The 124975-nt window shown below is 48.8% G+C and overlaps 2 protein-coding genes across 2 annotated transcripts; one reads left to right on the plus strand and one right to left on the minus strand.

Moving 5' to 3' along the window:
* Positions 1–36007: 36007 nt before the first annotated feature.
* On the minus strand, positions 36008–56465 carry LRRC14 (leucine rich repeat containing 14). Its single transcript, XM_073543224.1, has 3 exons — positions 55949–56465; positions 53533–54165; positions 36008–38651 (listed from the first exon to the last, which is right to left on the minus strand). The coding sequence occupies exons 1-3, from the start codon at positions 56275–56277 to the stop codon at positions 38087–38089; spliced, it is 1527 nt and encodes a 508-aa protein (XP_073399325.1). The 5' UTR covers positions 56278–56465; the 3' UTR covers positions 36008–38086.
* A 109-nt stretch (positions 56466–56574) lies between these two features.
* On the plus strand, positions 56575–95206 carry LOC141047904 (ranBP-type and C3HC4-type zinc finger-containing protein 1-like). The gene is made up of 14 exons (XM_073543223.1): positions 56575–56913; positions 59066–59240; positions 59437–59550; positions 61696–61837; positions 61911–62001; positions 62175–62448; positions 66558–66679; positions 67086–67259; positions 86685–86845; positions 87027–87138; positions 88264–88443; positions 88616–88714; positions 92758–92901; positions 93081–95206. The coding sequence occupies exons 1-14, from the start codon at positions 56722–56724 to the stop codon at positions 93159–93161; spliced, it is 2061 nt and encodes a 686-aa protein (XP_073399324.1). The 5' UTR covers positions 56575–56721; the 3' UTR covers positions 93162–95206.
* Positions 95207–124975: the final 29769 nt, after the last annotated feature.

The raw sequence follows: 124975 nt of genomic DNA on the forward strand, positions 1-124975 counted from the left end.
TCCTTCCTGGGACGTGCTGGGAGTTGTAGCGTTTAGCTCCTTCCTGGGACGTGCTGGGAGTTGTAGCGTTTAGCTCCTTCCTGGGACGTGCTGGGAGTTGTAGCGTTTAGCTCCTTCCTGGGACGTGCTGGGAGTTGTAGCGTTTAGCTCCTTCCTGGGACGTGCTGGGAGTTGTAGCGTTTAGCTCCTTCCTGGGACGTGCTGGGAGTTGTAGCGTTTAGCTCCTTCCTGGGACGTGCTGGGAGTTGTAGCGTTTAGCTCCTTCCTGGGACGTGCTGGGAGTTGTAGCGTTTAGCTCCTTCCTGGGACGTGCTGGGAGTTGTAGCGTTTAGCTCCTTCCTGGGACGTGCTGCGAGTTGTAGCGTTTAGCTCCTTCCTGGGACGTGCTGGGAGTTGTAGCGTTTAGCTCCTTCCTGGGACGTGCTGGGAGTTGTAGCGTTTAGCTCCTTCCTGGGACGTGCTGGGAGTTGTAGCGTTTAGCTCCTTCCTGGGACGTGCTGGGAGTTGTAGCGTTTAGCTCCTTCCTGGGACGTGCTGGGAGTTGTAGCGTTTAGCTCCTTCCTGGGACGTGCTGGGAGTTGTAGCGTTTAGCTCCTTCCTGGGACGTGCTGGGAGTTGTAGCGTTTAGCTCCTTCCTGGGACGTGCTGGGAGTTGTAGCGTTTAGCTCCTTCCTGGGACGTGCTGGGAGTTGTAGCGTTTAGCTCCTTCCTGGGACTTGCTGGGAGTTGTAGCGTTTAGTTCCTTCCTGGGACGTGCTGGGAGATGTAGCGTTTAGTTCCTTACTGGGTCGTGCTGGGAGTTGTAGCGTTTAGCTCCTTCCTGGGACTTGCTGGGAGTTGTAGCGTTTAGTTCCTTCCTGGGACCTGCTGGGAGATGTAGCGTTTAGTTCCTTCCTGGGTCGTGCTGGGAGTTGTAGCGTTTAGGTCCTTCCTGGGAGGTGCTGGGAGTTGTAGCGTTTAGGTCCTTCCTGGGAGGTGCTGGGAGTTGTAGCGTTTAGTTCCGTCCTGGGACGTGCTGAGAGTTGTAGCGTTTATCTCCTTCCTGGGACGTGCTGGGAGTTGTAGCGTTTAGTTTCTTCCTTGGACGTGCTGGGAGTTGTAGCGTTTAGTTCCTTCCTGGGACGTGCTGGGAGTTGTAGCGTTTAGTTCCTTCCTGGGACGTGCTGGGAGTTGTAGCGTTTAGTTCCTTCCTAGGACGTGCTGGGAGTTGTAGCATTTATTTAGTTCCTTCCTGGGACGTGCTGGGAGTTGTAGCGTTTAGTTCCTTCCTGTGAGGTGCTGGGAGTTGTAGCGTTTAGCTCCTTCCTGGGACGTGCTGGGAGTTGTAGCGTTTAGCTCCTTCCTGGGAGGTGCTGGGAGTTGTAGCGTTTAGCTCCTTCCTGGGAGGTGCTAGGAGTTGTAGCGTTTAGCTCCTTCCTGGGAGGTGCTGGGAGTTGTAGCTTTTAGCTCCTTCCTGGGACGTGCTGGGAGTTGTAGCGTTTAGCTCCTTCCTGTGACGTGCTGGGAGTTGTAGCGTTTAGCTCCTTCCTGGGATGTGCTGGGAGTTGTAGCGTTTAGCTCCTTCCTGGGACGTGCTGGGAGTTGTAGCGTTTAGCTCCTTCCTGGGACGTGCTGGGAGTTGTAGCGTTTAGCTCCTTCCTGGGACGTGCTGGGAGTTGTAGCGTTTAGCTCCTTCCTGGGACGTGCTGGGAGTTGTAGCGTTTAGCTCATTCCTGGGACGTGCTGGGAGTTGTAGCGTTTAGCTCCTTCCTGGGACGTGCTGCGAGTTGTAGCGTTTAGCTCCTTCCTGGGACGTGCTGCGAGTTGTAGCGTTTAGCTCCTTCCTGGGACGTGCTGGGAGTTGTAGCGTTTAGCTCCTTCCTGGGACGTGCTGGGAGTTGTAGCGTTTAGCTCCTTCCTGGGACGTGCTGGGAGTTGTAGCGTTTAGCTCCTTCCTGGGACGTGCTGGGAGTTGTAGCGTTTAGCTCCTTCCTGGGACGTGCTGGGAGTTGTAGCGTTTAGCTCCTTCCTGGGACGTGCTGGGAGTTGTAGCGTTTAGCTCCTTCCTGGGACGTGCTGGGAGTTGTAGCGTTTAGCTCCTTCCTGGGACGTGCTGGGAGTTGTAGCGTTTAGCTCCTTCCTGGGACGTGCTGGGAGTTGTAGCGTTTAGCTCCTTCCTGGGACGTGCTGGGAGTTGTAGCGTTTAGCTCCTTCCTGGGACGTGCTGCGAGTTGTAGCGTTTAGCTTCTTCCTGGGACGTGCTGGGAGTTGTAGCGTTTAGCTCCTTCCTGGGACGTGCTGGGAGTTGTAGCGTTTAGCTCCTTCCTGGGACGTGCTGGGAGTTGTAGCGTTTAGCTCCTTCCTGGGACGTGCTGGGAGTTGTAGCGTTTAGCTCCTTCCTGGGACGTGCTGGGAGTTGTAGCGTTTAGCTCCTTCCTGGGACGTGCTGGGAGTTGTAGCGTTTAGCTCCTTCCTGGGACGTGCTGGGAGTTGTAGCGTTTAGCTCCTTCCTGGGACTTGCTGGGAGTTGTAGCGTTTAGTTCCTTCCTGGGACGTGCTGGGAGATGTAGCGTTTAGTTCCTTACTGGGTCGTGCTGGGAGTTGTAGCGTTTAGGTCCTTCCTGGGAGGTGCTGGGAGTTGTAGCGTTTAGTTCCTTCCTGGGACGTGCTGGGAGTTGTAGCGTTTAGTTCCGTCCTGGGACGTGCTGGGAGTTGTAGCGTTTATCTCCTTCCTGGGACGTGCTGGGAGTTGTAGCGTTTAGTTTCTTCCTGGGACGTGCTGGGAGTTGTAGCGTTTAGTTCCTTCCTGGGACGTGCTGGGAGTTGTAGCGTTTAGTTCCTTCCTGGGACGTGCTGGGAGTTGTAGCGTTTAGTTCCTTCCTAGGACGTGCTGGGAGTTGTAGCATTTATTTAGTTTCTTCCTGGGATGTGCTGGGAGTTGTAGCGTTTAGTCTCTTCCTGGGACTTGCTGGGAGTTGTAGCGTTTAGCTCCTTCCTGGGACGTGCTGGGAGTTGTAGCGTTTAGCTCCTTCCTGGGACGTGCTGGGAGTTGTAGCGTTTAGCTCCTTCCTGGGACGTGCTGGGAGTTGTAGCGTTTAGCTCCTTCCTGGGACGTGCTGGGAGTTGTAGCGTTTAGCTCCTTCCTGGGACGTGCTGGGAGTTGTAGCGTTTAGCTCCTTCCTGGGACGTGCTGGGAGTTGTAGCGTTTAGCTCCTTCCTGGGACGTGCTGGGAGTTGTAGCGTTTAGCTCCTTCCTGGGACGTGCTGGGAGTTGTAGCGTTTAGCTCCTTCCTGGGACGTGCTGGGAGTTGTAGCGTTTAGCTCCTTCCTGGGACGTGCTGGGAGTTGTAGCGTTTAGCTCCTTCCTGGGACGTGCTGGGAGTTGTAGCGTTTAGCTCCTTCCTGGGACGTGCTGGGAGTTGTAGCGTTTAGCTCCTTCCTGGGACGTGCTGGGAGTTGTAGCGTTTAGCTCCTTTCTGGGACGTGCTGGGAGTTGTAGCGTTTAGCTCCTTCCTGGGACGTGCTGGGAGTTGTAGCGTTTAGCTCCTTCCTGGGACGTGCTGGGAGTTGTAGCGTTTAGCTCCTTCCTGGGACTTGCTGGGAGTTGTAGCGTTTAGTTCCTTCCTGGGACGTGCTGGGAGATGTAGCGTTTAGTTCCTTACTGGGTCGTGCTGGGAGTTGTAGCGTTTAGGTCCTTCCTGGGAGGTGCTGGGAGTTGTAGCGTTTAGTTCCTTCCTGGGACGTGCTGGGAGTTGTAGCGTTTAGTTCCGTCCTGGGACGTGCTGGGAGTTGTAGCGTTTATCTCCTTCCTGGGACGTGCTGGGAGTTGTAGCGTTTAGTTTCTTCCTGGGACGTGCTGGGAGTTGTAGCGTTTAGTTCCTTCCTGGGACGTGCTGGGAGTTGTAGCGTTTAGTTCCTTCCTGGGACGTGCTGGGAGTTGTAGCGTTTAGTTCCTTCCTAGGACGTGCTGGGAGTTGTAGCATTTATTTAGTTTCTTCCTGGGATGTGCTGGGAGTTGTAGCGTTTAGTCTCTTCCTGGGACTTGCTGGGAGTTGTAGCGTTTAGCTCCTTCCTGGGAGGTGCTGGGAGTTGTAGCGTTTACCTCCTTCCTGGGACGTGCTGGGAGATGTAGCGTTTGGTTCCTCCTGGGAGTTGTAGCGTTTAGTTCCTTCCTGGGAGGTGCTGGGAGTTGTAGCGTTTAGCTCCTTCCTGGGACGTGCTGGGAGTTGTAGCGTTTAGCTCCTTCCTGGGATGTGCTGGGAGTTGTAGCGTTTAGCTCCTTCCTGGGACGTGCTGGGAGTTGTAGCATTTAGCTCCTTCCTGGGACGTGCTGGGAGTTGTAGCGTTTAGCTCCTTCCTGGGACGTGCTGGGAGTTGTAGCGTTTAGCTCCTTCCTGGGACGTGCTGGGAGTTGTAGCGTTTAGCTCCTTCCTGGGACGTGCTGGGAGTTGTAGCGTTTAGCTCCTTCCTGGGACGTGCTGGGAGTTGTAGCGTTTAGCTCCTTCCTGGGACGTGCTGGGAGTTGTAGCGTTTAGCTCCTTCCTGGGACGTGCTGGGAGTTGTAGCGTTTAGCTCCTTCCTGGGACGTGCTGGGAGTTGTAGCGTTTAGCTCCTTCCTGGGACGTGCTGGGAGTTGTAGCGTTTAGCTCCTTTCTGGGACGTGCTGGGAGTTGTAGCGTTTAGCTCCTTCCTGGGACGTGCTGGGAGTTGTAGCGTTTAGCTCCTTCCTGGGACGTGCTGGGAGTTGTAGCGTTTAGCTCCTTCCTGGGACTTGCTGGGAGTTGTAGCGTTTAGTTCCTTCCTGGGACGTGCTGGGAGATGTAGCGTTTAGTTCCTTACTGGGTCGTGCTGGGAGTTGTAGCGTTTAGGTCCTTCCTGGGAGGTGCTGGGAGTTGTAGCGTTTAGTTCCTTCCTGGGACGTGCTGGGAGTTGTAGCGTTTAGTTCCGTCCTGGGACGTGCTGGGAGTTGTAGCGTTTATCTCCTTCCTGGGACGTGCTGGGAGTTGTAGCGTTTAGTTTCTTCCTGGGACGTGCTGGGAGTTGTAGCGTTTAGTTCCTTCCTGGGACGTGCTGGGAGTTGTAGCGTTTAGTTCCTTCCTGGGACGTGCTGGGAGTTGTAGCGTTTAGTTCCTTCCTAGGACGTGCTGGGAGTTGTAGCATTTATTTAGTTTCTTCCTGGGATGTGCTGGGAGTTGTAGCGTTTAGTCTCTTCCTGGGACTTGCTGGGAGTTGTAGCGTTTAGCTCCTTCCTGGGAGGTGCTGGGAGTTGTAGCGTTTACCTCCTTCCTGGGACGTGCTGGGAGATGTAGCGTTTGGTTCCTCCTGGGAGTTGTAGCGTTTAGTTCCTTCCTGGGAGGTGCTGGGAGTTGTAGCGTTTAGCTCCTTCCTGGGACGTGCTGGGAGTTGTAGCGTTTAGCTCCTTCCTGGGATGTGCTGGGAGTTGTAGCGTTTAGCTCCTTCCTGGGACGTGCTGGGAGTTGTAGCATTTAGCTCCTTCCTGGGACGTGCTGGGAGTTGTAGCGTTTAGCTCCTTCCTGGGACGTGCTGGGAGTTGTAGCGTTTAGCTCCTTCCTGGGACTTGCTGGGAGTTGTAGCGTTTAGTTCCTTCCTGGGACGTGCTGGGAGATGTAGCGTTTAGTTCCTTACTGGGTCGTGCTGGGAGTTGTAGCGTTTAGGTCCTTCCTGGGAGGTGCTGGGAGTTGTAGCGTTTAGTTCCTTCCTGGGACGTGCTGGGAGTTGTAGCGTTTAGTTCCGTCCTGGGACGTGCTGGGAGTTGTAGCGTTTATCTCCTTCCTGGGACGTGCTGGGAGTTGTAGCGTTTAGTTTCTTCCTGGGACGTGCTGGGAGTTGTAGCGTTTAGTTCCTTCCTGGGACGTGCTGGGAGTTGTAGCGTTTAGTTCCTTCCTGGGACGTGCTGGGAGTTGTAGCGTTTAGTTCCTTCCTAGGACGTGCTGGGAGTTGTAGCATTTATTTAGTTTCTTCCTGGGATGTGCTGGGAGTTGTAGCGTTTAGTCTCTTCCTGGGACTTGCTGGGAGTTGTAGCATTTAGCTCCTTCCTGGGAGGTGCTGGGAGTTGTAGCGTTTACCTCCTTCCTGGGACGTGCTGGGAGATGTAGCGTTTGGTTCCTCCTGGGAGTTGTAGCGTTTAGTTCCTTCCTGGGAGGTGCTGGGAGTTGTAGCGTTTAGCTCCTTCCTGTGAGGTGCTGGGAGTTGTAGCGTTTAGTTCCTTCCTGGGACATGCTGGGAGGTGTGGCGTTTAGCTCCTTCCTGGGACGTGCTGGGAGTTGTAGCGTTTAGCTCCTTCCTGGGACGTGCTGGGAGTTGTAGCGTTTAGTTCCTTCCTGGGAGGTGCTGGTAGTTGTAGCGTTTAGCTCCTTCCTGTGAGGTGCTGGGAGTTGTAGCGTTTAGTTCCTTCCTGGGACGTGCTGGGAGTTGTAGCGTTTAGCTCCTTCCTGGGATGTGCTGGAAGTTGTAGCTTTTAGTTTCTTCCTGGGATGTGCTGGGAAGTTGTAGCGTTTAGTTCCTTCCTGGGACGTGCTGGGAGTTGTAGTGTTTAGTTCCTTCCTGGGATGTGCTGGGAGTTGTATTGTTTAGTTCCTGGGACGTGCTGGGAGTTGTAGCGTTTAGTTCCTTCCTGTATTGTCTTCTGTTATCACATAATATCAGCCTGAACATGCTGGGACTTGTAGTTCCCACCTTTTGAAGCTGTAACGGCTTATGGCTTCATTAGTAGCTGGTTCTGCCCCTACCCCATCGCTCCCAGACGAGGGTGAAGTTGGTTTCTTATTCGTCAGTTTCTTATTCGGTAATTTTTTTCTTTTTTGTTTTTTTATAGGTTTAACAACAAACAATAATAACATACAGTGCAACGAGGCGCCTGATGTCAAGACAGTTAACATCTACAAAAACTATAAAACTGGCACAGAAATGGGCATCACAGTGGGCACCGAAGGGCGTTAATGGAAAGGTTAAATAACTTTGTGCCACTGATATCACACTGCAGACGTATAGAACAGGGAGGCCCACATCAAACCCTGGACCCTCCAGCCTGGCCCAAATGGGTTCTGGGCATCAGAACTGGCATCACAGATTTGAGGTCTATCATGCTCCATTTGTTCATTAGTCCTTACTGAACAAACTACCCATCTTCTGTTTCTCTCTCCTGGGAAACAAGAATACAGGACTGAAAAGCAAAAAGAGTGGGGAAGCCTACCACACGCTACGTCTTCCTTCAGTCACAGCATGCCAAACATATCTATATATGTCAGACAAAAACCATTGGCCCTACGTCTGGGAGCCCGAAACCATATTGTCATGATCGAGGCCGGGGTTTGTTTCTTGTTATTCTCTCAATGGTCTGGTCATGCGGGGGTTAACCTCTGTCTCGTTTTGGGTTCTGTGATAGTTCATGCTTCCAGGATAGAGCTGCTGACCCCTTAATGCCGTGTTTTGTCTTCTGCACGTTTACTCTGTTCCTGTGACTTCCCTTTCCTGCCACCCCATTCTTAGTGTTCGCTCCCTGTGCTTGGACCTCTTGGTATGTGACCCGTCTTGTCTTCTGACCTGTTTGACTTTCTCACGTCTCTTATCTCTGCTCCCGTCTGCCTCTGACTTCTGGCTTGTATTTGACCACGTGTATTGCTGTGACCTCTGGTACTTCTTTTCCTGACTGTTTCTGAATTGGCTTGTCTGACCACTCTTTCGCCAGCTGCTGACACCTGTGCTGCTGCTCAATGGTGCTACGTAGAGATGTGCGACTTTGCCTTTTTTCGGGTCGAGTCAGGTTTCATGAAACCCGACTTTCTCAAAAGTCGGGCCAAACGAAATCGGCCAATTATCATAAAAAGTCGAAGGCCGACTGAAACACGAAACCCAATGCAAGTCAATGGGGAAGCAAAGTCGGCAGGGAGTGGAGGACAGGAAAAACACCTACAGCCCCCATTTTAACGCCAAAAACATCAATTCTTATTACTTAAGCTTGTCAACCTTAATTTATTTTATAATAATAGTTAGGCATTGAGAACTGGGGGTTATTTGGCTAAAGTGTGTGGGGGGGGTAGGGAAGGCTCCAGATTTTCGTAGGCCCTGGGCCAAAGAGTGTCACTGGGCTCCTTTAACACATGCCACAATTCATGATCTTCTGATACGGCAGATAAATAGTACAATGAAAAATACTTCACTTCTTACATATCATGACTGATATCCATTTTAAATTCTCCAATAGCTCCAAAAACGGACAGTATATTACTCCATACAGTATTATGGCCACCGCATAGTGCGCTATACAGTGTAATGAGGCCCATATATTTCTCCATACAGAATCATTGGTCCCATATAATGTTCCATACAGTATATGATGAGCTCCACATAATGCTACAGTATATGTTGGTCCCCATGGATGAAGCTCCACTGTGTTATGGGCCTAAATAATGCTCCAGTGTATAATGGGCCCTGTAAATGCTGCTCCAGTGTCTAATGTCCACCTTTGGAATGCTACAGTGTATGGTGGGCCTCATATATCATTCTCCACAGTATAGTGCTCCCCAAAAATAGCTGTTCCAACATTGAAAACAAGTCTCCTCGTACTAGTCTGGACTCCTTGTCGTCCCCATCTTCCATCTCTCTGCACTTGGACTGTTTATGCAGAGGGCGTACAGATGTGATGTCATTGCGCTCTCTGATCAGACTATCACTGTCAGGAAACGCGGAAGACGTCACGGCGGTGGAGCAGGGAGAGGTAAGTATTTCAACTTTGCAAGTGCTGTGATCCTGAGCAAGCAGGGGGGCCCACTCGGCGACGGCACTGGCACAGGGCCCCTCATAGTACGGCGGTGTGTCTGACGGTGGGTGGGCCCTCCAGGAGTACGGTCGCCACAGTGGCATTACCTTCCTCCTAGGGCAGGGAATCTTTTTTCTGCCAAAGGCCATTTGGATATTTATACCATCCTTTGGGGGTCGTACAAACTCCACCCACAAAGTACATCCTGGCACTGGTGTCAGGACGTAATCTTTCATTGCATGCCCTTCAGTGTTCTGTAGTGAACGCTGCATGTGTGTGCTCACTGAGGAAGAAGAAATTAATGAGCTGGTGGCAATCAAAATATAACTCCCTGCCAAAGTACTGTGGTCCCTGAGAATCTGCCTGGGGGCCGGATTAAAGGTCATTGAGGGCCATAAATGACCCTGGGGCCTGAGGTTCCCCACCCCTGTCCTAGGGAGTGTGATGTCATGCTTGGGAGCAACGAAGAATCTCTAGCAGTTAAACCAACACACAACACAGTTCCTACTCCAGGCCAGCAGGGAGACCTCTGAACCTGACTGCTGAGGAGCTGCTCTCTGTGGTCGGGAGGAGGTAAGTTAGGGCAGTCTGTGAAGGGAAGGGGAGCCGGAGGATGAGCAGAGTTAAGGCTCACTCCTAGCTGGAGCGCATGGTCGGGATTCCGGTCTCCGAGTTTGTAGGGACACTGCAGGACACGTCCTGCAGCAGAAACCGGAGGAAGTAGCAGCTGTAAATGCTCTGTTCCCAACTAAGGCTCGGCGGCCCCAGCAGCGACGTGTGTGAGCCAGAAGGAAAAGGCTATGGCTGCCTGCCATACGAGAAAGTTCCAAAAGAGTCAACAGGGGGAACTTCAGTGAACACAGTACTGCGAGTACCTCAGCTAAGCACTAGAACGGAGGCCGCACTACCTATCTGCAGAGAGAGAATTCCAAATTTGCTTCCAAGCTGACCAACTCCTCCATCTGTACAATGGGTCCTGGACGGCACTTACCAAGTACAGATAAAGGAACTAAACGACTGTGTCTGTCATCTTTCTCCTGAGTGACTCTCAACTCAGATTCGGAGGAGGAACAGGGGATAATCTCTGATTCCTCACGTCATCATCGTCATCCGAAACTGAGGGACGATCATGTTTTCCCCTGGATAGTGTGGATAACTTAGTCAAATCCGTAAGGAACACTATGGGGCGTGAGGGGACAAAAGGTGTCCAAACCACGCAAAAAATAATGTTTGCGGGTTTGGCGGAAAGGAAAAGAAGGGCGTTCCCAGTAATACCGGCGATTAAGGCCCTAATAAAGAGAGAATGGGAAAAACACGATCAAAGAAGTTTTCTCCCATCGGCCTCAAAGAGGAAATATCCATTTAGCGATGACGAGCTATTAAAATGGACCAAAATTCCAAAAGTCGATGCTGTGGTAGCCTCTACCTCGAGGCAGTCTACTATTCCGGTAGAGGACGCAGGCTTACTGTCCGACCCACTAGACTGTAAAGCGAAGTCATCATTAAAAAGGTCTTGGGAATCTACTACAGGGATTTTTAAGCCAGCCGTAGCCAACACATGCACCGCCAGGTCAATGCTCGTGTGGTTGGACCAATTGGATCAACAGATCGAGCAGAAGGTGTCTAGGGAAAAGCTACGGGCCGCTATTCCATTAATTAGAGGGGCAGCAGCCTTCATGGCCGATGCATCGGCAGACATCCTGCAGCTGGCAGCGAGATCGGCTGGTCTTGTAAACAACGCCAGGCGGGCGGTATGGATGAAAAGCTGGAAGGGGGACGCGCAATCAAAATCCAAGATTTGCGCAACCCCGTGCGAGGGTGAGTTTCTCTTTGGGAAAGCTCTAGCTGACATACTCGCCAAAGCGAAAGAAAGGAAGAAGGCTTTCCCTGATTTCTTTTATCCCTTTCTACAGGATAACCGTTAAAAGGCGACCGTTTGGGAAAAGGAGACTGTCATGGTTAGGACATGGTTAATGTCCTGTTCTCACAGGGTTAACTTTTGCTGGCTTCTCTTTGGATCTGGAAGGGGTATTTATACTCACTCCAGACTAGCATTCTCTGTCAGCTATACTGTTATTCTGGCTGTGTGTCTGACCGACCCCCCTGGTGTGCCTGTACTGCATTGCTTGTTTGATTCCCGTGTATGACCCTGTCTGTCCCCTCACTCTGAGCTCCATCTCACATTTTAGGTACTATTGTCTTCTCTAGTTCTGACCTCCTGGCTTGGCTATTGTTACTCCGCTACCGTTTGCCCCTACTGTACCGTCTATTGCCCGTTCTGGTTTTCTGATCTATTGCTTCGTCCTGACTATCCGCTCTGTCTAACCCTTTGGTACTGTCCTGCTATCACTTGCATTGACCCCGGCTTGATCTGGTTTCCACCCCTGTCTATGCCCCTTGGTATCTTGTCCCATAGTTACCTAGCTAGGAGTTTCCCTGCAGCTCCTAGCTCTGTGGAGCTTAGGCCACGCCCCCAGCAGTCACATGCTTCAGGTCCTGATAGTTTGAAGCACGCATTGTCACCGCTGCTGCCCTGCTCCACAGGTATCTTTGAGCATGTTTTTTTGTACTCCGGACATGCGCACTGGCTCAGTGAGCGAGTGTAGTGCCTTGTTCTTGACATTATAGCTGACTGTTTCAGTTCTTTTTTTTTTTTCTCTGAAGGGAAAAAAAAGTGTGTTATCCTCCTGGATCCCATACAAGCTTTGGCTGATCAGGTCAAGCACCTGACCCAAATGTTCCATAAACTCAATGTGGAACAGCGCACAATGGCCCATACCCAGCAACAGTTGGTGGTTACTGTTCAGGGGGCTGTCGATGCAGGGGCTTCTAGTTCTGAGGGTAGAGATGTGTCATAGCGTCCCCCGAATCTCTGGTCAAATTGCCCGACCCTTTCTCATGGGATAAAAAGGAGTTCAGGTCTTTCAGAGAAGGATGCAAGCTTTTTTTTTTGTCTAAGGCCCCACTCCTCCGGGGATGAGTTCCAGAGGGTGGGAGTCATTTCCCTATTTCGGGGGGCTCCACAGGCATGGGCTTTCTCTCTCTTCCTCTGCTCCTGAATGTATGTCTGTAAATTTGTTCTTTGAGGCTCTGGGGCACATTTATGATGAGCCTGATAGAGTGCGTCTGGCAGAGGATATGGTGATGAGTGTGACACAAGGGAGGCACTCTGCTGAATGGTTCTGCTCAGAGTTTAGACGTTGGGCGTCCAAAGTATCCTGGAACGACACCGCCCTGAGAGGGTTGTTTCGCAGGGGCCTGTCTGACCGTCTGCAGGATGCTCTGGCATTACATCCGCCTCCTAATATCCTGGAGGATGCCATGATGCAGGCAGTCCGTATGAACCGGAGACTCCGTGCTAGAGGAATGATGCAACAAGAGTCTCCCTTGTACCCCAAATTGTGTGACACTGCACCTGTATCTGAGCCCATGGAGGTTGGGTCAGTCTCGGAGAAAGAGAGAAGGCACCGTAGAGACAACCTACTATGCTTTTACTGTGGAGCCTCTGGACATTGGAAAAGGAATTGCCCCTCCTGCCCTTCTTCAGAGAAACCATCAGAGAAATGACTGAGTCTGGCAACAATCGAGGTTTTCCAGACTCCCAGGTACATTTTTTCTCACGTATAAAAATGGTGCTCCAGGTTGAATTGGAACTTGCTGGCGGTCCTGTTATGACCACCGCCTTTGTCGACTGTGCTTCCTCCATTAATCTGATTGATGCCCAAGTTGTGACTCTTAATAAGATAGGGACAGTCAGGTTAAGAGACCCTGTTAAAATTGTGGCTGTGGATTCATCCCCTCTTACCCGGGATGGAATTTGTTTTATGTCTGAAGTTTTTTCTATGAAAGTGGGTTCCACTCATGTGGAAAATTTTAAGTTGCTTCTTTATGAATAATCTGCCTGCAGGACTAGTAGTAGTGGGAATGCCCTGGTTGCAACGCCACAATCCTCATTGATTGGGTGAAGGGGGAGATCACCCGATGCGGATGTAATGATATTGGTCTGTGTTGTAACCCGGTTCCTTTTGTCAATCCGATAAAATCTGTATCTGTGTCATCTGTCGGTTTGGAGGGTATTCCGGAGTACCTGAGAGACTTTAAAGATGTGTTTTCCGAAAGCGAGGCTGAGGCGCTCCCACCACATAGACCATATGATTGTGCTATCGATTTAGTACCTGGAGCCAAATTACCCAAGGCTCGTTCGTTTAATTTGTCCGGGCCTGAGCGCCAAGCTATGAAAGAGTACATTAAAGAAAGCCTTCGCAAGGGGCATATTCGGCCCTCGGTCTCACCCGTGGCAGTGGGATTTTTCTTTGTAAAGAAAAAAGATGGTGGGTTGCAACCGTGCCTCGACTTTCGAGAACTGAACAAAATTACTGTTAAGAACACGTACCCTCTACCGTTGATTCCTGATCTATGCAATCAACTCACAGGGGCCAAATGGTTTTCTAAGCTCGATCTACGAGGGGCTTATAACCTTATAAGGATCCGGGAGGGGGACAAATGGAAAACAGCGTTCCTGACAACTGAGGGGCTGTTTGAAAACCTGGTTATGCCCTTCGGCCTCACTAACGCTCCTGCGGTTTTTCAGAACTTTATTAATGTGTTTTTTTCTGACTTGATTGGACGTTACGTAGTCATTTACCTGGATGACATCTTGATTTACTCTGAGGATAGTCAGTCACACTTGCACCATCTGCGTATGGTTCTTATTAGACTCCGGGAGAACCATTTGTATGCTAAGCTGGAGAAGTGCTCATTTTTTATGCAAGAACTATCTTTTCTGGGTGTAATTGTATCCGGGGAGGGATTCCGCGTGGATCCAGGGAAGGTTCAGGCCATTACAGATTGGGTGCAGCCTCATGACCTGAAGGGGTTGCAGCGATTTCTGGGCTTCACTAATTATTATAGGAAGTTCATTAAAGGGTTCTCGCAGGTGGTGAAACCCTTGACGGACCTCACTCTGAAAGGGGCAGATGTAAAAAATTGGTCCGTGGCCGCAAAAAATTCCTTCCTGGCATTAAAGTGTTTTACTACAGCCCCTGTGTTGGTACAACCCGATTCGTCAAGACCTTTTATCGTCGAGGTCGACACTTCAGAGGTGAGGGCAGTATTGTCACAGGGCCCCTCTACCCTGACTAACCTCAAACCCTGTGCCTTTTTCTCTAAGAAGTTCTCTTCGGCCGAGAGAAACTATGAAGTCGGTAACAGGGAATTCTTAGCAGTTAAATTGGCATTCGAAGAATGGAGGCATTTTTTAGAGGTTGCCTCTCATCCCATTACAGTCATCACTGATCATAAAAACCTGGACTATATCGAGTCTGCTAAGAGATTGACCCCCCAGACGGGCTCGGTTGGCACTTTTTTTTTCTCAATTTCATTTTACCATCACGTGCCGGCCAGGGTCTAAAAATGTAAAGGTGGATGCCTTATCCCGAAGTTTTGATTCTGTGTCCCCTCCAGAACCTCCTTCTTCCTGTCACAGTCACGTGTGTCTGGACGCAGCGAGTACCGCAAGGCGAACCCATATGACACACGTGACCCTGGATACACCGCCTCCAGTGGGGCAAATTTAAATAATAAACACGTGCAGCTGGATACACCGCCTCCAACTGGCGAATTTAGACATTACACGTATATACAAGTCTGGACACCCCGCCTCCAGTAAGGCAAAATTAAATAATAAAGGGGAACCTGGGTAACATTAACAATGGTGGGCCAGGGAATAGGGAAGTGGAGACTTCCTGTACTCCCCTGAGCCAGTGTCCCTGCACTCCTAACGTTCCCTATGCCGGTTCCGCACCGGGCGACGCACAGGAACCTAAAAACCCTAGCCTGCCCTGAACCTAAACCCTCACTGGGGAATTGGTCGGTGCGGAAACTAATCCCACCACTGCACTAAACACACACAAGGAAAGATGACATTACAGGGGAAACACCACTTAGCTTTGCTCTGTTGCATACGCTACTAGCAACAGAGCCCACCACCTGTGTGCATCTTCATCTGCACCCGGATCCATCACCATAACTGGATCCTTCACCATAGTGCAGCCTTGGAGCAGAGTCCACCACCAGTTGCAGCTGCCCAGTAAACAGAGTCCCAAAGATGAGTCCAGCTTCTGCCAAAAAGTCCACCATGCTTGAGTCCAGTTTTCAGCAACAAAGTCCAGCATGCTGAGTGCAGCTCTCACATCATTGCCACTCCACCAAGCCATGCCAGCACTTCCTGCCGACACCATAAACTGTGACTCCACCACACCATGCCAGCCCTTCTTGCAGACCTCATAGCTGCCACTCGTCCCCTCTGGCTGGGCTGCGCAGGACTCATGTTCAGATCCCTCTTTCACCCAGGCTTTCTTGTGAATGACTAACACAATTTCACCAAACCGTGATTGAACACACCTGGCTCTCTTTTATAGAGCCTAACACCTGATTTGTAATTAAGTGCACATTAAACCAAAGAAACTAAAGTGCACTACCGCTCACCACCACCGGGGCAACTAGAATGAACGACACCACGTGTAATAATTCTAATGGCCACCGGGGGCAATCACATCACTTTGGCACCTAGCAAAAGGAAAAAAAGTTCACTTATCCATTTAAACTGTCAGATCCACGCTGGATCATGACAGTACCCCCTCCTTAATGAGGGGCCTCTGGACCCTCAAGACCACTCCTCATTAGGGAAACACCTACAGCGGGGACACCCAGATCCTGAGTTCACCCCACCACTACCTGACACTTCAGGTTAATGACAAATGCACCGCTGGTATCAGCAATAATGTTCGTTTTGGAGGCACCACTCATCTCCACAGTGCCGACCTGGGGAACGAGGTTATGTATGTGAATGTTTAGCATGCGCTGGTAACACTTCGCAACACACTTCCAATGATGTTTTTTGGTGGCCACCCATACATGCTCGTTCACACACAGGTCCGGACCTGAACGTTTATTGCACACATTCGTTTGTCATATATTTGGTGAACTCCTTCTGGACATGACAACAGAGGCGTCCCTCTGCTGTCACCACACAAATACCCCCGCTATTCACCAAGGGATACCACCCTCCAACTCTTTCACCATGAGGTCTGCGCCTCCCAGGGTTGGTAAATGGCGAGGGCTGAGATATGCCCCCACTCCCCCACAGCGCACTTGCTGCTCACACCTGGAGGAGAAGGGACTGGAATATGGAGGAAATATACACTCGCTGGTCGCCTTCCTCCAAACGACCAGGAGGGGGCGGCCTCTTTGGTGGTATAGAAGATAGATTTGGCGTCAGCCCCGCGGACTATAACACCAGTCTGCTCACTACAGGGACGTACCCCTTCACCTCGGGGAACCCCAGACAGCACCATGGGGATCACCAACTCCACCCACCTGTCTGGTTACGTCCACCTGTATGAACAAGTCCCGCTCCCCAGCAGCGACTCTAGGGGGCTTTTACCAAAGCCACAATTTGCCAAAGCCGCCATTTTGATTTCCTGGTTGCCTGAGCAGAGGCCCCAGACCCTGATAACTGATGCTGCAGTGGCACTAACACTGCCGCTCCCCACTCACCTCAGTGAGGCCCGGCAGCAATTACTCACAGGTCTCCACATGGCCAAAGCTCACCAGAAAAAAAACAAAAACGTAGGGTTGGTGATAATGTCATGGTCACGCGTGTCTGGACGCAGCGAGTACCGCAAGGCAAACCCATGTGACACGTGACCCTGGATACACCACCTCCAGTGGGGCAAATTTAAATAATAAAAGTGCTGCTGGATACACCGCCTCCAACTGGCGAATTTAGACATTACACGTATATATGTCTGGAAACCCCGCCTCCAGTAAGGCGAATTTAAACAATAAGGGAAACCTGGGTAACATTAACAATGGTGGGCCCTGCAATAGGGAATAGGGAAGTGGAGACCTCCTGAGCTCCCCTGAGCCAGTGTCCCTGCACTCCTAACGTTCCCTATGCCGGTTCCGCACTGGGTGACGCACAGGAACTGCACTAAACACACACAAGGAAAAATGACAATACAGGGGAAACACCACTTAGCTTTGCTCTGTTGCGTATGCTCCTAGCAACAGAGCCTACCACCTGTGTGCATCTTCATCTCCACCCGGATCCATCACCATATCTGGATCCTTCACCATAGTGCAGCCTTGGAGCAGAGTCCACCACCAGTTGCAGCTGCCCAGTAAACAGAGTCCCAAAGATGAGTCCAGCTTCTGCCAAAAAGTCCAGCATGCAAGCACTTCCTGCCGACACTATAAACTGTGACTCCACCACGCCATGCCAGCCCTTCTTGCAGACCACATAGCTGCCACTCGTCCCCTCTGGCTGGGCTGCGCAGGACTCATTCAGCTCCCTCTTTCACCCAGGCTTCCTTGTGAATGACTAACACACAATTTCACCAAACCATGATTGAACACACCTGGCTCTCTTTTATAGAGCCTAACACCTGATTTGTAATTAAGTGCACATTAAACAAAAGAAACTAAAGTGCACTACCGCTCACCACCACCGGGGCAACTTAGAATGAACGACACCACGTGTAATAATTCTAATGGCCACCGGGGGCAATCACATCACTTTGGTACCTGGCCAAAGGAAAAAAAGTTCACTTATCCATTTAAACTGTCACATCCATGCGGGATCATGACACCTCCATTCTTCAACTGGGAGTGGTTGTAGCCGAAATCTCCTCTGAGTTACAGAGAGAGATTCTGGAAGCACATGCACAAGCTCCCAGGAATAAACCCCCAGGTACAGTTGTGGCCAAAAGTATTGACACCCCTGCAATTTTGTCAGATAATACTCCGTTTCTTCCTGAAAATGATTGCAATCACAAATTCTTTGGTATTATTATCTTCATTTAATTTGTCTTAAATGAAAAAACACAAAAGAGAATGAAGCAAAAAGGAAAACATTGATCATTTCACACAAAACTCCAAAAAATGGGCCAGACAAAAGTATTGGCACCCTCAGCTTAATATTTGGTTGCGCAACCTTCAGCCAAAATAACTGCGACCAACCGCTTCCGGTAACCATCAATGAGTTTCTTACAATGCTCTGCTGGAATTTTAGACCATTCTTCTTTGGCAAACTGCTCCAGGTCCCTGATATTAGAAGGGTGCCTTCTCCAAACTGCCATTTTTAGATCTCTCCACAGGTGTTCTATGGGATTCAGGTCTGGACTCATTGCTGGCCACCTTAGAAGTCTCCAGTGCTTTCTCTCAAACCATTTTCTAGTGCTTTTTGAAGTGTGTTTTGGGTCATTGTCCTGCTGGAAGACCCATGACCTCTGAGGGAGACCCAGCTTTCTCACACTGGGCCCTACATTATGCTGCAAAATTTGTTGGTAGTCTTCAGACTTCATAATGCCATGCACACGGTCAAGCAGTCCAGTGCCAGAGGCAGCAAAGCAACCCCAAAACATCAGGGAACCTCCACCATGTTTGACTGTAGGGACCGTGATTTTTTCTTTGAATGCCTCTTTTTTTCTCCTGTAAACTCTATGTTGATGCCTTTGCCCAAAAAGCTCTACTTTTGTCTCATGTGACCAGAGAACATTCTTCCAAAACGTTTTAGGCTTTTTCAGGTAAGTTTTGGCAAACTCCAGCCTGGCTTTTTTATGTCTCGGGGTAAGAAGTGGGGTCTTCCTGGGTCTCCTACCATATAGTCCCTTTTCATTCAGATGCCGACGGATAGTACGGATTGACACTGTTGTACCCTCGGACTGCAGGGCAGCTTGAACTTGTTTGGATGTTAGTTGAGGTTCTTTATCCAACATCCGCACAATCTTGCGTTGAAATCTCGTTAATTTTTCTTTTCCGTCCACATCTAGGGAGGTTAGCCACAGTGCCATGGGCTTTAAACTTCTTGATGACACTGCGCACGGTAGACACAGGAACATTCAGGTCTTTGGAGATGGACTTGTAGCCTTGAGATTGCTCATGCTTCCTCACAATTTGGTTTCTCAAGTCCTCAGACAGTTCTTTGGTCTTCTTTCTTTTCTCCATGCTCAATGTGGTACACACAAGGACACAGGACAGAAGTTGAGTCAACTTTAATCCATGTCAACTGGCAAGTGTGATTTAGTTATTGCCAACACCTGCTAGGTGCCACAGGTAAGTTACAGGTGCTGTTAATTACACAAATTAGAGAAGCATCACATGATTTTTCTAACAGTGCCAATACTTTTGTCCAGCCTCTTTTTTATGTTTGGTGTGGAATTATATCCAATTTGGCTTTAGGACAATTCTTTGTGTTTTTTCATTTAAGACAAATTAAATGAAGATAATAATACCAAAGAATCTGTGTTTGCAATCATTTTCAGGAAGAAACTGAGTATTATCTTACAGAATTGTAGGAGTGTCAATACTTTTGGCCACAACTGTATATACACGGACTCAGGGTATGCATTTGGTATTGCTCACAATTTTGAGGCTCTATGGGCCAATCGAGGGTTTATTACTACTGCTGGAACCCCAGTGAAAAATGCTGAAGCTGCTAAAACCCTTATGGACTTGATCAAATTACCTACTCAGGTGGCCATTATCAAAGGTAGGGCGCACGGTCCTAGGAACAGTCCACAGACTGTTGGCAACGCATTTGTGGATATGCAAGCGAAAGCCGCCGCTCTTTTACCCGTTGAACCAACCATACTAGCTATGGTGACCACACGCTCTCAGAGTAAACAGTTACAAGAAGCATTGACCCTTCAAGAACCTGATGATCTACAACAGACTGAAGTTTTCTGTCGGACCCCGCGAGACTGCTTAATGACGATGCAGAGAATGTCTCCAAAGGAAGAGGTGAAGCAATGGAAGACTGATGGGGCACGTATGGATAATGGTCTTTGGAAAAAGGACAAACTCGTGTGTCTCCCTAAGCGGATGTACCCTGCTATTGCCACATGGGCACATGGGCCTACACATCGAGGAAAAAATCAGGCCCTCACACTGGTGCAAAAATTCTACTGGGCCCCGGGAATTTCCACAGTTTTGACAGCGCTTAACCGTGCCTGTAATATCTGTCAGACCTGCAATCCTGGTCAACTTCAACATGTACCCCCGAAGCATCTTGCTAAGCCCGACTATCTTTTCCAAAGGCTCCAGGTGGACCATATCACGTTACCTAAGTCTGGAAGGTACGAATACTGTTTGGTTGTTGTTGACATGTTGTTCTCCAGTTGGCCAGAAGCATTCCCTGTTGCCAACATGACTGCAAAAACCACAGCGAAGAAACTGGTGATGGAAGTCATATGCAGATATGGGGTTCCAGAAGTTGTTGAAAGTGATCAAGGTCCGGCCTTTTCTTCTCATGTGTACCAAGAAGTTCTGACAATGCTTGGATCCACTGTAGCCCTCCATACTCGTTACCACCAACAAGATATTGTTTGGTGCTAGGCCCCCAGTTGCAAATTTCCAGCCTTAGCAGTTATCAGAAGAAATTGACCGTGCTGTTCAATATGTTATTCAGCTTAGTAAAAATCTTGCTAACACCCATGCTCTAGTTTCTTCTTCTCTTCCAGATTCAGCCGAAACCGACACCTGTCATAACCTGAAGCCTGGTGATTTTGTAGTTATGAAACGGCATGTCAGAAAGCACGGACTAGAACCCTTGTATGACGGTCCCTATCAAGTCCTCCTCATCACCCAACAAGCCAATAGCAAATAAAGGGGGCATAATGTTTTGGTCTTTCGCATTTTCCATATTATTATTGGTAGAAGTTAAAGTTAGAAGATATTCAAAGACTCAGAGCTCAATATGATAAAGACAATGATCGTAATAAGGACAGTTGGTGGTCAGACACCTTCTCTTTTCTCAATCCAGCCAATTGATTTAAGGGAATTGGGGGCTGGATAGCTGGGATTTTACAAAGCTTGCTGCATATTGCTGCCTGTATCCTTGTTGCATATGTGATACTAAAACTTGCTCTTTGGTGTATTTCTGTATGTATTAGGAAATTCTGCACTAGAACAGATAATGATGATACCAAAGGCGTCGCCGCCCCTGCTCTTCTCTGCACCGATCTCAAAAGGCTTCTTGATGAAGATGTTGAAGCCAAGCGCATGGCTACCTTCAAAAGATCTCCACCACCGTCATCAAAAATTGTTATTTGTAAATTGCAGCATACAGAGGGGATGTGTGCGCCGCAACAGCAACAGGCATGACTGATAACACGGCATCAGCCATGTGAAGACCAGTACCCCTCGAGCTTATGGCTTGGGATAGCACCTCTGATACTGCATATTAGTTAACAAAATTTATCTAGGGGGATTATGAAGTACAGTGTTCAGATGTACGGGACATCTTGTTCTACAGACTCCATTTTTGTGCTTGCAACGCCATTTTGTTGTTTACGAGTTAAATTTTGTAACTTAACTAGATGAAAGTTCACGGTTGCTATGAAACCAGACTGTTCCAGCTTGTACAAGATATGAGACCCTGAAGAATGTGCTATTGTTCTATTTTCTACGTCACGCAGCTAGGGACATTCCGATTTTCTTGCAATACTATTGGTTTACAAAAGTGAATGTATTACGACGATGTTATTGGTAGCTATGTACTTTGCATAATTAAGCAAAATACTATAAAAAGAGGTGACAAAATAAACCGGCTTATTGATCTGCCTTGATCCTCCCATACAGAGACACATCTCCGTGTGGTCATTCCCCATTGCTAGCTACATCCTGTGAATTTGGAAATCACTTGGTCAACCATGAAGGGATAATTTAGCCCTCCCTCAAAAGCTCCCTCAACACTGTTACTTAGCCCTATTCCTACCATTCTGTATATGCTTTTTTCATTTTTATTGCTGATGTAGTACTTTGGATAAGTAAAACCTGTTACAAACCATTCTGTTAGTTGCTGCCTACTGCTCCAGTTTATTTGTATCTTTTTGAATCCTCTCTTCTCTAGTATTAGCTATTGTCACGCCCCCCCACTGGCGCCGTGACTTACCTGCGCACCTCCCGGTGCGCCCCCGTTCCATGACGTGTTCCCGCTCCTGACATCTGGCCTCCTCGTCGCTCCTGCGCCCGACGCTCTGACTGGAACCTGTGACGCGGTGGCTCCGCCCCCAACATGGCGGCGCCCACCATCTATTTCTTCCCGGCGTCTTCCCAGGTAAGACGCCTGTGTATCTTTGCGGTGTCGCTGTCCATTCGGCCACCGTTCATCCATCTCCCAGGCCCAGTATCCCTACCTTGTTTGCTCTGCCTGTGCTGTCGCTGATAGCTTCTGTGTCCTCCTCCTCACTATCGCTGTGTCCCTTTCTCTGTCTCCCATCTGGTGTCTCCCCCTGTGCTACCATCCCTGGTAACCTGTCTTAGTGCCTCCTGCCTATTGGTCTCTTTGTCTGTTCTACCTTGGGTTCTTATCTTCGTTGTTACCGTCTCTCCTTCTCATGCAGCCTCCAGTCTCCGCTAATCCCGAGTGCTCCACGTCCTTGGCCCTTTCAGGCTCCGTGTTCGCTGTTACTTCCTCTCTGTTGCTTCTCTGACTCACTACCCTAGTCTCCCTGGTGCTTACCCAGTCGCCCCTTTGGTTCCGGCTGTCACGGTTTCAACCTTTGTGGGCCTGCCCCTAACACTCCCTGTATAGGGGGTGGCTCCACCTGGTCAGCTTGCCCGCGGGGGCTCTGGAGCCGTGACCCAGAGGGTCCATTCCAGGTTGTTCTAGCTTTATGTACCCATCCTAGCACAACTGTAACAGAGTACCCCCCTCTACTCCCCCCTTCCTAAGGCTGTCGAGAAATCGTTTCATGATAAGAGGAGCATCAATGTTTTCTCGAGGCTCCCAGGACCTCTCCTCAAGACCGAAACCTCTCCAATCGACCAAAAACAAAGTTCTTCCCCTAACAGTCTTCATGGCGAGTATATCTTTCACCTCAAAGGTATTATCAGAACTGCTAGGTTGGGGATTTTGAGAAGCCGAGTGGAAGCGATTAAATACCGCAGGTTTGAGGAGAGATACATGGAAAACATTGGGAATTTTTAGCGAAGCGGGCAATTTTAATTTGTAGGACACGTCATTGACACGCTTCAAGATTTCAAAGGGGCCAATGTAACGTGGACACAACATATAGGAGGGGACCTTTAGCCTGATATACCGTGAGGATAGCCAGACCTTTTCCCCAGGGGTGTATGGAGGAGCGTCCAAACGTTTTTTTGTCGGCATAACACTTCATTCTGCGACTGGCTCTCTCTAGAGCCTCTTTGGTGTCCCTCCAAATCTGAGAGAAGTCTACAGATAAGGAGTCCGCCGCCGGTACACCAGAGGTGGGGGAAACGAGAAGGGGAATGCTGGGATGTTGTCCAAAAACCACGAAAAAGGGAGACTTGGAAGAAGCTTCACTGGGATGATTATTGTACGTGAACTCAGCCCACGGAAGAAGAGAAACCCAGTCATCCTGGTGAGCGTTGGAAAAATGCCAGAGGTAGGAAGTTAGGACTTGGTTGACCCGTTCCACTTGCCCGTTCGACTGGGGATGATAAGCTGAGGAGAAATCCTGAGTTATCTTCATCAATCCGCAGAGAGCTCACCAAAATCAGGATGTAAACTGGACTCCTTGGTCCGAGACGATATGCTGAGGGAAGCCAAGGAGTCGGAAAACGTGGAGTGCTATGAATGAGTCACCGAAGAGAAAAAAAACAAAACAAGCTAAGTCACAGAAAGCCAGAGAGGTTGGTAACTAAGCAGATTGCAGATCCCTGATCCAAACCACACAACTAGCAGCAGCCGTGGAGCATACCTACAATGGTCCTAGACGCTTCGTCACAGCCAGAGGACTAAATAAGCCTGAATCAAGAAAAGGGGAAAACTAACTGCCCCAGAGCAGACCCCAGAGGAAATACAGCCCCCACACATGTATTGACGGTGAAACAAGATGAAAGCACAAACACAGGCAGGAAAAATAGGCTGAGCAAACGATGGGGCCCAAACTAACTAGAAAGGATAGGAAAGGAAAGACACTGTCTGCAATCTGCAAAAAACCCTACAAAAATAAAGTCCAACACTTCTGATAGCAAAATTAACCCTGAAGTCACTAGACTTCTCCCATTATATCAGCACTCTGAAATATTCTGAGACAGCAAAAAGAGGCCAATCTAATAAGGGACGAAAAGCAAATTGGTAAATACAGATAAATAACAGTGGAAATTTAGCACAGGCCCAGCCGGGGCTGGCTGACCACACAAAAAACTGAATAGACCAACAAAATCAAGTGAGAACATTAGCAGAAAAACTTAGCTTTAGATGACTGGAACAGAGCTGAAAACAAAGACCTGACAAGCCAGAAGGAATCACCAGCACCAGACTAGGGCGTCAGCTGTCTTAAATCCAGTCTGAGATTCCTGAGGTCCAATCGTCATCCTCATTATCAGGTGGCAGATTTCTACTGATTAAATCAGCCTCACTACCTCCAGTTACCACCAGAGGGAGCCTGGAAGGAGAACTCACAACTGGTGGACCGGAAAATGAACTCACAACAGTGGAGCTAGAAAATCTTCGCCAACTCAGGGGCAGAAGGCAGATTGGACAAAGGGACAAAGTGAGCCATTTTGGAAAATCGATCTACGATCACCAAGATAGTACATCTCGAGGACGGTGGTAGATCGGTGACGAAGTCTATAGCGATGTGAGTCCACAGGGTCGTAGGTACGGGCAACGGATGTAGGAGCCCTGGAGGAGGACGAGGGACTTTGTTCCTGGCACACGAAGGGCAAGAAGCGATGAAGTCCAAGACGTCTTGGCGAAGTGATGTCCACCAATAGTGGCGGGAGACGAGAGAGAGAGTCTTCTTGACTCCAGCATGTCCAGAAAATTTAGACGAATGCCCCCAACGCAAGACCTTCGGCCTGTCCCCACTTGGAACAAAGGTTTTCCCCGGTGGTGGCGAAAGCACGCTTAGCGGAGCCACGGTAAGGATTTTGGCCGGATCGATGATATGCGTAGGACCATCCTCATTGTCCACAGATGAAAATGAACGAGACAGGGCGTCAGCCTTGACGTTCTTATTCCCTGGCCGAAAATGGAGTTCAAAATCAAAGCGCCCGATAAACAAAGACCATCTGGCCTGACGTGGGTTGAGTCTTTGGGCGGACTGAACATAGGCCAAATTCTTATGATCCGTGAATATGATGGTCGGATGGACAGCTTCCTCGAGAAGATGGCGCCACTCTTCGAGGGCAAGCTTAATGGCCAGTAGTTCTCTGTCTCCGATGGAGTAATTTCATTCTGGAGTGGAAAAAGCTTTTGAGAAGAACCCGCAAGTGACTACGCGACCAGAGGAGGACTTCTGCAGAATGACTGCTCCTGCTCCCACGGACGATGCATCAACCTCAAGGAAGAATGGTCTATTGGCATCTGGGTGGTGGAGCACTGGAGACTTAGCGAATTCTTGCTTTAGAGCCTCAAAGGCGACCTCAGCGTCCGTAGGCCAAGTGTTGGGGTTGGCCCTTTTGTGAACAAGAGCCGAGATGGGCTTGGTCAGCGAAGAAAATCAGGGGATAAACTGCCTGTAATAATTGGCGAAGCCCAAAAAACGCTGGATTGCTTTCACACCCAGAGGACGCGGCCACTTGAGAATGGCAGAGACCTTTTCAGGATCCATCTCCAAGCCAGAACTCGAGACGATGTAACCAAGGAATGGCAGTGAAGCTTGCTCAAAGAGGCATTTCTCCAATTTGGCAAATAGGTGGTTCTCCCTGAGGCGATGGAGAACTTGACGGACATCTCGACGGTGGGTAGACAAGTCGGGAGAGAAGATCAAGATGTCGTCCAAGTAGACCACAACACAGACATAGAGGAGATCTCGAAAGATGTCATTGACGAGTTCTTGGAATACTGCAGTAGCGTTGCAGAGACCGAATGGCATGACTAAATACTCGTAATGACCATCCCGTGTGTTGAACGCGGTCTTCCACTCATCCCCAGCCCGAATGCGAACAAGGTTGTAGGCTCTTCGCAGGTCAAGCTTGGTGATGACTCGTGCTCCCCTCAGGCGGTCAAAGAGCTCAGAGATCAGTGGAAGCGGGTATTTGTTCTTCACCGTGATGCGGTTTAGACCCCGATAATCAATACACGGATGAAGAGACCCATCCTTCTTCACAAAAAAGAAGCCCGCTCCCGCAGGCGAAGACGATTTCTGAATGAACCCTCTGGCCAAGTTTTCTTGAATGTACTCTGACATGGCTTGCGTCTCAGCTAAAGAGAGAGGGTAAATCTTCTCACGGGGAGGAGTGGTACCAGGAATGAGCTTGATGGGGCAGTCATTGGGTCGGTGAGGCGGAAGGACCTTAGCTTCTCTCTTGTCGAAGACATCCGAGTAGGCACTATATGCAGGCGGCAATCCGGAGGGACCAGGGAGAGGATGGGGGACACCTACGGGACGCACCGGCTGCAGACACCGAGACTGATAGGACTCCCCCAGCGCAGAACATTGCCGTTATGCCAATCCAAGGTAGGCTCATGAAGTCGCAACCAAGGAAGGCCATGGAAAACAGGATGAGAGATACCAGCTAAAACATAGAACGTAATTTTCTCCTTGTGCAGAGCCCCAATCTGCAGCTCGATCTCATGCGTAACTAGCGTAACGGCTTCTTGCAAAAGATTACCGTCTACAGACGCAAGGACCTGTGGGTTCTCAAGGGTCTTCATGGGGACAAAAAATTTGGAGACTATATCGAGTCTAATAAAATTCCCGGCAGCGCCCGAGTCCACGTAGGCCGCCAAAGAAACCCGCTTATCACCAACATGCAAGACGACAGACAAAGAAAGGGGTTGAGAGGAATCATGCACACCTAGGGAGGCATCTCTTACCTGACCTAGGTGGAGAAGTTTTCCGGCTAAGGATGTGGAGCACTCGGGACTGTCGGAGACTGGAGGCTGCAAGAGGAGAGACTGTAACAACGAAGATAAGAACCTAAGGTAGAACAGACAAAGAGACCAATAGGCAGGAGGCACTAAGACAGGTTACCAGGGACGGTAGCACAGGGGGAGACACCAGAGGGGAGACAGAGAAAGGGACACAGCGATAGAGAGGACACAGAAGCTATCAGCGACAGCACAGGCAGAGCAAACAAGGTAGGGATACCGGGCCTGGGAGATGGATGAACGCTGGCCGAACGGACAGCGACACCGCAAAGATACACAGGCATCTTACCTGGGAAGACGCCGGGAAGAAATAGACGGTGGGCGCCGCCATGTTGGGAGCGGAGCCACCGCGTCACAGATTCCAGTCAGAGCGTCGGGTGCAGGAGCGACGACGAGGCTGGATGTCAGGAGCGGGGACACGTCGTGGAACAGGGGCGCGCCGGGAGGCGCGCAGGTGTCACGGCGCCGGTGGGGGGCGTGACAGCTATCCCTCCTAGCTTTGTGTCATCAGCAAATTTAATCAGCTTACCCTCAATTCCTTCATCTAAATCATTGATAAAGATGTTGAACAATACAGGGCCCAGGACAGAGCCCTGTGGTACCCCACTTGAAACATTCTTCCAACTGGATGTGCAGCCATTTACGACCACTCTTTGAGTCCGATCACTAAGCCTGTTATGAATCCACCTAACAGTTGCCTTGTCCATTCCATACCTAGTCATTTTTTCAATAAGGATTGTGTGAGATACTTTGTCAAATGCTTTGCTGAAGTCAAGATATACTATATCTACAGCATTTCCCTGATCCACCCAATCAGTGATTCTGTCATAGAAGGAAATTAAGTTAGTCTGATATGACTTATTAGTTACAGACCCATGCTGACTCTGTTTAATCACTTCATTCTTATCCAGGTACTGACATACATGTTGTTTAATAATTTGTTCAAAGATCTTTCCTGGTATAGAAGTCAGACTCACCGGCCTATAGTTGCCTGGGTCCACCTTCTTCCCCTTTTTTAAGATAGGAACAACATTTGCTCTTCTCCAGTCTTCTGGGGCTTCTCCTGTTCTCCAAAAAGTTTCAAAGATTATGGAGAGGGGTTCAAAAATTTATTCTGCTATCTCCTTCAGTACTCTGGGGTGTAATTCATCTGGACCTGGAGACTTGAATTCATTTAGGTTAGCTAAGTGTTTCCTCACTATTTTTCTGTTTATAGATATCCTGGATTCTTCTATTCCCTTAATAGGACAGTGAAGAACAGTTGATGTTACATTTCCTTTTTGAGAGAAAACAGATGCAAAATAGGAATTTAAAAGTTTGGCCTTCTCAACATCCTGTCTTACCATTTTATCATTTTCATCCTGTAAAAATCATATAGCATCTTTGACTTTTCTTTTACTTTTCACATATCCCCAAAATCCTTTATTATTGCTTTTGACGTCTCTTGCAAACCTCAATTCATTGTCAGCTTTAGTAATCTGATTTGTGCCCTGCAGGTTGTGCAGACAGCATTATATTCTTCTTTAGACATGCCTCCCTCTTTCCATTTTATAAACATTTCTTTCTTCCTTTTTAGCATGTGCTTAAGTTCTGTGTTCATCCATCCTGGTTTCCTTAAACGCTTCCTATTCTTCCCTCTTTTCGGAATTGTTAACAATTGTGCTTTGAGAATTTCATTCTTCAAGATTTCCCATCCTTCCTGGACATTTTTGTCCATAAGGATATCCAGCCATTGGATCCCTCCAATTCTCTTTCTGAGTCCCTTAAAATCTGCCTTTCTGCCTAACCTTGACGTCTGAGTCTTTACAGGTCTTCTTCCTCTAGTTATCCAAAATTCTAAAATAGCATGGTCGCTACCTCCTAGGGTCCCAGCCACTTTTACCTCCTCAACCATTTCCTCCCTGTTTATGAGGATTAGATCCAAGGTAGCAGTTCCCCTTGTTTTCTCCCCTACCTTTTGGAAGATAAAGTTGTCAGCAAGAGAGGATAAGAATTTCCTTGACCTGTTAGTTTTGCCTGAGAGAGATTCCCAACAAATGTCTGGATAGTTGAAATCTCCCATGACAACTATGTCATATTTTTTGGAGAACTTGGCCATTTGATGCATAAAGAGTTCATCCATATCTTCAGCTTGCACAGGCGGCCTGTAGTAAATGCCTACAATGGTGTCCTTTCCATTGTTCTGTCCTTGTATTCTTATCCAAACAGTTTCCACAGAACTCCCAGTCTCTGAAGCTTGGATCTCTGTGCAGATATACGAGTTTCTAACATACAATGCGACACCTCCTCCTCGTTTATCAAGTCTGTTTCTTGCAAATAAGTTGTATCCTTCTAGCCTTGTATTCCATTCATGTGTATCGTCCCAAGTTTCAGTGATTCCAATGACATATTTCTTTTCCTGTGTTAGTAGTTCCAATTCTCCTTGTTTGTTGCCCATACTTTGTGCATTAGTATAGAAACATTTTAGTTTGTGATTGCTTTCTCTTTCTCCAAAATTTTTATTATTTAGATTTTTTTGTCTTTGTTCTTTCCTCCCATTTCTTATAGCAGAGTTCTCAATAGCATTTCTCAGTATGGCTTTTTCTGGCCTTTTGCTTCCCTTCCCACAGGTGTTCGGAGTCAGTTGAATTCCACACATCACCATCCCACTGATAAGGGTTCCACTCTATCCCTGCTTTGGCTTTGGCCAGAGCTACTTTCTTTTAATTCACCTTGCCTTTCCTTCTTCTGTATTTATACTCTGCTACACGTACGACAGCCTTTTCTGCAACATGCTGATATCCATCACATTTATCCATTAATAACTTATTCTGACATTGTGCTATAACCAATGCATTCTGGGCCTCACACAACTCTTTTTCCAATTCCTGTACTTTTGTTAACATACGTAATCTTTCCTTATGCTGTTTTCTATATAGTAACATAGTTTTGAAGGCTGAAGGAAGACCTTATGTCCATCTAGTTCAACCTATTTTTAGTGCAGCTGGTCTGCATTGTTGATCCTGGGGAAGGCAAAAAACCCACAGAGTAGAAGCCAATTTTCTCCATAGGGAAAAAAATTCCTTCCCGACTCCTAAGCTGGGTCAACCATCTACCTATAATATTCTGTTATTCGTAACCTTCTATACTGTTACTCACAAGAAAAGCCTCCATTCCTTTCTTAAATTCATTCAGTGAGTTGGCCATCACCACTTCCTCAGGAAGAGAATTCCAGAGCCTCACTGCTCTTACCGTGAAGAACCCTCTTCTGTGCTGGTGCAGAAATTGTCTTTCCTCCAAACGAAGAGAATGCCCCCTTGTTCTTGTCACAGTCCTTGGTACAAACAGTTCATTGGAGAGATCTCTGTATTGCCCTCTGATATACTTGTACATATATATTAAGTCTCTCCTAAGTCTTCTCTTTTCTAGAGTAAATAGACCTAATTTTGATAACCTTTCTGGGTATTGTAGTGAACCAACTCCATTTATAATTTTAGTAGCCCGCCTTTGAGCCCTTTCAAGTTCAGTAATGTCTTTCTTGAGCACTGGCGTCCAAAATTGCCCACAATACTCCAAGTGTGGTGTGACGAGTGATTTGTACCGAGGGAGAATTATGTTTTCATCTCGTGTCCTCAGACCTCTTCTAATGCATCCCATGACCCTATTTGCTGTGGTGGCAGCTGCCTGACACTGGGCACTCCAATTTAGCTTCTTATTGACTAAGATGCCTAAGTCTTTTTCCTTGTCTGATTTCCCCAGCAGTTTCCCATTTAGTAAGTAATTGTAGCATCTGTTTCTCTTTCCCATGTGCATAACCTTACACTTATCTGGGTTAAACCTCATTTGCCATTTTTCAGCCCAATTCTCCAATTTACTCAAATTTGTCGGTAGTTGCAAACTGTCCTCCTTTGTGTTAACTACCTTACATAGTTTTGTATCATCTGCAAATACTGATGTTTTACTGCGTAAGCCATCCACTAGATCATTAATAAATATATTACATAGTAGGGGACCAATACAGAACCCTGTGGTCCCCCACTAGTAACCCTGGCCCAATCTGAGGATGCACCATTAATATGCAGACAATATCCATCCACGCCTACCAACAGCGCTCAACTCTTTACCTTTCTCCACTTTCACTTTCTCTAAGCTTGCAGCCACATCAGCAGGTTCAGTGTCCTTCAGACATCTGTCCCATGCTTCACCCAAACCAGCACCGTGCGACCACTTGGTTTCCAAAATGCAGTTAGGTCCATATATATTTGGACAGAGACAACATTTTTCTAATTTTGGTTCTAGACATTACCACAATGAATTTTAAACAAAACAATTCAGATGCAGTTGAAGTTCAGACTTTCAGCTTTCATTTGAGGGTATCCACATTAAAATTGGATAAAGGGTTTAGGAGTTTCAGCTCCTTAACATGTGCCACCCTGTTTTTAAAGGGACTAAAAGTAATTGGACAGATTAAATAATTGTAAATAAAATGTTCATTTCTAGTACTTGGTTGAAAACCCTTTGCTACAAATGACTGCCTGAAGTCTTGAACTCATGGACATCACCAGACGCTGTTTTTCCTCCTTTTTGATGCTCTGCCAGGCCTTCACTGCGGTGGTTTTCAGTTGCTGTTTGTTTGTGGTCCTTTCTGTCTGAGGTTTAGTCTTTAACAAGTGAAATGCATGCTCAATTGGTTGAGATCAGGTGACTGACTTGGCCATTCAAGAATATTCCACTTCTTTGCTTTAGTAAACTCCTGGGTTGCTTTGGCTTTATGTTTTGGGTCATTGTCCATCTGTAGTATGAAACGACGACCTATCAGTTTGGCTGCATTTGGCTGGATCTGAGCACACAGTATGGCTCTGAATATCTCAGAAATCATTCGGCTGCTTCTGTCCTGTGTCACATCATCAATAAACACTAGTGACCCAGTGCCGCTGGCAGTCATGCATGCCCAAGCCATCACACTGCCTCCGCCGTGTTTTACAGATGATGTGGTATGCTTTGGATCATGAGCTGTACCACGCCTCCGCCATACTTTTCTCTTTCCATCATTCTGGTAGAGGCTGATCTTGGTTTCATCTGCCCAAAGAATGTTCTTCCAGAACTGTGCTGGCTTTTTTAGATGTTTTTCAGCAAAGTCCAGTCTAGCCTTTTGATTTTGATGCGAGTGGATTGTACCGTTGTTGTGAACTCATTTTCTGGTCTGCCTCTGGTTTCTGGTGAGGGAGCTGGTTGTGCTGACAGAGGAGTTGTGAGTTCTCTTTCCGGGCTCCCTTTGGTGGTGGCAGGAGGTAGTGAAGCTGATCTAATTAACAGAGACCTGACACCTGATAATGAGGAAGAGAATTGGACATCTGGAGTCTCAGACTGGATTTAAGACAGCTAACTCCCTATTCCCATGCTGGTGATTTTTTCCTGCCTCCTGAGGTCTTAGTTTCCAGCTCAGTTCCTGCCTTCTCAAGCTAAGTTGTCTTTGCTAATGTTCATTTGATTTGGTTTGGTCTATTCAGTTTTTTGTGTGGTCAGCCAGCCCCGACTGGGGCTGTGCTGAATTTCCAGTCTTATGTCACTGTATGTGCCAGTTTGCTTTTTGTCCCTTATTAGATTGGCATATTCTGAGAACAGAGCAAAAAGAGGCCAGAGTGCTGATATAGTGGGTGAAGTCTAGTGACTTCAGGGTATTTTTTGCTATCAGAAGTGTTGGACATTTTTGCAGGGTTTTTTGGCGTGATTGCAGACAGTATCTTTCCTTTCCTCTCTAGCTAGTGTGGGCTCCATCTTTTGCTCAACATATTTTCCTACATGTGTTCGTGTTTTCATCTTGTTTCACCGTTAATACATTCGTGGGGGCTGTCTATTCCTTTGGGGTCTGCTCTGGGGCAGTTTTAGATTTCCCCTTTTCTTGCTTTAGGCTTATTTAGTCCTCCGGCTGTTACGAGGCGTCTAGAATCATCGTAGGCACGCTCCACAGCTACTGTTGTGTGGTTAGGATCAGGGGTCTGCAATCCGCATAGTTACCAACCTCTCTGGTTTTCTGTGACTTGGTCGTTTTCCTCCTCGGTGATCCATTCATAACACACCGTGCAGTGAACCCTGTGTATTTACTTTCATGCAGTCTTCTGTTTATGGTAGATTTGGATGTTGATACGCCTACCTCCTGGAGAGTGTTGGTCACTTGATTGGCTGTTGTGAAGGAGTTTCTCTTCACCATGGAGATTATTCTGCGATCATCCACCACTGTTGTCTTCCGTGGGCGCCCAGGTCTTTTTGCATTGATGAGTTCACCATTGCTTTTTTTCTTTCTCAGGATGTACCAAATTGTAGATTTTTGCCACTCCTAATGTAGCAATTTCTCGGATGGGTTGTTTCTGTTTTTGCAGCTTAAGGATGGCTTGTTTCACCTGCATGGAGAGCTCCTTTGACCGCATGTTTCCTTCACAGCCAAACCTTCCAAATGCAAGCACCACACCTCAAATCAACTCCAGGCCATTTATTTGCTTAATTGAGAATGACATAACGAAGGGATTGCCCACACCGGTCCATGAAATAGCCTTGGAGTCAATTGTCCAATTACTTTTGGTCCCTTTAAAAACAGGTTGGCACGTTAAGGAGCTGAAACTCCTAAACCCTTCATCCAATGTTAATGTGGATACCCTCAAATGAAAGCTGAAAGTCTTAACTTCAACTGCATCTGAATTGTTTTGTTTAAAATTCATTGTGGTAATGTCTAGAACCAAAATTAGAAAAATGTTGTCTCTGCCCAAATATATATGGACCTAACTGTATAATAGGGAGCCTGGAATCTCAATAGACTCACACACATACACCTTTTTCTTAAATATAGGCATGTTTTATGCAATATCACACAGAGTCCTGTTAATATTAATAATAAAAAAACTAACTTCTGAGCCTTCTGCGTATCCTGCCGACTACGCCAATTATGGATTGCCAAGTTTTTAACACTAAGGTTCAGATACGGCTTTAAAGAAGGCTACTGCTTGTGATATAACGCAATTTTATTTCAAAAGTACAAAATTAAAGGAATAGTATGATTGAATAGTATGAGTGCGTACACTTTTGTATACTTTAAGATACAAAGGTTAAGTACATATAAAGACTGCATGTATCTTTTGATTAATTATATAAAGATTAACTATATACAGTATACTCACATCATCAATCACCAAGAGGCTTTTTAAACATCATCTGTCTGGAATATCAGAGAAGCAACACCAAGACAGAGAACCCGGGGAGATTCACTACACTGCACGGGCGTCCCCACTTATGCAGGTATCAACACTGTACATGTGTACAGGTATCCAGTTTTGCTTCTGTCTAATGTTTCTCTGGTCTTAAATAGTAATTTACACTTATATGAAATTCTAGTTTCATCCCACCCTTCAAGTGGCCAGCTTTCAAGGTTGGATGAAACTAAGATATCATGGAATCATCAGACAGGGCCATAAACCCTTAGAATATAAAAGCCACAAGGATTCAGATAAAACCACCACAGACAGAGGTTAAGTAAACTGTAAAGTTTTACAATGACAAACAACAAACATAAACATAGAACTGTTTGTGAAACAGTTCTCAAGATCGTGTCACTGTGAGCATGGTCTGTCTGTAACTGTTAATGTCTAACCAGAAATGCAGCTATGTAATATACAGATGGCATTCTATATGGTTCAATATGGACTCAAAATAGCCATATTTACAGTTGTGGCCAAAAATATTGACACCCCTGCAATTCTGTCAGATAATACTCAGTTTATAATTCCACACCAAACTTAAAAAAGAGGGTGGACAAAAGTATTGGCACTGTTCGAAAAATCCTGTGATGCTTCTCTAATTTGTGTAATTAACAGCACCTGTAACTTACCCCTAACAGGTGTTGGCAATAACTAAATCACACTTGCAGCCAGTTGACATGGATTAAAGTTGACTCAACCTCTGTCCTGTGTCCTTGTGTGTACCACATTGAGCATGGAGAAAAGAAAGAAGACCAAAGAACTGTCTGAGGACTTGAGAAACCAAATCGTGAGGAAGCATGAGCAATCTCAAGGCTACAAGTCCATCTCCAAAGACCAGAATGTTCCTGTGTCTACCGTGCACAGTGTCATCAAGAAGTGTAAAGCCCATGGCACTGTGGCTAACCTCCCTAGATGTGGACGGAAAAGAAAAATTGACAAGAGATTTCAACGCAAGATTGTGCGGATGTTGGATAAAGAACCTCGACTAACATCCAAACAAGTTCAAGCTGCCCTGCAGTCCGAGGGTACAAGTGTCAATCCGTACTATCCGTCGGCGTCTAAATGAAAAGGGACTGTATGGTAGGAGACTCAGGAAGACCCCACTTCTTACCCCGAGACATAAAAAAGTCAGGCTGGAGTTTGCCAAAACTTACCTGAAAAAGCCTAAAACGTTTTGGAAGAATGTTCTCTGGTCACATGAGACAAAAGTAGAGCTTTTTGGGCAAAGGCATCAACATAGAGTTTACAGGAGAAAAAAAGAGGCATTCAAAGAAAAAATCACGGTCCCTACAGTCAAACATGGTGGAGGTTCCCTGATGTTTTGGGGTTGCTTTGCTGCCTCTGGCACTGGACTGCTTGACCGTGTGCATGGCATTATGAAGTCTGAAGACTACCAACAAATTTTGCAGCATAATGTAGGTCCCAGTGTGAGAAAGCTGGGTCTCCCTCAGAGGTCATGGGTCTTCCAGCAGGACAATGACCCAAAACACACTTCAAAAAGCACTAGAAAATGGTTTGAGAGAAAGCACTGGAGACTTCTAAGGTGGCCAGCAATGAGTCCAGACCTGAATCCCATAGAACACCTGTGGAGAGATCTAAAAATGGCAGTTTGGAGAAGGCCCTTCAAATATCAGTGACCTGGAGCAGTTTGCCAAAGAAGAATGGTCTAAAATTCCAGCAGAGCATTGTAAGATACTCATTGATGGTTACCGGAAGCGGTTGGTCGCAGTTATTTTGGCTAAAGGTTGTGCAACCAAGTATTAGGCTGAAGGTGCCAATACTTTTGTCTGGCCCATTTTTGGAGTTTTGTGTGAAATGATCAATGTTTTGCTTCATTCTCTTTTGTGTTTTTTTTTATTTAAGACAAATTAAATGAAGATAATAATACCAAAGAATTTGTGTTTGCAATCATTTTCAGGAAGAAACTGAGTATTATCTGACAGAATTGCAGGGGTGTCAATACTTTTGGCCACAACTGTATATTCGCACTACACCCATTTCTTAATACCGTGCATTGCCCCCTCTAACATCAAAGACAGCTTGAAGTCTTTTGTGGTAGTTGTGGATGAGGTTCTTTATTTTCTCAGATGGTAAAGCTGCCCACTCTTCTCAGCAAAAAGCCTCCAGTTCCAGTTTGGCACCCGCTCACCATAACAGTAAAATCTGCACTATCATATGGCGAGACTTCCCTTCTGAGCTTTGCACTGTGTCTGAAAAGTAGTTTTCGATCACTTATGGGGTATTGGCACACGCAGGAATTTTTCCAACAAACAGATGTCCATTTCTTCCTAATATCCCTAAAATTAAAAATCCAGGGCTAAAACATTTTAGTAGTAAAAATATAATTAATATATTCTTCACCACCCAACCGTATAAAATTCTGTGACATACCCATGGTGTCAATATGATCACTGCAACCCTAGATTAATTCATTGGGGAGTGTAGTTTGTAAACTGAGGTCACTTATGAAAGGTTTCTGCTGTTTTGGCTCCTCAAGGGCTCTGCCAATGTGACATGGCACCCTCAAACCATTCCTGCAAAATATGAACTCTAATATGGTGCCTTAAAAGTAATATTCCCTCACATATGAGGTATAGCCGTACTCATGAGAAATTGCACAACAAATTGTACGGTAAAATTTCTCCTGTTACTCTTGTGAAAATAGAAAAAATGGGGTTAAAAACATTTATGTGGGAAAAATTTGATTCTTTATTTTCACTGCTCGCTGATGTAAACTTCTGTGAAGCACCTGAGGGTTCAGGGTGCTGACCACACAACTAAGTTCCCTGAGGGGTCTAATTTTCAGAATGGGGCCAATTGTGGTTGCTTTACACTTTTTAGGCACATCAGGGGCTCTCCAAATGCTACATGGTGTCTGCTGATTCCAGACAATTTTGCATTCAAAAAGTCAAGCGGTGCTCCTTCACTTTTGAGCATTCCCATGCGCCCAAACAGTAGTTTTCCCCACAAATAGGGTATTGGCATGTTCAGGAGAAATGTAACATTTTCTCCTGTCACCCTTGTGAAAATAAAAAAAGATGTGGGTCAAAAGTGATTAAAAAAAAAAAAAAGTTAAAAGTTAAATGTTAATTTTTTTCCTTCCGCATTTCTTCAGTTCCTGTGAAGCACCTGAAGTGTTAATAAACTTCTCCAATGTGGTTTTGAACACCTTGAGGAGTTAGTGGTTACAATTTGGGGAATTTTCTGTCATATAGGCCCCTCAATGTCCTTCAAATATGATCTGGTCCCCAACAAAATAGATTGGTAAATTTTGTTGGAAAAATTAGAAATTGCTGATCAGCTATTAATTTTTCCCACTAGGGCTAAGGAGTCAGTAAACCAAACCTCCGACTCCTCAAGTAGACAAGTGGGAAATGTTACTTATTAACTATTTTTGTCTATGAGCTGCAGTGGTGACATCATAAGAGGCAGCGCATGCTACGTTTTCAGACGCGCTACGTGTCCACAGCAGTTCTCAGGCCACCAGGAACCTCTGTGGACCTCGTTTGCGTCTCGCTGCTGTCAGACTGTTTTAGAGCGGCGATTTTGCAGATGTCGCACAGTGACGATGACGGGAAAGGAGTTGGGTGCGTCCAGTGACAGTGAATCACAACCATTTGGAAACATTTATGATGTTACAGATCTGTAATAGGCTGGTTTCACATTAGCGTTGTTTTGCGCAGCGCATCGTGCACGTCCATGCGTACCTATGTTTAACATGGCATGCACATGGTCTTGCGTTTGCACGCGTGCGCATGCGTTTTTTCAAGGTGTGCGCCTAGGCGCGCCAGACGCAACCTGTTGCATTTTTGGATCCGCCGAAAGGCGTAAAAAAGCTTGCGCATGGAACCTGACAAAATAGCACATTACAGTCTATGGGAATGCAGGCGTGTGCAGGGACATGCGTTCGTCTGCATTTTTGTGCGCATGCGTTTTTGGAGTAAAAGTGTATAGACACTGGTTTTAACCCCTAGAGAACGAATGCGCATAAAAAACGCAAATGCATGCAAAAACGCATGATGCGTTTTTTTGCATACGTTTCTATTGCACACGATGCGCTGCGCAAAAAACGCTAATGTGAAATTAGCCTTAGTCGTATAAAACCCCTTTAAGTGACCACTCGCAGGAATCACATGGGACGCAATGAATCACGGACATAGGAGCTTGTGGAGAAGTGCTTTCTTTTGGCACAAGTCTTGATGCATCGGCGCACATACAAGGGAATGGCGGTTAGAAATCTCTGTAAGCGCTCAGATACCCGGGGGGCGGTGCATCGCCAGGGTTGGAGGTCCACACCATGTCCGTTCTCTGCGCACGGATCAGCGTCTCCTGCACTTCTTCCTCAAAACCAACAACTTTGGCCACACTGAGCGTTCTCACGTCATCTGGAGGCCGAGGGTCCAGGTAACAATCGGACGGGATGGTGTAGATGACGAGCTGCAGGTCGGCCATGTGCAGGGAGCGCAGCAGCAGCGTCCTAATGCTCTGACAAGTCACTGGGTTATAGAACAGCCCGAGGAAGCGCAGGCAGCGACAGCTGCAGAGCACCGGGGTCAGCGCCGCCATTGCAGAGTCACTCAACCTACACTCCATCATGTCCAGGTGGAGGAGGGAGGTGGACACAGAGTGAAGGAGCTGCAGGAACGGCTGGAGGAGAACGCCACTCAGGTTGTGCCCACTCAAGTCCAACTTCTTGAGAAAAGAGACATGAATACTCCGAGAGAGATAGTGCAGGTCGGCGGGGAGGAGGGAACAAAACGCCAGCTCCAGGCTCTCCAGAGGTGTCCGCAGCCCCCTGTGAGGAGAAGCAGAGAAGGAAGGCAACAAACTCACTGAGTGATTCCAACCAGCAGAATAGTGAGTGCAGCTCTGGGGTATAATACAGGAAGTAACTCAGGATCAGTAATGTATGTACACAGTGACTGCCCCAGCAGAATAGTGAGTGCAGCTCTGGAGTATAATACAGGATGTTACTCAGGATCAGTAATGCATGTACACAGTGACTGCACCAGCAGAATAGTGAGCGCAGCTCTGGGGTATAATACAGGATGTAACTCAGGATCAGTAATGTATGTACACAGTGACTGCACCAGCAGAATAGTGAGTGCAGCTCTGGGGTATAATACAGGATGTTACTCAGGATCAGTAATGTATGTACACAGTGACTGCACCAGCAGAATAGTGAGTGCAGCTCTGGAGTATAATACAGGATGTAACTCAGGATCAGTAATGTAATGTATGTACACAGTGACTGCACCAGCAGAATAGTGAGTGCAGCTCTGGAGTATAATACAGGATGTAACTCAGGATCAGTAATGTAATGTATGCACACAGTGACAGCACCAGCAGAATAGTGAGTGCAGCTCTGGAGTATAATACAGGATGTAACTCAGGATCAGTAATGTAATGTATGTACACAGTGACTGCACCAGCAGAATAGTGAGTGCAGCTCTGGGGTAGAATACAGGATGTTACTCAGGATCAGTAATGTATGTACACAGTGACTGCACCAGCAGAATAGTGAGTGCAGCTCTGGAGTGTAATACAGGATGTTACTCAGGATCAGTAATGTATGTACACAGTGACTGCACCAGCAGAATAGTGAGTGCAGCTCTGGGGTATAATACAGGATGTTACTCAGGATCAGTAATGTATGTACACAGTGACTGCACCAGCAGAATAGTGAGTGCAGCTCTGGGGTATAATACAGGATGTTACTCAAGTTCAGTAATGTATGTACACAGTGACTGCACCAGCAGAATAGTGAGTGCAGCTCTGGAGTGTAATACAGGATGTTACTCAGGATCAGTAATGTATGTACACAGTGACTGCACCAGCAGAATAGTGAGTGCAGCTCTGGGGTATAATACAGGATGTTACTCAGGATCAGTAATGTATGTACACAGTGACTGCACCAGCAGAATAGTGAGTGCAGCTCTGGGGTATAATACAGGATGTTACTCAGGATCAGTAATGTATGTACACAGTGACTGCACCAGCAGAATAGTGAGTGCAGCTCTGGGGTATAATACAGGATGTTACTCAAGTTCAGTAATGTATGTACACAGTGACTGCACCAGCAGAATAGTGAGTGCAGCTCTGGAGTGTAATACAGGATGTTACTCAGGATCAGTAATGTATGTACACAGTGACTGCACCAGCAGAATAGTGAGTGCAGCTCTGGGGTATAATACAGGATGTTACTCAGGATCAGTAATGTATGTACACAGTGACTGCACCAGCAGAATAGTGAGTGCAGCTCTGGAGTGTAAGGCTAAGTGCACACGTACCGGAACTCTCGCGGAAATTACCGCGAGAATTCCGGAATTCCAGTCCGCGGGAAAATCGCATTTTAAATTCCCGTGATTTTCCCGCGGAAAAACTAGCATTTTGCAAGCGTATTTAGCTTGCAAAATGCTAGCGTTTTCCAAGCGATCTGTAGCATCGCTTGGAGAACTGATTGACAGGTTGGTCACACTCGTCAAACATAGTGTTTGACGAGTGTGACCAACTTTTTACTACTGAGGCCGCCTATGCGGCATCAATAGTAAAGATAGAATGTAAAAAAAAAAAATAAAAAACGGTGTTATTCTCACCCTCCGACGTCCTGCGCAGCCGTTCCCAGTAATCCTTTGCGAAAATGCCCGCGATGACGTCAGTTCTCGCGGGATCGCGACGTCTCGCGGTAATTCGCGATGACGTCGCGCAAATGACCGCGAGACTTCGCGATCCCGCGAGAACGGACGTCATCGCGGGCATTTTTGCAAAGGACTACTGGGAACGAGAGCGTGAAGAGAAGCGGGAAGGCTGCGCGGGACGTCGGAGGGTGAGAATAACAATATTTTTTATTTTAAATTCTATTTTTTACAGGGATATGGTACCCAAAGCCCAGAGGACAGTCTCCTCCCCTCCGGACCGTGGGTACCATCCGCAATTGTTCTGCTTACTTTCCGCATGGTGTGCACAGCCACATGCGGGAAATAAGCGGAACAATGCATTCCTATGGGTGCGGGATCGCCGCGATTCCGCAAATTAATGAGCATGCTGCGGTTTTTACCGCGAAGCGATTCCGCCGCGGTAAAAAACGCAGCATTAGCACAGCATTGCGGAATCCCATAGGAATGCATGGGATGCTTATGTTTCGCGTTTTCGCGGCAAAATCGCGCGGTCAAAACCGCCGCGGAAACGCGAAAAAAACGCCACGTGTGAACTCAGCCTTATACAGGGTGTAACTCAGGATTAGTAATGTATGTACACAGTGACAGCACCAGCAGAATAGTGAGTGCAGCTCTGGGGTATAATACAGGATGTAACTCCGGATCAGTAATATAATGTATGTACACAGTGACTGCACCAGCAGAATAGTGAGTGCAGCTCTGGAGTATAATACAGGATGTAACTCAGGATCAGTAATGTAATGTATGTACACAGTGACTGCACCAGCAGAATAGTGAGTGCAGCTCTGGGGTATAATACAGGAGGTAACTCAGGATCAGTAATGTAATGTATGTACACAGTGACTGCACCAGCAGAATAGTGAGTGCAGCTCTGGGGTATAATACAGGAGGTAACTCAGGATCAGTAATGTAATGTATGTACACAGTGACTGCACCAGCAGAATAGTGAGTGCAGCTCTGGGGTATAATACAGGAGGTAACTCAGGATCAGTAATGTAATGTATGTACACAGTGACTGCACCAGCAGAATAGTGAGTGCAGCTCTGGAGTATAATACAGGATGTTACTCAGGATCAGTAATGTATGTACACAGTGACTGCACCAGCAGAATAGTGAGTGCAGCTCTGGGGTATAATACAGGATGTTACTCAGGATCAGTAATGTATGTACACAGTGACTGCACCAGCAGAATAGTGAGTGCAGCTCTGGGGTATAATACAGGATGTAACTCAGGATCAGTAATGTAATGTATGTACACAGTGTCTGCACCAGCAGAATAGTGAGTGCAGCTCTGGGGTATAATACAGGATGTAACTCAGGATCAGTAATGTAATGTATGTACACAGTGTCTGCACCAGCAGAATAGTGAGTGCAGCTCTGGAGTATAATACAAGAGGGAACTCAGGATCAGTAATGTAATGTGTGTACACAGTGACTGCACCAGCAGAATAGTGAGTGCAGCTCTGGAGTATAATATAGGAGGGAACTCAGGATCAGTAATGTAATGTGTGTACACAGTGACTGCACCAGCAGGATAGTGAGTGCAGCTCTGGACACACCCAGGAAGAGGAGGAGCGTCGCAGCTGAGCTCTGCAGGTTAGGGTTTTGCTAAGCTTCTGGGAAGGGAGGTTTTTTTTTCCCTGAAGGACTTTCCATCTGCCCCTTTCCCAGGAAAGAGGACTCTACCTGGGACTGAGCGCCGGGGCTGTGCCCCTGGCTCCCACCCTCCGGCAAGCCAGCTGGGGGTGGGGGGCCTCATCCACCACCAGGAGGCCCAAGGCACAGCCAGACAGTCCCAGGGATGGGGAAAAAGCGGACCCCAGGGGGCCGCAAGGCTCCAGGGTCCGGGACCCCTGAAGTGAAGGCTGTGGCGGGCCCTTCCCCCGGAGGTGCAGCAGCCGGCAGAGGTGAGGCGGGGCCCCCCCTTAACATCTGGGGCTCCAAGGTTGCGGGAGAGCCAGCTACCACCTACGCCTCCCGCATTCACGCCCACCTCTCCGAGTACGAGGAGGCCGGCAAGCAGCTCAGGAGACTCCGGGGGGAGTTGGAGGGAGCCCGGGTCATCAGTAAAAACAGGCTCCCTGCCTCAAAGAGAGCGGAGGTCACCGCCACAGTCAAGCGGCTGAAAGGGGAGATTCGGGCCCTGGAGGACCGGCGAAGTACCATCATGGCCGGCAGCGGCCCCTTCCAGGAGAAGCTGCAGAACGAGGACCGGTTCAGGGCCATGGCCGGTGGGTCTCCTGGGGGGTCAGGAGTCCCCGTCCAGGTGGAGGAAAGCGAGGAGGAAGAGCAAGATGGCGCCCACACCACATCCGGGCCTCCTCCACCTGAAGACCTGGCGGACACCAGCGTGAGCCAGGTAACATGCAGCGGGATAGCCCCCGAGCAGGTGGCCCTCCCGCTGGACTCCAGTAACGCGGAGGAAAGCGGGAGCGAGGGGGAGGATGGAGGGAGCGGGAGTAGTTCTGAGGGGGGCTGCCTCATCCTTAACCCCTTAACGACCGCCGATACGCCTTTTAACGGCGGTAATTAAGGGTACTTAAACCACAGCGCCGTTAATTCACGGCGCTGTGATTTAAGTGAATAGCGCCCCCCAGTGTTGGATTTTCTCCGGGGTCTCGGCTGCCAGGGGTAGCCGAGACCCCAGAGAACATGAATCGGTCGGTTTTTACCGACCCCCGCTTTTGCGATCGCCGTTATTAACCCTATAACGGCGACCGCAAAAAAAAAAAAAAGCCGCGATTTTACATTTAATTTCTCTTTCCTCTGATGTGATCGCACATCAGAGGATAGAGAAATAGGGTCCCCGATCCCCCCGGTCCCCTCCCGGTACCTCTCCCTTGTCCTCCGTCCCCTCCCGGTGGTCCCGCGCCCGCCGGCGTCATCCGATGGGCGCCGCCATCTTGAAAATGGCGGGCGCATGCGCAGTGCGCCCGCCGGGAATCTGCTGGCTCCGGCTGGCAGATTCCATTCATTATTTTGATCACTATGATAAACGATCATAGTGATCAAAATAATAAAAATAGTACATAACCCCCCCTTTTATCACCCCCCTTATTCTGGCACACGATGAAATAAAAAAAATATTTTTTTTTTCAGTTTTCCATAAGGGTTAGGCTAGGGTTAGGCTAGGGTTAGGGCTAGGCTAGGGTAAGGGTTGGGCTAGGGTTAAGGGCGAACTAGGATTAGGGTTAGGGATTAGGGTTAGGGGTGTGTTGGGGTTAGGGTTGGAGCAAGAATTGAGGGGTTTCCACTATTTACCAACTTTGGGGGTCTAAAAACTGGGGTCTAAAAAATCACTTTTGTGGAAATAAAAAAAGACTTTATTTTCACGGCTCTGCGTTTATAAACTTCTGTGACGCGCTTGGGGGTTCAAAGTGCTCACCACACATCTAGATAAGTTCCTTAGGGGGTCTAATTTCCAAAATGGGGTCACTTGTGGGGGGTTTCCACTGTTTAGGCCCATCAGGGGCTCTGCAAACGCAACATGATGCCCGCAGACCATTCCATCAAAGTCTGCATTCCAAAATGGCACTCCTTCCCTTCCGAGCTCTCCCATGCGCCCAAACAGTGGTTCCCCCCCACATATGGGGTATCAGTGTACTCAGGACAAATTGCATAACAACTGTGGGGGTATGATTTCTCCTGTTACCCTTGTAAAAATAAAAATTTGGGTGCGAAAAGATCATTTTTGTGGAAAAAAAATGGATTTCTTATTTTCACGGCTCTACGTTATAAACTTCTGTGAAGCACTTGAAGGTTCAAAGTGCTCACCACACATCTAGATAAGTTCCTTAATGGGTCTAGTTTCCAAAATGGGGTCACTTGTTGGAGTTTTCCACTGTTTAGGCACATTAAGGGCTCTCCGAACGCAACATGGCATCCGATCTTAATTCCAGCCAATTCTGCGTTGAAAAAGTCAAACGGTGCTCCATCCCTTGCGAGCTCTGCCGTGTGCTGAAAAAGGGGTTTACCCCCACATATGGGGTATCGGCGTATTCAGGAGAAATTGTACAACAAATTTTGTGGTTGATTTTCTCTTTTAACACTTGTGAAAATAAAAAAAATTGGTTCTAAAGTAATTTTTTTCCAAAAAAAAGTTAAATGTTAATTTTTTCCATCCACATTGCTTTCGTTCCTGTGAAGCACTTAAAGGGTTAATAAACTTCTTGAATGTGGTTTTGAGCACCTTGAGGGGTCTAGTTTTTAGAATGGTGCCACTTTTGGGTATTTTCTGTCATGTACACCCCTCAAAATGACTTTAAATATGATGTGGTCCCTAAAAAAAATGGCTTTGTAAATTTTGTTGTAAAAATGAGAAATCGCTGGTCAACCCTTATAACTTCCTAACAAAAAAAAAATTTTGCATCCAAAATTGTGCTGATGTAAAGCAGACATGTGGGAAATGTTATTTATTAAGAAATTTATGTGACACATCTCTCTGATTTAAGGGCATAAAAATTTAAAGTTTTAAAATTGCAAAATTTTAAATTTTTTTTGCCATATTTCTGTTTTTTTCATAAATAAACACAAGACTTATCGAAGAAATTTTACCACTAACATGAAGTACAATATGTCTCGAAAAAACAATCTCAGAATCAGCAGGATCCATTAAAGCGTTCCAGAGTTATTACCTCATAAAGGGACAGTGGTCAGAATTGTAAAAATTGGCCTGGTCATTAAGCTGAAAACTGGCTCTGTCGCTAAGGGGTTAAACAAGTACGGCAGACTGAATCCCCAGCACGGTTTGGTACGCTGTTGTTTGGGTATGAGGTCTGCCAGGAGGATGAGGCAACCGGGAGGAGGAGAAACAGGAGGCGCAGGCGTAAGGCCTCTGAAGGCGTGGAGGAACAACTGGTTTTTGCTCCTCTTCCCGGGGCCCCTCTGTCCCGCTGTGTGGAACCCGCTACCCACCCCGGCTCGGGCCCTGTGGTGGGTCCGCAGCGAGGGAGCGGGGAGAGAGATGACCGTTGTGACCTGACTGTCGCATCTGGTGACAGTTCAGACCAGGGCAGCGACATGGAGGTCGGTGCTGGTTGTGGTGGTGGTGTCCAGGCTCAGCCCTCAGTAGCAGGGGGGGCTGGCCTGGCACCAGGTAAAGTTGGTACAGCCAGGGCCGCACCTCCGGCGGCGAGTGCTGGGGCTTCTGGACCCCCCACGTACGGATCCGCTAAGTCTGGATCGCTAGTGGGGGTCCAGAAGCCTAGGAAGGGCGAACAGAACATCAAGCAGCAGCTGAGGCGGTGCAAAGTGCTGGTCGCTCCCATGTCGGCGCCTGTGGTGAGAGCGGGGTCTCCGGCACGTCGACCCAAAAAGGGGTCCGTGCAGGGGGCTCCGCCGCCGCTGGGCGATGAGGGGGAGTGGCCGGCCTTGCCTGTCTCAAGTGGTGGGCATAGGGGCATAGGGTGGCGGCGGTGGTCCGTGGCCTCCCCGAGTGTTGCCCGGCCTGCAAAGGCTGTGGCGTGCGGGGGGGGGGCATGTCATCCTCGGCCGTCGTCCCACCCGCTGCGTCGCCCGGGGGGGCGTGGCCTCGCAAGGGGTCGCTGCTTTGCCCGTGGTGGCTGTGACTGGCGGGGGGTGTGGCCTCAGCGGTCGCGGCTCCGCCCGCTGTGCTCGCGTCACCCGGGGGGGCCGTGGCCTCGCAGGGGGCCGCGGCTCTGCCTGGGGTGGCTGCGACCGGCGGGGGGGGCGTGGCCGCTGCGGGCCCGCTGCCCTTTGTCCCACCCACCCTTCCAAGTAATGCTGTGCTGCCCCCAAAAGCTGGCGGGGAGTTGTCGGGGTCCCTTCATCTGAGGGTGCGGGGACTCTGGCGCTCCCTGGCTAGCCGGCGGCGGTGGTGAAGAAAAGTGCAGGGCAGGGAGCGGTGCCAGTGGCCGTCCCTGCCCAGAGTAATGAAAACTCAACAAAAGAAAAAAAAATGGAGCTGAAACCAGGAGCTGCTGTTGCTCCTAGGCCCAGCCAGGGCAGAGTGCATGATGTCATCAGCACTGAGGCATTTAAAGGGGCAGCAGCACTCCTGGACAGGAGCTGGAGTAGCTCCCAGCAAGAGAGCTCAGGGCCCCCAGCAGGCAAAGAGAGGAACTACACAGGTTCGGGAAATGTAAAAAATGTAAATAATGTTGCTATGTTCACCAATTGTGCGAGTGAGAGTACGAAAGCGGAGTGGACATATTTGAGATGTTTGCTGAAGTGAATGGTGATATGAGTGACATGGATGAGGGAGTGAGTGCTACTGTGAATGTGGGTGAGTGTGCTGGAGTGAATGCAAATAATAAAAGAGTGAATGGGAGAGTGGGAGGACGAATGAGGGTGCTGGCACAAGTGGTGGTAGTGGTGGGAGGGCTGGCCCGTCTGCCCCCCTGGCCGCAAGACCCCAACATAGTTATGCGGGGGCCGCGGCTGGGGGTCGGGGTGGTCCTCGGGGTGGGTCTCCTCGCCTCCGGGCTCCAGGGACGGCGCTTTGCACCACCGTTTCCTGGAGGCCCTCAAAAAAGGAGAAAGGTCGATAGTGGTAGAGGGGAGGACAGTGGACTTGTCTTTCTGGATAGAGAGACACGGCCTTGCTGCCTTCCAAAACCAAAGGGAGGGAGGGACTGTTTGGTCTCTCCCCACAGCCGGGCAGGGGCCGCAAAGGAGGAATGTGGTCCGTCTTAGGTGGGGGGGCAGTGAAGCTTGTCCACCTAGGAGCAAGGTGGTGGAGCTCCTCCTTAAGATGGGCTTCGGGGCGAATGACGTCTTTGCCCTGATACATCCTTCGGCGTCCCGCTTCTTCGACGTCAGCTTTGTGCGGCCAGAGGGGCTTGAGCTCTTCTGGTCTAACTATGAGCTGGTGCGGGAAGAGCCCGGATGGCGAGACTTCGTTGCGCAAGCGGTGTCTCGCCAAAATTCCGTCAAGCGAGTGACCGTGGTCACTTGTAACGAGTCACTTGCCGGCGTGGACATTATGACGTGGCTTTCCCGTTACGGGGAAGTCACCGAGGTCCCCAAAAAGAACAGGGACGAATTCGGCATCTGGTCGGGGGGCAGGACCTTCATGGTTAAACTGAAGGTTTCCGGCGGCACGGTCACCCACATCCCTTCCTCGGCGTTCCTGGGAAGGGACAGGATCCTGGTCTTCTACCAGGGGCAACCGAAGGTCTGCCACAAGTGCGGCGACCCCACTCACTTCAGCGCTAGCTGCAAGGTACAGAAATGTGCCTTGTGTGGTGGGGTAGGTCATCTGGCCGCCTCGTGTAAAGACATTCGGTGTCACTTGTGTGGTGACCTAGGTCACCCTCTCAGCCGCTGCCCTCGCTCCTTTTCTAATGCTGCTGCAGGCCCGGCGGGAGGAGTCCGTGAGGGAGAAACCTCTGGCGGCGCTCCTGCAGCTGTGGCAGGTGGTGGCGGAGGGGAAGGGGCTGAGGGACCGGTGAGGAAGGGCAATGCCAAGGTGAGGGGCCCCGCGTATGTGCGGAGGCAAGAAAAACGCCATGGGGGTGGGGGGCAGGTGAAGTCTCGGGCAACCGGGTCGATGCCTGCTCCTCCCTCCAGGCCCGTGACAAAAGCCTCTGAGGTCCTGAGGGAGAGTGTGGTGAGAGAGGAGATCAGGAGGATGGAGAGGGAGGATAAAGCGGCTGACTCGGACAGGTCCTCACAGTATGAAAGTGTTGAGGAGGAGGTCCAGGAGCAGCCTACAGCAGCGGGTGGCAAAAGTAAACGTGCCAATCGTAACAAATCGGGGGGGGGGGGGGGGGGGGGAAGAAGGCTGGCAAGCCTTCAAAATCTCCCCCGCCCCCGACCACCAGGGTGCGCACGGAAGGGCCCGCTGACCCCCCTCTGATTGATCTCTCCAACCGGTTCAGCATCCTCGGAGGCTCGGATGATGGGCCGCAAGACGAGGATGCTGGGCCGGGGGTACCACCGGAGGGTCCTTCGGGGGATGGTGGGGTCCGTCCCTCAGGGGGCAGTGTTCCTCCTGGGGGGGGGGACAGACCTGGAACCCGGGGGCGAGGACACCGGGGGGGGGGGGGGGGGGTGGGATGGACACAACGGGAGCTTCCCTGAAAAGGAAGGTGTCCGACCCCTCCCCAGGTGGAGGTGATAGCAGTGGTAAGAAGTTGGCCATCCAACTTGATCACCCATGATGGCGGAACTCGCCCCGTTGACGCTGGCATCTATTGTTGCCAGCATAAAGTCAGATGCGGCTCGCTTCACGGCCTTTGATTTTTTCTCCCGGATTGAGGCAGAAGTTTTATTCTTGCAAGAGACCAGACTAACAGACATGGGGGTCTATAAAGCACGGAGGGAGTGGAGGTGCGGGCCCTCATACTGGTCTCTTGCGGCCGAGCCGTATAGCGGGGTGGCAGTCCTTTTTAAGACTGCAGCTGTTGAATGCCGACGGGTTACTGAGTTGGAAATGTGGAGGTGCCTGATCCTAGATGTCTTCATGAGGGGACAAGAGCTCCGGCTCATCAACATCTACGGCCCGCAGTCCAAGTGGGACCGCAAATGTCTCTTCCTGAGGATCAAGCCCTTTCTTTTTACGAGCCGGCAGGTGGTCTTCGGTGGGGACTTCAACACCATTACGAGGTCCCGTGACCGGGGGGGTCCCGGAGATCGCCTGGCTTATGATAGCGTCGCGTTGAATAGCATAGCCAGTGAAGCTCGCCTGGTGGATGTCCACATCCGGCACACCCCAGGTCACGGAGGTTTCACCTACCATAGGGGTAGCTGTAGGTCTAGAATAGACAGGTTTTTTTTGAAGGAGGACGCCATCTTTTCTGCTGTGTCCGCCGTTGAGGTGGAGTTCTCCGATCACGGTCTAATTTTGTTTTCTCTGAATGTTGCAGAGACTCCTCGGATGGGAAGAGGGCTGTGGAAGCTCAATTTGTCCCTGCTGGAAGAAGCGGAGGTGAGACAATCCTTCAAGGATTTTCTTCAGAGCCAGGTACCGCTGTTGGATCTCTGTAGTAGTAAGTCAGAGTGGTGGGAGATCTTCAAAAAGCGGGTGGCGGGGTTCTTCCGTCAGCTCTCGAACCTCAGAAGTCTGAACAGGCACCGCTTGTATCAGGCTCTGGGGAGGAAACTCGAACAGCTTGTCTCGACTGGAGGTGACCGTGAGGAAATCTCCAGAGTGAAATCTTTACTCAAGAGGTGTCAGTATGATAGGCACACATCTTTGGTTTTTGAGAGGGACTTCGGGAAGTACCGCTCGCCCGACCCTTACAGAAACTGTAAGATGTCAGTGAATTGTAAGATGGTAACAGGACTGATCGACAGTACGGGGTCCCTGAACAGATCCAAATCAGGGATCCTGGAGGTGGTCAGATCCTTCTACTCACACCTCTTGGAGAAGAAAGATCTGGATCGGGACGGGATGTCGGCTTTCCTGGCTGAAACCGTCCCTGAGCCAGGGGGTGATCCCTCTCTTGGTGTTTTGGCAGAAGAAATCAGGGAAGAGAAAGTGAGACTGGCCATTGATGGGCTTCGGCCCAAGAAATCGCCAGGTCCGGATGGCTTAACATCCGAGTTCTATAAGACTTTTAGGGACTCCTTGGTCCCCCTCTTGACAGGGGTATTTAATGAGTGTCTCTCCTCGGGCACTCTTCCCGACTCAATGAGGAAGTCAGCCCTCATTATTCTGTCAAAGGGTAAGGATCCGTCCCGTATCGAGAACTGGCGTCCCATAGCGCTTCTCGATACGGACCGGAAGGTTCTGGCCAAGGTGCTGTTTAATCGGCTGGTGAAGTTTGCACCCCGGCTCCTTTCAGGGGCCCAGCATTGCTCTGTTCCAGGCCGCAGTACTTTTAGTGCTGTGCTCGGTGTCCGAGAGGCAGTGGAGCAGGGTAGGGCAGGTCACTGGAAGGGGTACTTGCTGTCATTAGATCAAGCGAAGGCCTTTGACCGGGTCAACCACGAGTACCTCTGGTCTGTCCTTTTGAGGTATGGTCTGCCTGGGCGGTTTGTAAAATGGTTAGAGATCTTGTACCAAGGGGCTGAGACTTTTCCGCTGGTGAACGGTTGGTCAGGTCGCCCTTTTGAGGTGGGTTCTGGGGTCCGTCAGGGCTGTCCGCTGAGCCCGCTTTTATACGCGATCGATCCCTAAGGAGGGTAGATCGTGGACCGTTGGCGGGAGTCGGGATGGACCAGGCGGGCTCTGGGTCCTCTCTGAGGGTGGTGGCGTACGCCGATGATGTTTCCCTTTTCGTGTCCTCGAGAGGGGAGGCGGATTGGGTCATGTCGGAGGTAGTGCGCTACTTGGAGGCATCCGGGTCCATGATCAACCGGGATAAGTGTGAAAGTCTCTGTCTGGGAGGGGGAGATCCCAGGTTTGATCTCCCGGACACCCTTCCAGGGCCCCAGGCCACCGCCAAAATTCTAGGCATCGAATTTGGCCCCGGGGATTACCCCCAGCAAAATTGGGAGGGCAGACTTAAGATCGCCGCCCAAAAGGTGGACCAATGGAAGGGTTGGTCTTTAACCTTGAGGGAAAGGATTGCCCTGGCTAAAGGCTTTCTGCTACCTTTATTGATATACCTGGGCAGTGTGTGCATCTTGCCGGAACCTCTCTGGACACGGGTCTATAGCCTGTTCTTCCAATTATTATGGGGGAATAGGCTTAACCTAATCAAGAGGGAGGTTACATACCGTACGAGGAGACTAGGCGGGTTGGGTATGGTCAACCCGGTGGTGTTTCTAGTAAACACCTTTCTTAAGACTAACATCTCCAACCTCTGGCTAGAGAGGGCTCCTCCGTGGGTAGTCTCCTGCAAGGGTTGGCTTTGGCCTTTCTTCCAGGAATGGGAGACAGGAGGGCAGGTGAAGGACCTACGCACACCTCATGGGCATCTCCCGGCTTACGCTACCCCGGTTCTGAAGGTGATCCGCCGGTGGGGTCTGGGAATGTGGGAAATCAGGACCATGTCGAGGCAATGCCTTGACAGGAGGGTCCTGTTGACCCATTTCCAGAAGCCCCTGGCCCTTAAGGATTGCCCAGGCCGGGATCTGGAGGTCGGGCTGGGGCTTTTAAATTCTAAGCGGATCCCCATGAAGTTTTGGGACTTGACCTGGCGTTGCTTCCACGGGAGGCTGTATGTAAAGGATAACTTGAAGTGCAGGAAATCCGATGATCGGGGTTGTCCCCGTGAGGAATGTGGCGACATGCTGGAAAGCATGGAGCACTTCCTGCTTCACTGTCCCTTTAATGCAGAGGTTTACAACAGGGTGGGTGCTTCCATACGTTGGCCGCGGCTGGCGTCCCTCTCCTACGCTGAGTGGGCCTATGGAGCGTTTAGATCCCTGGGTGGCCGGGACCCGTGCACTTTATTCCTAGTCAGTGTAGTGGTTAGGTTCTACACTTGGAATGCACGGTGCCTAGTTTCGACGCAGAAAAAAACCCTCCCAAGGGATGAGGTGGTAGGAAACATCTTGGGTGACCTGGTGAAGGTCCGTTCTTTGGAGTTCGAAAGGTTGGGTGTGAGGAAGGCCTCTTGGCTTTGGAGAGGCCTCTCCTTTTAAAAACGCACTCAAGGGAGAGCTAGCTCCGTGTGAATGAGGGTAGGGATAGCATAAGTTTCACTGGGTTTGTTAGGGACAGAAATAGGGGCAGATAGGGACAGGGAGGGACAGGCACTGAGGGACAGATAGAGAGTTAGTTATGATAAGATAGGTAGAGTAGGGGCAGGTAGGGACAGATAGGGACAGTTTCTTTAGGGAAAGAAGTAGGGACAGTCTTAGTTGTTGAGGGACAGGGTGAATGTGTTAGTGAGGGATGGGGCCTCCAGAACTCCTTTCCTGGTGTTGGGCTGGTGCATGTCACTTTAGCTTTTTGTTTTGGAAGCATGAAATTTAATGGATATTGGGCTTGCAGGCACCAAACTTGGGCCTGTGGCAAGGTTTTTGGAAATGTGGTTAATACTGATTGTTTGGGTAATATTATCACTGGTTATATAAGCAGGTCGTATCTTAGGTGCATTACAAGTGCAGTATGTTCCTTTTGTGTATGTGCATATGTAGTATTGTATGTATGTTAGGATGGTGCTTTTAAAATGTATATATTATAGTTAGGAAAGGGGGAAGGGGTACAGTCAGGTTGGGTGGGGGTTTCTTGCGGGGGGGAGGGGGGAAGTTTGGACCTTGGAAAGGACCCTGAGAAATCAAGGGCCGAAGATGAGAAGGAAGATGGCCTGGGAACTACACCAAGGACCATGTGAAATATGAAACGTAGAGACGGGCCATAAACTTTCTTGGACCCTGAAGTGCTGTATTTTTTTTTCTGAGGCCATAAACTTTCATGGACCTAGGTGTGGGAAAGGCTACGAACTTGTGGACCTGTGGTGTGGGTGGTGGAAAGGGAGGAGAAAAGAAAAAAAAAAAAAAATATATAAAAAGACAAAAAAAAAAAAAGCGGGGGTGGGGGGTTTCTTGCTGTGTTGAGGGAAGTAGTTGAGGGTCTGCCAAGATGGCTGTTTTTTTTGTTTAAGGCAGTGGGCCAGGAAAAAAAAAAGGTGTTTACTTTCCTGCTTTAAATCCTGTATATAGGAATGAATGGGAGCATGAGTGAAGGTGTGAATGGGGTTGAATGTGAAGGAATGGATTTTTGTTTGTTTTCCTTTTTTTAGGAGGTTCCTGCTGGGGGTCCCTCAGGCTGCAAAGCCTGGAGATGCTGCACTATGTTGTTCAGAGACGGACTGTCGTAAGCTAGCATATTTGCACAAGTTTTTTTTGTATGTCGGTGTGGTTTATTTTAGTTCATGTATCGTGGTTTTTGATTTCTGGAATGTTGTTTTTGTCTGTCTTATGTATTGTGTTTTTGATATTTCTATAATAAAAGAGATACAGGAGGTAACTCAGGATCAGTAATGTAATGTATGTACACAGTGACTGCACCAGCAGAATAGTGAGTGCAGCTCTGGGGTATAATACAGGATGTAGATTAGTATTTTGTGTCTGGGTCTCCTGTGCAGGTTACTTCTTTATGACGTCTCGTCTATCTCCTGATTGGTCGTCTTTATACATTACCCGAGCAGTTGTGATAATCGCCCAGAGAGACGTGAAGCCCCGAGGTTGAGCTCCCGGAGTGCAGATAGCTGGCATATCTGAGAGGTGAAGTTCTGCAGGGCCTCGTCGGCGGCGGGTGCCTGGCGCATCACGTCTATATTGCTGTAGGGCAACTTCAGGCTCAGGAGGTGAGTGAAGCGCCTCATGGACGGGAGCAGAGCGTTCAGGCCCGGCAGACCCAGGTTACTGAACCTCAGGTCTATCTGTCGGAGGTGGTCAGGGTTCAGAAGCTCCAGCAGAGTCACAGTACTTCGCAGAGACAGCTCTTCCACCCGGATGTCCCTACACTGCAAACGCAAAGGCCCATAGGAGCCAAGCATCAGCGCCTCCCGCAGGACAGCGTAGGAAGTGCTGTTCACAAACAGATCCACGCGCACATCCACACACACGGCGCTATAAGAGGAGGCCGCCGTGTCCTCGGGTCCTCTCCTGCGTTTCGAGGCTTGAGTCCTTTCTTCGTTTTGTCTTCTGGCCATATCGATGCATGACTTTGCCAGGGCCACGGTGCGGGACCAGGGACTCATGGTGTTGGGGCCCTGCTCCAGCCCGTCGTCATGGGTCCCCATCATGTCCAGGAGTCGCAGACGCTGCTTCCTGTGGGTGAAACATGACAGCGTGAAGAGTGGAAAAGAATGGGGAGTAATGGTGGTCACCTGGCCTCTCACAACCTTCTATGGCAGGCCCTCACCTCAACAGTCACCCCCCAGACCCTCACCTCATCGGTCGCCCCTTTATAGCAGACCCACACCTCAATAGTCACCCCTCACACACCTCTATAGCAGACCCTCACCTCAATGGTCACCCCTCACACACCTCTATAGCAGACCCGCACCTCAATGGTCACCCCTCTATAGCAGACCCTCACCTCAATGGTCACCCCTCACACACATCTATAGCAGACCCTCACCTCAATGGTCACCCCTCTATAGCAGACCCTCACCTCAATGGTCACCCCTCACACACCTCTATAGCAGACCCTCACCTCAATGGTCACCCCTCACACACCTCTATAGCAGACCCTCACCTCAATAGTCACCCCTCACACACCTCTATAGCAGACCCTCACCTCAATGGTCACCCCTCACACACCTCTATAGCAGACCCTCACCTCAATGGTCACCCCTCTATAGCAGACCCACACCTCAAGTCACCCCCCCACCTCTCTATAGCAGACCCTCACCTCAATGGTCACCCCTCACACACCTCTATAGCAAACCCTCACCTCATCGGTCGCCCCTTTATAGCAGACCCACACCTCAATAGTTACCCCTCACACACCTCTATAGCAGACCCTCACCTCAATGGTCACACCTCTATAGCAGACCCTCACCTCAATGGTCGCCCCTCACACACCTCTATAGCAGACCCTCACCTCAATGGTCAACCCTCACACCCCTCTATAGCAGACCCTCACCTGAACAGTGACCCCCCACCCCTCTATAGCAGACCCTCACCTCAGTGGTCACCCCCCACCCCTATATAGCAGACCCTCACCTCAAGTCACCCCTCACACACCTCTATAGCAAACCCGCACCTCAATAGTCACTCCCCACACCCTTCTACAGCAGACCCTCACCTCAACAGTCACTCCTGAGACACCTCTATATCAGACCCTCACGTACGCTGTCAAACCCCCCCAACTTTTAAAGCAGACCCTCACCTCAACGGTCACCCCCCACCCCTCTATAGCAGACCCTCACCTCAATGGTCACCACTCACACCTCTATATCAGACCCTCACCTAAGCTGTCACGCTCCCCCCCCCCCAAATTCTAAAGCAGACCCTCACCTCAGTGGTCACCCCCCACATCCCTCTATAGCAGACCTTCACCTCAATAGTCCCCCCCCCCCTCTATAGCAGACCCTCACCGGTCACCCCCCACATCCCTCTATAGCAGACCTTCACCTCAATAGTCACCCCCCCCTCTATAGCAGACCCTCACCGGTCACCCCCCACACCCCTCTATAGCAGACCCTCACCTCAGTGGTCACCCCCCACATCCCTCTATAGCAGACTTTCACCTCAATAGTCACCCCCCCTCTATAGCAGACCCTCACCTCAATGGTCACCACTCTATAGCAGACCCTCACCTAAGCTGTCACGCTCCCCCCCCAAATTCTAAAGCAGACCCTCACCTCAGTGGTCACCCCCCACATCCCTCTATAGCAGACCTTCACCTCAATAGTCACCCCCCCTCTATAGCAGACCCTCACCGGTCACCCCCCACACCCCTCTATAGCAGACCCTCTCCTCAGGGGTCGCCCCTCGGTGTTTCACACACTTCTATATCAGACCATCACTTTAGTGGTAGTCACCCCCATACTACTGTATCACACCCTCACCTTAGCGGTCACCCCCTCCTATATCAGAACGTCACCTTGGCGGTCGCTGGTCTTTCAGCCCGGCCAACTCTTCCCTCAGGTACGCCATGATGCCCAGGATGACGGTCTGCACGCACAGCTTGTTGCCCTTCTCGTACATCTGGACGGGGTGATGGCGCTCATCGCTCTGCAGCAGCCTCTGAAGACTCAGTACAGAGAACGGCCATCGCTGCACCAAATCCTGCAGCACCAGCGTCTTCTGATCCAGGAACGCGGCTCTGAACAGCACCGGGTACAGCTCTGCTGGGACGAGGGGCAGCGCACAGAGCAGGGAGCGGTGGTCTGACACCACCCTCCGACTGCAGAGAAACACCAAAGACAACATGGCGGCCGCCTGGCGGGGACATCACCTGGACAGGAGGCCACAGGAAAATCAGCACCGGCAACAGGACGGGCGGACGCAGCAAAGGCGGGGTGAGTGGAGGTCAGGGCCAATAGGTGGAGGGCGAGGGCAGAGCAGACTATTTGGCTTCAGGCTCACCCATTCCTCCTCCTGTCAGCCCCGCACCGCTCCCTGGCCCTCCCGGTTACCTCCTCCGTTGCTCCTCCTCTGCCGGTTGGCTCCTCCCTCCGTTAGGACTTACCGTTACACTTCCGGTCTCCCCTCAGCTCCGCCCCCACCTCCGGATTGGCTGCCGTACCGGTCACCACCAGCAGAGGGAGTCAGGGTCACGGCCGCTAAAGGTGACTGTCTGCATTTCCGCTCGCGGTCAGCAGAGGGCGGCAACACCAGGAAGTCAAAGCTCTGAGCGGCCCCGGGCCGGGAGACATGGCGTGCGGGGGTCCCGTCCCCTCACAGCCGCTGCCCACAGTGCTGGTGTCGGCCCGGGCATGGCTGGAGGAAGCGGGGAGCGGCCGGGACACGGTGCAACTACAGCTGAGCGTTGAGCCGGAGAGAGCCGGTGATTTCCGCCTGTCGGTGCGGCGGAGCCAAGCGGCGGCCCAGGGCCCGGCAGGAACGGTGAGAAGAGACCCAGAACCGCGGGAGCCCCGGCCCGACCTGTGTAACGGGCACCGTGACGTCACGTGACAACTTTTACTACAAGACCCCGTGTCCCTCCTCCAGACAGCGGAGATGCTGCTACTGACACATCCGGTGCTGCCCTCCCCCCCCCCCCGTCCGGAGCTGCCCTCCCCCCCCCCCCCCCCCCCCCGTCCGGAGCTGCCCTCCCCCCCCCCCCCCCCCCCCCGTCCGGAGCTGCCCTCCCCCCCCCCCCCCCCCCCCCCGTCCGGAGCTGCCCTCCCCCCCCCCCCCCCCCGTCCGGAGCTGCCCTCGCCCCCCCCCCCCCGTCCGGAGCTGCCCTCGCCCCCCCCCCCCCGTCCGGAGCTGCCCTCGCCCCCCCCCCGTCCGGAGCTGCCCTCGCCCCCCCCCCCGTCCGGAGCTGCCCTCGCCCCCCCCCCGTCCGGAGCTGCTGCCCTCCCCCCCCCCCCCCCGTCCGGAGCTGCCCTCGCCCCCCCCCCCGTCCGGAGCTGCCCTCGCCCCCCCCCCCGTCCGGAGCTGCCCTCGCCCCCCCCCCCGTCCGGAGCTGCCCTCGCCCCCCCCCCGTCCGGAGCTGCCCCCCCCCCCCCGTCCGGAGCTGCCCTCCCCCCCCCCCCCCCCCCCCCCGTCCGGAGCTGCCCTCGCCCCCCCCCCCCCCCCGTCCGGAGCTGCCGCTGCCCCCCCCCCCCCGTCCGGAGCTGCCGCTGCCCCCCCCCCCCCCGTCCGGAGCTGCCGCTGCCCCCCCCCCCCCGTCCGGAGCTGCCCTCGCCCCCCCCCCCCCCGTCCGGAGCTGCCCTCGCCCCCCCCCCCCCGTCCGGAGCTGCCCTCGCCCCCCCCCCCCCGTCCGGAGCTGCCCTCGCCCCCCCCCCCCCGTCCGGAGCTGCCCTCGCCCCCCCCCCCCGTCCGGAGCTGCCCTCGCCCCCCCCCCCGTCCGGAGCTGCCCTCGCCCCCCCCCCGTCCGGAGCTGCTGCCCTCCCCCCCCCCCCCCCGTCCGGAGCTGCCCTCGCCCCCCCCCCCCGTCCGGAGCTGCCCTCGCCCCCCCCCCCGTCCGGAGCTGCCCTCGCCCCCCCCCCCGTCCGGAGCTGCCCTCGCCCCCCCCCCCGTCCGGAGCTGCCCTCGCCCCCCCCCCGTCCGGAGCTGCCCCCCCCCCCCCCGTCCGGAGCTGCCCTCCCCCCCCCCCCCCCCCCCCCCCCCCCGTCCGGAGCTGCCCTCGCCCCCCCCCCCCCCCCGTCCGGAGCTGCCGCTGCCCCCCCCCCCCCGTCCGGAGCTGCCGCTGCCCCCCCCCCCCCGTCCGGAGCTGCCGCTGCCCCCCCCCCGTCCGGAGCTGCCGCTGCCCCCCCCCCGTCTGGAGCTGCCGCTGCCCCCCCCCCCCGTCTGGAGCTGCCGCTGCCCCCCCCCCCGTCTGGAGCTGCCGCTGCCCCCCCCCCCCCCGTCTGGAGCTGCCGCTGCCCCCCCCCCCGTCCGGAGCTGCCCCCCCGTCCGGAGCTGCCCTCGCCCCCCCCCCCCCCCCCCGTCCGGAGCTGCCCCCCCCGTCCGGAGCTGCCCTCGCCCCCCCCCCCCCCCGTCTGGAGCTGCCGCTGCCCCCCCCCCGTCCGGAGCTGCCCTCCCCCCCCCCCCCCCCCCCCCGTCCGGAGCTGCCCTCCCCCCCCCCCCCCCCCCCCCCGTCCGGAGCTGCCCTCCCCCCCCCCCCCCCCCCCCCCGTCCGGAGCTGCCCTCCCCCCCCCCCCCCCCCCCCCGTCCGGAGCTGCCCTCGCCCTCCCCCCCCCCGTCCGGAGCTGCCCTCGCCCCCCCGTCCGGAGCTGCCCTCGCCGCCCCCCCCCCCCCCCCCCCCCCCGTCCGGAGCTGCCCTTGCCCTTGCCCCCCCCCCCCCCGTCCGGAGCTGCCCTTGCCCCCCCCCCCCCGTCCGGAGCTGCCCTTGCCGCCCCCCCCCCCCCGTCCGGAGCTGCCCTCGCCGCCCCCCCCCCCCCCCGTCCGGAGCTGCGTGCGTGGGTCCCTAGTCCAGAGCGGCACCTTGCGCGTCGGCCTCATCGTCGCCCCCTTCCTTCCATCCACTGGCTTTTGTTGCCAGCCCCCTTCAGTGCCTTCCTTGCCCCCCTGCTCTTGTCACCCCCCTCGTGACTTCTCTGTCCCCCAGATCCTCGGGGACTTCCAGCTCAGAGACGTCTCGTACGACCTGAAGACGTCGCGGTGCCATGAACTCTCCACCCTGGAGACGCCCAGCCGCGTCCTCACCTTCCGGTTTGATGATGAGCGGGAGGCCCAGCGATGGTGGACGGTGGTGAGCAGCTCTCTGCGGGAGGCCCGGAGAGGTGAGCCATAGCCGCTGTGACTGGGGTGCGCCTCCCCTGTGTCCGTCAGTCGCGGCTCCTCGCAGATTGTGTGTGGGCTGGAGATGGATAACTGGAGCCGAATCCGGTAATGTCAGAGTGAAGACTGGCGGTCCGCACCCCGGGAGTCGCCCCTCTGCCGGCAGCTGCTCCTGAACTTAACCTTCTTTCTATTTAGTTGCACAATCGCAGGCGGAAGTCGCGGGGTCAAAGCTCCGAAACCCCCCGGACGCGGCTGCTGCTAAATCACCGTCTGCAGAGGAAGAGCCGCTGACAAACCTCTGCACAAAAGGTGAGCAGGGGCCGATAATGTCACCCGCAGTCCCATGTAACACAGTGATAACTGAGTACAGATAATGTAGTAATGTCACCTGCAGTCCCATGTAACAGCACCAATAATGTAGATGCCACCTGCAGTCCCATGTAACAGCACAGATAATGTAGCAGATGCCACTCGCAGTCCCATGTAACAGCACAGATAATGTAGCAGATGCCACCTGCAGTCGTACAGGAGCTTCTCACAAATTTAGAATCTCCTCAAAAAGTGAATTTATTTCAGTTCTCCAATACAGACAGTGCCTCTCCTCTATTCTATTACACACAGAGGGATCTATCTCACAGGTTTATTTCTGGTAGTGTTGGTGATTATGGCTTACAGCCAATGAGAACCCAGAAGTCATTATCTCAGTAACAGAGAATACTTTATAACACCAGCTGGAAAAATGATTGTAAAATCTGAAATGTCTGATCAGTAAATGCCCTCAGTACTTGGTCGGGGCTCATCCTGCATCAAAGTGGTCTAACATTTCCTGCGCTGACTTTGGTCTTGATAACACACAGTGGACCTACACCAGCAGATGACATGGCTCCCCAAACCATCACTGATGGTGGAGACTTCACACCAGACCTCCAGCAGCTTGGATTGTGGTCTCTCCACTCTTCCTCCAGACTCTGGACCGCGATTTCCAAGGTCTAGTGTGAACGAACAGAATGGTTTTTAACAGAGAAAAATGCAAAGTACTACATCTGGGCAATAAAAATGAAAATAGCATATACAGAATGGGAGGAATAGGGCTAAGCAACAGCACATGTGAAAAAGACTTGGGTATACTAATAGATCACAGACTGAATATGAGTCAACAGTGTGATGCAGCAGCAAAAAAGGCAAATGCAATTCTAGGATGTATTAACAGAAGCATACAGTCTAGATCACGTGAAGTCATTATTTCCCTCTACTCCTCTTTGGTCAGACCTCATCTGGAATATTGTGTCCAGTTTTGGGCACATTTTAAAAAAGACATCAACAAACTGGAGCAAGTTCAGAAAAGAGCGACCAGAATGGTGACCGGTCTGCAAACCCTGTCTTATGAGGAAAGGTTGCAGGATTTGGGAATGTTTAGTTTGCAAAAGAGAAGACTGAGAGGAGACTTAATAGCTGTCTACAAATATCTAAAGGGCTGTCACATTGTAGAAGGATCAACTTTATTCTCATTTGCACAAGGAAAGACTAGAAGCAATGGGATGAAACTGAATGGGAGGAGACACAGATTAGATATTAGAAAAAACTTTTTGACAGTTAGAGTGATCAATGAGTGGAACAGGCTGCCACGAGAAGTGGTGAGTTCTCCTTCAATGGAAGTCTTCAAACAGAGGCTGGACAGACATCTGACTGGGATGATTTAGCGAATCCTGCTTTGAGCAGGGGGTTGGACCAGATGGCCCAGGAGGTCCCTTCCAACTCTACGATTCTATGATTCTATAAGTCTCCACAGTCAGTGATGGTTTGGGGAGCCATGTCATCTGCTGGTGTAAGTCCACTGTTATCAAGACCAAAGTCAGCGCAGCCGTCTACCAGGACATGTTAGAGCTCTTCATGCTTCCCTCTGCTGACAGGCTTTATGGAGATGGAAATGTCATTCTCCAGCAGGACTTGGCCCCTGTCCACACGGCCAAAAGAACCTATACCTGGTGTAAAGACAACAGTATCACTGGGCTTGATTGGCAGCAAGCTCGCCTGACCTTAACCCCATAGAGAATCTATGGAGTATTGTCAAGAGGAAGATGAGAGACACCAGACCCAACAATGCAGACGAGCTGAAGGCTGCTATCAAAGCAACCTGGGCTTCCATAGCCCCTCAGCAGTGCCACAGGCTGATCGCCTCCATGCCACGCCGTATTGATGCAGGAATTGATGTATGAGAGTCACTTTTTGTATTGAAGAACTGAAATTCACTTTTGATGATATTCTAATTTTGTGAGATGCACCTGTATGTCACCTGCAGCCCTATGTAACATCACACAACAGTAATAACTCTGAGCACAGATAATGTAGTAGATGTCACCTGCAGTCCTATGTAACACCACAAATATTGTAGCAGACGTCACCTGCAGTCCCATGTAACACCACAGATGACCCGAGGTCTCTCTCCTACTACAGAGGACTTGGCGCAGCGGCTCAGCAGATCCATTGAGGCCGGAGATCAGAAGATGGCGGCACTGTACGCCTCGGATCTCGCTCGGCAGAAGATTCCGCTCCAGATCCAGCTGAATCCAGTGTGTTATCCGAAGAGTGAGATCTGGTGAGTGTCTGCCGCTCACTGACCATTTTGCTGTGTGATCGGGGTCCGGGCTGACGCCTCTTTCCCTCCCCAGCATGAAGGTCGGTGTGGAGGACGCCTCGGCGTCTGTTAACATCACTGTTCACGTGAGCGCTCACACTACGGTCGCCGCTCTGAAGCAGCAGGTGAGTGGAGACGCCCGGCCCTGGAGCGGCTGCTCGGCAGATGTGAACGGCTTTTTGGCTTGTGTAGCATCCTCTAGCCATAAGCTGTACCTTTTTCGTTAACTCCCAGGCTGCATGACGTTTCTTGCAGCTTTGGATGTGACTGGAGTATAAGTCCATGGATTCCTTTACAGATTTTCAACGAGTATCAGTTCCTCCCCAATATCCAGCGCTGGATTATTGGCCAGTGTCTCTGCTTGGACGATCGCACCGTTGCCTCTTATGGGATCAGGAAAGATGGCGACACCGCCTTCCTCTACCTGCTGGGGGCGAAACAGGCAAAACTGAATATGCAAGATCCATACACAAGCAACTTATACCAGCCCTTCCCTCTGCTGCCCGCCTCCGGCTGGGATGAGCGCACCAAGTTCAACACTGTGCCAACCAGGTCCAGTACAAAAAATGGTGGTGAGTTACTGCATGAGGCTGGACATGTCTAAGTTATCCCTATGGCAGGTGTGCTAACTATATAGGCTGTGGATGAAGGTGGAGACTGTGCTCAGTTTAGTAACTTTATAGGGGGTAGATGAGGTAGAGGCTGTGCTCAGTTTAGTAACTTTATAGGCTGTGGATGAAGGTGGAGGTTGTCCTCAGTTTAGTAACTTTATAGGGGGTAGATGTGGAGGCTGTCCTCAGTTTAGTAACTTTATAGGGGGTAGATATGGAGGTTGTCCTCAGTTTAGTAACTTTATAGGGGGTAGATGTGGAGGTTGTGCTCAGTGTAGTAACTTTATAGGCTGTGAATGAAGGTGGAGGTTGTCCTCAGTTTAGTAACTTTATAGGCTGTGGATGAAGGTGGAGGTTGTCCTCAGTTTAGTAACTTTATAGGCTGTGGATGAAGTAGGAGGTTGTCAGTTTAGTAACTTTATAGGCTGTGGATGAAAGTGGAAGCTGTGCTCAGTTTAGTAACTTTATAGGGGGTAGATGTGGAGGCTGTCCTCAGTTTAGTAACTTTATAGGGGGTAGATGAGGTGGAGGCTGTGCTCAGTTTAGTAACTTTATAGGCTGTAGATGAGGTGGAGGCTGTGCTCAGTTTAGTAACTTTATAGGCTGTGGATGAAAGTGGAGGCTGTGCTCAGTTTAGTAACTTTATAGGCTGTGGATGAAAGTGGAGGCTGTGCTCAGTTTAGTAACTTTATAGGCTGTGGATGAAAGTGGAGGCTGTGCTCAGTTTAGTAACTTTATAGGCTGTGGATGAAAGTGGAGGCTGTGCTCAGTTTAGTAACTTTATAGGCTGTGGATGAAAGTGGAGGCTGTGCTCAGTTTAGTAACTTTATAGGGGGTAGATGTGGAGGTTGTGCTCAGTTTAGTAACTTTATAGGCTGTGGATGAAAGTGGAGGCTGTGCTCAGTTTAGTAACTATAGGGGGTAGATGTGGAGGTTGTGCTCAGTTTAGTAACTTTATAGGCTGTGGATGAAAGTGGAGGCTGTGCTCAGTTTAGTAACTATAGGGGGTAGATGTGGAGGCTGTGCTCAGTTTAGTAACTTTATAGGGGGTAGATGTGGAGGTTGTGCTCAGTTTAGTAACTTTATAGGCTGTGGATGAAAGTGGAGGCTGTGCTCAGTTTAGTAACTTTATAGGGGGTAGATGTGGAGGCTGTGCTCAGTTTAGTAACTTTATAGGGGGTAGATGTGGAGGCTGTGCTCAGTTTAGTAACTTTATAGGCTGTGGATGAAGGTTGAGGCTGTGCTCAGTTTAGTAACTTTATAGGCTGTGGATGAAAGTGGAGGCTGTGCTCAGTTTAGTAACTTTATAGGGGGTAGATGTTGAGGTTGTGCTCAGTTTAGTAACTATAGGGGTAGATGAGGGAAAGGCTGTGCTCAGTTTAGTAACTTTATAAGCTATGGATGAGGTGGAGGCTGTGCTCAGTTTAGTAACTTTATAGGGGGTAGATGAGGTGGAGGCTGTGCTCAGTTTAGTAACTTTATAGGGGGTAGATGAGGTGGAGGTTGTGCTCAGTTTAGTAACTTTATAGGCTGTAGATGAGGTGGAGGCTGTGATCAGTTTAGTAACTATAAGCTGTGGATGAAGGTGGAGGCTGTGCTCAGTCTAGTAACTATAAGCTGTGGATGAAGGTGGAGGCTGTGCTCAGTCTAGTAACTATAAGCTGTGGATGAAGGTGGAGGCTGTGCTCAGTCTAGTAACTATAAGCTGTGGATGAAGGTGGAGGCTGTGCTCAGTCTTAGTAACTATAAGCTGTGGATGAAGGTGGAGGCTGTGCTCAGTCTAGTAACTATAAGCTGTGGATGAAGGTGGAGGCTGTGCTCAGTCTAGTAACTTTATAGGGGGTAGATGTGGAGGTTGTGCTCAGTTTAGTAACTATAGGGGTAGATGAGGGAAAGGCTGTGCTCAGTTTAGTAACTTTATAAGCTATGGATGAGGTGGAGGCTGTGCTCAGTTTAGTAACTTTATAGGGGGTAGATGAGGTGGAGGCTGCGCTCAGTTTAGTAACTTTATAGGGGGTAGATGAGGTGGAGGTTGTGCTCAGTTTAGTAACTTTATAGGCTGTAGATGAGGTGGAGGCTGTGCTCAGTTTAGTAACTTTATAGGCTGTAGATGAGGTGGAGGCTGTGATCAGTTTAGTAACTATAAGCTGTGGATGAAGGTGGAGGCTGTGCTCAGTCTAGTAACTATAAGCTGTGGATGAAGGTGGAGGCTGTGCTCAGTCTAGTAACTATAAGCTGTGGATGAAGGTGGAGGCTGTGATCAGTTTAGTAACTATAAGCTGTGGATGAAGGTGGAGGCTGTGCTCAGTCTAACTATAAGCTGTGGATGAAGGTGGAGGCTGTGCTCAGTCTAGTAACTTTATAGGCTGTGGATGAAGGTGGAGGCTGTGCTCATTTATTTTTTTCTTTTGGATTAGTGACATAGATTAAATCTATCATCTATTAACGTTGTTATTATATTTTTTTTATAAGCTTATTGCTCACTTATTTTGTACTCTTCTTTGGTGTCATGAACTATGTATGTATACAGTGGGGAAGTAAGTACGGTATTTGATACGCTGCTGATTTTGCAATTTTTCCACCTACAAATAATGGAGAGGTCTCTAATAATTTTTATCGTGGGTACGCTTCACTTGTGAGAGACAGAATCTAGAAATAAAAACCAGAAAATTATTGCGTGATTTTTTGCATTTTACTGCATGAAATTAGTATTTGATCACTGACCAGCAAGAATTCTGGCTCTCACAGACCTGTTAGTTTTCTGTAAGAAGCCTCCTACTCCGCGCTCATTACCTGTATTAATTGCACCTGTTAGAATTCGTTACTTGTATAAAAGACACCTGGCCACATACTCATTCACACTCCAACAACTCCACCATGGCCAAGACCAAAGAGCTGTCTAAGGACACCAGGGACAAAATTGTAGACCTGCACAAGGCTGGGATGGGCTATAGGACAATAGGCAAGCAGCTTGGTGAGACGGCAACAACTGTTGGCATAATTATTAGAAAATGGATGAAACACAAGATGACTGTCAAATCTTCTGTTGTCTGGGGCTCCATGCAAGATCTCACCTCGAGGGGTAAGGATGATTCTGGGAAAGGTCAAGCATCAGCCCAGAACTATACAGGAGGACCTGGTCAATGACCTGAACAGAGCTGGGACCACAGTCTCAAACATTACTGTTAGTGACACAGTACGCTGTCATGGATTAATATCCTGCAGGACACGCAAGGTCCCCCTGCTCATGCCAGGACATGTCCAGGTCCGTTTGAAGTTCCCCAATGATTGTCTGGATGTTCCAGAGGCGGCATGGGGGAATGTTATGTGGACAGATGAAACCAAAATTTTGGAATCCACTCCACTTGTCATGTTTGGAGGAAGAAGGATGAGTACAACCCCAAGAACACCATCCCAACCATGAAGCATGGTGGAGGAAACATACTTTAGAGGTTGCTTTTCTTCAAACGGGACAGGATAAACTGCACTGTGTCGAAGGGGGGATGGATGGGGCCAACAACCTCCTTCCCTCAGTAAGTGCATTGAAGGATGGGTCATTACTGGGTCTTCTAGCATGACAATGACTCGAAATACACAGCCAAAGCAACTATGGAGTGGCTCCGTAATGTACTGGAGTGGCCTAGCGAGTCTCTAGACCTGCACCCAATAGAAAATCTTTGGAGGGAGCTGAAGCTCAATGTTTTCCAGCGACCGCCTCTAAACCTGAAAGATCTGGAGAAGATCTGAATGGGGGAGGGGGCCAAAATCCCCGCTGCAGTGTGTGCAAACCTGGCCAGGAACTACAGGAGACGTCTGACCACTAATTGCAAACAAAAATTTCTGAACCAAACCAAGTCCTGTTTTTCTATTCTATCAAATACTTATTTCATGCAAGTGTACCTATGATAACCATTACACACCTCTCCATTCTTTTTATGAGGGAAAACTTGCAAATAGGCGGTGGAAGAAATACTTATTTTCCCCACTGTGTGTATATATTCATTCAGTATCGGGGAGCGGCCATGTTTGTCAGGTTTCGCCTCTTTCTGACCTCAGGCTCCTTCTTCTAGTGTCACACAATCTTCGGCCGGAGGGGACGGAGCAGGTGTCGCACAACTTACACCTGGACTTCAAGTCCTTAAACCTAACGCAGAAGCCCCTGGTCCCAGCTGCGCCCCCGTCCCCCGCACAGGTAGGTGCCAGCCTTAACCCCTTCCTTCTTATGTGGGGACCTCGACTTCAACCATTTCCATGCTTCCAGTCTGTGGGGGTCTTTCCCACCAAGAATATTGTTTCAGTCTCAGCATTGATAAATTGATCTTCGACGAGGACAGAAAAACTCCAACGTTCCGGCTCCTAGAAGAATAGGAGAAAATGAGAGCGTTAAATCGAACATGGGGCGCGGCGTGATGGGGATATAAGGGGCGCCCGGACTCGTGTGAAGTCTTCACCCAGCAGCAGCTCCTCTCCCTCTGCTATGCTGAACGCTCTGACACATTGTACCGAGTCCTGCAGCTGTGTCAGTCTATTGCAGGGGTCTTGGCAGAGCGCCCCCTGGCTGTGCTGCCCTCTCTCATGCTCTGTTTTGCCTCCTGCAGCCCGGCTGGTCGTGTCCTCAGTGCACCTTCATCAATAAACCCACCCGCCCCGGCTGTGAGATGTGCAGCGCCGCACGCCCCACCGACTACGTAGTGCCGGAGGAATACAAGCCGGACGAGACGGAGCGGCGGAGGCTGCAGCTGGAGAAGGACAGCTACCAGCAGTACAAGAAGGTAAAGGAGGGGGCCGCCAGCAAGAGATGTGGGAAATCCACTGTGAATGCAGCTCTGGGTCTGAGTGGAGTATTGGAATAGTAAATGCAGCTCTGGGTGTGACTGGGGCATTAAAATAGTAAGTGCAGCCCCATCCTTTTCCCCCACATTACCAGTTCCCCCATATCCTATATTGTGAGCGTGCAGTCACTTGTAGCTGGGACATTTCTCCTCCTGTCTCCTCCGTGTACAAGCCCTCTCTGCGGACTGCTGCTGCTCCTCCGTGTGTACGCGCGCTCGGCTGACTGCTGCTGCTCCTCCGTGTGTACGCGCGCTCGGCTGACTGCTGCTGCTCCTCCGTGTGTACGCGCGCTCGGCTGACTGCTGCTGCTCCTCCGTGTGTATACGCGCGCTCGGCTGACTGCTGCTGCTCCTCCGTGTGTACGCGCGCTCGGCTGACTGCTGCTGCTCCTCCGTGTGTACGCGCGCTCGGCTGACTGCTGCTGCTCCTCCGTGTGTATACGCGCGCTCGGCTGACTGCTGCTGCTCCTCCGTGTGTATACGCGCGCTCGGCTGACTGCTGCTGCTCCTCCGTGTGTATACGCGCGCTCGGCTGACTGCTGCTCCTCTGTGTGTATGCGCGCTCGGCTGACTGCTGCTGCTCCTCCGTGTGTATGCGCGCTCGACTGCTGCTGCTCCTCTGTGTGTACGCGCGCTCGACTGACTGCTGCTGCTCCTCTGTGTGTATGCGCGATCGGCTGACTGCTGCTGCTCCTCTGTGTGTATGCGCGATCGGCTGACTGCTGCTGCTCCTCCGTGTGTATACGCGCTCGGCTGACTGCTGCTGCTCCTCTGTGTGTATGCGCGCTCGGCTGACTGCTGCTGCTCCTCTGTGTGTATGCGCGCTCGACTGACTGCTGCTGCTCCTCCGTGTGTACGCGCGCTCGACTGACTGCTGCTGCTCCTCCGTGTGTACGCGCGCTCGGCTGACTGCTGCTGCTCCTCCGTGTGTACGCGCGCTCGGCTGACTGCTGCTGCTCCTCCGTGTGTACGCGCGCTCGGCTGACTGCTGCTGCTCCTCCGTGTACACGCGCGCTCGTCTGACTGCTGCTGCTCCTCCGTGTACACGCGCGCTCGTCTGACTGCTGCTGCTCCTCCGTGTACACGCGCGCTCGTCTGACTGCTGCTGCTCCTCCGTGTACACGCGCGCTCGTCTGACTGCTGCTGCTCCTCCGTGTACACGCGCGCTCGTCTGACTGCTGCTGCTCCTCCGTGTACACGCGCGCTCGTCTGACTGCTGCTGCTCCTCCGTGTACACGCGCGCTCGTCTGACTGCTGCTGCTGCTCCTCCGTGTACACGCGCGCTCGGCTGACTGCTGCTGCTGCTCCTCCGTGTACACGCGCGCTCGGCTGACTGCTGCTGCTGCTCCTCCGTGTACACGCGCGCTCGGCTGACTGCTGCTGCTGCTCCTCCGTGTACACGCGCGCTCGGCTGACTGCTGCTGCTGCTCCTCCGTGTACACGCGCGCTCGGCTGACTGCTGCTGCTGCTCCTCCGTGTACACGCGCGCTCGGCTGACTGCTGCTGCTGCTCCTCCGTGTACACGCGCGCTCGGCTGACTGCTGCTGCTGCTCCTCCGTGTACACGCGCGCTCGGCTGACTGCTGCTGCTGCTCCTCCGTGTACACGCGCGCTCGGCTGACTGCTGCTGCTGCTCCTCCGTGTACACGCGCGCTCGGCTGACTGCTGCTGCTGCTCCTCCGTGTACACGCGCGCTCGGCTGACTGCTGCTGCTGCTCCTCCGTGTACACGCGCGCTCGGCTGACTGCTGCTCCTCCTGCTCAGTGTACACGCGCGCTCGGCTGACTGCTGCTCCTCCTGCTCAGTGTACACGCGCGCTCGGCTGACTGCTGCTCCTCCTCTCCTGGGGTTCGGTGATCGGGGGCTCTAGTTCTTCCTGTAAATCCTCCTGTGATGTCACAATCTGACTTCGGGGATGTGTCTGCATTATTATCGGGGTGTTCAGGATCTCTGCTTGCTGTCGCTGAATCTGATCTGATCCGGGGGACGCGGATGTGTTCTGCTGCTGCTGCCCGTCCAGACTATTTCTCTTAACGGATGACAAGCAGCGATCCTGAAATCCATTATTTGCTCGGCTTGGTATAAGACACGCTTCTGCTATATCCTTCTGCGTGCGCTGAGGCAGGAATACCCCTTTAATTTCAGGGCTGTGATCCCTTTTATGATGGAAACCTTCTCTTCTTTCTTTCTCCAGGAAAAAGGAAGAAGAGAAGCGGCGCCCCATTCCCAGCAGGCACCGGCCGGCGACTCCCTGGAAGATTTCACCCTGTTACAGTGATGGCGACCCCCCCCCCCCACGGGGGAGAAGCCGCGCCGGGGTCCAGGGACGGCATGTTCCTCTCCCCTTTAATTGTGACGTCATCTGTCATGGCTGCCACAAGGGCGAGCAATCATCAAACGGACTATTAATTAGCTACTTGTTTTTGATTGGATTGCTTATCAGAAGGACGAGTCGCCCGCGGAGGAAGGGCTACATTCACCCACACTGTCTTTTAAAGGGGAATTCCACCCAATAGACCTATGGGGGATGCGGAATCCATCCCCCGTGCTGCGTGGTCACATTTCTGGATGCTCCTGGCGCCGCACTGCTGGCAGGATGTCTCCATTTGCCCTCGGGTCACGAATTGGGGAGAGAGGATTTGGTTAGGTGGAGTTCCCCTTTAATGCCCGCCTGTACTGCTGCTCCATAGGAGAACGGCGTGATCACGCCGGTTTTCGTCATCTGGACAGGATTGGATGCATTTTCCAGATTCTGTATTTTTTTTAAACCCTTTTTTAGCGGTTGCTATTAGTGCGGGGTCAGGGAATGTACGATGGTGGGGTTTGTTGTCATGTTTTCCTTTGCCGCCTCCCGGACTCCGGCATTATGCTGTTGGCTCAGAGCCCCAATATTCAGGTCAAATCTCGAGATGTGTCCTCCAGTCACAACCAAAGCTGCAACTCTCAGAACTACTATTGCCTAACGATTATACTCCAGTACCATCCAGAGCTGCAGCCATTTGGTTGTAACGTGTGTCTGGCGTACAACACCTAAAGGGCCAACAGAACTGTGAATGCAGCTTTGGATGCGACTAGAGCGTAGGACGCGATGAAGCTGGCTCTGTGGAGTTGGATAAAGCAGAGTTCAGATATGTTTTAAAGGAGCGCTACACCTAAAATTCTGCTTAATAAGGCTCCGGAGGCTGAAGCTGCTCTGCATGCTGCCGGACTCACGAGGGTCCACGTCTCCACGCGCATATTAATCATATTTGTCCTGGGGTCGGCATCCTTTATTCATCCCACATGCCATTGCTATTAATGTGTTGCCCTGAAGTTACCAACATTTCGCTATCTGTACTCTATACACATCCAGAGCAGCATTTACAATTCTGCAGGTCTTCATTGTAGACTGACTTATGTAAAGGTTTAGTTTTCTCTGATGTGCTATCTGATGTCCCACGATGCACTGCTGCCTGATATCAGCTCTGGATGTGACTGGAGTTCAAGATGTAATGACAGAATAGTGAGTACAGCCCTGGAGGTGACTGGATCACTTTCTGTGCATCACATGGCGCTTTGGCTTGAGACTCGCTGTAATGTGGGGTTTACGGGTGGGGTTCCCCTTTAAAAAAAAAAAAAAAAAAGCCGCCCTTCTCCTCCTCTTCCTCCCATCACAGTTTTATCCTCATAATATATTGCACCTATCATATTATACAGCACTGTGTACTTACATTTGCTCATTTTGACTTTCTACTCAGATAATTCTTGTTTTCTCTGCTCTGTGTAGAAACAGGAAGTCTCTTGTCCGTGCATTTATCTTTCCCCTCTTCACCTCCTGACCTGGCTGCTCTCCCCATTCAGGGAAAATTGACCTCCTGTTTTTGCATGGAGCTTAGAAGGATTCAGCTCGTCAGTTATTAATCACGTGATGTCATAGACTTAATGGAGAAGAGAAGAATTAGCGGGGTAGAAAGGTAAAATGAGCAATTGTAAGTCCACAGTGCTGTATAATACGATGATTGCAATATACTAAGAGGATGAACGCTGTAGAGGGAGGAGGAGCAGGAGGGGAGCTTCTTTTAAGGTTCATGCACTTTATAGAGAATGTCCCTGTGTCCGGGTGTGTGGTGACCGCCTCGTCTCTGCAGATGGAGGGCGACTCTCAGGTATTTGGCTCTGGCTACTCAGGTTTTATTTGCAACCTCTGCACCAAGGAATAAAGTGGTTTTTACTGACTGTTTTCTACTGATTGACTCAATCCAATACTACTGGTAAATACATGCACCGCACCCACCATGGAGAGAAGGAGGGATAATGGATGACACAGTCCTGGGGATCATCCGCTGTGTAAGGGGTGATGGGGAATCCAACCAGTGACTGAAATGTAGGATAGTGTGTGCGCGGTGCAATATGGCGCAGCAGTGTGTGTGCGGTGCAGTGCAGAGCAACAGTGTGTGAGCGGTGCAATGTGGAGCAATCTGCGTGATACAATGTGGATCAGCAGTGTGTGGGCGCGGTGCAATGTGGATTCACTGTGTCACCGTGGTGCAATGTGGAGCAGCGGTGTGTGTGCTTGGTGCCATGTTGAGCAGTGCGTGCGCACACGGTGTATTGTATTTTGGGGTCTGTAGTTTCTGATCTTCTCTTACTGTATTATGGCTGTGATTTCACATGTAGCAGCTGCCTCTCCTGTACTGTCTTCTCTCCCCTCCCCATTTACCTCTTCTCTCATCTGACCTTGTAAAGGTTGGTGCAATCTAATCGCAGCTTTCAATCATCCTCTAGGTATGTGTGGCTGTTACAAGACACCTAGCTCTGCAGGTGGAGCCACCTTTCAGCTGCAAGGTCTGAAATCACACCCCAACAGCTAGCTAGAATCCAGCTCCTACAGGAAGACCCCTTGTGGATCCAACCATACAGTCTGCTTTGTTCAGACTGCTAGAATTTCATAACGAGAATATAGGTTTATCATGCGCCCTAGCCACACATCTGTTACATTTCCGTGATCTCTGGACCAGACCGAATGCCTTCCAGGGTCTTGATCCGTTCTAGCACCCAGGGGTATGGAGATACATAGAGCAGCTACAAGAAGCCAGGTAGTAAAGTTGTGTTTGGTCTTAATGCATAGCAGGGTCTCGGCCGGATTCGATTGCTGGAGGGGAGTGACCCAAAGGGGTAAAAGCTATTGAAAGGCCACGTGGTCTGTCTCCTGTCTCTGATTTATGCAGTCCACTTTGATCAGGGGGCCTTCCTGTGAAGGACCTAGGACTCTGCTTGCAGCTGATGCCCCCTGAGTCCCAGCACACACATGATCGGACTTCACTCGATAATTTACATCATCAATCCACTTATATTTTGTTGTACCACTATTTGTATTTGCTTATCTGGCCATGTATAACCATTGTCTATATGGTGTATTGTCTAGTGTGCCCTTAAGGTAATTAAATATATAATTTAACCTTGGGCTCCTTTTTTATCTTGATCCACAAATCCACTTGTCCGTTTCTCGGTTTAAAGGGGTTGTCCGGGCTTTTCACATAATCTCAGTGCATATCTGGGCTGCCGAATGATGACAATAAGTAATTTACCTTCTGTCACCAGTTTGCAGGGTTTTCTGGATATCAGTGTCTTGCTTCTGAGCAGAACGTCCAAGGAGGGGGGGGGGGGGTGTTCTGGCATTGAAATGAGAACCCCCCCCCCCCCCCCCTTCCACTGCTGGACAAAGGAGGGGACTTGGTCACCACCTTTCTGGCATTTGAAAATACTTGCCTATCCATACCATCTGTCTGAGGACCAGTGGGTCTGGTTCTTAACCCCTTGCTTCAGGGGTAAGGCCCTCGAAAACTTTGGGTACTTGCCCAACAAGACCACTCTGAACTATGAGGACGTCAAGCAGGCTCTAGTCCGGCAGTACAACTTGACCCCTGAGATGTACCCAAAGAAGCTCCGGAGTATGCAGCGGGGTCCTGTAGCCAGATAGGCCTATCATATTCGGGCCCTACTGAGAGCAGTTTGACCAATGGACTACGGACTGGATCTCGCCACTGTCAAGCAGTTGAAGGAGCTCATCGCGACTGAGCAGTTTTTGTGAAACTGCCCAGCGACCTCCAGCAGTATCATTGTGAACAGAAGCCAAAGGAGGCTTCTGCAACAGCAACACTTGCAAGAACAGGAATCCAGAAGCAAAGAAACTTTGCTGGCTGGAGAAGGGAGTAAGACTAACACGGTTCCTGTTGTCCCTGCCCCAAAGCCCAAGGGGGCACCTGCCCATGTTTCCCTCTCCACATCGGTCGGGGAAATCTGTCATCTCTGCAGACAGCGGGGACACTTCAAAGATATGTGTACCGTACGGCAGAAGGGCCCGTCCCACAAACCATCCATCGTTTTGGGTGGGAGTGGAAGGAGGTTGCTTGACAATTTTCAGCCTGTCACCATAGGCCAGGCCAAGGACATTGAACTATGGGACACCGGCACTGAGATGACTTGTGCGACCTGGCAAGACTTGGTATCCGGGAAAACCCTTGCCGTCTCTGGAATTGGAGGCGTCTAACTGGCGCTGCCTGTCGCAAAGGTGTATTTGGATTGGGGCGCTGAGAAGGAAGTGCGGGATGTGGGGTTAACCTCATTCCCGTGAATGTTCTGCTTGAGACAGACTTTGGGAGGCTATTGTCCCAGTATGCGGCTGATGATCCACCAAGGTCTGATCCTCCAGACAACATTGTCAATTTTCTGTTGATTTCAATGTGATTAACACGCCTACTGATGGGGATTTAGGGGTGTGCTTCTCTCCCCTTGGAGGGGAGGAGATCAATCAAGCCAGATGTGATATTACCTTAGAGTGTGGCCAGCCGGCATGCTGGAACAATTTGTCCTGTGAGGATGTCACAGAGGGGACATACAGGGGGCACAGCTGCGGAGGGGAAGCATGCAATTGAGGACAATGTGGTCCCAGGAGAGGTAGGACTCCCAGGTAAGGCCTCCTCCACAACCGGGATGTCAGAGCGCTAGGTTAGTCAGTTGGGACTGGAAAACTTGGTTGCATCAGAAGAGAAGCGGGCTCTACCCGCAGTTGCCGTGGCCTAGGGACCGACAATTAGTGGTACCCTATTCATTCAGGCAACGCTTTGTACTGATGGTGGTAGACTTTGCCACCCGGTACCCGTAAGCAGTAGCCTTGTTGTCCATTTGGGCCCACAAAGTGGCCACTGCCTTGTTGGAGATTTTCTCCCGAGTGGGTTTTCCCCAGAAAATGCTTACTGACCGGGGGACCCAGTTCATTTCTCAGTTAAAGGAGTCCCTCTGGCACTCTGCAGCAGGTGCTTAAGATGTTGGTTGACTCTCACGGGTGTGACTGGAAGCAGTACCTTCCACACCTGCTATTTGCCTACCGAGATGTTCCACAGGCATCAATGGGATTCTCACTCTTCAAACTCCTGTATGGGCGACGTGTGAAAGAGGTCTGGGCGGAAGACTTCGCCACCCCTGGAGTGTCATTCTTTGAGAATGACAAGAAACTGGCCTTGGCGCAGCTGGTGCACGATAGTATGAAGCAAGAAGTGATGGTACGACCAGAATGCTTCTGAGATGATCTAGTAGGTGGGTTAAAAGGTGTGGGTACTGATCACTGTACCCCAGGACAAGATTCAGGCGGCCTGGGTAGGCCCATACCTCATGCACCAGCAGCTCAATGCCGTAACGTGTATGGTCACCCTGGACCATGCACGGGGAAGGTGGAAAGCATTCCACGTGAACATGAAAGCACATCATGAGTGGGAGGCCTGCGCCCTCCCCGTATGCAACCTGCCAGAAGAGGGAGAGGTAGAAAGCCTCCTGGATGTGCTCCCCCAGGCTTTGTTGGGTGGGACTATCAAGGACGTGGAGGTTGGCAACCAGCTCTTGTCATCCCCCAATCTGGCGTTCAGCATATCTGGTCTTGAAGGTACAGCAGACATGCACCAGGAGATTGATAAGATGCTGAATCTGGAAGTCATCCAACCATCCAGCAGCGCTTGGGCCTCACCTGTAGTCCTTGTTCCAAAGAAGGACCGGACCACCCGGTTGTACATGGACTACAGGGGTCTCCACTCTGTCACGGTCAACGATGCGTACCCAATGTCAGGCATTGATGACCTGCTCGATTAGTTGGCTGGGGCCAAGTACCTGACCATCGTGGATCTAAGCCGGGGATATTGTCAGATTCCCCTAACCCGTCAGGCACGAGAACGCTCTGCCTTTATCACCCCACAGTGATGCCATTCAGCAAGAAGAATGCCCGTACCACTTCTCAGCGGATTGTCAACACCTTGCTCAAGGAACTTGAAGGGTATGCGGCCGTGTACCTGGATGACATTGCCATCTTCAGTCCCACCTGGGAGGATCACTTAGAGCATCTGGCGCAGGTGCTCGTGCAGATCCGCCGGGCAGCCTTGACCAGCATCATGTTCTCCCTCTATCTGAAAATGAACCTGTCAAAAACCAAACTCCTTGTGTTTCCTCCCTCTACTAACCTACCTATGCCGGATATTGTGATTTCTGTATGTGGATCTACCATCACTCATAGAATCCTAGAGTTGGAAGGGACCTCCTGGGCCATCTAGTCCAACCCCCTGCTCAATTCGCTAAATCATCCCAGACAGATGTCTGTCCAGCCTCTGTTTGAAGACTTCTATTGAAGGAGAACTCACCACCTCTCGTGGCAGCCTGTTCCACTCATTGATCACTCTGTCAAAAAGTTTTTTCTAATGTCTAATCTGTGTCTCCTCCCATTCAGTTTCATCCCATTCTGCAACCTTTCCTCATAAGACAGGGTCTGCAGACCGGTCACCATTCTGGTCGCTCTTTTCTGAATTGCTCCAGTTTGTTGATGTCTTTTTTAAAATGTGGCGCCCAAAACTGGACACAGATTTCCAGATGAGGTCTGACCAAAGAGGAGTAGAGGGCAATAATGACTTCACGTGATCTATGCTTCTGTTAATACATCCTAGAATTGCATTTGCCTTTTTTGCTGCTGCATCACACTGTTGACTCACATTCAGTCTGTGATCTATTAGTATACCCAAGTCTTTTTCACATGTGCTGTTGCTTAGCCCTATTCCTCCGATTCTGTATATACTTTTTTCATGTAGTACTTTGCATTTTTCCCTGTTAAAAACCATTCTGTTAGTTGCTGACCACTGCTCCAGTTTATTTATATCTTTCTGAATCCTCTCTCTCTTCTCTAGTATTAGCTATCCCTCCTAGCTGTGTGTCATCAGCAAATTTAATCAGTTTACCCTCAATTCCTTCATCTAAATCATTGACAAAGATGTTGATCAATACAGGGCCCAGGACAGAGCCCTGTGGTACCCCACTTGAGACATTCTTCCAACTGGATGTGCAGCCTTTTACGACCACTCTTTGGGTCCGATCACTAAGCCAGTTATGAATCCACCTAACAGTTGCCTTGTCCATTCCATACTTAGTCATTTTTTCAATAAGGATTGTATGAGATACTTTGTCAAATGCTTTGCTGAAGTCAAGATATACTATATCTACAGCATTTCCCTGATCCACCCATTCAGTGATTCTATCATAGAAGGAAATTAAGTTAAGCCCCCGTTACACACTGCGATATCGCTAGCAATATCGCTGTAAAGTCACCGATTTTGTGACGTTGCAGCGATATTGCTAGCGATATCGCTGCATGTGATACTTACCTCCGACCTGCTCCCCCGCTGGTTATCGCTGATCGCGCGAGAAGCTCCTGGACCATTCCTCGTCGGTCACTTCCTGCGGCGCTTCCTGCTGTGACGACGAGCGACGCGTGGAGCCGGGCGGGAGGACGCAGGATCGCCGCGTCTGACAGGTAAGTAGCGATCCCCGTCCCCAGCGATGTCGCTGGTGAGATCTTCCTGAGTGGCAGCTCACTAGCGACCACCTAGCGATGCACCAGAGATCCTGGCCGCGTCATATTGCTAGTCGGGATCGCCAGTGCATCGCTAGGTGTAACGGTACCCTTAGTCTGACATGACTTATTAGTTACAAACCCATGCTGACTGTTTAATCACTTCATTCTTATCCAGGTACTGACATACATGTTTAATAATTTGTTCAAAGATCTTTCCTGGTATAGAAGTCAGACTCACCGGCCTATAGTTGCCTGGGTCCACCTTCTTCCCCTTTTTGAAGGTAGGAACAACATTTGCTCTTCTCCAGTCTTCTGGGACTTCTCTTGTTCAAAGATTATGGAGAGGGGTTCAAAAATTTCTTCTGCTATCTCCTTCAGTACTCTGGGGTGTAATTCATCTGGACCTGGAGACTTGAATTCATTTAGGTTAGCTAAGTGTTTCCTCACTATCTTTCTGTTTATAGATATCCTGGATTCTTCTATTCCCTTAATAGGACAGTGAAGAACAGTTGATGTTACATTTCCTTTCTGAGAGAAAACAGATGCAAAATAGGAATTTAAAAGTTCAGCCTTCTCCACATCCTGTCTTACCATTTCATCATTTTCATCCTGTAAAAATACTATATATAGCATCTTTGACTTTTCTTTTACTTTTGACATATCCCCAAAATCATTTATTATTGCTTTTGACATCTCTTGCAAGCCTCAATTCATTGTCAGATTTAATAATCTGATTTGTGCCCTGCAGGTTCTGCAGACAGCATTATATTCTTCTTTAGATATGCCTCCCTCTTTCCATTTTATAAACATTTCTCTCTTCCTTTTTAGCATGTGCTTAAGTTCTGTGTTCATCCATCCTGGTTTCCTTAAATGCTTCCTATTCTTCCCTCTTTTCGGAATTGTTAACAATTATGCTTTGAGAATTTCATTTTTCAAGATTTCCCATCCTTCCTGGACATTTTTGTCCTTAAGGATATCCAGCCATTGGATCCCTCCAATTCTCTTTCTGAGTCCCTTAAAATCTGCCTTTCTGAAATCTAACCTTGACGTCTGAGTCTTCACAGGTCTTCCTCCTCTAGTTATCCAAAATTCTAAAATAGCATGGTCGCTACCTCCTAGGGTCCCAGCCACTTTTACCTCCTCAACCATTTCCTCCCTGTTTATAAGGATTAGATCCAAGGTAGCAGTTCTCCTTGTTTTCTCCCCGACCTTTTGGAAGATAAAGTTGTCAGCAAGAGAGGATAAGAATTTCCTTGACCTGTTAGTTTTGCCTGAGAGAGATTCCCAACAAATGTCTGGATAGTTGAAATCTCCCATGACAACCATGTCATATTTTTTGGAGAACTTGGCCATTTGATGCATAAAGAGTTCATCCATATCTTCAGGTTGCACAGGCGGCCTGTAGTAAATGCCTACAATGGTGTCCTTTCCAATGTTCTGTCCTTGTATTCTTACCCAAACAGTTTCCACAGAACTCCCAGGCTCTGAAGCTTGGATCTCTGTGCAGATATACGCGTTTCTAACATACAATGTGACACTCCTCCTCGTTTATCAAGTCTTTCTTACAAATAAGTTGTATCTTTCTAGCCTTGTGTTCCAATCATGTGTATTGTCCCACCAAGTTTCAGTGATTCCAATGACATCATATTTCTTTTCCTGTGTTAGTAGTTCCAGTTCTCCTTGTTTGTTGCCCATGCTTTGTGCATTAGTATAGAAACATTTTAGTTTGTGATTGGTTTCTCTTTCTCCAATGTTTTTATTATTTAGATTCTTTTTGTTTTTGTTCTTCCTTTCCACTTCTAATAGCAGAGTTCTCAATAGCATTTGTCAGGTGTATGGCTTTTTCTGGCCTTTTGCTTCCCTTCCCACGTTGTTCTAGTTTAAAGCTCTCCTTACAAGTGTAGAAAGGCGACTTCCAAATACATGTTTTCCAGTCTTTGTAAGGTGCACCCCATCTCTAACAAGTAGTCCATCGTAAAGGTAATTCACTCCGTGATCCAGAAGTCCAAATCATTGCTGACGGCACCATCGACGTAGCCAGTTGTTCACCTGCAGAATCTTATTCCACCTCCTTGTTCCATGGCCATCCACTGGGAGGATGGAAGAGAAGACCACCTGCGCTCCCAGTTCTTTCACTTTCTTACCTAAGTTTTCAAAGTCTCTGCAGATGGTTTCCAGGTCGTTTCTTGCGGTGTCATTTGTCACCACATGTAATAGCAGGAATGGGTAGTCATCTGTAGGTCTGAAGAGTCCTGATATCCTGTCAGACACATCTTTAATTTTGACACTCCCCAGCAACATGCTCGCTGTCTTGGTGTCATACTTGATTCAGATCTTTCCTCCCCCAACATCCGATTACCGGCTCGCTCTCGTCAGCTACACCTCAAAAACATTTCTAGAATTCGACCCTTTTCTTACTTTCGAATCTGGAAAAACTCTTACTGTTTCTCTTATTCATTCTCGTCTCGACTATTGTAACTCTCTACTAATCGGTCTCCCTCTTACCAAACTCTCCCCTCTCCAATTTGTCTTGAATGCTGCAGCCAGGATCATATTCCTCACCCACCATTATACCGATGCCTCTAACTTGTGCCAGTCATTACACTGGTTGCCCATCCACTCCAAAATTCAATATAAACGTGTCAGTCTAACCGACAAAGTGCTCCATTGTTCAGCACCCCCCTACTTCTCCTCCCTCGTCTCAGTCTATCACCCTACCCGTGCCCTCCATTCTGCTGATGACCTAAGATTAACATCCTCCATAATCAGAACCTCCCACTCCTGTCTCCAAGACTTCTTGCGTGCTGTGCCAATTTTTCGGAATGCACTACTCAGGACAATTCAATTAATCCCCAATCCTCACAGTTTTAAGCGTGCCCCACTCAAAATTTTCTTCAAAACTAGGTTCCCCGTATCATCTGTCCTCACACCCTCTGTGCATTTACCAGCCCTCTGTGCCTGTACTCTTACACATACTGGTTGGTTACTGATTCATACAGCGTTACATGAACACCTGATTTATTACATTGATGGCCGGACCATACAATCAGGGCAATTGTTACTATCCACCTCTCGTGTCTCCCCTATTTCCTCATAGATTGTAGCCTGCGAGCAGCCGGACCCTCACTGCTCTTGGAGACTGTTGATTTATGTGATTGTTATGCTGGAATGTCTATCGTCTGTACAAGTCCACTTTAAAATGTAAAGTGATGCGGAATATGTTGGCGCTATAGAAATAAAATTATTATTATGCCGGAAAAGTGCGAACTGTTTGAGTGAGGTCCACTACCTGGGACACTGGGTAGACTGGGGAGCTATAAAGCCAAAACCTGGGAAGGTGGACGCCGCCTCCAGGACCAAGAAACAGGTGATGTCCTTCCTGGGCACCGCAGGGTACCGCAGGTTTGTCCCTGATTTTAGTAGCCAGGCGAAGCTTTTGACTGACCTCACCAAGAAGCAGCTGCCCCATGCAGTCGATTGGACAAACGGCGCTGAAGATCATCCTTGGCTGCCTGTAGTACCACCAAGATGGACACTTTACACAGCCGTTTACTCGGCTAGGTCGACACTACGGGCGAGGAACACCCCGTTTTGTAGCTGAGCTGGAAACTCCTGCCGAGGGAGGTGGCCTACTTAGCGATGGAGAAGGAATGTCTGGCAATTGTGTGGGGTCTGCAGCTATACTTGTATGGACGCCAATTCACCGTGGAAATGGACCACATCCCCTCAGCTGGTTACACACCGTATCCAATACTAATGAGGTTGCTATGCTGGAGCCTTACGCTCCAACAGTAGCACTTCATCATTCACCACAAGAAGAGCCGTGACCATTGTAACGTGATGGGTCATCCCGACAAGGGGAGGTAGCGGGTGGGGGAACACCGAGATGCTGCCCCCCCCAGCGCTCTCTAAAGGAGGGTGGTTTGAAGGTTAGGGGAATGTAATAGCAGCTTGCAATCATCCTGTAAGCATGTATAGCTGTAACAAGACACCTTGCTCCTCAGGTGGTCCCATTTTTCAGCTGCAGTGTCAGAACCCGCACCCCCAACAGCTAGCTAGAATACAGCACCTACAGGAAGACCCTCTGTGGATCCAAACCATGTGGTCTGCTTTGTTCAGACAGCTATAATTTCATAAAGAGAATATGGGCTTATCGTACTCCCTAGCCACACATCTGTTACATTTTTGTGATCTTTGGACCTGACTGAATGCCTTCCAGGCCTCGATCTGTTCTAGCACCCAGGGGTATGGAGATACATAGACCAGCAACTAGAAGCCAGGTAATAAAGCTGTATTTGGTCTTACTGCGTAGCAGGGTCCCGGCCGGATCCGATGGTGTCAGAACCGTTGCCCTAGGAGTTATGATCTTTTCATAGGTTTTGGGAGATTTAGCTACAAACTTCCAAGGGAGAGGATTTAGGTTTGAGCCCCGAGGGCAGGAGGGCAGTGACCCAAATGGGGGATAAAAGCTAGTGTAAGGCCATGTGGTCTATCTGTCTCTCTCTGATGCATGTGGTCCTCTACGAACGGGGGGAACACATTGAGTAACGTGCTGTGAAGGACCTAGGACCCAGCTGGAAGCCGATACCCCCTGAGGCCAAGCGTACACATGTTCGAACATCACCCGGTAGGTCAATTCTCTCCCCTTGGCTTTGGCTGGTTGGTTTTGACTCTTCCTCGTCTTGTGTTTCTGAGAAATGCGAGACCAGAAGATGCGGCCTGTGGCTGCCAGCAGGATGTCATCTTTGTCCCTCTTCCTGCCTTCTACGGTGTCTGCCCCATCATCTTGCAAGTTTTCTTTTCACGATTCCTCTGGCTTTCGTGTTGGTTGCCTGACATTGAGCCGCTCTTCGCTCTGTTGAATTCAGGAACTAATGAAATCCTTTGATTTTGTTCTTGTATCATTTGAGTTATACCAGGCTCCAGTCACACCTAGAGCTGCACTAAAAAGTTAGGAGTATGTATAAAGCGGTGGTTGTATGTTATTTTTTATTCCTATATTGATTTTTACATTATGCTCTAGTCACACCCGGAGCTGCATTAATTCAACTAATGACCATTATGTCGTTGAATGGTTTATCATGTTTTTCTCTAGTCACATCCAGAGCAGCATTAATTGTTAGAATTCACTTTCCATTCTTTTCATCTTTTGGTTTGATTTGGAGTCATATTTTGCTCCAGTCCCTTACATAGCTGCAACAAGTCAGGAAATTACCACTATGATTTTGAGTAGTTGTAAATTATTTCACTTTATTCTCCTGTGTTCATTATTTCGGGGACCTGTCACTTGCCGTAAACATGTAATTTTTCCCCTGGTGTAAATGCTGCTGTTCTCTTGAATCTGACGATGTTTTTCTTTTGTTTCTGCTCCTGAGATATGGCCTCCTCTTCCCTGTATATAAGGCTAGACTTTTCTTCCTATAGCCAAGTGAGTGTGGTTATTGGATCTTTTCTGTGTGCCTTTGAGAGGGCCACCCCCACTTGGCTTACAAAATTCAAATGATACATCAGGAAGAGTAGGCCGTATCTCGGGAACGGAGAGGCGCGGGAGTAAAAGAAAAACATCGCCGGATTCAGGAAAACAGCGGCTTTTACTCCAAGGGGAAAAATGCATATTTACTTCAACTGACGGGTCACCTCTAAGCTATATTATGCTCTAGTCACATCTAAACCTGCATTAGAAAGTCAACGTATTATTATGATATTGAGTTGCTAAACCTTTTTCTTCTGATATGTGTTATTTTAGTCTCCAGTCACATCCGGAGCTGCAACATTGATGTGGAGTAACCAAATTCTTTGCTTTCTTCTGTTATTCCAGTCACACCCAGAGCTGCAGTCACAGATGCTTCCTTTACACATAAGATTCCACAATAACATTACTGCAGGGTCAGACTATAAGGCTATGTGCACATGATGCGTTTTTTTATGCGTTTTCGCAGCGTTTTTTCCCGCATGGAAATGGGCCAAAATGCTATGGAATCCTTAGTTCAATGACAGTCCTGAAGCGTTGTGCACATGATCAGTAAATTTCCGTCCATGTTTGCAGTATTTTTTTTTTTTCTGCAGCATTTCAATTCTTTTGCGTTTCTGCAGCGTTTCTGAACCCATTGACTTCAATTGAGTCAGTCAAATCCGCAGCAAAAACGCAGGTGGAAAAATGTTTGCAGATTTGCTGAGTTTTTGTTTTGTGTATTACCAGCTTCCTATGATGTTTCTCACACTATCATCTGTGTGACGGCATGGGAATCACCGGCGCCGTGGTTCTTATTGGCGGTAACGTGACCACCGGTCGGAGTGTTGTGGGATCATGCTGGCAGATGTCAGCGTAACCCCGCAGCTGTGACGCGGTATCTCTATAACGTTACTGTCAGACCACTGCCGGATCATGCTGGCAGATGTCAGCTTGACCCAGCAGCTGTGACTGTGGCCCGCAGGTGTGAGCCGATGAAACTACTGCTCCCATTGGGCCACGTCTGCTGTCACTGATAAGTGACATCAGGTGCTGCTAATGGGAGACATACTCTCATCTCCTGACCCCTGTGCTCACAGTTAAAAAAAAAAAAAAAAAAGTTACATACACATTCACATAAAAACCCATTATACTCACCTAACACCTAATCCCCGATACCCTTGTCTACTAGAAATAATATAAAATAATAAACCAACATATACTATCCTGTCCGCCGAAGTCCACGTAATCCAGAGTGTCCCACAGCGATCTCAGGTGTAAAACATTCACATCGGGAAATGTGACCGCTTTACCCGACCGCCGGCGATACACTGATAGGAGGTTATCGCTCCCGCAGTGTATCACTGACCTACCGTGAGAGTTCACCGGAGTTCATCAGCTCTGGTGCTCTTATGGCACCATTGCGTGAGAACTTTCCCATGCAGCAGAGGTGAAAGCACCAGAGCTGATCAGCTGATATACTCCGGTGAACTCTATCACGGTAGCGCAGTGATATGCTGTGGGAGAGATTACTGCCCTCAAAGTGATCAGGATCGTCAAGGGACATTATGGATTACCTTCTCTGCGGACAGATGAGGAATATTTGTGGTTTATTTTTGTTGCAGGAGGCATTGGCTTCGGTGGGTTAGGTATTAAGTGAGTATGGTTTAATTAAAGGAGTCTGTTTCATTATTTCAAATAAAGGACATTATTCTGGGTGTTTGTGTTTTTATATAATATCACTATGGGGTTACTAACACCATTACTAACCATTGGGCATGATGTCACCTGACAAACATAATAGCCAAGTGGTCTCCACGACTATTAAATAGTTAATACCAAAAAATTATGATGTATGCAAAACAGAGAGAGTCACAGGAAAGGAGGTGCATGTCTTACCCATTTGTAGCTGTCAGTGTATGTGCCCAGCAGCAGCCTCGCCGCGCGTGCCCCCCAAGGAAGCCCACGCGAAACGCACGTTGGGGCTGCTGCTGGGCACATACACTGACAGCTACAAATGGGTAAGACATGCACCTCCTTTCCTGTGACTCTATGTTTTGCGTACATCACAATTTTTTGGTATTAACTATTTAATAGTCGTGGAGACCACTTTGCTCTTATGTTTGCACTCTATATACACTAGGCACTTTTTTTCTAGCCTTTTTTGGTGGATATGTATTTCTACTGTTACTTTCTGTGCAATTTTTCATGGAGGACTGTGAGTCTTTGCCCATACTGTTGTTACAGTGTTTTGTGTGTCCTCACACATCAGCTTTTGGATATGCCTTGTTTTTTATGAGTCTGTATAATATATGTTATTTATGTGACTAATAAAATTTGTTTGATATTTTTCATACATATGGGGTTGGACTTTTTTGCCCCGGTTTTTTGCTTGTAGGATCTATATTCATTTGAGTGTCCACGATTATTATTTGTCAAAAAAATAGACAGACATATATATATATATATATATATATATATATATATATATATATATATAGCTCCTCCCAGACTAAAAACATGAGCTCAAGAAAAAAAATCCACTGATACACACATATATATATATATATATATATATATATATATATATATATATCTATATATCTATCTTTTTTTTTTCTTCTAACTTGTTGAATTGATAAGTATCAGTGGATTTTTTTTCTTGAGCTCATGTTTTTAGTCTGGGAGGAGCCAATAGCCATGGCCCCTTCCTAGGCTATTAATATCAGCCCGCAACTGTCAGCATATCCTTTGCTGGTTATTAATTATAGGGGTGGCCACGTAATTTGTTCTTTATTGGATCCCCCATTTTATTAGCCAGATAAGGTTACGTATACAGTTGTGAGCTGATATTAATAGCCTGGGAAGCTCTATGGGTATTACCCCCTTCCCAGGCTATAAACATTGGCCCCCCATCCATTGGCTTTTCCTCTTCTGGTTATTAAAATTATTCGGGAGTCCACGCCATTTGTGTTTTTTTTTTTTGTAATTTTTACCCCTCCACAGAGAGAGAGACTTTAGTCTAAGGCTATGTGCACATGCTGCAGATTTACCCGCGGATTTGTATCTGCCGATCCGCAGGTAAAACAGCAGCTAAAATGACCTGCGGTTTTACCTGCGGATTGTCCTGTGGTTTTCCCCTGCGGTTTGACACCTGGACAATGGAATAGGTCGCAAACCGCAGCGGAATCCGCAGAGAGAATTGACATGTCAATTCTTTCTGCGGATTCAAAACCGCAGCTTTTCCGCAGTTGAAAATCTGCAGCGTGTGCACAGCGGATTGTAAATCCCATAGACTTGCATTTTACTGTGCACTGTCTGCAGAACTGCTGCAGATCCGCAGAGGCCAAATCCGCAGCAAAAACCGCAGCGTGTGCACGTAGCCTAAGAGTGGATTCATATTAGGTTCCCTGAGAGATATAGGCTATGTGCACACGTACTTTTGGGAGCTGCGGATTTCTCCCCGCGGATTTGTAAAAAACCGCAGGTAAATCCGCAGGTCAAAAGTCCTGCGGTTTCACACCTCATAATGGATAAGGTGTGAAACCGCTGCGGATTCCGCACAAAGAATTGACATGCTGCAGACTGTAACCTGCAGCAAATCCGCGTGGAAAAATCTGCAGCATGTGCACAGCGTTTTTTGTTTTACCATTGAAAACAATGGCACTGTACAACACAGCAGAAACTGCTGCAGACCCGCAGGGCCAGAACCGCTGCGGATCCACAGCAGAATCCGCACCGTGTGCACACAGCCATAGACTGGTTTTCCTGCCAAGAGATGCAGAAACCTTGCAGAAATTTCTGCAAGCGCACATAGCCTAAAGGTGGGGGAATGTTTATAGTCTGTAACCTTAAAACATAAGTCTGCAGAGGAGCTGAAAACACAAAACGGGTGATGGTTTTGATTAACTGTTTGCAAATTTGCTTTATTTTCTAATTTTTCCATTTGGAGCATTAAAATTGTAAGAGATGTGCTGCCTGTGGTGTATCCGCGCCGGTGCATCGTTGGCCCCGCGCTCCTCACACGTCACGTTCTGTCCTTCTCTTTTCAGGCTCTGGAGAAGGAGCGGCAGCAGAACTTTCTGCATCTTCTGCAACTGGACAACGAGGTTCTGATCCCCAACCAGGAGCTTATTGAGTGCCGGATCTGCTATATGGAGGTCCCTGCAGGGGTCGGGGTCCTGCTACGGGAGTGTCTGCACAGCTTCTGTAGGTAGGTGGCGGCACAGCCATCACTGATCAGCCATAACATTACTACCACCTGCCTGATATAGCGCCCCCTTCCTGACCTGCCGAGGTCTGGACTCCACACTTCAGGTGCCGGCGGGAGCTGTCTGCAGATTGGTTTCTCGGTGCAGCTGCAGTACTCTGGGTTTGTGTTGTCTCCTCTTCAGGGAATGCCTGAGACAAGTCGTGAACTGCTGTGAGGATCCAGAGGTGTCCTGTCCTTATCGGGATGATACGTATGCCTGTGACCGGAAGCTGCAGCAGAGGGAGGTCCGAGCGGTCAGTAGTCTATGCACCAGTCCCCACGCAAGGATGACAGTGCTGACCGGGAGGATATGTGCACAGCTGTGGGAGGCTCTTCACAAAGTCTCCCCCAAGAGATGGGTTCAAACCCAATGAGAAATGTGCCCCTCCTGCCTCTGATACCCCCATATCTGTAGCACTATAGGGGTCATAGGTAACGGAGGAAAAGAGGGAAGCGTAGGAATCCTGCGGAGTGTGAGAGAGCAATCCCTCATATTGCAGTCTCCCTTCTCCACACCGTCCTCTTCCTCCTGTGCACTTTTCCTTTTTATCCTCCTTTTTGCCGCCCTTCTGTACCTTTTTATTCTCGATTTAACTCCTGCTTTCCTAATTAATTTTATTTCTTCTCTTACCTCTATACACTTCTTTTCTTCTTCCCTTTTCGCCTCCTGTCTTCCTCTGCTCTATTATGCTTTTCCACTGTCACCATATCTTGTTCTTCATCTCTTCCTGTCTTTTTCCTCTCCTCTGCCTGCCTGTCATCTGCTTTTCTGCTCTACTGCCTCCCATCTTTCTGCTTTTCTTCTGTCTTCCCTCTGTAACGTCCTGTTCACCTCCTTTACCCTCATTTCCTCTTTTCCTGTCATTTTTTTTCCTCTTTTGCTCTTCCTGTCTTCCTCTGTGCTTCCCGTTCTCTTTCCATGTAACTTCCTCTTTATTTTTCTATTTTTCTCTACTTTTCCTGTCTTCTAGATTCCTGTCTCCTTCCTCTCTTCCCTTATTTTTTGCCTTTCTTCTGGTTTTCCCCTCTTTGCTGCCTTTTCTCGCGCTCCTCCTTTTCTCGCGCTCCTCCTTTTCTCGCGCTCCTCCTTTTCTCGCGCTCCTCCTTTTCTCGCGCTCCTCCTTTTCTCGCGCTCCTCCTTTTCTCGCGCTCCTCCTTTTCTCGCGCTCCTCCTTTTCTCGCGCTCCTCCTTTTCTCACGCTTCTCCTCCTCTTCTGTTCATCCCCCTCGATCTCCTCTTCTTTCCCTCTATTACATGCTCTCCTTTTCCTTCTCTGCTGCCTTCTCCTTTCTCCTCTTCCTCGCCTCTCTTTTACTCCACTCCAGTACACAGTCCACATTTGTTCCATCCTGTACGTGCGTCTTCTCTCTCTTCGCAGTTGGTGTCGGCGGAGGAGTATTCTCGCTTCCTGGATCATGGGCTGGTGGTGGCGGAGAGCAGAAGCCGGAACAGCTACCACTGTCGGACGGCGGACTGTAAGGGATGGTGCATCTACGAAGACTCTGTCAATGAGTTCATCTGTCCGATATGTCAGGCTCAGAACTGCCTGATCTGCAAGGTATACTGACCATGGATGACAGGGCGGCATGGTCTCATGCGAGCCAGGGAGTCCTAATATAATGGGTCGTCCGGCATATCCCCGAGCTCAGGGGGCTTATATTGGGTCTTGCGATGATCCATCATTGCTTTATGTAGTAGGGTTCATTGCTTGTTTAATCTCCCTCTTCCAGGCCATACATGATGGGATGAACTGCAAAGAATACCAGGACGACCTCCGCATCCGCGCTCAGAACGACGCAGCCGCCAGACAGACCAGCGACATGCTGAAGGTGAGGACCGGGTGATTCGGGGGGAATCTACAGCAGGCCGGATCACATTGGACAGACGGATAAAGCGATAGTAGGTGTATAGTGACACCTGCAGGTGTGGGCTGGTTGTGTGTGCATGTGTAATGGTCAACGTATGACTGGACACACCGCCTCCAGCAGGTCGAATTTATATGACACACGCGACCCTGGATACACCGCCTCCAGTAGGGCAAATTTAAATAAGACGTGCAGCCGGACACATCAGGGAAACAATTACAATGGTGGGCCCTGCGATAGGGAACAGGGACGTGGAGACCTGCACTCTCCTGAGTCAGTGTCTCCACACTCCTACCGATCCCTAGGCCGGTTCTGCACCAGGCGCCGCTCAGGATACCTTTAAACCCTAGCTCGCCCTGCATCTACCCCTTTCTAGTGAAATGGCCGGTGCAGAGACTAATCCCACCACTGCACTGAAACACACATAAAGGAAAGGCACAAACAGGGAAACACCACTTAGCTTTGCTCTGTTGCTCTTGCTCCCAGCAACAGAGTCTACCACCAGAATGCAGCTTTCCTCCTGAATAGCTGCCACCAAGCTCTCTCAGAGCTGCAAGGAAATCCCCTCTGACTCCTTCCACACCAGGGCTCTGACTGAGCTGCCAGGACCTCTCTCTAGATCCTTCCTCCACCAAGGATGGTTGAAATGAACACTTTCACCAACCCAGTGAGAGCACATGACACACCTTTATAGTTAAGCCAGAGGAATCACACCTGTTAGTGATTCCCGTGTAAGAATGCTAACCACCACCGGGGGCAAACTAGAACAAAAGACACCACTGTGTAATAATCATAATGGCCACCGGGGGCAAAACCAAACTTAAGCACACAGCTTAAGGAAAAAAAAAGGTTACATTTGCTTTTAACTGTCATCATCCAACCTGGATCATGACAGCATGTGTGTTTACAGTGTGTGTCTGTGGGCGTGTACACCTCTATACAGGGTGGGTGTTTATCTGCTGTATACAATACGTACATATATGATAATGCCCAGTATCAGAGAACGAGACAAGGCGTTATCAAGGGAGTTGATAAAGCGCCTGTGGCGGGCGCGAAACGTACGTCGGGTGTCGTTGCATGGGCCTTCACCTCCTCTGCTCCCCGGTAAGCAGCCTGCCTTTACTTGTTTCCACACTTCGGTCATTTGGACCGCTGGGCGGGTCGTCTCCCGGGTTCTCTCTGGCACAATTGCGCAGTTTTGATATGCTGATACATATGTTATTTACTATGTAAGAATCCTTCCACATGTCATTGATTCATTTATGTTCAGTGTCCATTGGACTTGCACATTGACCCCTCTGGATGGTTTTTTTTTTTTTTTTTTGGCGCTCTAGACATGTACAACTATGTACAATACACATTTAATTGAGTATGCCATATTTGACTATCTTTTACCATTAGACACATGTCTGTTATGTGCAATGCCCATGGGCTGACTGAACGTTGTGCCATGTAGATTTCGAGCACTGGTATCATTTTATTTACCCTGTCCTTGTCTGTCCTGATTGTTGTATCATTGGGGCTTATCCCCCCTATTTTAGTCAACTTGTATACTTGTCAGCACTTGATGTGAGTATTAATAAAATTTATACTTTTGCATATATTTTGTATCCGTTACTCCGTTTTCTCCTTTTTAAGATGTATACAATACGTGTGTTCTGGTGTTTGCTGATGTGTATATAGTGTGTGTGTCTGCGGGCGTGTACATGTATATACAGTGAGTGTGTGTACGTGTCTGCTGTATACAGATTCTGTTTTGATCTGTGTTTGTTATGCTCTAATGCCTATTGTCTGTACAAGTCCTCTCTATAATGTAAAGTGCTGCAGAATATGTTGGCGCTATAGAAATAAAAATATTATTACACACTACGTGTTTTGGTGTTTGATGTGTACGTAATGTGTGTGTCTGCGGGCGTGTACATGTGTATACAGTGAGTGCATGTGTATACAGTACGTGTGTTTTGGTGTGTGCGCGTGCATGTATACAGTATGTGTTTTGGTGTGTGTGCGTACGTGTATACAGTATGTCTTGGTGTCTGTATACAGGGCGTGTATACAGTATGTGTTTTGGTGTGTGCGCGTGTATACAGTACGTGTGTTTTGGTGTGTGCGCGTGTATACAGTACGTGTGTTTTGGTGTCTGCTGTATACAGTACGTGTGTTTTGGTGTCTGCTGTATACAGTAGGTGTTTTAGTGTGCGCGTGTATATTGTATGTGTTTTGGTGTCTGCTGTATACAGTACCTGTGTTTTGGTGTCTGCTGTATACAGTACCTGTGTTTTGGTGTCTGCTGTATACAGTACCTATGTTTTGGTGTCTGCTGTATACAGTAGGTGTTTTAGTGTGCGCGTGTATATTGTATGTGTTTTGGTGTCTGCTGGATACAGTACCTATGTTTTGGTGTCTGCTGTATACAGTACGTGTGTTTTGGTGTCTGCTGTATACAGTAGGTGTTTTAGTGTGCGCGTGTATATTGTATGTGTTTTGGTGTCTGCTGTATACAGTACCTGTGTTTTGGTGTCTGCTGTATACAGTACCTGTGTTTTGGTGTCTGCTGTATACAGTACCTATGTATTGGTGTCTGCTGTATACAGTAGGTGTTTTAGTGTGCGCATGTATATTGTATGTGTTTTGGTGTCTGCTGTATACAGTACCTGTGTTTTGGTGTCTGCTGTATACAGTACCTATGTTTTGGTGTCTGCTGTATACAGTACCTGTGTTTTGGTGTAGGCTGTATACAGTACATGTTTTGGTGTGCGCGCGTGTATACAGTACGTGTGTTTTGGTGTCTGCTGTATACAGTACGTGTGTTTTGGTGTGTGCGTGTATACAGTACGTGTGTTTTGGTGTCTGCTATATACAGTACGTGTGTTTTGGTGTCTGCTGTATACAGTACCTGTGTTTTGGTGTAGGCTGTATACAGTACATGTTTTGGTGTGTGCGCGTGTATACGGTACATGTTTTGGTGTCTGCTGTATACAGTGCGTGTATACAGTATGTGTTTTGGTGTCTGTATACAGGGCGTGTATACAGTATGTTTTGGTATGTGCGCGTGTATACAGTACATGTGTTTTGGTATGTGCGCGTGTATACAGTACATGTGTTTTGGTGTCTGCTGTATACAGTACGTGTGTTTTGGTGTCTGCTGTATACAGTAGGTGTTTTGGTGTGTGTGGGTGTATATTGTATGTGTTTTGGTGTCTGCTGTATACAGTACGTGTGTTTTGGTGTCTGCTGTATACAGTGTGTGTTTTGGTGCCTGCTGTATACAGTACCTGTGTTTTGGTGTTTGCTGTATACAGTACCTGTGTTTTGGTGTCTGCTGTATACAGTACCTGTGTTTTGGTGTGTGCGCATGTATACAGTACCTGTGTTTTGGTGTGTGCGCATGTATACAGTACCTGTGTTTTGGTGTCTGCTGTATACAGTACCTGTGTTTTGGTGTGTGCGCGTGTATTTAGTACATGTGTTTTGGTGTCTGCTGTATACGGTACGTGTGTTTTGGTGTGTGCGCGTGTATATTGTATGTGTTTTAGTGTCTTCTATATAGAGTACGTGTGTTTTGGTGTGTGCGCGTGTATACAGTACGTATGTTTTGGTGTCTGCTGTATACGGTACGTGTGTTTTGGTGTCTGCTGTATACAGTACCTGTGTTTTGGTGTGTGCGCGTGTATACAGTACGCATGTTTTGGTGTCTGCTGTATACGGTACGTGTGTTTTGGTGTCTGCTGTATACAGTACCTGTGTTTTGGTGTGTGCGCGTGTATATTGTATGTGTTTTGGTGTCTGCTGTATATGGTACGTGTGTTTTGGTGTTTCCTGTATACAGTACGTGTTTTGGTGTCTGCTGTATACAGTACGTGTGTTTTGGTGTTTGCTGGCATTGACTTTTGTTTGCAGGTGTCATGTAGTGACTCCCCTCCCTGCCCTTACACTGAATGTATGAGACGCCTGTAGGGGGCGACAGTGAGTACCGGACATGTAATGTTAATGTGCTCTGTCCTCAGACCCTGGTGCAGACGGGGGAGGCCATGTACTGTCCGGCATGTGAGATAATCGTCCAGAAGAAGGACGGCTGCGACTGGATCCGCTGTACCATGTGTCAGACTGAGATATGCTGGGTCACCAAGGGCCCTCGCTGGGGTCCACAGGTAAATTAGAGGCTGGGCTTATAGGCAAGGGGTAAAACATAGTGCTGACAGTCTGAATCCAGGGTGCGACTCCTGCCCGGGGTCATCACATCACGAGACTAAAGATGAATGACCTGAACCGTGTACGCTGTGAGATGCCATCTTGCTTGCTGATAGGTACGTTTTTCCTATGTGCACAGGGTCCTGGAGACACATCGGCTGGATGTCAGTGCAATGTGAACGGAAGGAAATGTGATCCCAGATGTCAGAACTGCCACTGATCAGTCCCATCCATTATATGCAAGCATCGTCCGCGCCGTGCCTCACTGCTCAGAGTTCCCTGTACATGCCGCTAATGATGGCGTCTATCATCATAGCCGAAACCATGATGGACAGACGGGGAAGGAATAGACTGACGATAAGATGCCGCCCGTAACCTATGCAGTAAGGTGCAATAACTCCTCATCACCACAGGGCGCACCACTCACTTCTGATTAGTGGTCTTGTATTTCACAGATTCCTGTTCTTTATTGTACAAAACTATATATATATATATATATCATTTTTTTTTTTTTTAAGGGGAAGCCCACTTTAGTGATCGTTATAGATGAAGGACTAATCATTGAGCATCCTGGAGACTGGAACTTAACCCTCGATACTTCCCTGTTTACACAAGGCGTCGCCCCCTCCCCAATAGTAGACTAAGGTGACTCTCCCCCTGCATTAGACAATCTATGGAACACTACAGTCAGTCGACATCCCAGGACTCAGGTTTGGTCCATTAATTTCACTTACTGGCCCAAAAACATGAAGCCAACAGAGAGCGAGTGTTTCGTCTTCCTCACAGCTGACGACTTGTATCTCACTGAGTGTAACCTCACAGCCACATTGGCAATAAATGTGGTTCCACAGCAGCTTACTTTCCTTTTGTGATGCTACAACCATTGATCACCCAGGTCCAAGCATTAGGAGGTAAGGGCAGCATCCTGAGAGCTAACAGCAAGGCAGCGGACGTGTGCCCGACATCACACAGAATTCACTACAAGCTCAGACCAGAGCATTAGACCAAACTTCACTGCAGCTGTGGGACAAAACCTAAAGCAAAGGGATTTAGAGAAAGTGAGATGATGATCAGAAGTAGATCAGTCCACAGTCCTCTGAATTTAGGACCCTTTAGTGCTGCGCCTATCACCACCATGGTCAGATTATACAATGATTCTACCTTATGATGGCCGCCACCACTCCTCTGATTTACTGAATCTCTACTAAATTTCTGGACTTTCTTGCAGCATCTTTTCTGATTTCCTAAGCATCCCTTTGTCATGATGTCTCTTCCTTTAATTTCTAGATCTCTTCGATCGGTGGGGGTCTCGTCCCTGGACTTCTTTCATCTCTGCTTCCACTGATTTACTGGACATCTCTACGTGGTGGTCTCTCTTCTCCACTGGATTCTGGACTTCTCCCAGTAGCATCTCTTTGTCTTCAGGTTTCCTGGACTTCCTGTTGTCCTCTCTCCTTTTACAATTTCCTAGACTTCATCTCTTTCCCCCACTAAATTCCTAGATATCTAGTCTCAGAATTGTCTGACTCCATTGATTTCTCAAACCTCCCCTTTTAAGTTGTGACTTTCAGATCTCCAAGACATTCCCTCTCACGTCTTCCTTCCCTGATTTCCTGGACTTTTCCTCCTGGATAATTTCTTCCTCTACTGATTAGAGGCCTCCTCTCTTGGGGGCAGAATTCCTGGACTTCCCCTCTCATTTCTTTATCCAGCAATTTGCTAGGCCTCTCGCTCGCATCAGTGTCTCTCTTTTACAACTGCTGTCCTAGGCCTTCCTGCTTGTTGGGGTCTTTTTTCCTCAGTTTTCCCCTTCTCTCCCGTAACCAGTTTCCTGTGCCTCTCCTTGGAGTGTTGTCTTTTCCTCCTCTACTTGTATTTCCTTCTAGTCTCTTCCTTCCTCAATTTCCTAGACCGCTCCTCGCCATCTTGTCTTTTCCTTTTCTGCCTTCTTCACGTTCCTTTCTAGTCTCTTCCTCCACCAATTGTCAGGACCTCTTCTTCTCTGGGGTGACTCTTCCTCTTTGGATTGCCTGGACTTCTGCTCTCATCTATTCTTCTGAATTCCAGGACTGCTCCTCTTTGATGCATCTCTTCCTCAATTGATTTCTTAGACCACTTCTGTCTGAGACATCTCTTCGGATTTCATGGAACTCTTCTCAGAAGTGTCTCTTGAGTTCTTCTCTAATGAATAAATAAACCAGATGTTTTTGAATTTATAAATGTAAGTTATATTCTGAATTATTTACAGTAAAGGGATTGTTAGTCTGTGTTGCGCTTTCTTTAAGATGATGGCTTGGACTTGTTACCCTACGTTTAGGCTTTTCGGCCCCGTGGATCACCATTACCGGTCTGGCTCTGCCCATCAAGACACATTTATACCTCTGCATGGATAGGGAAGCTAAAGGCTACACATTTCTTGCAGAAAAAAAAAGTCATAACAATAAAAACTCAGACGTGAGGACTGGAATACTGCAGAAAGAAGATGGCTGATGGACTCCGTACAATAATTAAAGGGCGAGGATACAAAAGCAAGCTCTGATACAACTCTGTTGTCTACCTGCAGCGGTCAGTTTCCAAGGCATGAGCTTTAAACATAAGAAAAGTGTTTTTATGAACAGCTGAAAATGTCAATAATCAGTAAATGTCTTGCATTTACCAGCACTATACGCCAATACCATTTATGACTATGGGAAAAAACCCTTAAAGGGAATCTGTCACCTCATTTTTTGCATACAAGCTGCCAGCACCGCCATCAGGGGCTTATCTACAGCATTCTGTAATGCATTGTGATGCTGTAGATAAGCCCCCGATGTAACCTGAAAGAGAAGAAAAACGAGTTAGATTATACTCCCCCAGGGACGGTCAACAGGGCAAATCTGCGCCTGCGCAGGATCCGCGGCAGAAGCAAGGAGGAGGACGGCATCGCATGAAGATGGGAAGTGCCGGACCCGTGACACCCATCGGACCCGACCGCCCCCCGGTGAGTATAATCTTTTTTTTTTTTTCTTCTCTTTCAGGTTACATCGGGGGCTTATCTACAGCATTACAGAATGCATTACAGAATGCTGTAGATAAGTCCCTGATGGCGATGGCCGCAGCTCATATTCGTTGGCTGTGGACAGGTGGATGCGCCTGTCTGTGATCACAGCCCCGGCCGTGCTAAACACACGTTCTGACAGTAAACTTGCCGCAGGGCAGGCCAGCACTTCCAAGGCATAAAGGGCAAGCTCAGGCCATGTATCCAATTTGGAAACCCAGAAGTTAAAGGGAATCTGTCACCCCTTTTTTTGAATATGAGCTGCAGCCACCGCCATTAGGGGCTTCTTATCTACAGCATTCTGAAATGTATCCTCACCCATCCCGTTGTAGACTGTGAGCCCTCGCGGGCAGGGTCCTCTCTCCTACTGGACCAGTCGTGACTTGTATCGTTTAAGGCTAGTTTCACATTAGCGTTTACGACCGCAGCGTGGGGCTGCGCACGGCCGCCGCTAAGCCCCGCCCCCTGCAGCGCCTCCGCCGGTAGCTCCGCCTACGGACGCATGACGCTGCATGCGTCCTGCGTCCCCTATCTTTAGCACTGGGGACGCAGGCCGTGCGCAGTATGCGCTTGGCGGCGCATGCGTCCTTTTGACGCTGTGCCGAGCGCACCAAATTGCAACCTGTTGCGTTTGGCGCTGGTTGGCGCAGCGTCAAAAGGACGCATGCTCCGCCAAACGCATACTGCGCACAGCCTACATCCCCAGTGCTAAAGATAGGGGACGCATGCAGCGTCATGCGTCCGTAGGCGGAGCTACAGGAGGGGGCGGGACTTAGTGGCGGCCGTAAACGCTAATGTGAAACTAGCCTTAGATTACTGTACTTGTATGTATTATGTATACCCCTCCTCACATGTAAAGCGCCATGGAATAAATGGAGCTATAATAAATAATAATGCTGTAGATAAGCCCCCAATGTAACCTGAAAGATAAGAAAAAGGAGTTAGATTATACTCACCGGGGGGCGGTCCGGTCTTGGTCCGATGGGTGTTGCGATCCGGCGCCTCCCATCTTCATACGATGCCGTCCTCTTCTTCGTCCTCTTTTTGAACCCCTCTCCATAATCTTTTGAAAATTCTTGGAGAACAGGAGAAGTCCCAGAAGACTGGAGAAGAGCAAATGTTGTTCCTATCTTCAAAAAGGGGAAGAAGGTGGACCCAGGGAACTATAGGCCGGTGAGTCTGACTTCTATACCAGGAAAGATCTTTGAACAAATTATTAAACAACATGTATGTCAGTACCTGGATAAGAATGAAGTGATTAAACAGAGTCAGCATGGGTTTGTAACTAATAAGTCATGTCAGACTAACTTAATTTCCTTCTATGACGGAATCACTGATTGGGTGGATCAAGGAAATGCTGTAGATATAGTCAGTGGCGGATTATAATGAGGTCAATTTGTGCAGTTTCCCTGGGCCCAGTGGGGTTAAGGGGCCCACAGCCCAGGCCAGTAAATTGCCCCATTATAATCCGCCACTGCGCAAGGCCGGATTATAGGCAGGGCAGGCGGGGCTTCAGCCCCGGGGCCCCCACCACATTCCTGCTGGCTGCTGCAATGGCACTCCATCTTCTCCCCACCTAAAAGTGAGTGACCGTGGGGGCGGCATTATGTGCTCTGCTACCAGCAGCATCTACAAGTAGCGTGAACGCTGATGCTGCTGGTAGCGTGCAAAGGCTTCTGATGAGATCACAGGAGGTAAGGTGTCAGGGCCCCCGATCATGTGACCCCTGTCTCCTCCCCTCCTGTGACCTCATCACAGGTCCTGTGCGCACAGCACTGAGAGCAGCCATGTATGTGGAGTGCGGCTCTGCGGGTGGAGGTCAGTGCTGGAGGCTCCATTATTCTCTATGTGGAGTGCGGCTCTGCGGGTGGAGGTCGGTGCTGGAGGCTCCATTATTCTCTATGTGGAGTGCGGCTCTGCGGGTGGAGGTCAGTGCTAGAGGCTCCATTATTCTCTATGTGGAGTGCGGCTCTGCGGGTGGAGGTCAGTGCTAGAGGCTCCATTATTCTCTATGTGGAGTGTGGCTCTGCGGGTGGAGGTCGGTGCTGGAGGCTCCATTATTCTCTATGTGGAGTGCGGGTGGAGGTCAGTGCTGGAGGCTCCATTATTCTCTGTGTGGAGTGCGGGTGGAGGTCGGTGCTGGAGGCTCCATTATTCTCTATGTGGAGTGCGGCTCTGCGGGTGGAGGTCAGTGCTGGAGGCTCCATTATTCTCTATGTGGAGTGTGGCTCTGCGGGTGGAGGTCGGTGCTGGAGGCTCCATTATTCTCTATGTAGAGTGTGGCTCTGCGGGTGGAGGTCAGTGCTGGAGGCTCCATTATTCTCTATGTGGAGTGCGGCTCTGCGGGTGGAGGTCAGTGCTGGAGGCTCCATTATTCTCTATGTGGAGTGCGGCTCTGCGGGTGGAGGTCAGTGCTGGAGGCTCCATTATTCTCTATGTGGAGTGCGGCTCTGCGGGTGGAGGTCGGTGCTGGAGGCTCCATTATTCTCTATGTGGAGTGCGGGTGGAGGTCGGTGCTGGAGGCTCCATTATTCTCTATGTGGAGTGCGGCTCTGCGGGTGGAGGTCGGTGCTGGAGGCTCCATTATTCTCTATGTGGAGTGCGGCTCTGCGGGTGGAGGTCGGTGCTGGAGGCTCCATTATTCTCTATGTGGAGTGTGGCTCTGCAGGTGGAGGTCGGTGCTGGAGGCTCCATTATTCTCTATGTAGAGTGTGGCTCTGCGGGTGGAGGTCGGTGCTGGAGGCCCCATTATTCTCTATGTGGAGTGTGGCTCTGCAGGTGGAGGTCGGTGCTGGAGGCTCCATTATTCTCTATGTAGAGTGTGGCTCTGCGGGTGGAGGTCGGTGCTGGAGGCCCCATTATTCTCTATGTGGAGTGCGGCTCTGCGGGTGGAGGTCGGTGCTGGAGGCTACATTATTCTCTATGTAGAGTGTGGCTCTGCGGGTGGAGATCGGTGCTGGAGGCTCTATTATTCTCTATGTAGAGTGTGGCTCTGCGGGTGGAGGTCGGTGCTGGAGGCCCCATTATTCTCTATGTGGAGTGCGGCTCTGCGGGTGGAGGTCGGTGCCGGAGGCTCCATTATTCTCTATGTGGAGTGTGTCTCTGCGGGTGGAGGTCGGTGCTGGAGGCTCCATTATTCTCTATGTGGAGTGTGGCTCTGCGGGTGGAGGTCGGTGCTGGAGGCCCCATTATTCTCTATGTGGAGTGCGGCTCTGCGGGTGGAGGTCGGTGCTGGAGGCTACATTATTCTCTATGTAGAGTGTGGCTCTGCGGGTGGAGGTCGGTGCTGGAGGCTCCATTATTCTCTATGTGGAGTGTGGCTCTGCAGGTGGAGGTCGGTGCTGGAGGCTCCATTATTCTCTATGTAGAGTGTGGCTCTGCGGGTGGAGGTTGGTGCTGGAGGCCCCATTATTCTCTATGTGGAGTGCGGCTCTGCGGGTGGAGGTCGGTGCTGGAGGCTACATTATTCTCTATGTGGAGTGTGGCTCTGCGGGTGGAGGTCGGTGCTGGAGGCTCCATTATTCTCTATGTGGAGTGTGGCTCTGCGGGTGGAGGTCGGTGCTGGAGGCTCCATTATTCTCTATGTAGAGTGTGGCTCTGCGGGTGGAGGTCGGTGCTGGAGGCCCCATTATTCTCTATGTGGAGTGCGGCTCTGCGGGTGGAGGTCGGTGCCGGAGGCTCCATTATTCTCTATGTGGAGTGTGTCTCTGCGGGTGGAGGTCGGTGCTGGAGGCTCCATTATTCTCTATGTGGAGTGTGGCTCTGCGGGTGGAGGTCGGTGCTGGAGGCTCCATTATTCTCTATGTGGAGTGCGGCTCTGCGGGTGGAGGTCGGTGCTGGAAGCTCCATTATTCTCTATGTAGAGTGGGGCTCTGCGGGTGGAGGTCGGTGCTGGAGGCCCCATTATTCTCTATGTGGAGTGCGGCTCTGCGGGTGGAGGTCGGTGCTGGAGGCCCCATTATTCTCTATGTGGAGTGTGGCTCTGCGGGTGGAGGTCGGTGCTGGAGGCCCCATTATTCTCTATGTGGAGTGCGGCTCTGCGGGTGGAGGTCGGTGTCGGAGGCTCCATTATTCTCTATGTGGATCACTGGATTCGATCACTGGCTCGCTCTTGTCATCTGCACCTCAAAAACATTTCTAGAATTCGACCTTTTCTTACTTTTGACTCTGCAAAAACTCTTACTGTTTCTCTTATTCATTCTCGTCTCGACTATTGTAACTCTCTTCTAATCGGTCTCCCTCTTACCAAACTCTCCCCTCTCCAATCTGTCTTGAATGCTGCAGCCAGGATCATATTCCTCACCAATCGTTACACCGATGCCTCTACCTTGTGCCAGTCATTACACTGGCTACCCATCCACTCCAGAATTCAGTATAAACTTATTACCCTCACCAACAAAGCCCTCCATGGCTCAGCACCACCCTGCATCTCCTCCCTTGTTTCAGTATACCACCCTACCTGCGCCCTCCGTTCTGCTGATGACCTGAGGTTAGTATCCTCAATAGTCAGAACCTCCCACTCCCGTCTCCAAGACTTTACACGTGCCGCGCCAATTATTTGGAATGCACTTCCCAGGTCAATACGATTAGTCCCCAATCCCCACAATTTTAAGCGTGTCCTGAAAACGCATTTATTCAGACTGGCCTATCGCCTCAACACATTAACCTAATCTATCCCTGTGTGGCACAGCCAAAAGTTTTACCATAACCAGGTTCCCAGCATCATGTTCCCACATGCTTTATGCATCCATTAGCCCTCTGTGTCTGTACTGTTACACACTTAACATTATGGCTGGTCCATACAATCAGAGCAACTGTTACCACCCACCTTTCGTGTCTACCTCTTTCCTCAGACTGTAAGCTTGCGAGCAGGGCCCTCATTCCTCTTGTTATTTGTTATAATCTACTGTATGTGATTATTGTTATGCTGTAATGTCTATTGTCTGTACAAATCCCCTCTGAAATGTAAAGTGCTGCGGAATATGTCGGCGCTATAAAAATAAAATTTATTATATTATTATTATGTGGAGTGCGGCTCTGCGGGTGGAGGTCGGTGCTGGAGGCTCCATTATTCTCTATGTGGAGTGCGGCTCTGCGGGTGGAGGTCGGTGCTGGAGGCTCCATTCTCTATGTGGAGTGCGGCTCTGCGGGTGGAGGTCGGTGCTGGAGGCTCCATTATTCTCTATGTGGAGTGCGGCTCTGCGGGTGGAGGTCGGTGCTGGAGGCCCCATTATTCTCTATGTGGAGTGCGGCTCTGCGGGTGGAGGTCGGTGCTGGAGGCTCCATTATTCTCTATGTGGAGTGCGGCTCTGCGGGTGGAGGTCGGTGTCGGAGGCTCCATTATTCTCTATGTGGAGTGCGGCTCTGCGGGTGGAGGTCAGTGCTAGAGGCCCCATTATTCTCTATGTGGAGTGCGGCTCTGCGGGTGGAGGTCGGTGCTGGAGGCTCCATTATTCTCTATGTAGAGTGTGGCTCTGCGGGTGGAGGTCGGTGCTGGAGGCCCCATTATTCTCTATGTGGAGTGCGGCTCTGCGGGTGGAGGTCGGTGCTGGAGGCTACATTATTCTCTATGTAGAGTGCGGCTCTGCGGGTGGAGGTCGGTGCTGGAGGCTCCATTATTCTCTATGTAGAGTGTGGCTCTGCGGGTGGAGGTTGGTGCCGGAGGCTCCATTATTCTCTATGTGGAGTGCGGCTCTGCGGGTGGAGGTCGGTGCTGGAGGCTACATTATTCTCTATGTAGAGTGCGGCTCTGCGGGTGGAGGTCGGTGCTGGAGGCTCCATTATTCTCTATGTAGAGTGTGGCTCTGCGGGTGGAGGTTGGTGCCGGAGGCTCCATTATTCTCTATGTGGAGTGCGGCTCTGCGGGTGGAGGTCGGTGCCGGAGGCTCCATTATTCTCTATGTGGAGTGCGGCTCTGCGGGTGGAGGTCGGTGCCGGAGGCTCCATTATTCTCTATGTGGAGTGCGGCTCTGCGGGTGGAGGTCGGTGCTGGAGGCTCCATTATTCTCTATGTGGAGTGCGGGTGGAGGTCGGTGCTGGAGGCCCCATTATTCTCTATGTGGAGTGCGTCTCTGCGGGTGGAGGTCGGTGCTGGAGGCCCCATTATTCTCTATGTAGAGTGTGGCTCTACGATTCGTGACCCCCGTCACGTGACGAGGGGGGCCCACAGAGTCTGAACTGCCCCGGGCCCTGGCTACCCTTAATCCACCCCTGGATATAGTATATCTTGACTTCAGCAAAGCATTTGACAAAGTCTCTCATACAATCCTTATTGAAAAGATGACTAAGTATGGAATGGACAAGGCAACTGTTAGGTGGATTCATAACTGGCTTAGTGATCGGACCCAAAGAGTGGTCGTAAATGGCTGCACATCCAGTTGGAAGAATGTCTCAAGTGGGGTACCACAGGGCTCTGTCCTGGGCCCTGTATTGTTCAACATCTTTATCAATGATTTAGATGAAGGAATTGAGGGTAAACTGATTAAATTTGCTGATGACACAAAGCTAGGAGGGATAGCTAATACTAGAGAAGAGAGAGAGAGGATTCAAAAAGATATAAATAAACTGGAGCAGTGGGCAGCAACTAACAGAATGGTTTTTAACAGGGAAAAATGCAAAGTACTACATCTGGGCAATAAAAATGAAAAAAGCATATACAGAATGGGAGGAATAGGGCTAAGCAACAGCACATGTGAAAAAGACTTGGGTATACTAATAGATCACAGACTGAATATGAGTCAACAGTGTGATGCAGCAGCAAAAAAGGCAAATGCAATTCTAGGATGTATTAACAGAAGCATACAGTCTAGATCACGTGAAGCCATTATTTCCCTCTACTCCTCTTTGGTCAGACCTCATCTGGAATATTGTGTCCAGTTTTGGGCTCCACATTTTAAAAAAGACATCAACAAACTGGAGCAAGTTCAGAAAAGAGCGACCAGAATGGTGACCGGTCTGCAAACCCTGTCTTATGAGGAAAGGTTGCAGGATTTGGGAATGTTTAGTTTGCAGAAGAGAAGACTGAGAGGAGACTTAATAGCGGTCTACAAATATCTAAAGGGCTGTCACATTGTAGAAGGATCAACTTTATTCTCATTTGCACAAGGAAAGACTAGAAGCAATGGGATTAAACTGAATGGGAGGAGACACAGATTAGATATTAGAAAAAACTTTTTGACAGAGTGATCAATGAGTGGAACAAGCTGCCACGAGAAGTGAGTTCTCCTTCAATGGAAGTCTTCAAACAGAGGCTGGACAGACATCTGACTGGGATGATTTAGCGAATCCTGCTTTGAGCAGGGGGTTGGACCAGATGGCCCAGGAGGTCCCTTCCAACTCTACGATTCTATGATTCCTTCCTGTTGTAGCTCCGGCATACTGCTCTGCCCTGTTGACGGCGGAGCAGAGTCCTGCAATGCGCAGGCACCAGACCTCTCCCGGCGCCTGCGCAGGAGCCACGTCAGGAAGGAAAGAAGAGGACGGCATCGTATGAAGATGGGAGGCGCCGGACGGGACTGGACGCCGGGGTGAGTATAATAGAACTCTTTTTTCTTATCTTTCAGGTTACATCGGGGGGCTTATCTACAGCATTACAGAATGCAGTACATAAGCCCCTGATGGCGGTGGCTGCAGCTTATATGCGAAAAAATAGGTGATATATTCTCTTTAAAGGGATATTGCAGCCAGGTCCGGCATATATGCAGAATAGGTAATCACTTGCTGACTGTGGCCCCTGACCACCGACAACCACACATTATTTTAAAAAGGTGCACGGATCCTTCCAATTTTTTTGGTTCGTCCAAGTGCGATGCAGCCGCGCCCTCCTCTGAAGGTGCAGCAGAGAGAAGGAAAAGATGCGTGAAGAATCCCTAGGCCTTGCACCAGTCTGCCTTTACGCTCACCATTGTGTAAAACTGAAAAAATATGCAAGATGAAACAGATCACAGATTCAGATTACATTGTTCTACAGATTTTCAGATTCAGTTATGAAATTAGACATTTTTTAAATTATTTTGATCTCCTGAATTCAAATTTGACAATGAACATTTTTATTTGCTCGTTTCTTTATCAATTTTCATTTTACTGCTATCCCACTCACATAGAAAGCAGCAGTACTTTGTCTATCCACCCTGGAGACCAAGTAAGAGGACGCGACCACCTTTACGTCACCACAGAGGGGCCACCAACGTTCGTCTTAGTTCAGGCACCTTCAACAGCTGATTCATGTTGTAGGTTTCTTTCAAGTGGAAGGCTTAACTGACTGAGATTGAAGGTAGCACATTGCCATTATACAGCAAGACGGCTTTAAGGCTTGTTTTGGACAAATCGATGAAGAGCCTCCCTTCTCTGGATTATGTCTTATCTTCAGAGCTTCCATTAAACTGTTGATGTTGTTGCATCCACACAATCGCCCTCCATGAAGGCGCATTGGATAAAATCTATCACAGTTGTGTAACAAAGAAATCGCCGGCTAGATTACATTGCTGTAGCCGGGAACCTAAGAGCTCAGCCTTACTGCTGTAGCCGGGAACCGAAGAGCTCAGCCTTACTGCTGTAGCTGGGAACCGAAGAGCTCAGCCTTACTGCTGTAGCCGGGAACCGAAGAGCTCAGCCTTACTGCTGTAGCCGGGAACCGAAGAGCTCAGCCTTACTGCTGTAGCCGGGAACCGAAGAGCTCAGCCTTACTGCTGTAGCCGGGAACCGAAGAGCTCAGCCTTACTGCTGTAGCCGGGAACCGAAGAGCTCAGCCTTACTGCTGTAGCCGGGAACCTAAGAGCTCAGCCTTACTGCTGTAGCCGGGAACCTAAGAGCTCAGCCTTACTGCTGTAGCCGGGAACCTAAGAGCTCAGCCTTACTCTTGGGCAGATCCAAATCTCTAACAAGATGGTTTAGTTCACTTTGTGTTATAAGTTCTGGTCAGTTGAGGTTGCTGCCAAAGTCTGGCTTTTCAGAGGAAGATGCTTCATGACTTCAAGCGCCCTCTTCTTCGACTGATAGTTTCTGGTGCTTTTGGAACCGGCAGTTCTGTATGTGGTACTGGGAGTATGGCAGTTGGTTTGGATACTGTAAAGTCCACTTCTTCCTTGAAACGCCTTTCCTAATGGGGGCACCATGCAGAAATAGCAATTGCTAGTGTGATTAGTTGGCTCTCTCCAGATCACTGGGTCTGCAAAAGGCATAGATTGTCTCTTCCCATGCAACCACTGGGTAAGATGTGATGCACATTTATTGCAACATACAGTGGGTACGGAAAGAATTCAGACCCCTTTACATTTTTCACTCTTTGTTTCATTGCAGCCATTTGGTAAATTCTATCAAGTTCCTTTTCTCCTAATTAATGTACACTCTGCACCCCATCTTGACTGGAAAAAAAAATGGTAGAAATTTTTGCGAATTTATTAAAAAAGAAAAACTGAAATATCACATGGTCATAAGTATTCAGCCCCTTTGCTCAGTATTGAGTAGACGCACCTTTTGAGCTTGTACAGCCATGAGTCTTCTTGGGAATGATGCCACAAGTTTTTCACCCCTGGATTCGGGGATCCTCTGCCATTCTTCCTTGCAGATCCTCTCCAGTTCGGTCAGGCTGGATGGTGAACGTTGGTGGACAGCCGTTTTCTGGTGTCTCCACAGATGCTCCATTGGGTTTAGGTCAGGGCTCTGGCAGGGCCAGTCAGGAATGGTCACAGAGTTGTTGTGAAGCCACTCCTTTGTTATTTTAGCTGTGGGCTTAGGATCATTGTCTTGTTGGAAGGTGAACCTTCGGCCAAGTCTGAGGTCCCGAGCACTCTGGAAGAGGTTTTCCTCCAGGATATCTCTGTACTTGGCCGCATTCATGTTTCCTTCAATGGCAACCAGTCGTCCTGTCCCTGCAGCTGAAAAACACCCCCATAGCATGATGCTGCCACCACCATGTTTCACTGTTGGGATTGTATTGGGCAGGTGATGAGCAGTGCCTGGTTTTCTCCACACATGCAGCTTAGAATTATCACCAAAAAGTTCTATCTTCGTCTCATCAGACCAGAGAATCTTATTTCTCATAGTCTGGGAGTCCTTCATGTGTCTTTTTAGCAAACTCTGCAGGCTTTCATATGTCTGGCACTGAGGAGAGGCTTCTGTCCGGCCACTCTGCCATAATGGCCCAACTGGTGGAGGGCTACAGTGATAGTTGACTTTGTGGAACTTTCTCCCATCTCCCTACTGCATCTGTTGAGCTCAGCCACAGTGATCTTGGGGTTCTTTACCTCTCTCACCAAGGCTCTTCTCCCACGATTGCTCAGTTTGGCTGGACGGCCAGGTCTAGGAAGACTTCTGGTGGTCCCAAACTTCTTCCATTTAAGGATTATGGAGGCCACTGTGCTCTTAGGAACCTTGAGTACTGCAGAAATTCTTTTGTAACCTTGGTCAGGTCTGTGCTTTGCCACAATTCTGTCTCTGAGCTCCTTGGCCAGTTCCTTTGACCTCATGATTCTCATTTGGTGTGACATGCAATGTGAGCTTTGAGCTCTTATATAGACAGGTGTGCGACTTTACAAATAAAGTCCTATCAGTATAATTACACACAGCTGGACTCCAATGATAGAGCAGAACCATCTCAAGGAGGATCACACGGAAATGGACAGCATGAGACTTACATATGAGTGTCTGAGCAAAGGGGCTGAATACTTATGACCATGTGATATTTCAGTTTTTCTTTAATAAATTTGCAAAAATTTCTACATTTCTGTTTTTTTTCAGTCAAGATGGGGTGCAGAGTGCACATTACTGAGAAATAAAAAATGAACTTTTTTGAATTTACTAAATGGCTGCAATGAAACAAAGAGTGAAACATTTAAAGGGGTCTGAATACTTTCCGTACCCGCTGTATGTGTGGAGCCCAACTCTTGTCCTGATCTCCTATTCTGCAGCCAGAACACAGGTTGTAGGCTTTCCTTATCATGGTAGTCAAGTTTCGCCTTTGTGACGCAAAAGTGACTTTTCTGCATATGGGGCGAAAACTATCTGCTTTGTTAATGCAAGAACTATGCAAATCTGAAAAAAAAAAAAAAAACTATTGAAACATGTCAATATGCTAAGAAATCCTAAAATTGTATACCTTACACAGAGCATTTATAAAAGTGGGTGATGTGACTGTAATTAGGATTACGTCATCAGAGTGGATTTGGCTTTTTTGATTGGTTGTCCTAAGATAACACTGGGGAACAATTTGAAAAAAAATTTCTGTCGAGTTAGGTTTTTGAGCTGATTTATACTAAAATTGGCATGCTGATTCCAAAAATGTAGTCAGTTTTTTTTCTATCACGTCAAGTTTTTCCTCCTCAACTTACCTGCCATAGAAGCACAATTGCACTGATTTCTGTAATAAGACTTATCTGAGTACAATTCAACTCATATAGAGCTAAGTGGCAACTTGTAAGAGTAGTCACAACTGAGACAGTGTGGTGAGAGGTGTGTACAGCTCCCAATACGTCATAATTATCAATATCTTTACACATAAAATGTATCATAGTAGGAATAAATAGGATTTGTGATAGCTTTTCTCTTTACATTGGGCGCTTAGTTGTAATTTATATATCTTATGATTTTTTTCTTTGTTAGTTTTCAAAGCTTGTAACTTTCCATCTCAGTGTTTTATTTACTTATGTACATATTTTCTTTGTTTCAGATCATGTCTGCTCCTTCTTCCTCTCGTCGTAAATGCCTAAACAACCCTGACTCCTTCTGCTATATTTGTGGTGTTTTCACCATTCCAGTTCAAAGGCCAAACATCAGTGCATTTGTCAAACAAGCATATTTTGCATATTTTAAGGTAAAACTCAGTGATCAAGATAAGCCATGGGCCCCTCACATAGTGTGCAAGCAGTGTGTCGAGAGTTTACGGATGTGGACCAAAGGAACACGTGAAAAGTTGGCATTTGGTATCCCCATGGTGTGGAGAGAGCAAAAAAGTCATTCCACAGGCTGTTACTTCTGTTTAGTGAAAACATCAGGATTTAACAGGAAAAATAAAAGTAAAATAGAATATCCAAATCTACCGTCAGCTATCAGATCAATGCCTCATTCAGCTGAAATTCCAGTGCCAGTTTTCGAACAGCTACCATCTCTAGAAGTTCTGAGTGATGTTGACGAACACAGTGACAGCAATGATGCAGAATTTGAAAGTCACAAGGATTCAGTTCGTAAGGGATTTGATCAGCACGAGTTAAATGATTTAGCACGTGAATTGGGCTAATCAAAAAAAGCTTCAGAATTACTAGCATCAAGGCTGAATGAGAAACAGTTACTTGAACAAGGAGCGAAGGTATCATACTTTCGTACTAGAGAAAGTACATTTTTGCAGTACTTTCGGTGTGACAGAGGTTTTGTGTTTTGCCATAATATTCCTGGTTTACTACAAGAATTAGGGCTTTCAATGTACAATCCAAATGAATGGCGACTGTTTATTGATAGCTCAAAGCGGAGTCTTAAGTGTGTCCTTCTACACAATGTCAATTTATTTGGTGCAGTCCCTATTGGGCATTCTGTCTCTTCGTGAAGAACATGGAGATGTAAAGAGAGTTATTGAAATATGACACACACAATTGGATCATCTGTGTTGACCTTAAAATGGTTTGCTTCCTTCTTGGTTAGCAACGTGGGTACACAAAGTATCCCTGCTTTCTCTGTATGTGGGATAGCAGAGCTCGAGAAAAGCATTGGGTTGAGTCGAATTGGCCTCCAAGATCTGGTCTTAAACCTGGAGATCCTAACATTCTACATCAGCCACTTGTTGACAGAAGAATATACCATTCCCACCTCTGCACATAAAACTAGGTCTCATGAAGCAATTTGTAAAAGCATTGCCAACGGACGGCAACTGTTTTAAGTACATCATGTTGGCACTTCCTGGACTGTCCATTGAAAAAAATCAAGGCTGGTGTGTTTGATGGTCCACAAATTCGACAGCTCATCAAAGATGAACATTTCACCGGGACTGTCAGATCTTGAGAAGAATGCTTGGTTATCATTCAAAGACGTCGTCAAGAACTTTCTTGGAAATACACGTGCAAGTAATTACAAAGAAATTGTTCAGAAACTATTGGAGAGCTACAAAGCGCTTGGTTGCAACATGAGTACTAAACTACATTTTCTGCATTGCCATCTTGCCAACTTTCCGGAAAATCTTGGTGCTGTTAAGGCCCCGTCTCACTAAGCAATCTCGGTAGCGAGATCGCTGCTGAGTCACAACTTTTGTGACGTAACAGCGATCTCACCAGCGAGATTGCTGTGTGTGACAGCGATCAGCGACCGGCCCCCCTGCCGGTATCGCTGATCGCTGCAAGAAATCTCTGGACATTTCTTTGGTCGCTGGTCTCCCGCTGGCCAGCACACATCGCTGTGTGTGACAGCGGGAGACCAGCGATCAGGTGTAAAAAATAATACAAAAAATAAAAAATATAGTTATTCTCACCTTCCGATGTCCCGTTCAGCCATCCCGCCTCTCTCCACGCTCCGGTCCCAGTGATCCTATGCACGAATGACCGCGAGACTTTGTTATCCCGCGAGACCGTGACATCTCGCGGTCATTCATGCAAAGGATCACTGGGACCGGAGCGTGGAGAGAGGCCGGAAGACTGCGCGGGACATCGGATGGTGAGAATAACTTTTTTATTTTGATTATTTTTTACAGGATGGCCAGCGATGCCGGGCGCTCGGCATCGCTGGTGAAGCTGTGTGACAGCTCACCAGCGATCACATAGCGACTTACTAGCGATCCTGACACCTTGATATCGGTGTCGGGATCGCTGGTAAGTCGCTTAGTGAGACGGGGCCTTTAGCGATGAGCAAGGTGAACGATTTCACCAAGATTTGAAGGTTATGGAAGACCGTTACCAGGGTAGATGGGATGTACATATGATGGCTGACTAATGCTGAAGCATCAAACGTGATTGTCCTCAAGTTAAACACTCCAGAAAAAGCTATAAATGTACATTTTTACCATAAATACTTGCATATATATATATATATATATATATATATATATATATATCTCCTTTGTAAAAAAACATGATAGTGTTAAAAAACATTTGTCATGCCTATTTCTTATATATTTCATTTTTTGTTCATATTTGTACTATTTAAAAAAAAACAAAAAACTTTTTAGGTACAGTAGTTTACATATTTTTGAGAAGACAAAAATCCTATAGTTCAAAAACTTGACGTGATAGAGAAAAACTGAGATCATTTCTGGATTCAGCATCCAAAAATTAATTAAGAACAGTTGTCTGACCTAACTCCTAAAAAATTGCGTTCCCCAGTGAATAGAAGACTGAAGGCTCAATAGACTAATAGATGATGTAATAGACGAGCTACTAACAACGATTGTCACGTAGCGGCTTCTCAGCACGTGACTTGGGGCTGCGCCTGAAAGGGTTAATCTATCTCCTTTCAGTCCAGCATTCAACCTCTTTCCTATGCTGCAATGGGAGCATAAAATCACACCCCGCCACCACTCACCGGACACACAGGCGATGAGTCCCGGAAGCACCACTACTATTGTCTGCCGATCACCAGGATCCTACACACTCTAAGGCTACTTTCACCGCATTTTTTGTGGCCCGTTTTTGCAGGCCGTATCACTGCATTTTTTACAGTCTGCTGCAATAACGGACCATAAAAAAGCTTGCGGATCGCTGGTTTTCATTTTTCCAATACTATGTAAATAGTATTGGGGAAAAAAAAAAAACAGCATTCTGCAAAACCGGAACTCATGGTGCACTGTAAAATCAAACTTCCGTTTGTTGTTGCGGCCCCATTGATTTTCAATGGGGGCTGTATCCGTACGCAAATACGGCACACGGGGCACCGTGGAATTTTTGCAGGTAATTTGCAGCCCCATAGAAATCTATTGGGGCCACAAAATCATCCCGCAAAAACACGGTAAGTGTAAAAGCAGCCTTAGGCTATGGATCCTTTAGAGCATACAAGGTTCAGACTTATTAAAGTTTTAAGCTTTAATAGAAAAGGTACAGCGCTTACAATAAACGTGTATAAAATATGGAAATAAAAGGTGACAAATAGAATCATAGAATCGTAGAGTTGGAAGGGACCTCCTGGGCCATCTGGTCCAACCCCCTGCTCAAAGCAGGATTCGCTAAATCATCCCAGTCAGATGTCTGTCCAGCCTCTGTTTGAAGACTTCCATTGAAGGAGAACTCACCACTTCTCGTGGCAGCCTGTTCCACTCATTGATCACTCTGTCAAAAAGTTTTTTCTAATATCTAATCTGTGTCTCTTCCCATTCAGTTTCATCCCATTGCTTCTAGTCTTTCCTTGTGCAAATGAGAATAAAGTTGATCCTTCTACAATGTGACAGCCCTTTAGATATTTGTAGACAGCTATTAAGTCTCCTCTCAGTCTTCTCTTTTGCAAACTAAACATTCCCAAATCCTGCAACCTTTCCTCATAAGACAGGGTTTGCAGACCGGTCACCATTCTGGTCGCTCTTTCCTGAACTTGCTCCAGTTTGTTGATGTCTTTTTTAAAATGTGGTGCCCAAAACTGGACACAATATTCCAGATGAGGTCTGACCAAAGAGGAGTAGAGGGAAATAATGACTTCACGTGATCTAGACTGTATGCTTCTGTTAATACATCCTAGAATTGCATTTGCCTTTTTTGCTGCTGCATCACACTGTTGACTCATATTCAGTCTGTGATCTATTAGTATACCCAAGTCTTTTTCACATGTGCTGTCACTTAGCCCTATTCCTCCCATTCTATATATACTTTTTTCATTTTTATTGCCCAGATGTAGTACTTTGCATTTCTCCCTGTTAAAAACCATTCTGTTAGTTGCTGCCCACTTCTCCAGTTTATTTAAATCTTTTTGAATCCTCTCTCTCTCTTCTCTAGTATTAGCTATCCCTCCTAGCTTTGTGTCATCAGCAAATTTAATCAGTTTACCCTCAATTCCTTCATCTAAATCGTTGATAAAGATGTTGAACAATACAGGGCCCAGGACAGAGCCCTGTGGTACCCCACTTGAGACATTCTTCCAACTGGATGTGCAGCCATTTACGACCACTCTTTGGGTCCGATCACTAAGCCAGTTATGAATCCACCTAACAGTTGCCTTGTCCATTCCATACTTAGTCATTTTTTCAATAAGGATTGTATGAGAGACTTTGTCAAATGCTTTGCTGAAGTCAAGATATACTATATCTACAGCATTTCCTTGATCCACCCAATCAGTGATACCGTCATAGAAGGAAATTAAGTTAGTCTGACATGACTTATTAGTTAGAAACCCATGCTGACTCTGTTTAATCACTTCATTCTTATCCAGGTATTGACATACATGTTGTTTAATAATTTGTTCAAAGATCTTTCCTGGTATAGAAGTCAGACTCACCGGCCTATAGTTGCCTGGGTCCACCTTCTTCCCCTTTTTGAAGATAGGAACAACATTTGCTCTTCTCCAGTCTTCTGGCACTTCTCCTGTTCTCCAAGAATTTTCAAAGATTATGGAGAGGGGTTCAAAAATTTCTTCTGCTATCTCCTTCAGTACTCTGGGGTGTAATTCATCTGGACCTGGAGACTTGAATTCATTTAGGTTAGCTAAGTGTTTCCTCACTATCTTTCTGTTTATAGATATCCTGGATTCTTCTATTCCCTTAATAGGACAGTGAATAACAGTTGATGTTGCATTTCCTTTCTGAGAGAAAACAGATGCAAAATAGGAATTTAAAAGTTCAGCCTTCTCAACATCCTGTCTTACCATTTCATCATTTTCATCCTGTAAAAATCCTATAGCATCTTTGACTTTTCTTTTACTTTTGACATATCCCCAGAATCCTTTATTATTGCTTTTGACATCTCTTGCAAGCCTCAGTTCATTTTCAGCTTTAGCTAATCTGATTTGTGCCCTGCAGGTTCTGCAGACAGCATTATATTCTTCTTTAGATATGCCTCCCTCTTTCCATTTTATAAACATTTTTTTCTTCCTTTTTAGCATGTGCTTAAGTTCTGTGTTCATCCATCCTGGTTTCCTTAAATGCTTCCTATTCTTCCCTCTTTTCGGAATTGTTAACAACTGTGCTTTGAGAATTTCATTTTTCAAGATTTCCCATCCTTCCTGGACATTTTTGTCTTTAAGGATATCCAGCCATTGGATCCCTCCAATTCTCTTTCTGAATCCCTTAAAATCTGCCTTTCTGAAATCTAACCTTGACGTCTGAGTCTTCACAGGTCTTCCGCCTCTAGTTATCCAAAATTCTAAAATAGCATGGTCGCTACCTCCTAGGGTCCCAGCCACTTTTACCTCCTCAACCATTTCCTCCCTGTTTATAAGGATTAGATCCAAGGTAGCAGTTCCCCTTGTTTTCTCCCTTACCTTTTGGAAGATAAAGTTGTCAGCAAGAGAGGATAAGAATTTCCTTGACCTGTTAGTTTTGCCTGAGAGAGATTCCCAACAAATGTCTGGATAGTTGAAATCTCCCATGACAACTATGTCATATTTTTTGGAGAACTTGGCCATCTGATGCATAAAGAGTTCATCTATATATTCGGCTTGCACAGGCGGCCTGTAGTAAATGCCTACAATGGTGTCCTTTCCATTGTTCTGTCCTTGTATTCTTACCCAAACAGTTTCCACAGAACTCCCAGTCTCTGAAGCTTCAATCTCTGTGCAGATATACGCGTTTCGAACATACAATGCGACACCCCCTCCTCGTTTATCAAGTCTGTTGCTTGCAAATAAGTTGTATCCTTCTAGTCTTGTATTCCAATCATGTGTATTGTCCCACCAAGTTTCAGTGATTCCAATTACATCATATTTCTGTTCCTGTGTTAGTAGTTCCAATTCTCCTTGTTTGTTGCCCATGCTTTGTGCATTAGTATAGAAACATTTTAGTTTGTGATTGGTTTCTCTTTCTCCAATATTTTTATTGATTAGATTCTTTTGTCTTTGTTCTTCCTTTCCACTTCTAATAGCAGAGTTATAGAATCATAGAATCGTAGAGTTGGAAGGGACCTCCTGGGCCATCTGGTCCAACCCCCTGCTCAAATATGCAAAACAGTTATAAAATAAAAGGGAGAAACTTACAGAAATATCTAAACCTTGCAGTCTGGTATCCTGCTCCCTGAGGGGGGAGAAATATGGAATCGCTCACATCAGCTTGGCTGTCCCTCAGTCTGTGAACAACTTTGTTTGTGTAAGGCCTAATTTATAGATTTGACCTGGGGATCAGATTTCTAGACCAGTCTCTCATGTTAATATTCTAGTTCCTGGTTTGTCACTGGACCATGGCTACTTTACCAATGAATACATTATTTTCCGCTGAACACTTGTGTAACTTTTCTTTCTCATAGTAAATATACAGTGTCAGGCTGCAATTTGGCATCTCCCTTCACAGTCACCAGACGGTTTGAAATGTATCCAATTCTGTGCGCTCTCAGGAAGGCACCCTGAAGTCTAAGGCTATGTGCACATGCTGCAGTTTTTGCTGCGGATCCGCAGACAGTGTACAGTACCATGTTAGTCTATGAGATTTACATTCTGCTGTGCACATGCTGCGGATTTTTAACTGCGGAAAAGCTGCAGTTTTGAATCTGCAGAAAGAAATGACATGTCACTTCTTTTCTGCGGATTCTGCTGCGGTTTACCATCTCTACCATTGTAGAGGTGATAAACCGCAGGTCATTTTACCTGCGGTTCCGCAGATACAAATCCACAGCGTGGGCACTTAGCTTTAAACTGCCTTTTCTCAGGACAACATATACTATCCCCTTTGTGAGACCTGCCACCTAAGGACAGATGCTAACTACAGGCCAAACATACATATTTCCACTACACCTCCATCCTTATGAACATGCATGGGGGTTGACTTATAGGTCAGCTCCCAAGCACGTATCTGGCTTCGCCTCAACTTGGTGAGATAATCAACGGCAAAACCATCAAATCCTTCCAATAAGTGATTACCCAACCTCTGGAAGGTGGCAGGGCCATTTTTCATACCAAATGGCATCAGCTGAAACTCAAACAGCCCGAATGGCATAATAAAGGCTTCTCTGGTCAGGTATCTGCCAATATACCCTACTTAAGTCCATGATAGTGAGGTATGATGCATTAGCTAGCTGCTCTTACAGCTCTTCTATCCTCGGCATGGGGGGGGGGGTAGACCTCACATGTAGTCAGTAGATTTAATTTCCTACAGTCAGCACAGAACCAGGTAGTATGGTCCTTTTTCAGGCCAAGAACCACAGGCGAGGCCCAGGCACTCTGGGATTTTTGTATTACCTTGAGGTTCAGCATCTCCTCTACCTATTCCCTCATGTGTGCCTTCACCTCTGCAGACACCCGGTATACAGACTGTCTTACTGGGGGATTGGTAGCAGTGTCTACATACATGGTGAGTTGCTAAGTCCTCCCAGGCTTCCCTGTGAAGACTTCTGTGAACTCGCTGAGCACCCCCATCAGCTCCGAACTCTGACTGTGGGATAGCTCAGGGTTAAACGCTGCTGACTCCAGGGACTCCATATACCGAGTCCCAGCCTCCACATCTATGCAAATTAAGTCCGTGGAGCCTCATTTAAGAGTCTCAAACATGGGACTAGCCAGATCTTCCTCCAGGGAAGGACCCAGCCAAGGAGTGGCTCCTTTCGGAAACCACCATTACCACCATATTAAGTGGCCCTTTAAGTCAATATCCAGCTCTTTACGAGTTTACAGATAGGACAAGGGAAATACCAAGGCCAGGTATCCATCCACAGACAGCTGTTTCGGGGTGTTGCCCCTCATCAGTGTGGAGTAGGATTCTGGCTAGGTGGGAGCAATGCCTAGTAGACTAACATCACGAAACAATCACTGACCTCAGGGAGACCAGTCAAAGAAAACACTGCGGCCGCCGGCAAAGGCGCTCAATCAGTGAAATCCTAGTTGCATTGCTCCCTGGGAAATACGAATATGCAAATAAAGTCCGTGGAGCCTCTTTTGAGTCTCAAACACGGGACTAGCCAGATCTCCTCCAGGGAAGGACCCAGCCAAGGAGTGGCTCCTTTCGGAAACCACCATTACCACCATATTAAGTGGCCCTTTAAGTTTTTGACTTAGCCCACACATCTAGTAACAGATCAGCCTTCCCCTCTTCAGGCAGGCTACAGACAGGTAACACACAGGCCTCCGTCATGATGAGCCTTCAGCATATTTACATGGAATACCTTCTGACACTTTGCATGCTCATCTCGGGTCACCACATAATTAAGCCGCTTGTGTACAGCGTATGGTCCCTCCACTGCGGCCTGTAGTTTATTCTGTAACATAGGGACCAACACCCAAACCTTCTGCCCTTCCTCGTAGGCCCTCAGTCTGGCATTACGGTTGTACCAGACCTTCTGGTTGATTTAGGCCTGGGTCATGTTCTCATGGGCCAGGTTGCTCAGCTTTTGCATTCTTTCTCTGAGCCACAGTACATATTCAACCACCGAGACGCCCGTAGTTTTGGGGTCGCCCTCCCATCAGACCTTAAATCAAATCAAGTGGCCCCCTGACCCTCCTCCCATAACCAAACCATTTCAAAGGGGGAGAATCCTGTAGATGCCTGGGGTACCTCTCTGTACGCAAACAGATGGGGGAGGTGCCGCTCCAAGTCTCTTCCTTCAGTCTCCACCAGCATTTTGAGCATTTGTTTTAACGTTCAGTTAAAACGCTCGCAGAGTCCGTTGGTTTGAAGATGATAGGCGCTGGCCACAAAATGCTGCACCTGTATTTTCTCGCAGAGGCTTTCCATCAGACTGGACATGAATTGGGTTCCCTGATCGGTTAACATTTCCCTGGGGAAACCCACACGCGAGAGAAAAGAGTCAGTAAAGCATCCGCCACTTTGCTCGGAAGGACAGTGCCACAGCTTCCGGATATCGAGTAGCATAGTCCACCACTGTGAGGAACTTTTTGCCAGAGCTGCTAGGAATTGCAAATGTCGGTTATCAGGGACCTTGGTGGGTCTGCCATGTGAGGAAGCTCCTGGGCCACAGTATGGTCATCCGGTTCTGGCAGTTCTATTTGAGCCTCATTCTCTTATCTCTGGAGTGGAGTCTGGGTCACAGCTGCCATATACGTACATTCCTGTGCATTGGTACATTTTCCCTCCTTGCATGGGATCTCCGGTGGGTCACTTGCTTCCACCTTCCCTGTAGCATTTACTTGCAAGGGAGGGATATAGTGGGACACCATCCTCCCCAAGACTGTGCCTAGCAACACATTGGTGGGAATAGCCACTGATACTTCCACTTCTCTCAGTCCTTTCCCTGCTCCCCAGTCCAGGTATACACGGGCCATGGGCACGGCCGGGCTGACCCCTCCAATCCCAGCTATAGACATGGTCTTTCCTGGTATATCTGCAGGGTTTACCATTGCTGGGCGCACCAGTCACCTCTGCCCCAGTGTCTAAGACCAATGGTGACTATTGCCAACAGTGACAGATTGACGGTTCTCATTGGTCCTCACATCAGTCGGCCACAAAGAGGACAAAAGGTGGGGGGACCCAGACGGCTTTGTGGTTGTAGTTGGGCATTTCTCCCTATCAGGGCAGACAGTGCTAACATGTCCCACTTTGTTGCAGGAGAAGCATCGGCGTGTATCGCCTAAAGAAGGTCTATTCCCCGTGACCCGATAGGAGGTGGGCTTGGACAGCACTGGTAATCGTCTGGCAGAGGGAGAAGAGTCCCCGTTTGGCTTACCTCCCTTCCAGCTGAATCCTGACGGCTTCCGCACCCTGTTAGCCACATAGCAGTCAGCAATCTTTGCAGCCTGATCTGCAGTTTGTGGCTCCCGATCACACAAATTGTCGTACATCCGTGGGGCACATATGAAGAAATTGATCCTTAACCATAAGATCGGTTAAGTCCTCAAAAGTGTTAACAGAAAGTCCTCTGATCCACTGATGGAAAGTGGTCCTCAAGGTGCTCACGACATCTGCATAGCTGTCCGTTGATGCACGTTGTAGGTTCTGGAACTTCAGCAGCCTCTCAGCCAGGCGTTCTGCAGCAGCAGCCTGTCTGTACTGTAGAATAAGCTGCGGGTGCAGATTGGGGTCACTTGTTCCCAGCTGTTGTAAGTCCATTTGTAAATTAGAGTTCATAGGCTCCTCAGCACTGGCATTACTGGCACTTCCATCAGGTATCTCCAGTGCAAGAGCTGACATTGCTGGGTCTCTGTAAAGTGGACTCTCTTTGCCCAGATGCTTCAGCACTTTGCTCTATGTCCTGCTCGACCAAGGCGCGTATCAGCAGTTCCTTGGATTTGTCGGCCGTCTGTATTCCTCCCTGCTCACAGAGGTCGGTCAGAGCCTCTCTGCTCTGCTTCTTGTACTGGGCTGCCATATCGATGAACAGCCTTTGCCAAATAAAAGAGAAAAAAAACGGGGAAGGGAAACTGCAAGTATGTCTAAGTAAGCACTGAGCTGGACCTTGTAGAACTGGTGCACTCCTCACAAGAATACCAGTTCTTTAGTACAGGGAATAATTGCTTACACCATGCACTAATGCTCTAATAGAAATAAATTCCATCCCACCGCTGCCACCAATTGTCACGTACCCGCTTCTAGCACATGACTTGGGGTTGCGCCTGCAAGTGTTAATGTACCTCCTCTCGCTCAGTCCAGCATTGACCTCTGTCCTATGCCGCAATGGAGGCATAAATCACACCCCGATACAGACCACACACCCCGCTTCATACACGCTGCCACCACTCACCGAACACACGGGCGATGAGTCCCGGAAATACTACTACTATGTGCCAATCACCAGGAGCGCACACTCTAAGGCTATGGATTCTTTAGAGCATACAAGGTTCAAACTTACTAAAGTTTTAAGCTTTAATACAAAGGTACAGTGCTTACAATAAAAAGGATATAAAAAGTGACATACAAATATGCAAAACAGTTATAAAAAAAAAAACTTACAGAAATATCTAAACCTTTCAATTTGGTATTCTGCTCCCTGAGGGGAACTATGACTATGGAATGGCTCATATCAGCTTGGCTGTCCCTCTTTCTTTGTGAGAGGCCTGTTTTCTAGATTTAACCTGGGGATCAGATTTCTAGACCAGCCTCATGTTAATATTCTAATTCCTGGTTTGTGACTGGACCATGGCTACTCTACCAATGAATACATTATTTTCCTCTGAACACTTTGTGTACCTTCCTTTCTCATAGTAAATATACAGTGTCAGGCTGCAAAGTGGCATCTCCCTTCACAGTCACCAGAAGGTGTGAAATGTTTCCAATTCTGTGTGCTGGGGTCTAAACCTACCTTTTTTCAGGATACACGGGTATTACATACCGGGTAATGTGTTTTTCCAGGGGACGTGACGGCACCACGAGAGAGGGGATCCGCCCTACGAGGACAGGAAACCTTCAAGATAAAAAGGGGACGGCTCCTCTCTCCGCATCAGTTGTTTTACAGAGCACAAGAGGAACTCCGCCAGTTAGTGCACACATAAATAATACCTATTTTACACTGCTAAATTTCCCACACCAAGGGAGTGTATAATACTAACAAAAAACACCCAACTAATGACGTGATCAAATAGGGCGGGAATATAAGGGTGCCGTCATGTCCCCTGGAAAAACACATTACCCGGTATGTAATACCCGTGTTTTCCCATGGTACATGACGGCACCACGAGAGTTACAGAGATTTGTATTCTCTTTAGGGGGGGATCACTGCCTGTAACACTCTTCTCCCAAATGTGAGATCAGAGGTAGCAGATAGGTCTAATCTGTAATGTCTGAAAAAGGTAGATGGAGAGGACCAAGTGGCCGCCTTACATATTTGGTCGATGGAGGCGTCCGCTCTCTCCGCCCAGGATGTTGCCATGGCTCTCGTGGAGTGGGCTTTTAGGCCCTCTGGAACAGCCCTGCCTGCACTACTATATGCTAGTATGATGGCCTCTCTCACCCATCTAGCTATAGTTTGCTTAGAGGCTTTAAGGCCTTTCCTTGCCCCCTGGTATGAGATAAACAAGGCCCTCTGTTTCCTCCATGGTTTTGTCACCTCTAAATACTGTAGGATACATCTCCTAACGTCTAGACCAGTGATTTTCAACCTTTTTTGAGCCGCGGCACACTTTTTATACGTAAAAAATCCTGGGGCACACCACCAACCAAAATGGCACAAAATGACACTAAAACAGTACATATTATACATATAGTTAATAATATAGATTCTAAATGTATTTTTACTCACTCAGTATTCCCATATATATATATATACAGTCCCATGTAAAGTCATACATACAGTCCCACGTATATGAGCCACATAATTATCAGCATATAATATACTATATATATATATATATATATATATATATATATATATATATATATATATATATATGAGCTGGCGCTTGTACTCCAGCCTCATGGCCATAGTATTTCTCATTGTACCCCTTTATATTGCAGTATATGAGCCACATAATTATCCCTTTCTTTTAGTAATATGCCCCATCATTATCCCCTTCTTTTAGTAATATGCCCCATCATTATCACCTTCTTGTAGTAATATGCCCCATCATAATCCCCTTCATGTAGAAATTGCCCATTCCACTACCTCCATCATTTCCTTCTCCCCACCACCCCATTATTGCCCTTTCGACAACCCCATCATTGCCCTCTCCCCACCACCGCCTTCTTATCACCCCCATCACCGCCTTCTCCATTGCCCTCTCCCCATCACTGCCTTCTCCATGACTCCCATCATTGCTTCTCATCACATCCATCAGCTCACCTACACACGCACACACACACACCTCTCACCTAGACACACACACACCCCCCTCACCTCTCCTCACCGGAAGCTTCCTCTCACTGGCACAGCAGCCGCGGGGCTGAATGATGTCATCCAGCCGCGCCGCTGACTGCTGTGTCAGGGAGGAAGCGACACAGGAACACGGGACTGCTGCCTCTCCGACCCGCCGCCCTGCTTGCCTCCACATGGCTAATTTGCATCGCATGTAAATTAGCCATGTGGACACGCGGCACACCCGACCATGTGTCGGGTGTGAAAACCACTGGTCTAGACAATGTAACCTCTCTTCCTTTTTGTTACCAGGGTTAGGACAGAAGGATGGCAAGATTATTTCCTGAGCTCTGTGAAATTTCGACACTACCTTAGGGAGGTATGCTGGGTCTAATCTTAGCACGACTCTATCATCCATAACCTGAGTGTATGGTGGGTCTGTTGATAGTGCGTGTAAGTCCCCAACCCTACGTGCCGATGTGAGTGCCACTAATAAGGCTGTTTTTAAGGTTAACACTTTGTCTGATATTGCGTCTATTGGTTCAAATGGACTTTCCGTTAGGGATGATAGGACTAAATTTAGATCCCAGGGAGGAGGTTTAGGCGATGGGACAGAGTCAGCTCTAGTACAGGCCCGGATAAATCTGGCGACCCATCTATCGCTTGCCAGGTCATAGTTGAATAATGCTGCCAGGGCTGAAACGTGTACTTTCAGGGTGCTGACCGCTAAGCCCAAGTCTAAGCCCCTTTGCAGAAACTCTAGCACTGCCCTTACCGGTACTTCCCCTTCCTGTATTGGGCCTGAGGTGGACAAGAACTTCCTCCATATCCTCCCATATATTTTTGTAGTCACTGGTTTTCTGCTGCTGATTAAGGTGGAAATCAATCTCGCTGAAAACTCTTTCTTTTCTAATAGTGACCTTTCAAATTCCAGGCTGTCAAATGCAGCCTGGAATTCGGAGGATGATTGAAGGGACCCTGTGTTAGGAGGTCGTGATCCTCTGGGAGCACCCATGGGTCTGTCACTGACATCACTCTCAGCCAATAGAACCACGGCCTTTTTGGCCAAAAGGGAGCTATCATAATTACTCTGGCTTGGTCCTCCCTGATCTTTTTCAGGACTAATGGAATGAGGCATATCGGAGGGAATGCGTACGGGAGACCTGATGTCCATTTTATTCTGAAGGCGTCTACCGCCAGTGGCATGTCTGCTGGTCTTAGGGAGCAGAATTTTTGAACTTTTCTGTTGGTTTTTGAGGCGAAGAGATCTATTATGAGTTTACCCCACCTCTGCACAATTTGCTGAAAAATGGACTCTTTTAGGCACCATTCTCCTTGCTTTAAGTGGTTCCTGCTCAGAAAGTCCGCCCTCAGGTTGTCCGCGCCTCGGATATGCAGGGCCGATAATGAAAGGAACTGATGTTCCGCCAGAGTCAGGATTCTTTTTGCTATTTCCATCAATGACCGAGAACGAGTGCCCCCTTGATGGTTCACGTATGCAACCGCTGTACGATTGTCTGATAGGACTTTCACATGATGTCCTCTCAGGTGTGTCAGTAATCCTTCCAGCGCTCTTTCGATGGCTAGCAGTTCCCACTCGTTTGAGGATAGATCTTTTTCCCCCTGAGCCCAAGTATCTTGGAGCCATAGGGTGTCTAGATGGGCTCCCCAGCCCCAGGGACTGGCATCTGTCGTGACTACTCTGGAGGCTGCATATGTCCAGGATACTCCCCTCGGAGCGGCCTCTATCTGTAACCACCATTTTAGCGACTGGAGTACAGGATCCGGGATGGTGAGCTTCTGTTCTAACTGCCCCTGAAGCGTCAGATCGCTTTGTAACACACCACTGAAGTTCCCTTGCGTGAAATTGTGCCCATTTTATCGCTGGTATGCAGGAGGTTAGGGACCCCAGCACTGACATGGCTTTCCTCAGAGTCATTGTTGGCTTTCCTAATGTTGTTCTGATTAGGTTTTTGATTTTCTCTTCTTTTTCCTCTGGGAGGCGACACTCCTGTATTACCGAGTCTATTGTTAGGCCCAAAAAATTCTGGACCATCGTTGGCTCCAACCTGGATTTTTTGAAGTTCAGTTGCCAACCCAGAGTCTGAAGAGTCTCTATCACTGTCTTGACTTGTTCCTGACAGTGAGCAAAATATTTCCCCACTATCAAGAAGTCGTCCAGATATGGTATTACTAGAGCATCTTTTTCTCTGAGATGTGCCGTGACCTCCGCAATTAACTTCGTAAAGACCCGGGGGGCTGTTGCTACCCCAAAGGGCAGAGCCTTGTATTGAAAATGATGCCACTGAGAGTTTATCTGGACTGCCACCCTGAGATATTTGCGGTCTTGCTGCCGAATCGGGACATGATAGTAAGCGTCCTTGAGATCCAGGACCGCCATGTAACACCGAGGGAAGAGGAGTTTTACTGTAGATCTTATTTTCTCCATCTTGAATGATGGGACTACTAGATACTTGTTGAGGCCTTTCAGATTTACAATCGTCCTCCAGGAATCGTCTGGTTTCTTTATCAGAAACAGGGGGGAGTAAAAGCCTTTCTTCTTTTCTTTTTCTGGAACTTCTTCCAGTACGAGTTTTTGTACAAGCGATAATACCTCCTCTTCCAAACTCTTTTGTCTTTCCTGAGATGATTGTACCGGAGTTTGAATGAATTTTTGTGGTGGCCAAAGGTGGAATTTTAACTCCAGACCTGACCCTACTATCTGTCGGATCCAGGTGCTGGATGAGATCCTTTCCCAGGCTGGGAGGAAGTGAGAGAGCCTTCCCCCCACCTGAGAAGGACCGTCACTGGGTGGGTTTTTTGGCTTCTCTCGGGGGCTTACTGAAATAGAAGCCTCTCCCTCCTCTGTATCGTCTGTCGGAATTGCTCCTGTCACGATCTTTAAATTGTTGTCTCCTGAACTTTCGGCCCCTCTGAAAGGAGCGCCGAAAGGCCTGAAATGGTTGTTTCGGAAAATTCTTTTTGGTGTCACTCGCTTTCTCCAGCACTTCATCCAATGCCGGGCCGAACAAGAAATTTCCTTCACATGGTAGAGAGCAAAGTTTCATTTTCGCCTGTCCCCCGGCCAGCATTTGAGCCATACTGCCCGCCGTCCTACATTGGTTAAGGCTGCTGATTTTGAGGCTAGTCTGGCCGAATCTGCTGATGCCTCTGCGAGAAAGTTCGCCGCTGCCCTAATAGCCGGCAATGATTCCAGAATCGTCTCTCTGGGAACCCCTTGTTCCAATTGATCCTCCAAGTTGTCTGTCCATATCTTTAAGGACCTAGCCACACAAGTGGCTGCGATGGCGGGTCTTAGTGCGCCAGCCGAGGTTTCCCAGGCTGCCTTAAGGCAACTATCCGCCTTTCGGTCCAGTGGCTCTTTTAGAAACCCCAAGTCCTCAAAGGGTAGGGAGGATTTTCTGGCGACCTTTGATATCGCCACATCAATTTTGGGGGCCCTATCCCAGGATGAGGATGCCTCTTCCTCAAATGGGTATCTCCTCTTCAGGGAATTTGTATTCTGGGACTTCCTTTCTGGTTTTTCCCACTCGCGATTTATGAGTGCTTTCAGTTGCTCATTAACAGGGAAGGTTCTACGTTTTCTCTTTTGCAGTCCACTAAACATGAGATCTTGGGCTGTCTTTTTTGTCCGCTCTTCTACTAGCCCCATGGTAGATCTAACTGCTTTAATGAGTTCATCCGTAGCTTCTACTGGAAACGTATCTTCCCCGTCCGAGCTACTTCCTGAATACTGCGACTTATTTGAGTCGTCTTCTGACCCTGTAGAGTCCTGTTGAGAGACCCCTGAGGGGCTTGATCCCCTAGCTTTTCTTTCTGTATCTACCGTTTGTAATGCTCTTACTGACTTGGAAACTTCTGTCTGAATTATGGCCCTCAAACTATCCGAAAATGAGGGTGTCTCCTCCGCTATGGTCTTGTTAATGCACTCCTGGCATAATTTTTTGTTCCAGGCTGTTTCTACGGGACTTTTACATAAAGCACATTCTTTATTTTTTGACTTTCCTCTATATTTCTTAGGGACCTCCTATACTCCACCCCGTCCATATATATATATAAGAGGAGGAGGAGAGGAAAAAGAGAGGCAAAAAAGAGAAAAAGAGAACAGACATTAGATTACTGGACTTTCTCGAGGTTCACTCACCACTCGGACGCTTCATAGAACGGGTACCGGATCTGGAGGTTGGCTGGTCCTCTCAC

Source organism: Dendrobates tinctorius, unplaced genomic scaffold, assembly GCF_039654945.1.
Source record: "Dendrobates tinctorius isolate UK_male_01 unplaced genomic scaffold, ASM3965494v1 ptg000130l, whole genome shotgun sequence".
In the NCBI taxonomy this organism is placed as follows: Eukaryota; Metazoa; Chordata; class Amphibia; order Anura; family Dendrobatidae; genus Dendrobates; species Dendrobates tinctorius.

Bases quoted from the DNA above. Each gene is read 5' to 3' on its own strand.
- LOC141047904 (XM_073543223.1), top strand. From the start codon at position 56,722: ATGGCGTGCGGGGGTCCCGTCCCCTCACAGCCGCTGCCCACAGTGCTG. The intron at 56,914-59,065 runs GTGAGAAGAGAC...TCTGTCCCCCAG, and splicing joins CCCAGGGCCCGGCAGGAACG to ATCCTCGGGGACTTCCAGCT. The intron at 62,449-66,557 runs GTGAGTTACTGC...TCCTTCTTCTAG, and splicing joins GTCCAGTACAAAAAATGGTG to TGTCACACAATCTTCGGCCG.
- LRRC14 (XM_073543224.1), bottom strand. From the start codon at position 56,277: ATGTTGTCTTTGGTGTTTCTCTGCAGTCGGAGGGTGGTGTCAGACCAC. The intron at 54,166-55,948 runs GTGACGTTCTGA...TTTCACCCACAG, and splicing joins AAAGACCAGCGACCGCCAAG to GAAGCAGCGTCTGCGACTCC. The intron at 38,652-53,532 runs GTAATGTATAAA...TTCTCCTCACAG, and splicing joins CGATTATCACAACTGCTCGG to GGGGCTGCGGACACCTCTGG.